The sequence below is a fragment of the Oryctolagus cuniculus genome, chromosome 14 (assembly GCF_964237555.1).
Source record: "Oryctolagus cuniculus chromosome 14, mOryCun1.1, whole genome shotgun sequence".
In the NCBI taxonomy this organism is placed as follows: Eukaryota; Metazoa; Chordata; class Mammalia; order Lagomorpha; family Leporidae; genus Oryctolagus; species Oryctolagus cuniculus.
Window position 1 is genome coordinate 58489616 of NC_091445.1, and position 144179 is coordinate 58633794.

Here is a 144179-nt window from a genome sequence, read left to right on the forward strand (position 1 = left end):
AAGACTAAAGGTATACAAGAGTATGTGACAAATCTGGAAGAAAAGCTCCATCAGTCTCCTATAGCATCCTGGCACTCTAAAAGTCTGGGAAAAGATTTTGTCTCTAGAAAGAAACTGAACCAATATGGTACTAAGTTACACAGCTTTCTGGAAAATCTGTGCTCGCACAACCAACATTTGTCAGGAATAACAAGTAGTACCAAATAAATTTGAATATGGTTTTACTGAACTGTATGTCATTTCAAAGCAAAAGTAGTTTATGATGTCAATTCTAACATATAATACATTTAAGTCATTACATGAATTTAACTTTTTATTTATGTATTTCACTGTAGTGCTGTGACAACAAAATGACATCTGTGTACCAGAGCATACATACATACATCAACAGTAAGATGTAACCTTTCATTACACCACTGCTAGAATATTTAGCTTTTTGTAGGAGACATAAGCATGTAAGATGGCCACACCAAATAATTTTCTGTTTTTTTCTTAATCTTAATTTTTTTTAGCAATAATACTTTTATCAATGTCAATGTTAATAGAACTATAAGTTATCTGGGTGATGGGGTACGTGTGTGTGGGAATCATTCAACTGCATCATGTTGTAATTGTTGCTAGAGTAATCTCACACACACCAATAGGGAACTGTCACCATAATTAAGGGCTAGCTACTGTTGTTAGTTGCACAATGATAAAGTTCTTTTGAAAATATTGGTTAGCCCACTTATATGTGAAAAATGCCCTTTCCACTTATACAGAAGAAAAAAATATTCAGAAAGTTATTTTTGGCCTTGCTATGTCAAAAAGTCAACTGTACAAAGATCTAAGTTAAACTAAAATTATAATTTTAAAAGTCTATTAAAAACAAAAATGTCATGCATTTTATTATCAATTATGCAGAGGCTTTTAAAACTGTTGCAAGACCATATAATATATATATTAGCTTTTATACTGCTAATGCACAACTAACAGCAAACTTGATTAGAATAACAGAAATCTTTCTTAATTACACCTTTATATATCACACTAGAGAGACAAATGCCACAAGATCTGCAGAAACATTCAGTTCTGAGCACTCAAATGGCAGAATAACTTTATGTGTTGTAGTCCTTCACATATAGAATAACAAAAGGAAAAAAATTCTGCAGTCTCACGTTACAAAAAAACGTACTGCTGTAAAATGTAAAGGAGGGGTAAAAGGATATCTTCTATAACACAAAATAACACACCTAGTGTCAAAAAGCAAACAAAACTTCTAAATAAAAATATCAAAATACACAGAGCAACTGAAGCACAAATCCTGCATTAAATACAGTAAAGATTGAGTAAGACAATGCACTATTTAATAAAAGACACAAAAACAGGGAGACCTAGGGCAACCAGTAAATAAAACCAAAATAATGGGAAAACGATCTGAACCACTGTTTACCCCTAGTTGGAGTACAATATTTTTTGGTGTCTTTCCATTCATATAATACCTAACACTGTACATTAAGCTTTTAATGTCACAGAAAAACTTGGTTCTTCCATGAAATTCTTAAATTCTTGATGAATTTTTCGAAGTAGACATTATTATGAATGAAAAAGAGCCAACAAATGGGCACCTGTTTTTAACACTGAAGAATTACAGAAACTTTTTAAAAGTTATCGTAATCTTTTTTATCTTTTTTCCCCTCAGCTTCAAATCCATCAACTCCATCACTATCCCTTCTTCGCTTTCTGTTGTTGTGGATGTTAAAACGCTGGCTCATTTGTGGTAATGGATCCATGCCTAACACTTTGTGTATTTGGCGGAATGCAAGGAGTCTCAAAGCAAACTGCAATAAAAAAAAGGAAACAGAATTTAGAATAAAAAAAAATTACTTATTTTAATTAAGTTTGCAGCTCTCTTCTAATATAACAATATAAAAAAGCATGTTGGGTGAGTGTTGGCACAGCAGTTAAGGCACTGTTTGTGAAATCCTCTATGGTAGTGTTTGGGCTCAGTGCCGGCTCTGCTCGATTCCAGCTTCCTGCTAATACACTCCAGGGGAAGCAGCAGATGACGACTCAAGTGGCTGGATCCCTTCCACTCGTGCGGCAGATGTGGATGGACTGAATTCTAAGCTTCTGGATTTGGCCTGACCTAGGTTCATAGCTGTTGAAAGTATTTGGTGAGTGAACCAGTAGATGGAAGATCTGTCTGCATTTCCCTTTGATACAAGTATCTTTCATACAAGTATCTTTTTATGGTTGTAACAGCAAGGGTTGGGCCTGGCTAAAACCAAGAGCTGAGAACTCAACACCAGTGTCTCAGGTGGGTGGCAGGGATCCAGCTTTTTGAACCATCATCTGCTGTCTCCCAGTGTGCACATCAGTAAGGAGCTGGAATTAGGAAATGGAGCCAGAATTCAAACCCTAGCATTACAATATGAAATATGGGTGTGCCAACTGGCAGCTTAACAGCTGTGCCAAATGCTTTTCCCTAACTCTTTATATAAAATTCTTTCAAGGGATTTACTAAAGAAGCAGAAGAATAAATACTGCACCATGATCTCATCTGAAGGACAATCATTAAAAAACAAACAACCCAAAAAACCCCTTGAGAGCAGTAACTCAACAAAGCTTTGGGACTAGAATTCTAGTACCTGTGCACTGGATGTAATGTCTTCACGCTGCTGGTCAGTCATTGTTGCCAAGGTGTCAAAGGGATCCTTTTCACAAGGATCCAGAAGTCCAGGGCTACCTACATCAATCACCAAAAGCAGACAAAAGCATTGGCATTATCTGTTTGTAAAACAGTAGTTTCTATTCAGTTATCAAACAAACTTCACTAAAAACAAAGAAAATTTACCTTTAAGAATAATCCCAGAAGAAATACACTCAAAAACTCTTCTCAGTGCATCTCCAGGGCTCTGAGGACTAGAAGCACTGCTGATTGCTTTCTCTACTAACAACTCCATAGCCTAAAAATGAAAACACATAGTTTGCTTTTTTTTGTTTCACATAGTTTTATTTTTAATAACTGCTATCTTTAGGGCAGGTATTATGGCACAATGGATTAAGCAATCACTTGGGATGTCCAGAACCCAAATCAGAGTGCTGCTTCAAGTACATGCTACTCAGCTTCCAATCAAGCTCCTGCTAATGCATACTGGGAGGCAGCAGATGATGACCCAAGTGCTTGGGCCCCTCCTATCCTTCCAGCGCTGGTTCATTCCCTGAAAGGCTGCAACAGAAGGGATAGGCCAGGTGGAAGCCAGGAGCTCAGAAGTCAATCCAGATCTTCCATTTGAGTGATAGGGACTCAAGTACAGCAGCCATCACCTGCTGCTTCCCAGGGTGTGTATCAGCAGGAAGCTGGACTTGGGAGTGGAGCTGAAATTTGAAGCTAGGCACTCCGGAGGAAGAAGGCATCTAAAATGGCATCTCCACTACTAAGCCAAATACCCACCCCACACATTTTCTGATACCTACAGACTGATGATACTAAGGAATTAGGGCAGGACAATATTCTAAGACTTTTTTCTTTATGGTTGATATTATCTAAATTTTCATTTAATGCAAAACTGAGCTTCTACTATCCCTAAGGAAAATAAAAATTATGCTTTCACTTTTGAAAAGACTAAAATCTAAAAATATACAAGAAAAAAAGTATGGATGTAGAAAGCAAATGATGTAGATCTAACCTATTTCATGTTTTGAAGGATCTTTTATTAGAAATATTTCTTACAATTTATTTAAAAAAACTGAGAAATGATTTTGGTATGATTCACCCTGTTTAATCATCTCTACTAACCAATTCCATAACATTTTCACTCCTCCCACCAAATCATTCTCATTAGCAGTCATTCCCCACCTCCACCCCACATACCCAGCAGCTACCAAACCATTCCCAGTCTCTACAGATTCGCCTGCTCTGGAGATTTCACACAGAGGGAACCACAGAAAATGTAGCTTTTTGTATCTTGTTTCTTTCAGTTAGCAAAATGTTTAACATTCATCCATAACATTGTATTTAAATTTTGAAGAAGACCACCAATAGCAATAGAAATTCAAAGAAAATAGTTTGCAACTTCAATGAAATTCTTAAGAAAAGAAAAATCAACATACTTTTGTGAGAATCTCCTTTGGGATCTATACTAAAAATGGGTTACAGACATACTCCAAGGTCATTTCTTAGACTCTCTAAGCAATACGAGACTGAATAAAATTATAAAATAATGAATGGTTGGGGCCGGCACTGTGGCATATTGTGTAAAGCCACCACCCGCAGTGCCGGCATCCCATATGGGCACTGGTTCAGGTCTTGGCTGCTCCATTTCTGATTCAGCTCTCTGCTATGGCTTGGGAGGGCAGTGGAGGATGGCCCAGGCCCTTGGGCCCCTGTGCCCATGTAGGAGACTCAGAAGAAGCTCCTGGCTCCTGGCTTCGGATTGGCACAGCTCTGGCTGTTGTGGCCAACTAGGGAGTGAACCAGTGGATGAAGACCTCTCTCTCTGCCTCTCCTTCTCTCTCTGTGTAACTCTTTTTTTTTAAATAAATTTTTTATTTATTTGAAAGTCAGAGTTACACAGAGGGAGAGGAGAGGCAGAGAGAGAGGTCTTCCATCCGCTGGTTCACTCCCCAAATGGCTGCAACGGCCGGGGCTGTGCCAATCCGAAGCCAGGAGCCAGAGGAGCTTCTTCTGAGTCTCCCACATGGGTGCAGGGGTCCAAGGACTTGGGCCATCTTCTACTGCTTCCCCAGGCCACAGCAGAGAGCTGGATCAGAAGTGGAGCTGCCGGGCCTTGAAACGGTGCCCATATGGGATGCCAGCGCTTCAGGCCAGGGCGTTAACCTGCTGTGCCACAGCCCTGGCCCCACTCTGACTTTCAAATAAATAAATCTTTAAAAAAAAAATGAATGGTCATAATAAGTAGAAGTCACAATGAAAAAGAAGCAAAGATGGTTCAGTTTAGTTTAGTTAGTTGAAGAAGGCAAGAGGATGTTTAAGACAGAATTTCTAAGGATCGTCATTTAAAGGTTTTAGTTTTTGAAGAAATAAACTATAAACGTGTATGGGCTATCACTCATTTCCAGATAACAGGTATTATTTTAAGATGTCCACACTGAGATCCTTGAAAATAAAAATCAATGTCATTAATTTTGAACTTCCTTTGTTCTGGCATAAAGTAATCAGCATATAATGAACAGTAAAATACTGATGTGTTTAACTTTATTTTATTTTATTTTCATTTATATGAAAGGCAAAGAGATAGCAAGAAGGACACAGAAAGATCTTTTGTTTACAGCCAAAACAAATTTATTCAAGGGAAAACAGGTTTGCAGAGATGGCTAACTGCTGGCATGCACACAGAGTGAGCGTATGGCAGACAGAAAGACAATCTGTCTACTGGTTCTCTTCCCAAATACCTGCAACAGACAGGGCTAGGTCATCCCACAGACAGGAGCCAGGAACTCAAGTACCTGAACTAACAATTGCTGCCTCCCAGGGCGTGTATTAGTAGAAAGGTGGAATTGGAAGCAAAGGTGGGACTCAAACCCAAACACTCTGATATGGGATGCAGGAACTTCTTCCACATTTCTCCTGTGAATGGCAGGAACCCAAACACTTGGTCCATCTTACACTGCTTTTCCCAGGCCATTGCCAGGAAGCTGGATCAAAACTGGCACCCATATGGGATGCTGGGGTTGCAGGCAGCAGCTTTTCCTGCTGTGCCAACACTGACCTCTAATTAAGTCAGAATTACAGAGAGGGAGAGAGGGAGGAAGGGAGGGAGGGAGAGGAAGAGGAAGTGGAAGTGGAAGAGGAAGAGGAAGAGATCTTCCATCAGCTGGCTCACCCCCCCAAGATGGTTGCCAACAGCCAGAACTGGGCCATGCCAAAGCCAGGAACTTCATTTGGGTCTCCCAAGTGGGTGGCAGGGTGCCAACACTTGGACAATCTCCTGCTGTTTTTCCTAGGTCATTAACAGGGAGCTGGAGCAGCTGGGACATGAATTGGCGCCTATATGGGATGTCAGGGACCCGGGCTTTGACTTCACCTGTTATGTCACAACACTGGCCCCTAAGGGGCATCTTAACTGCTGTACCAAGTGCTTGCCCCTTATGTTGTGTTTAAAATAAGTAAAAATTACAACTTTCCATAAATGCCTGATTTCCACTAAGTATTTTTTAGCAAATGTTATGGGAAAAGTAAGTATTAAAAATCAACTATAGCCGGCGCCGCGGCTCACTAGGCTAATCCTCCGCCTAGCGGCGCCGGCACACCGGGTTCTAGTCCCGGTCGGGGCGCCGGATTCTGTCCCGGTTGCCCCTCTTCCAGGCCAGCCCTCTGCTGTGGCCAGGGAGTGCAGTGGAGGATGGCCCAGGTGCTTGGGCCCTGCACCCCATGGGAGACCAGGAAAAGCACCTGGCTCCTGGCTCCTGCCATCGGATCAGCGCGGTGCGCCGGCTGCAGCGCGCCGGCCGCGGCGGCCATTGGAGGGTGAACCAACGGCAAAAGGAAGACCTTTCTCTCTGTCTCTCTCTCTCACTGTCCACTCTGCCTGTCAAAAAAAAAAAAAAAAAAAAAAAAATCAACTATAATTTAGGTGTATCAAGTAATACATGTAACACAAGTCATCTGCTTTTTGACTAATCTTAAGAAGTGGGAATTTGTGATTCAAATTGGCAGACAGGAAAAGTATTTAAAGGCACAGTGGTTAAGCAACTGCTTGGGATACCCACTTCCTCTCAGAGTATGTGAATTCAAGTCCTGGCTCTGTTCTCCAATCTAGCTTTCTGCTAATGAACACCCTGGAAGGTAGCATGTAATGGTCTAAAGAGTTGGGTCCTGGGGCCGGCGCTGTGGCGCAGTAGGTTAAACTCTGTCTGCGGTGCCAGCATCCCATATGGGTGCCAGTTCTAGTCCCAGCTGCTCCACTTCCAATCCAGCTCTCTGCTGTGGCCTGGGAAAGCAGTAAAAGATGGCCCAAGTCCTTGGGCCCCTGCACCTGCATGGGAGACCGGGAAGGAGCACCTGGCTCCTGGCTTCAGAATGATGCAGCTCCAGCCGTCGTGGCCATCTGGGGAGTGAACCAACAGAAGGAAGACCTCTCTGTCTCTCTCTCTCACTGTCTGTAACTCTACCTCTCAAATAAATAAATAAAATATTAAAAAAAAAAAAAAAAAAGGGTTGGGTCCAGACCACCCACATGAGAGACTCAGGAATGAGTTCTTGGCTCCTGACTTGGCCTGGCCCAGACCTGCAATTGAGGGCATATGAAGAGTGAACCAGTGGATGGAGGACTTCTCTTGGGTCTGCCCTAAAAATAAATAAACAAAAATAAAAACAAACATGGGAAAATAAAATCATAACCTAAAAAGCCTGAAAAAGTTGAAAAATCATAAACTTGAAAAACAGTAAGTCAATTATGGGGGGGACACAAAAAAGTCAACACACAAACACACCAATGAAACTAGTCAGGGGGCCCGTGCAGTGGCACAGCACGTTAATACCCTGGCATCCCATGTGAGCGCCGGTTCTAGTCCTGGCTGCTCCACCTCTCTGCTGTGGTCTGGGAGAGCAGTAGAAGATGGCCCAAGTCCTTGAGCCCCTGCACCCATGTGAGAGACCTGGAGGAAGCTCCTGGCTCCTGGCTTTGGATCGGCACAGTTCTGGCCATTGCGGCTATCTGGAGAGTGAACCAGTGGATGGAAGACCTCTCTCCCTCTCTCTCTGTAACTCTTTTAAATAAATAAAATAAATCTTAAAAAAAAAGAAAGAAACTAAGTCAGGGAGTACATGCGGCACAGCAGGTAAAGCTACTTTTTGGGACACCCACATCCCATATTGGAATGACTGGTTGAAGTCCCAGTTACACTGTGCTTCTGATCCAGCTTCCTGCTAATGTGTGAAAAGCGGTAAATGATAGTCCAACTGGGTTCCTGGCTCCTGGCTTTGTCTTGGCCTAGCCCTGGATATTGCAATCATTTAGGGAGTGAACTAGGGTGTGGACAATTTGTCTCTTGTGCCTGTCATTCTGCCTTTAAAATAAGTAAATCCTTTTTTTTTTTTTTTTTTTTTTTTAAGGAAACTAAGTCAAATGCTTTCTGCTATCATTTGCTGTGAGACAAGCAAATTCAAAATGCTGATTTTCTTAAAAACATGGCTGCTTTCCAAGCAGATGTCTACAGTTTGGAGGGCAAAGAAAGAAGAAAAATATACATAGTTTATAAACTCTGAAATGTGTGCATTTAAAAGTAAAAGGACAAGGGCTAATGCTGTGGCATAGCAGTTAAAACCTCCGCCTGCAGTGCTGGCATCCCATATGGGTGCTGGTTCGAGTCCCGGCTGCTCCACTTCTGATCCAGCTCTCTCTGATGGCCTGGGAAAGCAGTGGAAGATGGCCCAAGTGCTTGGGCTCCTGCACCCGCGTGGGAGACTCAGAAGCAGCTACTGGCTCCTGGCTTTGGACAGGTGCAGCTCCGGCCATTGCAGCCAATTGGGGAGTGAACCAGCAGATGGAAGACCTCTCTCTGTCTCTCCTCTCTCTGTATAATTCTGACTTTCAAATTAATCAATAGGCCGGCGCCGCAGCTCAACAGGCTAATCCTCCGCCTTGCAGCGCCGGCACCCCGGGTTCTAGTCCCGGTCGGGGTGCCGGATTCTGTCCCAGTTGCCCCTCTTCCAGGCCAGCTCTCTGCTGTGGCCAGGGAGTGCAGTGGAGGATGGCCCAAGTGCTTGGGCCCTGCACCCCATGGGAGACCAGGAGAAGCACCTGGCTCCTGCCTTCGGATCAGCGCAGTGTGCCGGCCGTGGCGGCCATTGGAGGGTGAACCAACGGCAAAAGGAAGACCTTTCTGTCTGTCTGTCTCTCTCACTGTCCACTCTGCCTGTCAAAAAAAAAAAAAAAAAAAAAAAAAAAAAAAAAAAAACCACTAAAAAAATTAATCAATAAATCTTGAAGAAAAAGAAACAAGAGTAAAAGAACAGCAAAATGAATAGAATCAGATTAGGGAATGATTGTAATGTAAGAGATACTGGGGATTAGAATTATTCTAAGAGAAAAGCTTATTAAAATCATATTCAATGCTTCAAAATCTAGGATTGCAGTGTGCTCTTAAAAAATAATCATGAGGGGCTGGCACTGTGGCATCCCATATGGGCACCAGTTTGAGTCCCAGCTGCTCCACTTCCCATCCAGCTCTCAGCTGTGGCCCGAGAAAGCAGCAGAAGATGGCCCAAGTCTTTGGACCCCTGCACCTGCGTGGGAGACTTGGAAGAAGATCCTGGCTCCTGGCTCCGGACAGGTCCAGCTCCAGCCATTGTAGCCATTTGGGGAGTGAACAAGCAGATGGAAGACCTCTCTCTCTGTCCCTTTCCCTCTCTAACTCTACCTCTCAAAGAAAAATTAAAAAAAAAAAAAAACACTATTTTCTCACCTCCCCCCTATCTAAGTTATCTTTTAAAAAACGACACACAATTTATGCTGGATCCTTGTCTGATGTCACAAAATACTTTCAGAGGCAGTCTACATGGAGCCGTTTGGGGAGTGAACCAGAGGATGGAAGTCCTCTCTGTCTCTGCTTCTGTGTAACTCTTTAAAATAAATATTTTTTTTAAAAAAAGAGCATATTAAATGTGATTATTAAAAAAAAATCATAGGCCGGCGCCGTGGCTCAATAGGCTAATCCTCCACCTTGCGGCGCCGGCACACCGGGTTCTAGTCCCGGTCGGGGCGCCGGATTCTGTCCCGGTTGCCCCTCTTCCAGGCCAGCTCTCTGCTATGGCCAGGGAGTGCAGTGGAGGATGGCCCAGGTGCTTGGGCCCTGCACCCCATGGGAGACCAGGAAAAGCACCTGGATCCTGGCTCCTGCCATCGGATCAGCGCGGTGCGCCGGCTGCAGCGGCGGCCATTGGAGGGTGAACCAACGGCAAAAGGAAGACCTTTCTCTCTCTGTCTCTCTCTCTCACTGTCCACTCTGCCTATCAAAAAAAAAAAAAAAAAAAAAAAAAAAAAAAATCTATATAAAAAAAAAAAATCATGAGGGGGCCGGCACTGTGACGTATTAGATGAAGCCACTGTCCATGATGCCAGCATTAACTAGCTTCCTTAGATGCTAGTTTTCAGTTTTCTTTCTTTCTTTCATTCATTCATTCATTCATTTATTTTTTGACAGGCAGAGTGGACAGTGAGAGAGACAGACAGACAGAAAGGTCTTCCTTTTGCCGTTGGTTCACCCACCCTCCAGTGGCCGCCGCGGCCGGGGCACCGCGCTGATCCGAAGGCAGGAGCCAGGTGCTTTTCCTGGTCTCCCATGGGGTGCAGGGCCCAAGCATCTGGACCATCCTCCACTGCACTCCCTGGCCACAGCAGAGAGCTGGCCTGGAAGAGGGGCAACCGGGACAGAATCCGGCGCCCCGACCGGGACCAGAACCCGGGGTGCCAGCGCCGCAAGGTGGAGGATTAGCCTAGTGAGCCGCAGCGCCGGCCAGTTTTCAGTTCTAATAGAGGCAAAGAGCAATGTAAAAAACAAACCTCTGATAAGACTATGGTAGCACAGGCTCTTTTCACTGTTTTGGTAAATCAGCAAACCACTTTTAGAACACAACTAGTGAGCCCTATCAAAATCTTAAAAGGCACAACCTAAACCAGCAACACCAGCATTAATGATATACAGTAGGAGAGTTATACTTCCCAAAAGCAAAATAAAAAAATTCTTTATGGCTGCTTATTTGTAACAGACAAGAAATAATCTCTAGCACTAGGAGGCCTGAATAGTAGTACCAATTACCCTCTTCAGCATTATGGCTACCACTGAGTGTTTACCCTGTTCTAAGCATTGCTCTAAGTCTTCACATACATTAGCCAATTTTAATGACAATCACCTTCTGAAGGTATAGAAGATTCTTTTGTATAGTTGGAAACTCTTATTCCTCTCTTTCAAAATAAGTAAGTTAAAGTGAACAACACATACAGTCCATCTATAACTGATAACTTACTGATTCTTCTTCAAGTTAAGAGAATGTTAGTTCTTCTCCTATCATTTAAAACTTTTTCACTGAGGAAGCAAGTGCTTAGCCTAAGGGTTGAGGTCCCTGCATCTCACATCAGAATGCTTGGGTTCAAGTCATAGCTCCCAATTCCAATTTTCTGTCAGTACAGATCTTGGGAGGCTGCAGCTAACAGTTCAAAGTGACTGGGTCCCTGTCACACACTTCAGAGACCTGGACTAAGTCCACTGCTCCTGAGTTCTACACTGGACCAATCCTGGCTGTTGCAGGATTGGTATCAGTATCTCTGATTCTCTTTCAAGTAAGTAAAAAAACTTTAAAAATTATTTATTTTTTAAAAGATTTATTTACTTTACTTGAAAGGCAGAGTTACAGAGAGACAGATCTTCCATCTTCTGGTTCACTCCCCAAACAGCTGCAATGACCAGAGCTGGGCCAATCAGAAGCCAGGATCTTCCTTTAGGTCTCCCATGTAGGTGGCAGGGGTCCATCTTCCGCTGCCTTCCCAGAAACATCAGCATGGAGCTGGGTCAGAAGTGCAGCAGCCAGGATTTGAACCAGTGTGCATATGGGATGCAGGTAAAACCACAGGCAGTGGTTTTACCAGCTAAGCCACAGGTCCCAGCTTCAGCTTGAACCAGCTCTGGCCATTGGAGTGCTCTATTGATCTTTCAAATAAACATTTACATCACACCAAATCAAAACCTCATACCCATTAAGTAACTTCTCATTCTTTGTATACTGTCTCTATGGATTTATCTATTCTCAGTACTGTGTGTTTGACTTCTTTTAGTTAGTATATTTGTGGAGGTTCATCCATACATACTGTGAAAGATCATGGATTTTGGAAAGAACAAATAATTTAAAGCTAGATTACCATTTTCAATACTCATTGCAATGGCAAAGTAATCTGAGTGGTAAATAAAAATGAAGATAGTTTACAACAATTACATATTTATGTTGTGAAAATCAAGAAGAAAATTTACTGTTCAAGGTACTAGCACAGAGCCAAATCTCAGTTCTCTAGCTCCCAAAACATGATAATGATGAAGAACTATATACACGGCCGGCGCTGTGGCTCAATAGGCTAATCCTCCGCCTTGCAGCGCCGGCACACCGGGTTCTAGTCCCGGTTGGGGTGCCGGATTCTGTCCCGGTTGCCCCTCTTCCAGGCCAGCTCTCTGCTGTGGCCAGGGAGTGCAGTGGAGGATGGCCCAAGTCCTTGGGCCCTGCACCCCATGGGAGACCAGGAGAAACACCTGGCTCCTGCCATCGGATCAGCACGGTGCGCCAGCCGCAGTGGCCATTGGAGGGTGAAGTAACGGCAAAAGGAAGACCTTTCTCTCTCTCTCTCTCTCTCTCACTGTCCACTCTGCCCGTCAAAAAAAAAAAAAAAAAAAAAAAACTATATACACAGACTACTGCCACTGAAGCAAAAATTAATGGCTTTAATGGAAAAGAGGAAGCAGTCAGAGACAGAACATTTCCAAGAAATTGAGTGTTTATTCTGCTTGGGCAACCCTAACGTAGCCCCTAAACTAGGCTCTTTGCAGAGAAGATGGGAGTAAAGTTGGCAGTTGGGGGAACAAAATCCAAAGAATAACTTTAAGTTAGTTTGGAAAAAAGTAGAATGAATCAATGAATCACACTCTAAGCAATCCCAGGAGAATTTTTCCTAAAAACAAAAAACTTCTTCAGACCACTTTCCATCTCACCAAAGGAAAGCACGATACTCTGTCATACTGACGACTCTATGAGAATCAGAAAAAAGCAGAAAGGAAAAAAATCCCAAATTACCTACATCTAACTATTACCAGCAAGCAGCAGACATTAGATTAAGATGCAGATATATAAGAAAATATGTAAGATTGTTCAAGGGAAGCCAAAGGTACCCAAACTGGCTTCATATAACCTCAACATTTTCATGTCGAGGAAATGCGATTGTTGCTAAAATGAGATGGTACCATAGGTTCAGGAAACAAATGGAGCAGATTCTCCAAGGGAAATGATTCTATGAGTCCATTCTGGGTCTGATACTTGAATGAAGGAGTACCAATATAACACACCATACAGGAAAGAGCATAGCTAATGTCTACCAACAAGGCTGCATATAATCAAATCTTACTTTCCACAGCAATTCTTTTTTATTTTATTTTTAAAGATTTATTTATTTATTTATTTGAAAGTCAGAGTTACATAGAGAGGCAGAGACAGAGACAGAGAGAGAGAAAGAGAGAGAGAAGTCATCTACTCACTAGTTCACTCCCCAATTGGCTACAACAGCCAGAGCTGTGCTGATCCAAATCTAGGAGCTAGGAGCTTCTCTGGGTCTTCCCACGCGGGGGCAGGGGCCCAAGGACTTGGGCTATCTTCCACTGCTTTCCCTGGCCACAGCAGAGAGCTGGATAGGAAGTGAGGCAGCCAGGTCTTGAACAGGCGCCCATATGGGATGCCAGCACTGCAGGCGGTAACTTAATCTGCTATGCCACAGCACTGGACACCACTAGCAATTCTTAAAAGTGTTAACTCACAGAATAGGAGGTATCAAAAGAAGGTAGAAGATCTGCATGACATCCTTGTACTTGTGTGGAATATAATGAGAGAAATCTATTTTGCATGGATTTTCGATACTAGTGCCATGTTAATGTTATGTTTATCCACTGTTATCAATGTAACCTTTGATGTCGGATGTTATTGGTGGAAGAGACTGCATGTGGAGGAAAAGGATATAAAGGAACTTCGTATTTTTCACTTAATTTCACTTAAATTTGATCTGAACCAAAAATTTCTCTAAGTCCATTAAAATTTTAAAAAATAAATCAAGGGGTAGGCATTTGGTGTAGCAGTTAAGTCATGCTTGGGATACCAGCATCTCATACTGCAGTGCCTGGGTTCACACCCTGGTTATTCCATTTCTTTTTTTTTTCTTTTTAAATATTTATTTGAAAGATAGAGGGAGCGAGCGAGCGAATGAGAGGTCTTCAATCCACTGGTTCACTCCCCAAAACAGCCTCAACAGCTGGAGCTGGGCCAATCTGAAGTCAGGAGCCAGGAGCTTCCTCTGGGTCTTCCACATGGGTGCAAGGGCCCAAGCGCTTGGACCATCTCCTACTGCTTTACCAGAAACATTAGCAGGGAGCTGGATTGGAAGTGGAGCCGCTGGGACTCAAACTGGTGCCCAAATGGGATGCTGGCACTGCAGGTGGAGGCTTTACCCACTATAGCACAGTGCCAGCCCTGATTACTCCATTTTTGATCTGGCTTCCTGGTAATGTACATCTAGAGATGTGGCAGATGATGGCTCAAGTATATGGGTTCCTCATACCCATGGAGCAGACCTGGATGGAGTTCCAGAATCTTGATTTCTGCTTGATCCAACTCTGGCTGTCGAGGGCGTTTGAGGAGTGAACCTCGGGCATCTCTCTTCTCTATCTTTCAAATAAAGTATTAAAAAAAAGTCTGAATGAATTTTAATTCTAAGAGAATTTGATGAGTAAATGAAACTAATAACATTAAGAACTCAAAGCTGAGATACCAAAGAATAAGATATAGCTGAAAACCAAACTACTGAGAAAGGGACAATACAGGGAACATAAGGGAACAAAAATGAAAACAACTACAGAAAAAATAAACAAGACAAAGTCAATCCAAGAATAGGATAACTGGCATCCCTAAACTAGAGACTCATACTAATCAGACATAACAGAAAACTGCTTTCCACTTAACTAACAAAACAAACAAACAAACAAACAAACAAACAAAAAAACCCTGAAGGACCAAAGGCCAAAAAGATTTCAAAGAAATACTAATATTAAACAGTGACCCAAAGACATAATTTGTCTTAGTTACCGAACTCCAATGATAAATTATTCTTCAAGGAGCCTCTAGAAAAAGGGCAGAAAAGACAAGGCTGGACTTATTTCAAAACCAAATGCCCAAAGACAATGGAATAATAACAGAGGAGAAAAACTGTGACCTAACAAAGTAATCATCACTGAAATAATGGCAGGTAGTAGCAATTCTGAAACATGAAACAAATTTAAGAAATATTTTAATGAAATGAAAAGGTGAAGTACTAACTTAGCCTTAGTAGATGACACTGAACCATTTAAATATAGAACTAACTTGGCAATCTGGAAGAAAACACAGCTGGATTCATCTTTGATTCATGTATGGTTTTAGGTTAATTTTTAATTATACAAGAAATGTATGTTTATTCTATCCTGGTAAAAATCAAACATTACAAATCTATCTTAATCATCCTTTCCCTCCTGCTCATCAGATATTATTATTATTATAATTTATAATACATTCTTCTAGGAGTCTTTGCTACCTATGTAGTAAACATAGCAGGGCTGGTATTGCAGTGCAGCATGTTAAGATACCACATCCCATACTGGAATGCTGATTCGAGGCCCACGGCTATGCTTCCAATCCAGCTCCCTAATATGCCTGGAAAAAAGTGGATGGTGACTCAAATATCTGGGTTCCTGCCACTAATATGTGGAAGACAAGATGGATTCCTCGCTCCTGGCTTCAGCCTGGCCCAACCCTGGCTGTTGTGGGAGTAAAATGGGGAGTAACCCAGCAGATGGAACATGTCTCAGGTGGAAGATCTCTGGCTCTTACTCTGTCACTTTGCATTTCAAATAAATAAATAAATAGAAATTTTAACAATACATACATCCATGTAACTTCAGAAAACATATATTAATGGAAAAATATTCCCAGATGAAATATGTGTGAACTAATCTGTAGACTAAACTATGAGCAGTCTTTGTAAGCAGAGCACAAAATCCAGAACACATGACTGATTCATTAGAAATGGTACAAATTTACAAAAGTGGAAAAAATTTTTCCACACAAATAAAGGACAATTTTGTTATTACAAAGTTAATATAATTCAGCCGGCGCCGTGGCTCACTTGGCTAATCCTCCGCCTGTGGCACCGGCACCCTGGGTTCTAGTCCCGGTTGCTCCTATTCCAGTCTAGCTCTCTGCTGTGGCCCGGGAGGGCAGAGGAAGATGGGCCAAGTGCTTGGGTCCCTGCACCCGCATGGGATACCAGGAGGAAGCACCCGGCTCCTGGCTTCAGATCGGCGCAGCGCGGGCCGTGGCGGCCATTAGGGGAGTGAACTAACAGAAGGAAGACCTTTCTCTCTGTCTTTTTCTCACTGTCTATAACTCTTTCTCTGTCTCTCTCTTAACTCTGCCTGTCAAAACAAAAAACAAATTAATATAATTCAGTGAACGATAGGTATTAAAGCTGCCAATTAAGATAAAAAAACTATTAATGCCAATAATAAATGCAAATAAAAATGAGATGTGATACTCTGTCTAACATTATTAACTATGAAGTGAGAATACTTTCCAGAGCAAGTGCAGATATAAAGAAGATGCTCAGTCTAACAAGAGTTGTCTGAAACTGTTAATGATAAAACTTTCTGGTTGTGATGCAGGGGGTTAAACCACTGCTTGTGATGTTCACAACCCCTATATTGAAGTGCCTGGTTTGAGGACTAGCTACTCCATGCTTCCAATTCAGCTTCCTGCAAAAGTACCTGGGAGCCAGCAGATGATACCCCAGACACTTAGGTTCCTGTCAGCCACAAGGGAGATCTGGATGGGCTTCCTGGTACTTGGCTTTAGCCTGACCCAGGCCCTGCTGTTGGTGGCATTTGAGGAGCAAACCAAAAGATGGAAGTTCTCTTTCCCCCCTCATCACTCTACCTTTCAAATAAATAAATAATTAAATCTTTAAACAGAAAACTTTCTGGAACAATTAGCACCTGTTTTATTTTTTATAAATCTGAAAGGCACAGTTACACAGAGAGAAAGGAGGAGGAGAGATAGAAAGATCTTCTATTTGTTGGTTCATTTCCCAAATGGCCACAAAAGCCAGGGCTGGGCCAAGCCAAAGCCAGGAGCCAGGAGCTTTCTTGGGGTCTGCTACGTGGGTGCCAGGACCCAAGGACTCAAGCCGTTTTCTGCTGCTTTCCCAAGTTCATTAGCAGAGAATTGGATCAGAAGTAGAGCAGCCGGACAGGAACCGGTGCCCATATGGGATGATGGTCCCACAGGCCAAGGTTTAGCCTACTAATCCACAGTACCAGCCCCCTGTTGCATTGTTTTTAACAAATTACATCTTGGGACTCTTGGAAAAGGCACAAATTTCCCTCATTCTCTGTACTCTTTGATATTTTCTATGTATGGACAATGTCAAATTTTGCTGAATTGGCGTCCATGTGATGGACATCTGGGCTGTTTATATTTAGCTATTAAATCATTATTGTTCTCTCTATATATAGTTGTCGAGCTTGAGGGTGGAAGAATTTACTGGAACCCAGATTTCACATTCAAAAAATAAGTGCTGGAGCAAATGTTGTGACCAAGCAGGTAAAGCAGCTACCTGCAATGCCAGAATCTCATATGGGTGCCAATTTGTGTTCCAGCTACTCCACTTCTGATCCAGCTCCCTGCTAATGGTTTGAGAAAACAGCAAAAGATGACCCAAATATTTGGGCCCCTGCTACCCATGTGGCAGATCTGGACGAAGCTCTTAGCTCCTGGCTTTGTCCTGGCCCAGCCCTGACTGTAGCAGCCATCTAAGGAGTGAACAAGTGGAAGATCTCTATTACTCTGCCTTTCAAATAAATACACAAACAAAAAAGAAAACATGTAGAGTATAAACAACAGTCTTCTTTATGCTTTAAAAAATTAAAACTTTATAAGATTAAATAAAATAAAAACATTATAAGAGCCCCAGGATTTCTTATTAGAAGAGAAAAATAAAACTATATTTAATAATGAAAATAAAACTGATAATCAAATGCAAGTTAAGAGGATGAAAAGCAGCTGCAGAAATATTTCCAATGTTCATTTTTTACATCATATAGTTATTACTTACCCAGCTTGGGAAATCAGACCAAGTTGGAACTCGTTGACAGAGGTCTCGGAGAATACGTATGATTATCACACAGGACTGCAGACCATTAGCTCTAGCCTTGAGAGCAACACAAAAACTAATTGAATTAATCTTAGAAATACTTAAAATATCCCTTGAAAAAAAATTAAAATACCACTGTTCAATGGAAGCTCAGATAAAACTAAAAATAATTGCACTGAGAACTGTATTCAATGAGCTGCCATTTACAGCAATATTTTAAGCCAGAGTTAGTATTTAAAAGCTGGTATTTAGGTCAAAGTAAACAGATTATACAAGAACAATATTTCTTGATCTCCTGTGAACCTTGACCTGTGTTCATTTAAAACAGGAAACTTATTAAAAAAAAAAAAACCTGCCTATTTCAGAAATAAAAGAAAAAGTAAAGAGCTAAAAAGTTGTCTAGGGACTGAAAGGTTAAGGAAATCTGTTTGGTTTCCCTTCTGTGCCTTTGCACGACTGCAAAGTCACTAAACCAAACAGCTGCTTCCTCACCTTTCACTCCCTACACCTATTAACTTAAGAGAAAGAAGGGGGAAATCTTAAAACTATACACAAAGCTTTAAACACATATTCCATTATTTAAAGCAAAGTTAATCTGCAGCCTTATGGAATATAATGTATATACACAAATGTGATATTCCTATACAAGTCAACTTTAAATATAGTCACTAAAAATAAAAAATAAAAAAACCCAGACTACCAAACACCCCCAAAACCTAAAAGTTTATTGTCAAATCAATAGTAGCTGCGATATGCAGATTGCATGTTCAAACTCAGCTTTCTATGCTAACATATTTTCAGAGATTTAATTTAAAATAGTATTGCTTGGGCAATCTTTGAAATGTTTAAGCACAGTTAAACATGTTTTACTGAACTACTCTCTCATAAGGCTACAAGAAAAAAGTAAAATGATGTTCCGAACCTGGAACCACTTAGCGTGGCGTAGAGCAGCCAGAGCGTCAAGGCATTTTTGCCTGTCCAAGACGTCCGGTGGGTCTTTCACCATACCCGAGGTTACATCTAAAATGGATTGAATTGGCAAAATGCAGTGAGGAATGGGTGTTTGACCAGGTGAGCAAGACACTTTCTTAAAGTAGCATCAGTGTCACATGAGCCATTTGAGAGTTTGTCAGCACTCTAATGTACCCACGGAGTTATTTTCAAATTTACATAAACCAATATGAAGAACAGAGGAGAATTAAATTCAACTCTCAATTGAATATAATAAGTAATTTCTGGGAGTATAAACCCTACCCACCAAAAGGAAAGATTACTGGACACAGTGCACCAGCACAAAGATGACAAGACAAGAGGGAACACAAAAATCCACCTTAATAAATGAGAATGTACAATAAACTACCGAGTTTGTTCAATATCTAAATGGTCATAGGTTATCCTGGGGCTTATATAGCAAGGGATTCATGATGAACATGCAGTGATTGATACAATCATAGAAAAAAAAAATGAAGAACCAAAAATAGGCACTTACAAGAGTTCAACTTACTTCTTTTACAAAACATTTTAGCTATTAGAGAATATGAAATGACTTTCAAATTCAAAGCTGCTATTAAATATGAGTAACTGGAGAAATAACGGATAGCAGAAAAGCAACAGAAACCAGCATGGTTAAACAGAATTAAGTACAGAAAAGATGCAACAAGGAGAATGCTCTGATGATAAAATAACATGTAGTCTCTAAGCTGGTTAAAACGTAAATGAGCTACATAAAATTGAAGTAGAAAACATGAAACTAAACTAGGACCAGAAGTTCACTTTACATTAATAAAAACCATTCAAAAAGGCAGTAAAAGGGCCAGCTTTATATTCATCTACACATCTGTAAAATGTGTACACTTGGCTAAAAAGAATCAAACTATGGAGAAACAAAGGATGTAATAATTCATTGAGTAACTCAAATGAACATCACAGACAAAAGAAAACCTGAGTATGATAAAACAGGAAAAAATTTAAAGATGACTTTTTAAGAGTGCTGGCTGCAACTCTGGGTAAGTTAATTCATCATGTATCTCACTACAAGCATTCAGAAATTTTAAAAGATAACTTGTTCTTATTTTGAGTATATGACATATACAAAACCATATTTTAAAATTGCTAAATACTATGGCTGGCATGGGATAGTGGGTAAAGCCAGCGTCTACAGTGCTGAAATCCCATATGGGCGCTGGTTTGCATCATGGTTGCTCCACTTCCAGTCCAGTTCTCTGCTATGGCTTGGGAAAGCAGCAGAAGATGGTCCAAGTCCTTGGGCCCCTGCACCCATGTGGGAGACCCAGAAGAAACTCCTGGCTCCTGGCTTCAGATCAGGGCAGCTCTGGCCATTGCAGCCACTTGGGGAGTGAACCAGAGGATGGAAGACTTCTCTCTCTGCCTCTGCCTCTCTGTAACTCTGGCTTTCAAATAAATAAATAAATCTTTAAAAAAAATTGCTAAATACCATCCTAGCTGGGTTTTCTTTTCTTAGTTCTTGCTTCTCACATGGATAAAGACTTTTCAAAAGATGTATTAGAAGGGAGTTTTTAACAGTTAAGGGAAATTATGTGGTATCCTGAGAATGAACACTGAAAGAGGAATTGTGTGCTACAAAGAATCCATCAAGGCCGGCGCTATGGCTCACTAGGCTAATCCTCCACCTGTGGCGCCAGCACCTCAGATTCTAGTCCCAGTTGGGGCGCCGGATTCTGTCCCGGTTGCTCCTCTTCCAGTCCAGCTCTCTGCTGTGGCCCGGGAAGGCAGCAGAGGATGGCCCAAGTGCTTGGGCCCTGCAACCGCGTGGGAGACCAGGAGGAAGCACCTGGCTTCTGGCTTTGGATCGGCACAGTGCGCCGGCTGTAACAGCCTTTTTGGGGGGTGAACCAACAGAAAAGGAAGCCCTTTCTCTCTGTCTCTCTTAATTCTGCCTGTCAAAACAAAAACAAAACAAAACAAAAAACACAAAAACAAAGAAATCATCAAAAAATCAGGAATAATCTCAAAACTTTCAAGTTCAAGAAACAGACTATTTTGAATAAGGAAAAGGGTCATGGGTAAGCACAGCTAACTGAGAATTTTAAAAAAGGAAAAAGAAAAAAGATAAATAGGAAAAACAAAAACACCTCTCCTCAAAGTATGCAAACTATGCTAATAGGACCTCTTTCCCTGCTCTTATTGACATTATTTGCTAAAACTAGAATGCAAATAGGTGACAATGTGCAAATCTCCAACTAACAGTTTTTAAATTTCTAATGTTAATAAAAATTTTATGATCTCCTCAAAAAATATAAGAAAAATTTTCTTTTTGCTCAGAAGCATTTACAACTTTGGAAATTTAAGTAGCTGACACAAATTCAAAGATGCCAAGACACCTATTGCAATCTAAAAACAGATTAGAATTATATTTAAGAAATCTTTGTTAAATTTTGAGTGTGGATTTTTGCACCCATTTTATATTTCAAGTGGATTAACCCCTTAGATATATTCGGCTAAAATCATATTTGTGGTCTCCAATACCCAGTTAACAGAACATAAATCAGTTAATTTATGAAAACAAAACGTAGATCCTTATCCTACATTTATTAATTGTAAGGGGTTAATCACCAATTAGAAGACATGCCGTGTCCACACTATTTTATAATTAAAAGTTAATGGGAATATATTAATTTAAATTAACATGGTAATGTAAGATATATAAACCACTCAACCATTTAAAAACTAGTGTGAACACTGCTCAAATCTAGAGACAAAGACAAAACAAACAACAACCACAACAGACAATAAATGCCAGACTCTGCATCCAAAATCCCTCCTAATCAAATGGCAGATGTGACACTGAGCCTTTGAAAACCTTGGTCAAAAATCCTTCCGATGTCTTGGCAGCAACCCCTGACAGGAATCAATCAATCCCCTCCTAGAAGGCTTTGGACCGGGCCTGATAAGCTACAGGTGGAAAAAACACACGATACTTGGCTTGCTACTGACAAGACTCGGTAGCAAGGGTTAGAACATTTTTTACATTTCAAGCTTAAAGTCAATTAAATGTTTACAAATATTTAACTGCCAAACACAATATCATAAAATAGATCTGTCATGCGTTTAACAGTTATTTGGATAATTTATTTATTAAATACTTTTTAATTAAACAGGACTATTAAGCATTAAAGAAGCTACCACATTATGTGCAAGTATTAAATCTCATAATTTGCAATTGTTCTTTCCGGCAAAGCCTTCCTTACCCTCTGTACTATCTCCCCAAAGCAAGCTATAGGCTTTAAATGATTTTAAGACACAGAGCACTGGTAGCTGCAGTAAGAGAGAATACATACCGTTATTCTGCAGCAAGAAAGAAGCAATCTTCATAACGAAGCTAAAGACATGGTTTACTGCAGTTATCTGCAGCAAGGAACACTCTATCAATGTTTCTACACTTTTGCACATTCAACTTTCAGCTCAGTGTCTTGAAGCAAAATCTTTAAATTTTGGAATGCCCATTTGTATGTCCTCACAATCATATTCATGAAATTCAGAAAAATTCTAACTGAAGTCTGGGTCAGACAAAAATATAATTTTGTTTCCTTTAAAAGGGATAGGGTGACATAATTTACTACAAATGATATTGTTAACTTCAGGCTTGATACTGTGTAAGTTTAATTAAACTGGACAAAATATACTCTGAAGTAAAGTTTAACAGTTATGAGAATAATTTCATACTAAATACAGAAATATTTATTCATAAGACTTTATTAGAAGTTTTTGTTTCTTGCTTGAAATCCTAATTAATGGGCCACATGCTGCATATGACCTGATCAGACTGGCTCAGAAATTGTTTCTCCAGCAACACTGATAACCAGACCTTGAGTGGAAACTCATATTCACATAAAAGACCCTTTACACAAAATCCATTAATTTTTAAGATACAAAGCTTAAGATATAACATGAGTCCTAATATGGTATGTGTATGTATATTTGTGCTCAAAGTATACAAGATTAAATATATAGCAAAATGTTCTTTTCCTGGGTTGTGGAAAGCCCAGTGCCTTAAACATAACTGCCCTGTGTGAGAAAATAAATTTAAAAGGACAGCAATGCAAAGTCTTTACTCTTTAACCTATATCACAAAGAAATGTTAGGGTAGAATGTAGCGCCATACTCAACAAGTTAGAAGTATAAAAACAACATGGAAGGAAACAAAGTAAATTTTATCTGACCCATAAAACAACAGAACCAACAACTGCAGACACCGATCATGCTTTTCAGCTTAAAAGCTTTTGAAGCTTTGAAAATATTACAGAATAGTCCCTAAAGCAACATTGCTGGCACCAGCAGGATTTCATGTTCTACAATGTTAAGTTTAAAAACCATTAGTTGTTATTTTAACTAGCTAGCTACATTTTTAATATTTTTTTAAATATATAATACACGATCTTAGGGTCAAATGCCCAAATCTAGGTTCATTAGGATGCTCTGCACTTAGCAAAGTGCTCCAAAGAAAAGAGCAACCTCAGAGAACTAGAAATATCTACCCCAGGACAAGTCAAATCCATGATTATGTAACAATGTCTCTTAAAATGCAAATGTTACGTATATTTAGCCAATTTTATTGGTGCAACTCTCTTGCCTTTTTTGAAAGACAAGGTAAGATCAAGAACTTAGGAAACATTTAACACATTGCCAATAAAAATAATTTTGGAGGTTTGTTTTTCCAGAAATCTGAGGTTAGCAAGAAAAGAAAAAAATCAATCATACCATTAGTGTTTTATATAAAAATACTTCACCAAAAAGAGCATATACTTTTGTGAGAAATTATCTTAAGCAAAACTGGTTGCTAAATAAGTCACATCTATCCAATTCATGTAAATGCCAGCATGTTGCCTTCTAGGGCTAAATACCATTTTAAAGAGTAGGTAAATTAAAAAAAAAAAAAGGTTAAAAAAAACCAGTAGAATGTTTAATGGCTTTCCAACCTCCTTCCCTCATGTTCTCTTCTCGAATAATTGGAGATGTCAGGGTGATAGTGACTTGCATTTTGGGTTCCACACATGAATTCAAAATTATTGCCGCTTCAGATACAGCACATTTTATATCGTACTTCTCAGGACTTATCACCTATGTAATGAAGATAACAAAAAGTTACTTGGATCTATTCCCATTAACAGACAAGAGCAGTTTCATATGCCTCTTTAACTTCCTCTTAACTATCCACAAGGACTAAATCATATACAACTTCATCTAAAAAGTCTTATCATGAATGTCAGTATCTTTCATCTCTTGTTCTTCCTTACTTTTGTGGAATTCTTTGTTGAGCCAACACTTAACCACTGCTTGTACATGTGTCTCTCTTACATGATAAATACTTGGATAAAAGAAACAGTGTCATATATATCACATAAGTTAGCAGAATTTTAAATGATTAATTATAGAGCACTTAACAAAGCACTAGGTAAATGTTAACTATTCTGATGATGAATTATTACTTCTCTTAATTATTCACTTATATAGTAAGAACTGGTGGACTTGGTAGAGTATTTTCCTTTCAGCTTAACTGTTAACTACTATTCTGTTAGGATGCTATTTCCTGCTCTGCAGTTTTACTAAGCACCAAAATAGGATCAATATTTTTTCCCACAGAATCCATGATTCTTCCAAGGTCTCCAAACCTTTTTACCCTTCAATGCCCTTGCATCCTCAATAGAGGGGTAAGAAGCACACATAACAATGACACTTTGGCAGGCTCCTAATACTTAAAAAATATTAGCCTACAGTAAGAACTTTGTGTCTGGAACAATGGAAATCTAAAACAATAATTTATGCCAGAGATAAACTTTAATACTTTGTTTCACTTTTGTTTTTCATTAACTGCTCTGCTGTGGTCTAGTACTATTCTGACTCACCACCGTAATACATACTATCAGTAAAATCTCACTTCTTGGATTCAGAGTGCCTAACTAAATCAAAGTTTTAAATTCTATACACGAATTTATCGAAGAAGTCAATACTTTAACTCCTAGTCATCCTGACAAGCTAATATATAAAATTACATTTTTGTTTGTTTAATAGAGAGGCAGAAAGAGACAGACAGACAGAAACAGAGAGCACCCATCTGCAGTTTGTTTCCCAATTGACTTTAATGGTGGGGGCTGGGTCAGACTCAAGCTGGCAGGGACTCAACATTAGCAAAAAGCTGGTTCAGAAGTGGAGTGAGGGGACTTAAACCCATGTATTCCAAATATGGGGTGTAAGCATCTTAACCGGCATATTGTCAGGTCATATGTCCATCCCATTGAAGTTTCTGAAATTCAGGCTTAAAAATTTAAGGTTCCAGGGATCCAATGCTGTAGTGCAGTAGGTTAAGCCTCTGTCTGCAGCACCAGCATCCCATATGGGCGCTGGTTCTAGTCCCGGCTGCTCCTCTTCTGATCCAGCTACCTGCTATGGCCTGGGAAAGCAGCAGAAAATGGCCCAGGTGCTTGGGCCCCTGCACCCATGTGGGAGACCTGGAAGAAGCTCCTGGCTTCAGATCAGCCCAGCTCCAGCTGTTGAGGCTATTTGGGGAGTGAACCAGCGGACGGAAGACCTTTCTCTCTGTTTCCCTCTCTCACTGTCTATAGCTCTACCTCTCAAATAAATAAATAAATAAAAAAAAAAGAATGCTCTATTAATTGCACACAGCCGTGATTTGCTGGAGACAGAGAAGTATTTTCTTACCATTATAAACATATAGAAAACAGAAAATACAGTAGCCTCTCCCTTATTTGTGACATTGCTTTCCATAGTTTCAGCTACCATAGTCAACCATGGTCCAAAAATATTAAATGGAACATTCCAGAAATATATAATAATTTGTACATGTTGAACTGTGCACCATTTTAGCGAAGTCTCCTGCCATCTCCTGCCTAGGATGTGAATCATCCCTTTGTCAGCAAATCCATGCTGTATTGCTACTCACTCAGCAGATACTTCATAGCTCTTTTGGTTGTCAGACTGACTGTCAAGTTATCACAGTGCTGATGTTCAAGTAACACAAAGCACAAAGTAGGGATGCTAGCTACTTGGATATGCCAAGAGATGACAGTGTTTAAGTGAAAAGGTGAAAGTTTTTGACTTAAACAAAAAAATTATGTATTGAGGCTGCAAAGATCCAAAGTTACTGCTGTTGCATTCTCAATGTGCCTAATTTATAAATAAACTTAAATTTAAGATTTATACATTTATAGATATCTGTAGGAAAAAACTTACTATATGAGTACAGGGTTCAGTATTATGGGCATCATGGAACACCTATGGATTAATGGGGGGAATGTTGTACTCAGGATAAAATAGAGAAATTAAAATCAAGCTCTGAGTAACTATATTTTATTAAAACTATATTCAAATAAGTAAGATATTTATAAATTTAAGAAAACCCACTTGCTATCTTCAACAAATGCCTTCCTACAATTCAAGTCTTGGAAAAATAACAGAAAAAAGAAGACATATGTTGCTATTTTACACTTTTAAATAAATTAGCAAGATGGCTTTATGCCAAATATAAGCACTATATATAAAATCCTAAAAAGACAAAGTATAAAATAGTTTTACCAGTTTGCACAATCAAGCAAAAAACTCAACATGTCAAGCCAAAATTTTGAAGACTGGCTTAGGCTTAAACTGAAGCACACTTAGTCCTGCCAAAAACTTCTGAACCAGACAACGGGTAAAAATTAACATTTCCATAATACTTACAGCAAGCTGTTTGGGGAGGTTTTCTGCAATTCGGCTTAATAATGTCTTTGAAGGTTTTTCTGAGCAAAGCAAAACAAGGTTGACATTTCTATCTCCTCGGAGAAGTAATCCTTTTGCCAATACTCCCACTCGCAAAACTCCTTTCAAAGCTCTGCGGTGAAATCAAATTATATGATGACATTTCTCAATTTCAATCAAGATATTCTCTAAACACACAATAATCAATGAAATTTTATACTATTAAAATTTTCATCAACTACAGTACAAAACATCCAGTATCTTTAGAACTATGCTTCAACTAGAGAAGCAATATGGATTTTTTTTAAAAAATCAAGACTTAAGTTCTCACAGGGACAAATGCGAACAAAGGATGTTAACATTGCTGTTACCTATTTCACAAGTTAGAATAATTAGGACCATGTTTAATGTAAAACAAAAATATTTCTAAATGGTAAAGGAAAAATGAAAAAATAACATGTAATACAAATTTGTTAATGTAAACCTTACTAAAGCTTGGGATTTTTTTTTTTTAAATGGTCAGTGCTTTAAGAGATAGTTATCAGGGCCAGTGCTGTGGCACAGCGCCTTGATACTGGCTCCCATATCAGAGTACCACTGAGTCTCAGTTATTCCACTTCCGATCCAGCTCTATGCTAATGCACCCGAGAAAGCAGCAGAAGATGGCTTGGGTCCCTGTTGCACATGTGGACCTGGATGGAGTTCCAAGCTCTTGGCTTCAGCCTGGCCCACCCCAGGCCATTGTGGCCATTTGGGGAGTGATCTAGCATACGGAAAACTTTTATTTCTGTCTCTCACTCTGTTTCTGTTGCTTTGCCTTTCAAATAAATAAATATATTTTTTTCTTTAAAGACAGTTATTAGAACTAACATTGAATATGGGACAAATGCAACAAATAAAAACAAAAATAGCAGCTGACTGCAAAATATAAAATAAATTAACATATACAAAATAAACAAATTAAATGAATAAAACTGTAAGATTAGAGATTATGTGTGTTGGTGGTAGAACCATAGATTGGTCATTTTAGAAAAAGTATCTAAAAACATTAAATATATAACCCAAGTATATTTAAGGAATGTAGACTCACATCAGAGAGCAGTCAGCCTTTTGATCTTTATTTCAAATATAAGGAATCCATGTAAGGAAAACCCAAAAACATACAAAAGTCAAATAACTTGAGGAACACACCTGTCTTTACCTCCCTCTTTCTTATCATCTCCCTCCTTGTTCTTGCTCTTTTCATGTTCAGACAAACTGTCTGAAACAAGTTTTAAAGCGCGTTCAGTGATAGAAACAATTTTTTGAACTGCCTGTAACTCTTCCTCAGTTGGATAAATGGTTGCATGCTTCGTCATCACATAACGGTCATCAGATGAGTCAGGACGACGTAAAGGCTACAGAAAAAAGTGATTTCATTTAAAAAATGAATAATACACATTTGTCATATAATATTGTTTTCAATATTATAACATTGATTTCAATAATAAGAATTTATGCAAAATGTCCATTTAAAACTACTGTCTCCTTTTTCCATTTCAGTAAAAATCAAAATACAAATTATGAAAATTTATGCCAGACTTTACATGGTTGGATATATATATGCCTTGCCTCAAAACAGGAACAATTATAACACAAATAGCCTAAAGCTATGAAAATGCTTCTTATTGAACCTTAAAAACCAGTGATTCTGAAATTTACTTTCTTTCTGTTTTGTTTTTTTGCAGGCAGAGTTAGACAGTGAGACAGAGAGACAGAGAGAAAGGTCTTCCTTCCGTTGGTTCACCCCCCAAATGGCCGCTACGGCTGGTGTGCTGCGCCAATCCAAAGCCAGGAGCCAGGCGCTTCCTCCTGGTCTCCCAGGCAGGTACAGGCACCCAAGCACTTGGGCCATCCTCCACTGCCTTCCCTGGCCACAGCAGAGAGCTGGACTGGAAGAGGAGCAACCGAGACAGAATCTGGCGCCCCAACCGGGACTAGAACCTGGGGTGCTGGCACTGCAGGCGGAAGTTTAGCCTAGTGAGCCGCGGTGCCGGCCAAAATTTACTTTCAATAATTCAGGTTTTACTGTCAAGATTCTGTGCAGGGGTTGGCGCATAGTAAGTTAGGCCTCTACCTGCAGTGTCGGCATCCCATATGGGTGCCGGTTCAAGTCCCAGCTGCTCCACTTCCAATCCAGCTCCCTGCTAATGTGCCTGAGAAAGGAGTAGAAGATAGTCCAAGTGCTTGGGCTCTGGCACCCATAAGACCTGGAAGAAGCTCCTAGCTTTGGATCAGCTCAGCTCAGCTCAGCTCAGCTCCAGCCACTGTGGCCATCTGGAGAGTGATCCAGAGGATTGAAATCCTCCCTCTCTCTGCCTCTGTGTACTCTGCCTCTCAAATAAATAAAATAAATCTTAAATAAATAAAATAAAAAAGACTGTGCAATGATAAACAAAAGTTTCTTACAACCCTTTTATTCGGCTCCCATAGCAAACACAATCTGAAGATGTAGATCTTTTCTATAATCTTCCTAACAAATCAACTCTGGTATCTATCTTGAACCAGTCGTTAGGCCCCTTTCACTTAATTTAGAAGTAGTAGGTTTTAGACAGTCAGGACATTAAGAGATAGAAAAGATTCTAAACTACTATTAATAGGAAGTAAGAATAAACACAAATGCAAAGCAGCTGCCTTCAAAATTAGTTGTAAATTCAAAGGAACAACAAAATCTCTAATAGGAAAGGAACTGGCAGAAGCTCTGCTTCCATTTAGCTTATAATAAAAATAAAAAAAGATTCCTGGAAATTCCATGAGGTCCTTATCTAAAGACATTGGACTTGAGAATCTAATAAAAGAAAGAAAAATGCTAAATCAGTTCAACAATTTATATCAAGATTATGAGATAACATTTTAAGTCTAAAATTAGCCCCTCTTAAATCAGTCTTAAACTTCCAGCCCTTTTATAAACAAAGTAGACACTCACCGCAGGCCCCTGTGGTTGAGGCGGCATGCCTGGCCGCACTCCCAGAAGGCCTAAGGGGCCTGGAGGACCATGTGGATAGCCTCCGTCAGGCATTCGGCGGCGATCATCCCAATGGTGTTGTTCTTCCTCCATTCTTCTCCAGTACATGTCCTCTTCATAACGTCTAATACATAAAGAATGAAGAGTAAGAGGGAACAGATTTGCCTCAATAGTGACACAAAACGCGATGAAAAAACCCCACCCAAACCAACACTTTTGTTCTTCCCCACAATATGTGGTTTCATTTATTTGATTTCATGAAGTAAATGGAAATGAAAGCAAAAAAAAAGAAAAAAAAAAAAAAAGCCAAACAAAATGTCAAAGCCCGAGAACAAAGCAGAAGGAAAAGGTTTAAGAAATCTCAGCGTTCCTTCCAAACCAATAAGATATATACCCAAAGTGCATATAGGACATTTAGGAATTTTCTTCATGTTCTCAAAAAACAAGTATTCCCCTCCCCCCCTTGGAATAGAGAACTTTCCTCATTTATGATAAAAAGTTATTTCTTCAAAAAAAAAAAAAAGATTATTTATTTATTTATTTGAAAGTCAGAGTTACACAGAGATCTCCCATCTGCTGGTTCACTCCCCAGAGGCTGCAATGGCCTGGCCAAAGCAGGAGCCAGGAGCTTCTTCCAGGTCTCCCAAATCCCAAGTGGATGGCAGAATGCCAGGAACCCAAGTACTTCTGTCATTAACAGGGGGGTGAATCAGAAGTCAAGCAGCCAGGACTTGAATGGGTTCATATGGCATGCTGCCATTACAGGCAGCAGGTTAACTCATTGGGCTACAACGACAGCCCAACAAAAGGTATTTTTCTGTTGTGAGGAAAACTAAAAGTACAAGTCAGTGATAAACAGCAAATTACGGCCTCACTGCTGGAGACATTTAGAAGGCGATGAGAACTATGATAGAGCAAAAAACCTTGTGTTCTGGCAAGAGGAAACAATTGTTGCCATATGGCAGGGGCGGGGAGCTACTGGTCCAGGGGACTCAAAATCATTTACTCTGGCTCAGCCAAGGAACACAGGTGAGACTTGAAACTAAATAAACTTATAAGGACCAGTGCTGTGGCATAGTGAGTAAAGACGCTGCCTTCAGTGCCAGCATTCTAGATGGACACCAATTCGAGTGCCAGCTGCTTGACTTCCGATCAGCTCTCTGCTATGGCCTAGGAAAGCAGCAGAAGATGGCCCAAGTCCTTGGGTGCTGCACATGTGTGGGAGACCCAGAAGAAGCTCCTGGCTTCAAATTGGCACAGCTCCAGCTCTTGTAGCTCTCTGGGGAGCGAACCAGCAGATAGGATTCTCTGCCTCTGCCTCTCTGTAACTCTGCCTTTCAAATAAATAAATAAATCTTTAAAAAATAATAAACATATAGCAGAATAATTTTAAGTTGGTAATTCTGTATGGTCTGCAAAGGATGTTGTAAATATCCAAATGGCTCCTGGAAAGAAAAGATTGCCCACCCCTGCCATAAGGGAATACAGGCTCAATTGCCTCCTGGTCATTGATTATTATTAAAAAAAAAAAAATACTATGTATATCAAATAAAACATTCATAGTTCAACTTACACGTGGGTAGTAAGTGTGTAGCCTCTGCTTCACTTAACAATAGTTTAAAGCTTCTGGAAAAACGCACTTAATCTAGTTCTGAATCGTTTAATACTGCTCAAGATATTTAAGTTAAATAAACACTGAGGTCTTTATTAATTCATGCTCAGTACCCAACAGTTCCTGGCACATAGTAGATGCTTAATACTTGATGTATGAGTCAAAAAGGAAGCAACTATATAATCCAGGTACATAGAATTCCCAATGCCACAGAAACTTCATGAAGAACAAGAATGGTACATAAGTACATAAAAATAAAAACAGAAGAGCAAAACTATTTAAAGGTAACATAATTACAGGTTAATAACTGTAATAACTGTGTAAAAATCAGTAACAGGTGTAAAATAAAAACCAAGCAATTTATCACAGAAAAAAATATAGGACAAGAGCTGGAGTCGTGGCACAGCAGGTTAAGCTGCTACCTGCAATGCTGGCATCCCATATGAACACCAGTTCAAGTCCTGGCCCAAGTCTTTGGGCCATTGTACCTATGTGGGAGACCCCAAGGGAGTTCCAGGCTCCTGGTTTTGGCCTGGCCCTGCCTCAGCTATTGTAGCCATCTGGGTTTTGCAGTTCATCTGGGAAGTCAACTAATGAATGGAAGATCTTTCTCTGTAACTATACCAAATAAATAAACAAATATTTTTTTAAAAAAAGAATTTATGTCTAGAATCCATTAAATCTTAATGTTCTAGGAAAGTTCTCTCTCTGAGAACCATATGCTCTATTTTCCTTGAGTTAAACTGAGAAACTTATTTATAATACTAACCTATTTCTTCATAAATTTTATGTATGTAAGATAACATGTACCACATAAATTCCTAATATCAAATGCAGGAATGGCCAATAACTTAAATCTAGATTGCTCTGAATGAGAGTCACTTACGCATAATAGCTCAGACACGCTGAACCACTTACTACTATGCTAGCACAAGAAGATACTGCACCTCATTTCCATCCTCCAGCGCTCCTCCTCTTCTCGTCTTCGCCAATACTCCTCCTTCTGCATTTGCTTTCTCATTTTCTCTTCTTGAATCTTTCTTGCTCGAATACTGGGCTTCACTTCTACTTGCAAATCTGGATTTACTTTTTTCTGTTAATATAGACAAGACACTTAATATAATAGCAGCAGCTTCTAACAATCTACATGTATTTTTAAGCAAACAGTCCATAGACTTTCCCACTATAGAGGCTCTTAGAGTAAATTTCCTATAGAGTAACAGGATATTTAAAGAAATCATAGAGATTCAAGATACACTGATAAAAATCCTTAATTACTCAAGGTCGAAATGACATCCTACTATGGATAAAATACATGACTCAGTTACTATTAAAAACTTTTGACAGGGTCCTACACTGTTGTGTAACTGGTAAAGCTGCTGCCTTCAGTGCCTGCACCCCATATGGGCGCTGGTTCGAGAACTGGCTGCTCCACTTCCGATCCAGCTTGCTGTTATGGTCTGGGAAAACAGTAGAAGATGGTCCAAGTTCTTGATCCCCTGCACCTGCCTGGAAGACCCAGAAGAAACTCCTGTCTCTTGGCTTCGGACTGGCGCAGCTCCAGTGGTTGCGGCCAGTTGGGGAGTGAACCAGCGGACGGAAGACCTCTCTTTCTCTCTCTGCCTCTCTTCTCTCTGTGTAACTTTGACTTTTAAGTAAACAAAAATTGCCAGTAACTCTCCTTGTATTTATTTTCATTTTACTTGAAAGGCAGAGAGAGAGACAAAGAAATGAAGACAGATGTTCCAACTGCTGGTTTGCTTCTGAAATGCCTACAATAACCAATGCTGAGCCAGGCTGACGCCAGGAGAAATGAAATCGATCCAGGTTTCACAAGTGGGTGGCAGGGACCCAAGTACTTAAGCCATCCTCTGCTGCCTCTCAGGCAAATAAGCAGGAAGTTGAGTTGGAAGCAGAGGTGGGAACGGATTACAGGAACTCTGACATGGGATGCAGGCCGCCCAAGCAGAGGATTAACCTGCTGCACCACAATATCAGCCCAAAAATGTTTTTGTGTGTGTGTGTGTGTGTAAAATAAATGCCCCTGAATTGACTGTTTTGTTCACAACTCCTGTATTAAAAAAAAAAAACAAAACATGAATCAAGTACGTTAGTTTAAACCAGTAAAGATTTAAATGCAGCATATTTATTTTTTAAAATTTATTCCTTTTATTTGAAAGGCAGAGAGATGAGAGACCAGTCAGATAATCAATCACCTGCTAGTTCACTCCCAAAATATCTACAACAGCCAGGACCAGGCCAGCTGAAGCCAGGAACCTGGAACTCAATTAAGGTATCCCACATGGATGCAGGGACCCAAATACGTGAGCCATCAACTAATGTCTCCCAGTGTGTTCAAGCAGAAATGCTGGTTAGTAAGAGGAGGTAGAACTTGAATCAGGTACTCTGATATGCAATGTGGGAATCCCAAGCAGTGTATTAACAACTACACCAAATGACTGCCCCTTAAGATTTATCTTAACACCCAAAGGTAGACAAATGAGAGGGTTTTTCTTCCATATGTAAATGTATCTCAAAATTTTAGTGAGTACTCTACCAAGATAAAGGAGGTAGGTGGAGACCTGGCATTTTTTTTTAAGAGGTTCTATTATTGTGTCAAGCAATTATTTTTCACATGACTGATTCAAGCAGTATTTGTTTATTTTGCCACCTAGTATAACTAAGAATATGCTTACTCAGGTATTGATTTTATATCTGAATCTCTGACATGAAATCATCATTTCAGAACAGGAATTCATGGACTCAGAAAGCTGTGTTCAAATGCTTCCTTCTGCATATAAATTGTCCCGAGGTTTTTTTTTTTTTTAAAGTAAAAAAATAAAATAGAAGATAATAGTTGACATTTTACTTACTTTATATTGAAGTCTGTGTCTTCGTCCTTTTAAATGCATCTCCTTAGCATTGGGGTCGTTAAAACTGCATTCGCATAATTTACAATGGAACCTAATTACTTTTCCTTCATCATTTCGTACCTTGGTGGAGGAAAAAAGAATCATCAGCATGAATGTTATAGTTAATTTCATTCATGAACAAACTCAGATTCTTTGATAAAATGATGAACAATTAAAATTTGAAGAAGAAAAAAAAAGATGACAATGCAAAAAAATATTTTAAAAGGATAAAAACTGGACTAAAACTTGGAATTTTTAGTTCTAGCATGCAACATGTGTTAGCATATATTTGCTTTTGACAGAGTTAGGCAGTGAGAGAGAGAGAGAGAGACAGAGAAAGGTCTTCCTTCTGTTGGTTCACTCCCCAAATGGCCGCTACGTCAGGAGCTATGCCGATCTGAAGCCAGGAGCCAGGTGCTTCCTCCTGGTCTCCTATGCATGTGCAGGGGCCCAAGCACTTGGGCCATCCTCCACTGCCTTCCCGGGCCACAGCAGAGAGCTGGACTGGAAAAGGAGCAACTGGGACTAGAACCTGGCGCCCATATGGGATGCCGGCAACACAGGCGGAGGATTAACCAAGTGAGCCATGGTGCTGGCCCCATATATTTGTTTTTGTAATTACCTTACATTTTAATGCTGCTCTAAAACATCTAAATGTAAAGTATTTATATGTACTAGATACCGTAAATTCTTTGACAATTAATTGAATACCTGGCTTTTGGCTAGGTACTCTTCCTGCAGTTGGAGATAAATATAATTAAAAGCATTATTTTGGTATATAAATTTCTCAAATCTCAAGATTTTATAAGTACAGTTTTATACAAAGTTTTTCCAACTGAATGATCAGGAGAACAAATAAACTAGTATGTTAGTATGGGGTTTATGACTAATACCAGATTCAAACTCTGCAAGTATTAAAACTGGCTATATATGCAGGGATGGTGAAAACTGAAAAAAAAAAAAACACCGTTAAATTTAGGATTATTTAACCAAAATCATCAGAAATTGGGGGGGGGGGGACTAAGTTTTTTTTTTTTAATTTTTTTAAAAAAATTTATATATTCATTTAAAAGGCAGAATGACAGAGAGGTCTTCAAATGACCACAATAGTGGAAGCTGGGCCAGGTCAAAGCCAGGAGTTTCTTCCAGTGACAGGTGCCCAAACACTTGAGCCATCTTCCTCTGCTTTCCCAAGCACGATAACAGGGAGCTGGACAGAAGTGGAGCAGCTGGGACTTAAATGTGTACCCATGTGGGATGCCAACATCAAGGGTGGCATCTTAACCCACTAAGCCACAATGCTAAACCCCTTTTGAATATCTTTTTTTTAGATGATCAATATAACTTTAAGTTAGATTTGTCTGTGAACTACTCAAATAGAAAAAGAATGAAAGATTTACCAAAAACCCTCTATTTCTGAAGTACTATGCTAGACAACTTTATTTCACCTAATCCTCACAACTCAGAAAACCTATACATGATTTACAATAAATGGTAGTGTTCTACCACTGTACAGTCTTCTGGGTAAAAGCAGTTATTTATTTAGTATTTATTCAATCCTCTCTGATACACCTTCACTCCTCTGTTTTACTGAGTTTACTTGTAAAATAGAAATAGTTTTCTATTCACTGGAGAAACCAAATAAACAGGACCTGTTAAATCAATAACCTTAATTTTGATAAGTGACTGTTCAAAAGGAGATATGTTATCCTTTTCCATCAACATTTTTGCTGCTCATAATTTTTAAGTTTTTTATTTTTTGTCATAGTTGAAGGGTATATTAAAAGCCTTGCAGTGTTAACAGGGAAAAGGAAGGTGTGTGCTATGGTGAAGCAGGTAAAGTTGCCACCTGCAGTGCTAGCATCTTAGACAGGTGCTGGTTTGAGTCCTGGCTGTCCCACTTTCAATCCAGCTCTCTGCTATGGCCTGGGAGAGAAGATGGTCCAAGTGCTTAGGCCCTTGCACCCACATGGGAGACACGGAAGAACCTCCTGGCTACTGGCTTTGGATCAGCCCAGCTTCAGCCGTTGTGGCTATCTGGGGAGTTAACCTGATGGATGACTTCTCTCTCTCCCTCCCAAATAAATAAATCTTAAAAAAACAACAGTAACAACAACAACAACAAAAACAAACAGGGAAAAGAATGCAAAAGCTAACAACTGAAAAAATGATGTCACCTAGGGCATTTTTTTTTAATAACAAGAGATTCCACTGATATTCCTTCATAACTAAATATAAAATAACTGAATGTAATTTAACATGTGAAACACGCTTGCCATCAAGTGCCCAACTTCCCTTTTTTAATTCCCCAGCAACAGCACTCTCAAATCATTACCTCCTCCACATAATCATGGCCCACTGGTTGGACGTCACTCTGTAAAGCTGCCAGAGATGCAGGTGTGACCGGCTCTGACACCGTGTCTGACTTTACTTCTGCAATTTGCACAGAAGAAGTGACAGGGGCACTTTTAACACATTCTGTTCCTTTTAAGTCTTCTGCTTTGTTTCCCGTTGACTGCAGCTTATTACCACCTAAAAAGCATCAAAGAATTAGTTACCTTATTTTTGTGTTAGTGATAAACCTGATAAAATGAAAATGTCAGATTAAGGTCTTTTCCACCAATATTTAAACTCCTGATATATAAAAGATAAGAAATGTAAAGAACTACATAAGTTACTTGACTTTTATCGTGCTAATAAAGAGTCATTTTTGAAATGTTTCTCTTCTTCATCTCCCAATACTTCTGCCCACCTTCATCCTCCTTTGTTTTCATTACATCAGGTATCTAAAAGTGAACAGCAAGTACCTGAATGGGTAAGGACTAGGCCTAACTCAGATTTGTATCCCTAGTTCCTTGCCAAACAATTAAACTTATAAATATCATGTATTCCTTTAAAAAATAGTTCTATTAGTTTTCATTGAAAATTCAGTTCAAATAAAGTTTTCCACTAAAGGAAATGGAATCCTTCAAGTTTTATTACTGTCTATATCCTTCATTGTATCATTTACCAAAATCAGACAAACTTATACCAAGAATTATTTACCAAATGTTTTTATTGTTGTTGCTCTGATCTGAAAATATGAATATCGTGGGTGCAGGGGCCCAAGGACTTGGGCCATCTTTCACTGTTTTCCCAGGCCATAACAGCGAGCTGGATCGGAAGTGGAGCAGCCAGTTCTCGAACCGGTGCCCATACAGGATGCCGGCACTACAGGCGGCAGCTTTATCTGTTATGCCACAGCTCTGGCCCCGAAACCTTACATTTTAACTAATAGATTACCACATAACTATTAATTTTTCTGCTTTATTATTTTTCTTTCAAAAAACACACTTAAGTATCTACAACATGCTGGTAATATTAAGAATAAGATTATAGTTGCCCTTAATTGCCTACAATTGTAGTCAAGATTTACAAATAATCACAACACAATGTGGTAATCACTCTGTGATAAGAATGAACTAATTATTATGGGACTGAAGAGGCAAGAAGCTGCTACCCTTTAAGCTGATCTACTTAGGAAAAGTTTCACAAGGGGTATGACATTTATACTGGGCTTTGAAAGGTAAGTAGGAGCCAGTGCTGTGGGGTAGCGGATAAAGCCTCTGCCTAGAGTGCCAGCATCCCATATGGGCGCCGGTTCTAGTCCCAGCTGTTCCACATCCAATGCAGCTCTCTGCTATGGCCTGAGGAAGCAGAAGATGGCCCAACTCTTTGGGCCCCTGCATCCACATAGGAGACCCAAAGAAACTCCCAGCTCCTGGCTTCGGATTGGCTCAACTCCAGCCATTGTGAACATTTTGGGAGTGAACCAGCGGATGGAAGAATGGAAGACCTTTCTCTCTGTCTCTCCCTCTCTCTGTAACTACTTCTCAAAAATCTTAAAAAAAAAAAAAAAAAAACCTTTTAAATTTCACATCAAACATCAGAATGATTGAGACCACCAAGTGAGATAAGAGTCAACATCAGAATCTTCAGAAGACTATAATGTAGCAAACATGCAGGCAGGAGAAAGGAGAACAAATAACAGCACATGACAAAGGGGTGGGTATACCTATAATCCAGAGAACGAAATATCTTATGTCTTAAGGTACAGCAGTCAATTGTGTTTAGCGTTAGGGGCCAACAGGATGAACCAGCCATCAGATTTAACAATTAGTTCTTTGGTGACTCCTGAAAGCAGTTTCAGAAAAGGGGGGGAGTGGAAACACTGGAACAGACTGAGGACTGGATAGGAAGTAGAGAAAGAAAAAAATCAGGCTAACAGCTTAAGAAGATTTACAGAAACAGGTCTGTGTGTATGCATTTAATGACTAGGGGAGACAGGTATATTTGAACAGCTAAAGGGAAGTAGAGGACTTTAAAACAAAAAGGAAGAAAAGAAAAGCAAGCAGATACATGAAGGAACTGGTCCCAAAGAAGGGAGGAAACAGGTTCAAGAGCATGAACAGAAGGATCATTTCAGCAACAGAGGAGAAATACAACTTTGACAGTCAGTGGGAATATGGAGAATCTTCAGTACTTGCCAACAAAGTTTATTTTGGGTGTAGATGTTTTCTTTGCAGCCATATTTGTAGGCACTGCTGATACTTTAGTGCTGGATGTGTTGTTAAGAGATGTGTTTCCTGTAGTAGTAAGACCTTTCACTGAAGAAGTTGCAATTGATGAAGTATTCACAGTACAATTGTTTGCTGCAATACTTGAAGGAGAGGCAGTCGGTTTTGAAGCAGATACAGCTGTTGAAGAAGTAGCTTGGCTAACAACGTTTGGCTCTGTTGATGGAATTGGTTTACCAAGTTTTGTATGTAATTTAACCACCTACAAAGCAAAACCACATTTGTCAGGAAACTCAAAGTATAATAAAGTTTGTTTGTTTGAATGACATTATAAAATGAAAATCTAAACTATATTTTTCTGCCATATTTTTTCTGTTTTTGGAAACCAAACTCATTACATTAAAGATAATCTCTGAGAAGCACATAAGGATACCTACCACATCTACTACTAGGTAAGGAAACAGGGAAAGAAAGTGACTTGGTCACATGCATACCAATCCATAATGAAGCAAGATAAGAGGAGGAAAATAACCAAATGCTAACTTCCAATTAATGAAGTAAGTGATTCTGTTCAATTTAAAAAAGAAAGGTCTCCAATCTTTTCCTTTTTAAGAAATGACTATTTGAGGTGACCTTATGTAAGAGGGCACTTCAAAAGGTTCACAAAAAAATGGAATTAACATTGGTGCAAAAATTTGAAATCTATGCAGTTTTTTCATAATATGCATTTCTCACAGACTTTCTGAAGACACTGTGTATGCATGAATTTCAAAAATAATTTTTCACCAAGAGTGCCTATTAATTTCATTTTCCATGAACTTTTTAAAGTATCCACTTACATAAGCATGTAATAAGGCTTATAAAGCAAAATTTGAAGCCACCTTCACATAAATCCCCATTGAAAAAATAAAAAGAAAATAAGAGTATGACATAAGGTTGTGTGGGGAAAAAAAACACCTACTTTCTGATGCTTAGCACCACGAATGTGGGCAGCATATGCATCTGCTCCTGTACAAGACACATCACAGAGCTCACAACGTAGCTGATTTTGAGTCCCACGAGTAGAGTTGTTGCTGCTGCTGGTATTTTGTGAGGCTTTCAATGCGGCTTCTTTTTTTTTATGTTTCTGTCCTTCTAAATGTTCTTTATAAGTCTGTTTCAGACGAAAAGGACAAATTTTGCTTCATTAATTTTCTAAGTTATTAAAATCATTTAATTCTCAAACCTCTAATGCTCATTTTAAAATGAGAACTAAACAAATTTTTAAAACAGCTGAATAGGAGTATGTGGAATTCCTTATATAGATGATCTATCTGTACTGCTATATACATTATTTATCAAGAAAATGCTTTGGGTTACAAAGTATTTTGATTCACAGCTATAATATCAGGCAACTGCTTTCAGTTTTAAAAGTATGTATTTTTTTTTTGTTGATGTTATTTACCTATACTGTTGAACAGATTATTAACAATGATCATTCCACAAAGAAATTATCTAACCATAGGATTAAGGGGTGAAAAGTGTACCTAACACAACTGAAACATTAGAAGAAAAAATAAAGTTAACATGACAACAATATCCTTTATGTACAGCTATGTTTGTTTATAAAACCTGCCTAACTCAGAATGCATTTTGACGCAGGATCTGTGTTAGAATTCATCAAACCCTGAAAAAAGCTTATTTAAAATGCCGAAGAGCCCAAACTGGATACATTTGCAAGGAAAACCAATGTAAGGGTAATGTTAACCAACAAAATAGCTTAATTATATATCAAACATCATCTTGCATGCAGATGATGGAGGGAGGCAGTTAATTAAAATAATAGGTGGTTAATAAAAACAGTTGGGCAGTTTTACTTTTTTGAATGGCAATAATGGTTCCTATTTCCTACCTCATTTTTCAAATGTTTTAAGAAAAAAATAATTACCAAAAAATTATATATTCATCATAGATTTCAGAGCTAGATGAGACTTCAGAGTACTCTAATTTTTAAGAGAACCCTTTCCATAAATGAAATCTTAGGCAAAAGTACAGAGAATTGTTGTTTTGGGGAAAAAATAAGAGAAACCCAAGACCTAGTCATTTGATTCTCTTATCTGCAGTGGCCTGATGTGGCTCCACAAAGCAATTTGAGTCATTTATTTGGGACAAGTTCCTGTTACTGCATGAGAAAACAAAAGCCCAAAGAAGTTAGGCATTTAACTGCCCAAGGTCACATGGTTAGTGGCCCAGACAATTACTACTTTGGTATCTGAATCTGAACTGACTTAGTTTCCCTTATGTCCATACTAAAATTCTTATATCTCAGTGACAGTTTTCTCTAAGGTTCTGTAACTCCTTGGGGGTAATGTCTCTGATGTGCAGAAAGAAGTACCCCTCATTTGTTCTTGTGTAATCACCTAGTTCCTTGTCTCCAATCAATGGTCAGCTTCATATTTACTCTTTCTATATGCCGTTATTAATCTATCATGTTCTTTTCCTTTATAGGGAACCTACACAGTCAATAAATCTCTCATATCTGCTGCCAATCACATCATCCACTCAGTCACAGTCACAGAGTAGAAATACTCCCCTCCAATACGAAAACCAACATCCTTGTTCTCTTTCATGTTTACTCTGGATCCCTGCAAACATTCTCTAACTTGTCCTTACCAACCATGTAACCACAATAAAAACATTTCTTCTTATATTACCAGGGAGAAGGAGAGTTTTATCTATTTACCCACATATATTTAAATGTTCCCTAAATTTGGTATAACTCAGAGAATGCCAGAAATTGACAACACACCTCAAATTTAACATTGAAAATAGAACTAATCCAGTAAATTACAAAGAATGGACACAGGTAGATCAGAGGTGGGAGATGGACAGAACTTGAAGAAACCACCAGAAAGTCAAAATTTGATCTTTGCTTTTTGAATAATACATCTTATCTGCCAAGCTGCTTACTAAACTTTTATATAAAGTCAGAGTAAAAACAAGTTAAGATTGAGAAGGGATTTAGACTCAGGAAACAAACCATAATAATAATAAAGATCTTATAATTCTTCATTACTTGTTATTTTTGAAAAAGACCCTGACATCTTTCTTCTTCCCAAAGTTCCCATTGTCTTCATGGATGACTACAGAAATAAGTAACATTCCATAAAGCATATACAAAAGTCAATCTCACTAAAAACAGAAACCTGAAAACGACACATTATTGGTAATCAATTAAGAATTCTGTAAAAGGCTTTACATAGTAAGTTATGGATGCTAATGGGAAAAAAATCATAAAAATTAATTTTACCCTCAAAGCCTAATTAATTCAACATAAAACTTTTAGGTTTAGAGAGTAAAGTAGCCTTCCTGAAAAAAGCTATTTGTCCATTTCTTATTTCTGTTCCTAAATATTTTTATAGTTTCACCTACCCAAATACAATCCTCATGTCTCAATAAAAACAGCTCTTAAAAAAATGACTATTTCGTGAACAAGACTTATCCACTGCTATCTGTGGAGGACTGATTACCAAAATGTGCATATGCTCTAGTCTCTTAAATAAAATGGCATAGTAACTGCAAATATCCTATCCACGTCCTCATATGCAGGTTAAATCATCTCCAGATTACTTTTAATACCCAATACAATGTAACTGCTTGCATAAATAGTTGAATGGCATTATTTAGGGAATATTGATAAGGAAAAGGTCTGTACATGTTTAGTACAGACATCTATTTTTCAAATATTTTTGATCTGCCACTGGACTGAATCTGCAGATAGGGAACCTATGGATACAAAGCTAACTGTATGTATGCATTAGCTAGAAGAAAATATAAACTTTGCAGGCACAAGAGAGAGAATTATCAACCATACTTAACTGTCAAAGATAATTGAGACTGCATTGTAAAATACGTAACAGAAGTACCTGTGGTCCAGCACAGCTGATCTTACAAACATCACAATAGTGAATCTGGGGTGGTTTCGGAGGCTGTTTTGGTTTCAGTTGTTTATTTTGGAATGGTGCTTTTTTAGTAAAGGTGGTCCCTGTCCAGGCAGCTGTTGCAGCAGCAGCAGCAGCTGCTGCCGCCGCCTGCTTCTGTTGCTGCTGCTGCTGTTGGTAGTAGGAAGATGCAGCTGAATACACTGCTGCTTCATAACCTGAATAAGATGTACCTTACAAATAAAACCAAAGATCAAGTTATATAATTATAAAAGGACAAGTGAAACTTAAGTTATTAATTTAATTCAATAAATCCTGTCTGTAAGGATAGTATCTACATATACATATTTAAAAATATATCTTACAGAACCCAGAAAATATATTCTTTCGAACTATGTTATTCACTAAGTACTGACTCAATACATGCCAAGTATGATGGAGGTATAAAGAAAGTGTAAGATTTGGTCTCTACCTTTAAGAGGCTTAAAGTTCAACTGAAAGAACATATTAAGACTGTTGGACAAATTTATGAGGTTACAAAATCTATTACTATTTCCCTAAATAAAAACCCTGCAAACATAATTTTAAGAAGTGTTGGATCTGGAGCCAGCACTGTGGCATAGCAGGTAAAGCCACTGCCTGTGATACCAGCATCTCATATGGCTGACGGTTCACAAGTCCCAGCTGCTCTACTTCCAATCCAACTATCTGCTAATGCACCTGGGAGGGCAGTGGAGGATGGCCCACGCACTTGGACTCCTATAGGAGACCCAGAGGAAGCTCTTGGCTCCAAGCTTCAGATAGGCCCAGCTCTGGCTATTGTGGCCATCTGGGGAGTGAAACAGCAGATGGAAAATCTCTGTCTCTAACTCTGCCTTTCAAGCAAATAAATCTTAAAAAAAAAAAAAAAAAAAAAAAAAGTGTTGGATTTGAGGAACAATCTTTACTAGGATACTAGACAGGAAAACAAAACAAAAATACTTGGTAAATAAGATCTCACATGATTTGTAGCTAACAGGATAAAAGGGATAAAAGAAGAAAACCTACAAAGATGACACTCAAGATTCTGAGTCCTACTGATTGAGTTCTGCAACTGGTAAAACCAAGAAACTGTTTTGGGGAGGCAAAGTAAATCAAGATTAGCAGCAGTTCATGAAATGTGCCTGGAATTCAGATGAAAATATAGCATAACAGGAGTATGGAATGAGGGACCAATCTTAAGCACCATCTTCCAGAAGATGAAAAAGCACTGTGTCTTCTGGTTAAATATATCAATTCTATCCATTTCCACTGGTCAGTGTCCACCAAATAAGCAGGTTATGCCAATTACTGACATACATACATTTATCTTCAGTGATTTAAGGGGTTTCAAAAACTGTAGAACTTATACATCTGACAAACTTCTTTTAAAAATGCTAAGCAACTTATAGCTGTTTTAAATTTGACAAAGCCCACTTGCAAAGTGGAAAACTTACCACTTTTTATCACAATCATCTCTGGAAATATGGTAGACTGTGTAGTCACTATATTCCAGTTAGACATTTTAACTCTAAATGGTAATGATAATGGAGGCATACAGTGATAAAAGGTTCAGGAAAGAGTTGTTAGTTGCCATGACACAGAATTACTTAAGGGGAACTGAACTTTTTAGTCTCCTGAATGTATACTGCATCAAAAAAAGACTTAGGATTTACTGACCAGGTAATATCTAAACACATGTAAGAAAATATGATTAGAAGGCTGAAAACCAAGATGTACAAGCAATCAGAAATCATGACATTTCTTCTTTTAATTTGGAGATTTCTTCCTTTAATTTATTTGAAAGGCAGAGTTAGAGAGAGAGATAGAGAGATTGTCCACTCGCTGGTTCATTCCCCAAATGGTCACAACATCTAGGGCTGGGCCATGCCATGCCAGAGCCTGGAACTCAATCTGGGACTCTCTGTTACCTCCCTGAGTGTACATCAGAAGAAAGCTAGATTGGAAGTGGAGAAACCAGGACTTGAATCAGATATTCTGATACAAGATGTGGTACCTCATTCTGCGGCTTGACCACTGTGCTGAACACCTGCTCTCATAATCATGGCAATCAAACTGGAAATATCTAGGAGAGAAAGAAGTCAGGCAACTTCTGAGAAAATTCTTCTTAGGCTTTAAAGTCACACTGTGATGGTATATAAATGCTTATGAAGTTTTCAGATAGAAAACATAATAGGTAATACCTGAAAAAAAGTAGGAAGAAGTAGGTAGGCTTATATCAGCAATAGGTAGACAATCAAACAAAAAATAATGAGAAAACAATTGCTATGAATGGCTGAAAATAAAAGCTGTAGGTCAATACTCTCTACAGGGCAGTCCTATCAATAGCCTGTCACTCAAGAATGTAATAAAAAGAACCTAATTAAGGGGCTGGCAGAGTGTAGTAGCCCAAGCCTCTGCCTGAGGTGCTGGCATCCCATATGGGCACCGGTTTGTGTCCCAGCTGCCCCTCTTATGATCTGGGTCTCTGCTATGGCCTGGGAAGGCAGCAGAAGATGGCCCAAGTGCTTAGGACCCTGCACGGTGTGGGAGACCCGGAAGAAACTCCTGGCTTCAGATTGGCCCAGCTCCAGCTATTGTGGTCATCTAGGGGAATGAATTAGAGGATGGAAGACCTTTCTCTTTGTGTCTCTGTCTGTAGCTCTACATCTCAATCAAGTCTTTTAAAAAAAATAGAACCTAATTAAGCTCAGAGCCAAATGCTTTTAAATTTATACACAAAAAATGTTTGTCTAAATTCCACTATAAAAAATATCTCAAGGGGCTGGCACTGTTGTGCATCATTTTAAGTCCTGTCCTGCAGTGCTGGTATCCCATATGGGTACCGGTTTGAGTCCCGGCTGCTCCACTTCCAATCCAGCTCTCTGCTAATGGCCTGGGAAAAGCAGTGGAAGATGCTCCAAGTCCTTGGAACATTGCACCCACAAGGGAGACCCGGAAGAAGCTCCTGGCTCCTGATTGGTCCAACTCTAGCCACTGCAGTCATTTGGGAGTGAACCAGCAGATGGATAATCTCTCCACCTCTCTCTCTGACTCTGCCTTTCAAAAAAAAATAAATAAAAAAAATAAAATCAAACCTTAAAAAAATTAATTAAAAATCAAAAAAAAAAGCAACAAAGCTATTTTTAGATAATTATTGATCAGGACCATAATTTTCACATAAAATTTTTAATTATAAACACATTTTCCAAATGCCTTTAACTTTTCTGCAATGAAAGTATAAAAATGCCACTTAGGGGCCAGTGCTGTGGTATAGTGGGTTAAGCCTCTATGGCCTACAATGCTAGCATCCCATATCAGTGTCAGTTCGAGTCCCGACTGCGCTGTTTCAGATCCAGCCCTGTTAGTGGCCTGGAAAGGCACTGGAGGATGGCTCAAGTGTTTGGGCGCCTACACCCATGTGGGAGACCCGGAGGAAGCACCTGGCTTTGGATCAGCTCAGCTCAGTTCCAGTCATTGTGGACATTTGGAGAGTGAACCTGTGGATGGAAGATTTCTCTCCTCTCTCTGTAACTCTGCCTCTTAAATATATATCTTTTAAATGTCACTTAATTTAACTTCATGAATTATCAAGAAAACAGAAAGTGGAATAAGAGCAGAGATCAATAGTGCTATACAACCAGATCGTCTAGTATTTAAAATTTAGGGTCTACAATATGAGAAACTGTGTGTCAGCGCAACTTAACAAGACAGCTATGAAACAGATGAGAAAACAGGCTTAGAGATTAACACTGTTAATTTTAACTATAAAAATCACGTTAACCTTAATATTTCTAAAATAATCTCCATTTACACAGTCTAAAAGCTAATAAAAGGTAAATTTAATTATAGCAAAGTTTCCTCTACTTTTTTGAATTATTAAAGGACACTTTAAATTTTCCTATGACTACTAGCAAAATGTATATTTCTTTAAACAGTACTTTGAAAAGAACAAAATGGTAAACTTTTGGAAAACATCTACCTAAAAAGTACTTTTTAATAAAACACTTATCAATGAGGTGAGTGATATGGTGTTGGTGAAGTTGCTGCCTGTGATGACCATATCCCATATGGGCACTAGTTCAAGTCTTGGCTACTCCACTTCTGATCCAGCTCCCTGCTACTGAGCCTGGGAAAGCAGCGGAAGATGTCTAAAGTACTTTGGCCCCTGCACTCACATGGGAGACTGGGAAGAAGCTCCTGGCTGTGAAGACCATTTTGGGGAGTGTACCAGTGGATGGAATACTTCTCTATCTCTCTCCTTTTATCTCTCTGTATCTCTTTCAAATAAATAAATCTTTTTAAAAAAGTTTATCAATTAGCAAGCCATATTAGAACAGCAGAAACATAATTTTAAGTGGATAATATCAGAAACAAAAAAATACCATTTCAGTAGTTAAGTCCACCATGCTATAAGTCATCACTTAGTAGGCAGTAATATTCTAGAACTCCTCATTTTAATGAGATAAGATGAACAGATGATCTAAGTTGCAGCTGCCAACAACTGAAGATATAAAACTCCAAAGTTGTAAAGATGTCTCTGGATGACAATTAAACACTATCTAACACTTATTTTTTAAAAAAGTGCATACTGCCGGCGCCGCGGCTCAACAGGCTAATCCTCTACCTAGTGGCGCCAGCACACCGGGTTCTAGTCCCGGTTGGAGCGCTGGATTCTGTCCCAGTTGCCCCTCTTCCAGGCCAACTCTCTGCTATGGCCCAGGAGTACAGTGGAGGATGGCCCAAGTGCTTGGGCCCTGCACCCCATGGGAGACCAGGAGAAGCATCCGGCTCCTGCCTTCGGATCAGCGCGGTGCGCCGGCCGCGGCGGCCATTGGAAGGTGAACCAACGGCAAAAGGAAGACCTTTCTCTCTGTCTCTCTCTCTCTCTCACTGTCCACTCTGCCTGTCAAAAAAAAAAAAAAAAAAAAAAAAAACGCATACTCTCACATCTAGAATTTTATCCTAGGGGAAAGAAGAGGACAAATGCACAAACAAAATACAGTATATCCATAAAATTCTAGACATATTTTGAAATGATCTCTAAATACCTCTGGTATTGTGAAATGGCTGATTATTTATAGCAGGGAAAACTCAAGAGTGTATCTGTAACAACCTATGATACCAGAAAGGAAAGAAGCGCTCAGAGATCAATGAAACAATATTGAAAAGACTCAGGAGGTGGTCTGAAGAGCACCCACTGGCCAAATCTGAGGCAATGAGAGCCCCAAAATGAGAACATATTACAATATACTGAATAAAAAAGAATGAAGCCATAGTAGTATCAAGAAAGAAATGGGAGGATGGGACCTTTCTTTAGAGAATGCCTAAGAACCAATGTAAAACACATTCTGAAACTATCATTGTAGAAATTGATTCAGCTAGAGATTTTCAAAGGACCTCACACTAGTGAAAGGTATGAAAGGGCAAAAGGTTCACAGATTTTTTTTTTTTTTTTAAAGATTTATATTTATTTATTTGAAAGTCAGGGTTACACAGAGATGGGAAAGGGAGAAACAGAGAGAGACAGAGGGAGACACAAAGACAGAGACAGGGGGAGAGGGAGAGAGTGGGAGAGGGGGGGAGAGAGAGGGGTCTTCCATCCAGTGGTTTACTCCCCAATTGGCCGCAACGGCCGGAGCTGTGCTGATCCGAAGTCAGGAGCCTCCTCTGGGTCTCCCAAGCAGGTGCAGGAGCCCAAGGACTTGGGCCATCCTCTACTGCTTTCCCAGGCCACAGCAGAGAGCTGGATTGGAAGTGGAGCAGCCAGGACATGAATTGGCACCCAAATGGGATGCCGGTGCTTCAGGTCAGGGCGTTAACCCGCTGCACCAAAGTGCTGGCCCCAGATTATTTGTTAATTACAAAGGGAAAGGTATCTTTACAATGGAGACATTTGGTAGACATCACTTTAATTAATGAAGGCATCATCAATAAAACTAACATTATTTTTACACACCTTGATGTGATGAAATGGAAAAGTTCACCCATGGGGTTTTCATGCCTAAAAACTTCCTAAACACGAATAAATTATCTAATCCAGAGCTTGGGATATTCTATAAGACAAATGGTTTAAACTCTTCAAAACTGTCAATGTCAAAAGATTAAAAAAAAAAAAAAAAAAACTAGGATTGCTCTAGACTGAAGGAAACTAACAAAGTCTAACAACCAAGAACTTTGGGCTCTGAATTTGGAGTGGGCATGTGGCATGGTGGGTTAAGCTATGACTTACAATTTCCATATTTGTTATCATGGTGCCAGTTTGAATATTGGATACTCTGCCTCCAATCCAGCTCCTTACTAATGTAACCGTGAAGTAGCAAGTGATGGTTCAAGTACTAGAATCTCTACTACTCAAGTGCAAGACTGTGATGGAGTTCCTGGCTCCTGACTTTAGCCTAGCCGAGCCCTGGCTGTTGTGGCCATTTTGGGAGTGAGCCAGTAGATGGAAGATCTCACTCTCCTGTCACTCTGCCTTGCAAATAACCAAATAAATAAATCTTTAAAAAGAATAAAAGAGCACAAACATCAAATATATACTGTCCAACCACAGAAGATACTTGTGAAAACTGGGGAAAATGATGTATTAGATATTATCTACATTCAATTTTATAATATTGGTAATGTGGTTCAGAATGCTCTTGTAAAAACATTCTGAAGAATTCAGAATAAGATAAAATGGTTACAACCTATGAAAAATACTGTGGTGAGCTATATGCAAATCAATTATAAAGAGGAGACAAAGCAAATGTGACAAACTATCAATTGGTTAACCTGGGTCAAGAGTATATGGATGGGCTGGCGCTGTGGCTCACTTGGCTAATCCTCTGCCTGCAGTGCCGGTACTCCAGCTTCTAGTCCCGGTTGGAGCACCGGATTCTGTCCTGGTTGCTCCTCTTCCAGTCCAGCTCTCTTTGGGGCCCGGGAAGGCAGTGGAGAATGGCCCAAGTGCTTGGGCCCTGCACCCCATGGGAGACCAAGAGGAACCACCTGGCCCCTGGCTTTGGATTGGCGCAGTGCGCTGGCCGTAGTGGCCATTTGGGGGGTGAACCAACGGAAGGAAAGGAAGACCTTTCTCTGCCTCTCTCTCTCACTGTCTAACTCTGCCTGTCTCCCCCCCCCCCAAAAAAAAAAGAGTATATGGATGGTTCCTTGTACTATTCAATTCTTTTACAGAATTTAAAATTTCCAAAACAAAAAGTTAGGTAAAAAACAATCAAAGAAATGATACAGCGCTTTATTTAGTGATACGAAAAGACACTCATATCATGAGTTTACAGAATAGCATGTATAATAATACTTCATTTTTATAAAAAAACTAAAATTTAAATATATTTCCATGAAAGAAAAGTACAGAGACATGTAGTAAAAGCATTAATGACAGGGGTGGGCATTTTCCCTAGTGGTGGAGATACCAGTGATACCATAGCAGAGTGCTTGGGTTCCATATCCACCTCCACTCCTGACTCCAGCTTCCTGCTAATACAGACTCAGGAAGGCAGCAGTGATGGCTCAAACAACTGGATTACTTCCACTCATGTAGGAGTCTTGGAATGAGTTCTCAGCTTCTCTCCTAGCTCCCAGGTTAAGCCCCTGCAGGAGGCCACGGAGGGGTATTTGGGCAATGAACCAATAGATTGTTGGAGCAAATGCTTAGTGGCTTGGCTTGTTTCCTCTTTCCTTAAACCTACAGATTTATTTTTTTTTCTTTTAAAGACATTTATTTTATTTTTAATAGAAAACTTTTATTTATTTAATAAATATAAATTTCAAAAGTACAACTTTTGGATTATAGCGGTTCTTCCTCTCATAACCACCCTCCCACATGCAAACCATCCCATCTCCTACTCCCTCTCCCATCCCACTCTTCATTAAGATTCATTTTTAATTATCTTTAGCTACAGAAGATCAACTTTATACTGAGTAAAGATTTCAACAGTTTGCACCCACACAGATACACAAAGTATAAAGAACTGTTTGAAGATTACTTTTACTGTTAATTCTCATAGTACAACACATTAAGGACACAGGTCCTACATGGGGAGCAAGTGCACAGACTCCTGTTGTTGATTTAACAATTGACACTCTTATTTATGATGTCAGTAATCACCCGATGCTCTTGTCATGAGCTGCCAAGGCTATGGGAGCCTCTTGAGTTCACAAACTCCGACCTTCATCAAAGTGGAAGTTTTCTCCTCCCTTCAGAGAAAGGTATCTCCTTCTTTGATGGCCCCTTCTTTTCACTGAGATCTCACTCACAGAGATCTTTCATTTAGGTCATTTTTTGCCATACTTCTTGGCATTCTATGCCTGAGATACTCTCATGAGCTTTTTAGCCAGATCTGAATGCCTTAATGGCTGATTTAAAGATTTATTTATTATTTGAAAGGCAGTTAGCAAGAGAGAGAGAGAGAGGGAGGGAGATCAATCTTCCATCCTCTGGTTCACTACTCAAATGGCCACAACGGTGAGGTCTCGGCCAGGCCAAAGCCAGGAGCCTGGAACTCCATCCAGGTCTCCCACATGGGTGGCAAGGGCCCAAGAACTTCAGCTATTTTCCACTGCTTTCCCAGGTGCATTAACAGGGAGCCAGACTAGAAGTAGAGCACCTGGAATTTGAACCAGTGCTCACGGGAGATGCCAGTCTCAGGAGGCAGCTTGCCAAAATGCTGGCCCAAAATCTAGTTTCTAATATAAAATAACGATATTACTCATGTAATAAGGCAATCAATAAAAAACAATTATCTTCACACTGTATATGGTTTAATCAAGCAACTAGAAGGACTGAGAGAAAAAGAAGTCAGGACATGTAAGTGAGAAACAACTAATTGTTAAAGCTAATGTAGACTTTTTTTTAAGTGTCCAAATTTCATCACAAAAATCTTGGTTACAATTATAGAGTAAAACAGGGAGGGAAAAAACATTCTGAGAAGTCCTGAACGACAGATCTGAAGATAACAAATTTAATCATTTCTTTAAATCTTAACAAGATCTATTTCCTAAGCAGGGACTATTCAGGACTGCCTTTAATCTCCCTCTTAATGTTTTATAAAATGTCTTTCTACTCTAATCCCCTCTGATCAGGCCTTCATCAATTCACCAGCTCAGCCAGAGTTCTCAGAAACAAACATCAACACCCTTTTTGAGTTCTGCATGTTCACAACAGTTAACAAATCTACTTCTACTACTTTGCTGAAGAGTTTTCCTGTGGCACCCTTTCTGCCCACCTGATAAAGACAGAAAACATAAGAGAACATACAAGGCTTTTCACTTTGACATTTCTACCTACATCTCCTGACATTTACCCATGTTATCTTATATTCCAGCCTAATAAACTCCATGCCTTCCTAGTTCATTAGCATCCTAGAATAACAGTTAAACATCTGAGAATTAAAGTATTTTTAAAATCCAGGAGCTAGGCTTCTAATATTCAAGCTACTACAAAGTATAGAGATTAAAGCCTTCTAGGAGACAAGACAATATATCAAAGAATAAAGAAAATACAAAACAGTAAAAATCATACAGCAATACAAAACTGTCTACAAAAAAGGCAATGTACCACAATACTGCAAACTATCTCAATTTGACGCTAGCAAGAGAGGTGGATGTATTAAGGTTTCTTTCAATTCAGAAATTACATGATCATTTAGTGAAAATAAAGTTCAGTCCTTCCACCATCTTACAGTTGTTTACAAAAGGCTATCCAGTATTTTCCAGATTATTTAGTCCCCAAAATAAATATGAAGAAAAGCTCTTTGACAGCCAAAATGAATGATACAAATGATTTGCATGTGGTATTCCCTAAGTCTTAACCATGAATTTTAAAATTCATTTTGAAAAATCAGAAAGGAAATAATACTGGAAAATCCCCAAAGAGCATTTGACATTCACTAACATCGTCCTTTAAACAAACAAAAAACATACAACTTATAGTATGTATGGTCTATTTGTCTTATTATGCATGAATATTCGTATTAATGCTTACCATCAATTCCTGTTATTGGGACTAAAATTATGCAACAAAAAAACAACAGAGTATTTATAGTAAATTTCTTTGTAATATGATTATTTATTTAAACACAATTTACTAGTCTTACCAGAATAAGTAACTGCTGTGGTACTGTAAGTAGCACTCTGAGTATAGGACGGCACCACAGTAGCTGCAGCTGCTACTGGCTGTACGGTGGAGGACACAGGATAAATGGAGAAAGTAGTGGTAGCTGGACTCGGTGTGGCTGGTTTTATGGCTGTCACTTGTCGAGTTTGCTGGGCTTGAGTATATTGAGTTGCACCTTGGCTATAACCTGCTTTGGGAGCTAAAATGGAAAAGAGAAGTCAGAAAAATCAAAAGGGTTGAGTCACTGTGGTTACTGCAACAATATTCTTAAAACTAGAAAAAACTGGTAGAAACACTATTAACTCTAAATATTATGCCAGCTATTTCTGCTTGAGGTAAAAACTTAGCATCGTAGCTTAAAATGATTTACTATGACTTCTCAAATGCTTTCTATATATTTCTTTTTTCTTTTTTTTGACAGGCAGAGTGGACAGTGAGAGAGAGAGACAGAGAGAAAGGTCTTCCTTTGCCGTTGGTTCACCCTCCAATGGCCGCCGCGACGCTTTCTATATATTTCTAAAATGATACTACAGTTAACTAAAACAGCAGTAAAACTTACAATGGGTAGAATTAAATTTTTTAGAAAAGAGGCACGTATGCATGTATGTATTTACATCAGTAAATCTAGGAGTGAGTATGGTTTAAAGTTAGAAATAGAGTAGACAAAGGGTCAGAGCATATATTTCAATTAACATTAGAAATCTTAATGCATAATTATATGGAACTTGTTCACATACCACTCACTGCATTCTACTGATTATCCACAGTGAACTTCAATCTCTTAATTCCAATTCACAAAATGCTACTGATGTAAATCATCAAATGTCAATAGCTTGAGTACAGCTATTCTTTTTTAAATTTATTTATTTATTTGAAAGTCAGAGTTACACAGAGAAAGAAGGAGAGTCAGAGACAGAGACAGAAGTCTTCATCTGTTGGTTCACTCCCCAACTGGCCACATCAGCTGGAGCTGTGCCAATCTGAAGCCAGGGGCCAGGAGCTTCTTCCGGGTCTCCCACGTGGGTGCAGGGGCCCAAGGACTTGGGCCGTTCTTCTACTGCTTTCCCAGGCCATAGCAGAGAGCTGGATTGGAAGTGGAGCAGCCGGTTCTCTAACTGGCACCCATATGGAATGCTGGCACCGGCTTCACCAGCTATGCCACAGCGCCAGCCTCCGTGTACAGCTATTCTTAATGGTTAAATGTATGCTGTTCTTGGCCACATTTAAAACAAATTTATACTTTGAAAAGAATCTCATGAGGGGCTGGTGCTGTGGCATAGGAGGTAAAGCTGCCACCTGCAGTGCTGGTATCCCATATAGACTCCAGTTTGAATCCCGGCTGCTTCACTTCCAATCCAGATCTCTGCTATGGCCTGGGAAAGCAGAAGATGGCCTAAGTGCTTGGGCCCCTGCACCTGCATAGGAGACCTGAAAGAAGCTCCTAGTTCCTGGCTTTTGATCGGTCCAGCTTCAGCTGTAGAGGCCATCTAAGGAGTGAAGCAGATGAAAGACTCTCTCTCTGCTTCTGACTCTCTGTATCTCTGCCTTTCAATTAAATAAATAAATCTTTTTTTAAAAGGAATCTTATGAGCCTCATTATCAATCATTTAAATTAATAATTAATCAGTCACTAATAATCATTAAAGCATACAAATAATCCTGGGAAAGGCACAAATACCAAGGGGCCAAACCCATTTTATGCTCAATTAAGTAAAAGCACCTTGTAATTTTTTTTTTATTTTTTGACAGGCAGAGTGGACAGTGAGAGAGAGAGACAGAGAGAAAGGTCTTCCTTTGCTGTTGGTTCACTCTCCAATGGTTGCCGCGGCCGGCGCACCGCGCCGATCCCATGGCAGGAGCCAGGTGCTTATCCTGGTCTTCCATGGGGTACAGGGCCCAAGCACTTGGGCCATCCTCCACTGCACTCCCGGGCCACAGCAGAGAGCTGGCCTGGAAGAGGGGCAACCAGGACAGAACCGGTGCCCCGACCGGGACTAGAACCTGGTGTGCCGGCGCCGCAAGGCGGAAGATTAGCCTAGTGAGCCGCGGTGCCGGCCGCACCTTGTAATTTTTATCTTTATCTGCTTATCAAATTTGATTCACACAGAGAGGAACTTAATATACAAGATCTAAAGGATTTCAAAAAGTTGTATGGTCAATGTCAGAATTCAAGACTAATTCAAGATATTCCGACTCAGATAACTGAGCACAAGCTAAGCTTAGTAACTAACCAGCTTCTTTTGTGTAGTTTATTTCAGCAGAAGAGAACTGTATACTTAATACAAAAAACGGAGTATATTTCCAGTAGAGAAGAGCATTATTATGAATTACTTCCATGCATGGCCTTCTATGATTCAAAGGTAATTCTAGCAGAGAAAGAGGACATGGCTAGAACCTGCCACTCAAGATGATATACTACATTGAATCTGGAAGGACTCAAATGTTTTATCTTCATTAAAAAAATACCCTGAATCATTATTTCAATAGTTTATAATAAAATCACCTGTCTGATAGTAGGTTTCAGCAACAGAAGGCTGAGGCTGGGCAGCAGCAGCTACGGCCGCGGCAGTTGCTGTTGGTTGTTGGTAGTACTGCTTACTATCGTAAGCTACAGCAGGAGCTGTGGATCTTACATAGGAGTAGGAGTCCTAAAGAAAAAGAATGAGAAAAGACTGTTATAAGTAGCAAGAAAAAAATTCTTACCATATACAGGTCTATTAAAGGAAAACAAAAAAACTAATTTGTAGTTTTATATCAAATCTAGACATAAAAGAATACATAGGATTCATTTCTAATTTCATCATAAGAACAAAAGCAATCCAAGTAGCATATTTCAGTTTTATAATTCGAACGATCACTGAAATATTTTTTAAATATTTAAATAAGTTTTATTTAAAAATTCATGGGAGTGGGTAGCTTTATGGCACAGCAAGTTAAACAGCCACCTGCAATGCTGGCATGCCATATCAGCACCTGTTCCAAGCCTTGGTTGCTCCTCTTCCAATCCAGTTTCCTCCTAACATGCCTCAGAAAGCAGCAGAGGACGGCCCAAACGCTTGGGCCCCTGCATCCCACGTGGGAGACTTGGATGGAGTTCCATGTTCCTGGCTTTGGCCTTACTATTGTGGCCACCAGGGAGTGAACCAGAGAACGGAAGATTTCTCTCTCCTGCCCTTTAACTCTGTCTTTTGAATATTTAAATTTTAAAAAAATTTATACAGCTTTGCCTTAAAGGATTCCACAGTATTAGAAAATGAAACTTGGGTTACTAAATTTTTATTGCTCTAGCTTTAATTCTTTCTTTTCTTCAAAAAATATCAAAGTAAGCTGGGTGGCTTCTAGCACTGCATAAAGTGAGGAGGGTTGGGAAGGTATACAGATGGAAAGGCTGAGAAAGCAGGCAAGACCCCAAAAATAATGGGTTTCACTGACCCTATTAAAAGCAAAACTTGGGGATGGCACTGCAGCTCAGCAGGTTAAGCCACCAGTTGAACTGTCAGCACCCCATATCAGAGTGCTAGTTCCAGTCCCAGCTGCTCAGCTTCCAAATCATCTTCCTGCTAATGTGCCTGGGAAGGCAGCAGATGATGACCCAGGTACCTGGGCCCCACCCATCATGTGAGAGACCAGAATGGAGTTCCAGGCTCATGGTTTTGGCTTGGGTCAGAACTGTCTGTTGCAGCCATTTGGGAAGTGAATTAGTAGATGGAAGACCTCTCTCTTCCGTTCAAATATGTAATTCAATCTTAAAGAATTTACTGGGGGCCAGCGCCGTAGCTCACTAGGCTAATCCTCCGCCTTGCGGTGCTGGCACACTGGGTTCTAGTCCCAGTCGGGGCGCCGGATTCTGTCCCGGTTGCCCCTCTTCCAGGCCAGCTCTCTGCTGTGGCCAGGGAGTGCAGTGGAGGATGGCCCAAGTGCTTGGGCCCTGCACCCCTTGGGAGACCAGGAAAAGCACCTAGCTCCTGCCATCGGATCAGCGCGGTGCGCCGGCCGCGGCAGCCATTGGAGGGTGAACCAACGGTAAAAGGAAGACCTTTCTCCCTGTCTCTCTCTCTCACTGTCCACTCTGCCTGTAAAAAAAAAAAAAAAAAAAAAAAAAAGAATTTATTGGGGCCAATGCTGTGGCATAGAAGGTTTGCAGCACCAGCATCCCATATGGGTACCAGTTTTGAGTCCCAGCTGTTCCACTTCTGATCCAGTTCCCTGCTAATGACCTGAGAGAGCAGTGGAAGATGGCCCAAGTCCCTGGCTCCTGGCTTAAAATCAGCCCAACATCAGCAACTGCAGCCATCTGGGGAGTAAACCAGTGATGGAAGACCACTCTGTCTCTTCCTCTATCTGTAACTCTGCCTCTCAAATAAATAAATTAAAAAAAAAAAAAAAAAAAGAATTTATTATACTCTCTCTGGGCATAATGAAATGTAAGCACACATACCAAAAGTAATTCCAAGATTAGAACTTATCAAAAATTAACAGTGTATACTAATATTATTGATTTTTGTCAACAAATTCCCATTCTTTAGAAAGAATACAAAAATGGGGAAACTCCAGAGGGAACAAAGTTTAAAAACAGATCCTAAACACAAACAATGGATTAAAGAAACCAGGACCACATTTAATTAAATAAGCAACTGTTCTAGTAATGTTCTCAACCAAAATAAAGTTAAGATGATTTAATTGTCCTATAAGACTGAAAAGAAGTGGCTGGATGAGTAAGAACATGATCACAGTTGTGATATACTAAAAAATCTTGACAGGATTCTCTCTCTTTCTGATACATATTTATTTATTTAACAGGCAGAGTTACAGACACTGAGGGAGAGACACAGAGAGGGGTCTTCCATCTGCTGGTTTACTCCCCAAATAGCAATAGCTAGAGCTGGGCCAACTGGAAGCCATGATCTTCTTCCAGATCTTCACGTGGGTGCAGGGACCCAAGCACTTGGGTTATTTTTCACTGCCTTCCCAGACCATTAGCATGGAGCTGGATCAGAAGTGGAATAGCTGGGACTGGAATTGGCACCCACAAGGGATGCCAGCACCACAGGTAGTGGCTTAACCTATTACACCACAGCACTGGCCCTAGGATTTCTACCTTTAATAGATTACAAGAAGCAAATAGGAGATATGTCTGCCTGATACAGTTTAGACCCATGATTCTTAAATATGTTTCAAATGAATAATGCCATAGTACAGGGACAGCATTATGACATAATGGGTCAAGCAGCTGCTTCTGACAATGGCATCTCATATCACGGTGCCAGTTCAAGTCCAAGCTACTCTGCTTCCAATCCAGCTCCCTGTTAATATGCCTGGGCCCCTTGCCACCCACGTGAAGACCCAGGTGGAGTTACAGGCTTTGGCTCAGCCCAGTCCCCGCCAAAGTAGCCATTTGGGGAGTGAACCATGGATGGATGGAAGATCTCTCTCGCTCTTTCCCTCTGTTGTACCGCCTTTGAAACAGAATAAACAAATCTTAATAAATAATAATGCCATAATTCAAATAAGGAACATCTTTCTTATATCTTTTTTTTCCTCAAATACCTGAGGTAAAATTAAAACAAACACGGATTCTACATAATAAGAGAGAAATGGATGGGGAAAGGAAAGGAGGATTAATACAAAATTAACAGCAAAGAAATTTAATGTTCTATGTTCCTAAACTACTTAGGAATACCCACTTTACTTTTCTCTATCTTTAGAAGAATATTTTGGAAGACTCAATTTTGAGAAGTACTGGCTTGGGTACTGTGTTATATACATTGAGCCTACTGACGCTTGTTAAGGCTATTGAGACCAGTAGTTTTCTTACCTGGTAATTTTGTGTAGTAGCTGGGGGAGGTGGTGGTGGTGCTTCTTGTTGCCTCTGGGTATAACCATAGTCAGTTGCTGTGTGTGCAGTGGGGTAGCCTCCATAGGCAGCAGCTGTTGCTGCAGCTGCAACAGCTACTGGAGCAGGCCTGGCAACTGCAACTGTGGCGGCTGCTGGTGCATAGGCAGCAGTAACTGTGTGAGCAGCTACTGGAGCCTGATGGACAGTGTAGCTAGCAACTGTAGTTGGATGAGAATAGGCTACACCCGAAGCTGGCTGTTGGCTATATTGTGAAGTAGAAGAATAAATATAACACAATTTAATTTTAAAGTCTATGAGCTAATCAACTTAATAAAAATCACACTTGAAAGTCATTTAATCAGGGCTAAAAAGGACAAGTATTTGAACTCAAACCTCCTGCTCAATACTATTGTTACTACTATTTAATTTTCATTCCTCAATCTCAGTAAGTTATATATTTACACATACTGTTTCAGATCATAGATCATGTTGCAAAGCAAGAATGACAAACTGGGATAAGAAACAATATTACCAAACTAGGAAACACCAGATCAAATTAGGAATTTCAAAAAGTATTTGTTTTACGTAATGTTCTTTACTGTATTTTATAGTTTAAAAAAGTCCACAAAAATGATAAAAAAAAATTGTATTCTAATCCCAATTACAGAAAAAATTTCAGGTAGAAAACTGTTAACCAGCAGATTTATGAAATATTTCTGTTGTTCCAGGGCAGTGGTTCACAACTAGGGAAGATTTTGCCCTCAGGGGACATTTGGCCATTTATGAGATATTTTTGATGATCAAACAGCAGAGGAGCTAGAGCTGGTATGTATTACTAGCACCTAGTTGGAAGAGTCCAGGGATGCTATTACACATCCTACAATGCACAGGACAGCCCCCTGCAACAAATAATTACTTAATGTATGTGAACGTTGTGGATGAAAAGTCAAACTCTAGGATACAAAACCTACATTGGAATCTATTATTTTAGATAAAATTTTCAGCTTTGAGGCAGCATTACATAAATTTATTTTTCTTTTAAAAAATAACAGCATGTGTTGTAAAGAAACCAAATACCTTGCAATCATAAACATCTCAACCTTAAAGAGCAAAAACATTTCCTAAAACAGGAATCAAATTAATTTCCAACTAAAATTCTAAGTTATTTTAACTTCTAAACTGAGGGCCATGTCACATAAAACCAAAGGCCTACAGATGTTAGCATATGAAATATATCTGTTTTTCAAGTTTCTTAGTCATACACTCAAAATTCCACCTGTTAAGGCTGTATTACCAAGGCAGATGAGCCTTTTTCTAAAACAAGGAAAATCTAAGTTACTTAGCTGGTGGTCTTTAGCTGACCAAAAGCTTTAATATGAACCAACAGTTAGGAATAGCTAATGAAAAATAAATTTTCAAAACTGACAAAAGCTGAAGTGGCACAACTAGAGCATCTGATTCGTGGAGTTAAAGTACAGAGTATTCTGTACTTGTGTACATGGTACCACAAAAACAGTGCAGAATTAAAATACGGGGCACCATATTTTAACATTATAGAAAACACCCATCGACTAGGATATAAACATAAAGAATCAATAAGAAGCTTATGGATATGCATTTTATTTCATATATGAAAAGTAGAGAATCTTAGGAAATCAGTCTAGAAAAGGTGAGATAGCTGCCTTCTAAAAGAAGACACTTACGCCATGCTGCTCCAGAGAACAGAACTAGAACCAATAGATGGAAGTTACAGGGTGGCAGATTTCAGTCCAATATGAAAAAGAAAACAAAAAACAAAGAACAAAAACAAAAAACTTAGAATGGAGTCCAAAGAAACTTTTATAATTTCTATTTGGATGAGGCTGCCATATTTTGATATAAAACTACCTAACATTTTCTACATGAATGCCAATTACAAGATAGGAAAAGGGAAGTTTACATTGTAATAGTGGGAAATTAATATGGGATTGACCCATTTTATAGACAATTCCACATTTTTAAGCAATAACATGTTTATACGTCTTCATCCTAAAACTGAGAAAAAGTTTTATATTTAAAATATAAATACAACAGATTAATTTGCATTTAACATTTACAAATAAGGTCGGATTTCACATATTCAGACTACACTACATGGGAGGGATTTTGGCTATAGAAAAAATTCAGACAGTCTTGAATATGCACACAATTGCCTCCTAGTATCCTGGAGAATTGGTCCCAGGAGCCCCTGGATACCAAAACCCACGGATGCTAAAGTCTCTTATATAAGTTGGTATAGTGGCAGGCATTTGACCTAGTAGTTAAGACACCTTAACTCATATATGGGGATGCCTGGGTCAACACCAGGCTCTAATTCCTCATTCCAGCTTCCTGCCAATGCAGAGCCTGGTCAGCAGTAAGTAATGGCTCAAATAGTTGGGTCCCTGCCACTCATGTGGGAAAGCTAGACTGAGTTTCCAGTTTCAGGCTTCAGCCCAAGCCCTGGCCCTTGTGGGCATTTAGGGAGTAAATCAGTGAATGGCAGTCTCTGTCTCTTGAATTGAAAACAAACAAACAAAGGACTTAAAATATACTTTAAGTGTTATATCCTATGTGAATCCTTCTGCATAGTTTAAAATCATCTCTCAATTACTTGTAATACTTAAGACAATGTAAATGTTACGTATACAGTTGCTATACTGTAGTGTTTAGGGAATGAGAAGAAAAGTCAGCAATTTTTAAAAACTTTGTATATTTATTTGAGAGGCAGAGACAGAGAGAATGCTCCTATCTGCTGGTTTACTACTCAAAATACCTTTGATGGATGAACCCAGGAGCAGGAAACCCAATTCAGGTCTCCCACATGGGTGGCAGGCGCCCAAATACTCGAGCCATAGTTACTGACTCCCATGGTCTGCAGGTAGCTGGCTGGAGTCAAGAGCTGGAGGCTGGGCCAGTTTTGTGGAGCCAGCATCCCATACTGCAGTGCCAGTTCAAGTCCCAGCTGCTCCATTTCTGATCCAGCTCTCCATAAGCAGCAGAGATGTGATGGCTCAGGCACTTCTACCCCTGTCAACCACATGACAGACCTGAATGAAGTATCTGGGTTCCTGGCTTTGGTCTGGCCCTCACTCAGGTTTGTGCCCATTTGGGGGAGTGAACCAGTGGATGAAAGATCTTTTTCTGTTTTTCTCTCTCATTCTACCTTTCAAAAAAAAAAAATTAATCTTGGCCGGCGCCGTGGCTCAATAGGCTAATCCTCCACCTTGCGGCGCCGGCACACCGGGTTCTAGTCCCGGTTGGGGCGCCGGATTCTGTCCCGGTTGCCCCTCTTCCAGGCCAGCTCTCTGCTATGGCCAGGGAGTGCAGTGGAGGATGGCCCAGGTGCTTGGGCCCTGCACCCCATGGGAGACCAGGAAAAGCACCTGGCTCCTGGCTCCTGCCATCGGATCAGCGCGGTGCGCCGGCTGCAGCGGCGGCCATTGGAGGGTGAACCAACGGCAAAGGAAGACCTTTCTCTCTGTCTCTCTCTCTCACTGTCCACTCTGCCTGTCAAAAAAAAAAAAAAAAAAAAAAATTAATCTTTAAAAAAGGGGGTGGGTGGGTGGAGGCTGGTTATTAAACCCAGATGCTTAAAAGACATGAGACAGACACAGGCATCATAATCTGCAAATTAACTGCTAGGCCAAATGCCTACCCACCAGGGGAAAAAAAAAAAAAAAGTATTTTCAATCTTCAATCCATGATTAGGCTAAATAATCCATAAACACAGAACTCAAGGATACAGAAAGCAAACTATTATTTTCATCCCATTGTTCCTTATCTAGATCTAGCAATATTTCTTGGTCCCCAAAAACTTATCCAGCAGGTAAAAACAGAGTAAGAATTTCAAGTAAACTAATTAGGTGGACAATCACACACTGCTTTTGATCCTAACCTTAAAAGTCCACGGGAATCAAGAGGAAATGACCATATGCTCTGGTTATGACTACTGTTCCAACGTAATTAATAGTATTCTCTTTGATTCTAATTATTTCAGTTTGAATAATCCTTCCCAAGAACCATATTAAAAAGATGCTAGTATATTAAATAATTACTGTATATGCATCTCTATAATTGCATCCCTACTCAGCATCTGGAATGGAACCACAAATTTCACCAAAGGCATCAGATCGAGTATTACATTTCCAATTCGTACTTAGTCAAGGGCTAGGGCAGTTATTCAGAAGAACTCTTCATGGATGGGGGAAGGTGGTGGGTGGGTGGCTGTGTGTGTGTTTGGTGTAATGGTTAAGTCACTGTTGGGAACAAGATTTCCATCCCATACTGGAATGCCTGGGTTCAAGTCCTGGGCCCAGCTTCCTAACTCACATCCTTAGCAGTCAACAGATGATGGCTTAAGTACTTGGCTGATTGCCACCTATGTGGGAAGCCCAGATGAAGTTCCAGGCTCCTGGGCATTTGGGGAATTAAACAGCAGATAGAAGACCTCTATCAGGGGGCAGCGCTATGGCCAGTGGAAAAGCCACTGCCTGCAGTGCCAGCATCTCACATGGGCGCTGGTCTGAGTCCAGGTTGCAGTAGAAGATGGCCCAAGTCCTTGGACCCCTGCACCTGTGTGGGAGACCTGGAAGAAGCTCCTAGCTCCTGGCTCTTGGCTTCAGATTGGCACAGCTTGGGTTGTTGTGGCCAACTGGGGAGTAAACCAGCATATGGAAGACCTCTTTTTCTCTCTGCCTCCCATTCTCTCTCTGTGTAACTCTGACTTTCAAATAAATAAATAAATCTTAAAAAAAAAAAAAAAAGAAAAAAAGATCTCTGTTGGGGGCTGGCACTATGGCATAGCAGATAAAGCTACCGCCAACAGTGTCAGCATCCCATGTGGGCACTGGTCCGAGTCTTTGCTGCTTCACTTCCAAAGAAGCTCCAGCCATTGTAGCCATTTGGGGAGTGAACCAGTGGATGGAAGACTTTTCTCTCTGCCTTTGCCTCTCTGTAACTCTTTCAAGCAAATAAATAAATATATTTAAAAAAATCTGTTTCTCTTTCTGCATTTCAAATAAGTAAAAAAAATAAAAATTTCTAAAACAAAAAACTTGCTTAAAAAAAATCAGTGGGCATTTAAATGGATTAGTGTAGGCCAATCTACATGATGTAAACAGTAGAGTTTTTCTAAGAATACTTGAAATGGAAATATGGGTTTCAGATAACAGACCAGAGAATTTTTTTTAACTTATTTTCACTTTATTTGAAAGACAGAGACAGAATGCAGTCTTGCATTTACTATTTCACTTCCCAAATGCCCACAACAACCAGGATTGGGCCAAGCTGAAGCAGTTTCACTCAATCCAGGTCATCAACGTGGGTGACAGGGATCCTACTGCCTCCAAGGGACTGCATTAACAGGAAGCTGGAATGGAGAATGGAACTCGGACTTGAACTTAGACACTCCAAAATGGGATATGGGCATCTCAAATGGTGGCTTAATCAGTGAGCCAAATACCTCCTCCATACATTTATTTTTTAAAAATCAGGTTGAATTAAGTTCATATTAGTATAAGTAAAATAATCTGTAAGTTGAAATTGCTAAAATTAGTGCTTTTACCTAGTTTGGAATATTAAAATAAAAAGGAGTTATTTCCCTGTACAATATGCAAATCTTAACTCTTTAAATTATTCCTTGAATAAAATAGAACAAAATAAACAAAAAGCCAAGACTTGTGCCGTAAGACTTTCATTTACCAAGCATCCCATGGAAACTTCTATTTGTAATATCCTTTGTGAATAAACAAAACTTAATTAGATACAGTTTTAAAAAATTTTTATTTTCATTTTATCTGAGAGAGAGAAAGCACACCACCAAGAAGTTCACTCACCAAATGCTCACAATAGACAAGGCTGGGCCAAGCAGAAGCCAGCAGCCCAGAATTCCCTTTACATCTTCCACATGGGTGTCAGGGACCCAAGTACTTCTGCCATCATCTGCTGCCTTCCTGCCTAGCAGGAAGTTGGTTCTGAAGTGGAATAACTGGGAATTGGACTAGGTACTCTACTATGAGATGCAGGTATTCCAAGCAGCAACTCAACTGCTGAGCTACACACCCGCCCCAGGATTCATTTTTAAATTGGTCAAACTAAATTAATAAATCAAGAAACAAACAAAAATATTTGAGGGCAAATGTCTGCCCTGGTGATTAAGATGCCTGCATTCTACACTGGAGTACTAGGGTTAGAGTCCTAATTCCACTTCCAATTCCAGTTTCCTGTTATTGTGCATCTTGGTGGGGAGGGTCAAGTGATGGCACAAGTACTTGGGTTCCTGCCACTCACATGGGATCGAGTTCCCAGTTCCTAGGGAGTGAACCAGTGAATACAAGATCTGTCAGTCTCTCTGCTTTTCAAATAAAAACAAACACAAAAAACAGTATGTGTAATAAGTGAAAAACTTTAAGAGTCAGACATAAAGCAGGGTTTCTTTGGGGGGAAGGGGAAGGTTACTTCCCTTGGGAAATAAAATCACCCTTTATGTTCTTATACTCACCCTGAAATTTAATTATCAACTTCTAACCCATTAACAGAGCTCAGGCAGCTTTACTAAGATTTTGGATCAGAAGTGGAGCAGCTAGGACTTGAACTGGCAAAACCTCCAGGTGGCTGGTGCAGTGGTAAGTTGCTGTTTGGCACACCCACATTCCATATTGGAATGCCTGAGTTTGAGTGCCAGTTCTTCTGATTCCAGCTTCCTGCTAATGAGTACTCAGAAACATAGAAGATAATGGCTCAAGTTGCTGGATCTTTGCTACCCACATGGCCCAGTCTTGGATGTTGTGGGCATTTAGGGAGTAAAACAGTGGATATAAGATCAGTTTCTGTCTCTATCTCTTTGCATTTCAAATGAAAGGAAAATAAACTTAAAAAAACCCAAAACTCTAGAGAAGGGTGTTGTGGCACAGGAGGTAAAGCCACCTGCTACAACACTGGCATCCCATTAGGGCACAGGTTCAAGTCCCAGCTACTCTACTTCTTTTTAATGGTTATTTATTTGAAAGGCAGAGTTACAGAGAGGCAGAGGCAGAGAGAGAGAGCAAGCCAGGTCTTCCACCCACTAGTTCACTCCCCAAATGGCCACAAACAGCCGGAGCTGGGCCTATCTGAAGCCAGGAGCTTCATCTGGGTCTCCCACACTGGTGCAGGGGCCCAAGCACTTGGGCCATTTTCTATTGCTTTCCCAGGCCGTATCAGAGAGCTGGACCAGAAGTGGAACTGCTGGGTCTTGAACCAGTGCCTATATGCAATGCTGACACTGCAAGCGGTGGCTTCACCAGTTAATGCCACAGCACTGGCCCCTGCTCTAGTTCTGATCCAGCTCCCTGCTAATGCGCCTGAGAAAGCAGCAGAAGATGGTGTAAGTCCTTGGGCCCCTGCCTGGCCCAGCCCTGGTCACTGCAGCCATGTAGGGAGTGAACCAGTGGATGGAAGCTCTCTCTGTTAACTTCCTTTCAAATAAATAAATAAATCTTTTTTAAAAATTAGACTTTTTATTTATAATACTATTGGCTACAAGACAATTTGATAATGTCTTCAAAATTCAAGGCAAATGGTTATTAGTGTAGAATTCTGTACCCAGCCACAATGGAAATAGAATATTTTTAGGTACCAATACTGAGTTTACTTTTTGTACACCTTTTCTTAAAGATTTTTTAAATTAATTTGAAAGGCAGAATTAGAGAGAGAGAGACAGGGAGAGAGACAGGGAGAGAGACAGGGAGAGAGAGGGAGAGGGAGAGAGGGAGAGAGAGGGAGAGAGAGGGAGAGAGAGGGAGAGAGAGGGAGAGAGAGGGAGAGAGAGGGAGAGAGGGAGAGAGGGAGAGAGGGAGAGAGAGGGAGGGAAATCCACCATCTGCTGGCTCACTTCCTAAATGGTCACAACAGCCAGAGTTGGGCCAGGCCAAAGCCAGGAGCTTCTTTTGGGTCTCTCATATTGGTGGCAGTGGCCTGAGCACCTGGACCATTTTTGCAGCTATTCTCAGGCCATTAACAGGGGCTGGATTGGAAGTGGAGTAGCCAGGACTTGAACTGGTGCCCATATGGTATACCAGTGCTGTAGGAGGTGGTTTAACCTGCTTCACCACAGCACCCCTGTACACCTTTTCTTAAAAAGCAACATGAAGATATACTCCAACCAAATAAAACAAAACCAAGAAAACACAGGGATTCTGTAAACAGGGAAAGATGACGCGCAGGGTCAACAGCTGTGTAACAGGCCTTGAGCACAATGGACTTGGACTGGAAATCAGAGGACAGAAACCTCTGAGAGAAGGATGTCCAGGTAAATAGGATTAGACACAACCTGACACATGGAGCCCAGAGTGTTGACAGGATATATGTATTTTTAAAAGGTAACGATAAACTTCAGAAAATATGAAATTGCTCAAGAAAAGCATGATCTTGGTTAAAAGACTTCATAGTTAGGTATATGGTATTAAAAACTCATTTGAACTTGAACCCTGGAATATTTCTATTAAGCAGTACAGACTGTGAAATGGAACACACTGGGAATTATAACACTTCTTGTTTTTACAGTAAATACTACTTAGAGTTATAATGATGAAGCAGTTTTTGCTATAAAATTTTAGAATCAATCTAAATTACAGAAGATAAACTGATTACAGAACATAATGTCAATGATATCACTAGTAAAACTACAAGGTGTAGAAAGGTGTAGAAAGAGAAGTAATGCACATAAGTTTCAAGATTCTTTTCTTCAAAAAAATGTTTATTTTCATTTTTCATCTACTTGAGAAGACACGGCAAGAGCAAAAGTGAGCTCTTCTATCCACTGGCTCACTCCCCAAATGCCCACAACAGCCAAGGCTGGGCTAGCGCCAAAGCCAGGACATGGAGCTCCACCAGCTCTCTCAACAAACCAAGAATTAAAAGAAATAACCTAAGGATAATAAAAGCCATTTATGAAAAGCCCAGCAAAAATCACATTCAACAGTGAAATACTGAAATCTTTTCCTCTAAGATTAAGACTTCTATTCTTTTTATTATTATTATTATTGTTATTATTTTTAACAGGCAGAGTGGACAGTGAGAGAGAGAGACAGGGAGAAAGGTCTTCCTTTCACCGTTGGTTCACCCTCCAATGGCCGCTGCGGCTGGCGCGCTGCTGCCGGTGCACCGTGCTGATCCGAAGCCAGGAGCCAGGTGCCTCTCCTGGTCTCCCATGCGGGTGCAGGGCCCAAGCACTTGGGCCATCCTCCACTGCACTCCCAGGCCACAGCAGAGAGCTGGACTGGAAGAGGGGCAACCGGGACACAATCCGGTGCCCCAACAGGGACTAGAACCTGGGGTGCCGGCACCGCAGGTGGAGGATTAGCCTATTGAGCTGCGGTGCCGGCCAAAACTTCTATTCAACATAGTACTGATGTCCCAGCCAGAGTAGTTAGGAAGGGAAAAGAAATGAAATGCATGATTCCACACACAAAATAAATGTTAGCGCTAATAAAAGTCAGAGCATACAAAATTCAACACACAAACACAACAGTGCACTTTGGTTTAATAAAAAAATAAATAAATTTGAGCCTCATGTACTGATTCATTCCCCAAATGCCTGCAACAGCCAGAATAGGGTGAGGTCAAAGCCAAGAGCCAGGAATTTAATCTTGGTGTCACCTGACTGGCAGGGACCCAACTATTTTAGCCATTCCTACCGCCTCCAAGGGTCCACAATGCTAGGAAGTTGGACTGGGAGTTGAAGCAGGAAATTTAACTCAGGTATTTCAATATGAGATACAGCCATCTTAACCACTAGGCCAAATGTCTGCCCTCTTTGGTACATTTCTATACATTACCAAAGAAAAATCCAAAAAGAAAATTGAGAATAATTCCACTGATAATAGCATTCAAAAGAACAAAATATTTAGTAATTAAACTTAACAAGGAGATTCTCAAAACTACAAAACATTGCTGAAAGATTTAAAGACACAAATAGGGGCTGACACTGTGGTGCAGATGGTAAAGCCGCCACCTGCAGTGCCAGCATCTCATATGGGTGCTGGTTCCAGTCTGGGCTGCTCTACTTCTAATCCAGCTCTTTGCTATGGCTTGGGAAAGCAGTAGAAAATGGTCCAAGTCTTTGGACCCCTGCATCCACGTGGGAGACCCAGAAGAAGCTCCTGGTTCCTGGCTTCAGACCGGCATGTCTCCTGATGTTATGGCCATCTGGGAAGCAAACCAGTGGATGGAAGACCTCTCTCTCTCTCTCTGTCTCTCTGTAACTCTTTCAAATAAATAAATACATTTTAAAAAAGAAAAAAAAAAGACAAATAGACATCTGATATTCATGAGTTGGAAGATTTACTATTAAGATGTCAAGGTGATTTACGAATTCAATGTAATTACTATCAAAATACCAACTTTTTTTGTGTGTGCAGAAATAGGAAAATCTGGGGCCAACGTTGTAGCACAGTGGGTCAAGCTGCTGCCTGCAGTACAGGCATCCTAAACAGGCACTGGTTGGAGTCCTGGCTACCCCACTTCCAATCTAGCTCCCTTCTAATGCATCTGGAAAAGCAGTGGAAGATGACTTGGGCCCCTGCACCCATGCAGGGGACCTCAATGAAGCTCCTCGATATTGGGTTCAGCATGGCCCAGCGCAGGCCATTGCAGCTACTCGAGAGTGAACCAGCAGATAGAAGACCCCACTCTCTGGCTCTTCGCCCCCTGCTCCGTAACTCTGTCAAATAAATAAACCTTAAACAGACAAACAAAAACAAACAAACAAACAAAAAAAAAAAAAAAAAGAAAGAAAGAAATAGAAAAATCTCCCCTAAATTTCCTATGGAATATTAAGAGATCCACATAACCAAAGCCACCTTAAAAAATTAACAGAGCTGGAGGCATCAGACTTCCCAATTTCTAATTGGGGGGCCGGCACTGTGGCACAGCGGGTTAACGCACTGGCCCGAAGCGCCGGCATCCCATGTGGGCGCTGGTTCGAGACCTGGCTGCTCTGCTTCCGATCCAGCTCTCTGCTGTGACCTGGGAAAGCACTGGAAGATGGCCCAAGTCCTTGGGCCCCTGCACCTGCGTGGGAGACCCGGAGGAAGCGCCTCACTTTGGATCCGCGCAGCTTCAGCCACTGCGGCCAATTGGGGAGTGAACCATCGGATGGAAGACCTTTCTCTCTCTCTCCACCTTCCTCTCTGTAACTCTGACTTTCAAAACAAAACAAAACAAAACAAAACACAGTGTGGTGGGCCAGTGCCACAGCTCATTAGGCTAATCCTCCACTTGTGGCACCGGCACCCCGAGTTATAGTCCCGGTTGCTCCTCTTCCAGTCCAGCTCTCTGCTGTGGCCCTGGAGCGCAGTGGAGGATGGCCCAGGTCCTTGGACCCTGCACCCACATGGAAGACCAGGAGGAAGCACCTGGCTCCTGGCTTCAGATTGGCACAGCGCACCAGCTGCAACGCACCGGCCGTAGCAGCCACTTGGGGGGGGGGGGTGAATCAACAGAAAAAGGAAGACCCTTCTCTGTCTCCCTAACTCTACCTGTGAAACAAACAAACAAACAAACAGTGTGGTGCTAGCATAGACAGTCATATAAACCAACAGACTATAACAGAGAAGACAGAAATAAGCCCTTATATGTATAATCAGGTGATTTTTTTTTCTTTCTTTTTTTTTTTTAATAATTATTTATTTATTTGAAAGTCAGAGTTACACAGAGGAGAGGCAGAGAGAGTGGTCTTCCATCCAATGGTTCACTCCCCAGTTGGCTGCGCCAATCCAAAGCCAGGAGCCAGGAGCTTCTTCCAGGTCCTCCCACGCAGGTGCAGGGGCCCAAGGTCTTGGCCCATCTTCTATAGCTTTCCCATGCCATAGCAGAGAGCTGGACTGGAAGTGGAGCGGCTGGGTCTCAAACTGGTGCCCATATGTATGCCAGCGCTTCAGGTCAGGGCTTTAACCCACTGAGCCACAGCACTGGCCCCATCAGGTCATTTTTCAAAAGGGTGCTGCTATGATGATGCTTCAAGAACAGTTTTCTCAACAAATGGTGCTGGGAAAACTGGATATCCACAGAATGAGTAGCACACTTACCAACACCACACAGAAAAATTAACTTAAAAATGGATCATAGATCTAATCAGGGCATAATCTCATCATAAAAATCATGAGAAAATGGCCGGCGCCGCGGCTCACTAGGCTAATCCTCCGCCTAGCGGCGCCGGCACACCAGGTTCTAGTCCCGGTTGGGGCACCGGATTGTGTCCCGGTTGCCCCTCTTCCAGGCCAGCTCTCTGCTGTGGCCAGGGAGTGCAGTGGAGGATGGCCCAGGTGCTTGGGCCCTGCACCCCATGGGAGACCAGGAAAAGCACCTGGCTCCTGGCTCCTGCCATCGGATCAGCGCGGTGCGCCGGCCGCAGCGCGCTGGCCGCGGCGGCCATTGGAGGGTGAACCAACGGCAAAGGAAGACCTTTCTCTCTGTCTCTCTCTCTCACTGTCCACTCTGCCTGTCAAAAAAAAAAAAAAAAAAATCATGAGAAAATATCTGCAAATCATATAAGGGATTTATATCCACAATGTACAAAGAATTCCTACAACTCATAAACAACCCGATTAAAAACTGGACAAAAGGGGCCAGTGTTGTGGTTTAGTGGGTAATACCACCTCCTGCAAAGCCAGCATCCCTCCCATATGGGTGCTGGTTCCTGTCCAGGCTGTGCCACTTCCAATCTTTCTTACTGGGATTTTGTTTTGTTTTGTTTTTACAGATTTATTTATTTGAAAGGCAGAGTTATAGAGAGGCAGATGAAAGAGAGAAAGAGAGAAAGAAAGAAAGAGAGAGAGAGAGAGAGAGAGAGAGAGAGAGAGAAAGAGGGCGAGTGCATGAGTGAGCCTTCTATCTACTGTTTCACTCCCCAAATGGGCCTATCCAAAGCCAGGAGCCAGCAACTTCTAGGTCTCCCATGCGGGTGCAGGGGCCCAAAAACTTAGGCCATCTTCTACTGCTTTCGCAGGCCATAGCAAGAGAGCTGGATGGGAAGTGGAGCAGCCGGGACTTGAACCAACACCCATATGGGATACCAGTGCTGCAGGTGGCAGCTTTACCAGCTACCCCACAGTGCTGGCCCCCTAACTTACTGTTAATGCCCTGCTACCCATGTAGGAGGCCTGGATGAAGCTCCTGGCTTTATCTGTTACTCTTTCAAAATAAATAAATAAAATAAATCTTTAAAAAAAAAATTGGACAAGACTTGAATGGGTATTTCTCCAAATTTGATACACAAACGCCCAAAGAGATGGATGCATATAAAAAAATGCTTAACATCATTAATCAGAGAAACAAAAATCAAAACTACAATGAGGGGACAGCTTTGTGACATGGCAGGTTAAGTAACTGATTATAACACTGGGATCCCATATGGGTGCTGGTTCAAGTCCTGGCTGCTCCATTTCTGACCCAGCTCCCTGATAATGTGCCTGAGAAAGCAGTGGAGGATGGCCCAAGTATTTGGGGACCCCTGCCACTCACATGGGAGACCCGGGTAAAGCTCCTGGCTTTGACTTGTGGCCATTTGGAGAGTGAATCAGCAGATGAAGATCTCTTTCCCTCTGCCTCTCTCTGTTAATTCTGTCTTTCAAATAAATAAATAAATAACTTTTTTTTTTTTTGACAGGCAGAGTGGACAGTGAGAGAGAGAGAGACAGAGAGAAAGGTCTTCCTTTTGCCGTTGGTTCACCCTCCAATGGCCGCCGCGGCTGGCGCACCGCGCTGATCGGATGGCAGGAGCCAGGTGCTTCTCCTAGTCTCCCATGGAATGCAGGGCCCAAGCACTTGGGCCATCCTTCACTGCCTTCCCTGGCCACAGCAGAGAGCTGGACTGGAAGGGGAGCAACCGGGACAGAATCCGGCAGCCCCAACCGGGACTAGAACCCGGTGTGCCGGCGCCGCAAGGCGGAGGATTAGCTTAGTGAGCCGCGGTGCCGGCCAATAAATAAATAACTCTTTACAAAAAAAAAAAAAAAAAAAAAAAAAAAAAACAAAACTACAATGAGATGTCACCTCACATCCACCAGAATAGCTACTGTATTAACAAAATAAATGAGATGTCTAAGAGAAATTGGAACATTTGTGTACTGTTCATAGAATTTTAAGTGGTGCAATTTTAAGTGGTGCAATTGCTTTGGAAAATAGTATAGAGGTTCCTGAAAAAGTTAAAAGTACAACTATTCTATGATCCAGCAATCCCAATTCTAGGCATAAATCCTGGAGATATTTGCACATCCAGCAGTATTCACGAGAGCCAAGAAGCAGAAACAACCCAATGGTCTATAAAGAGGAACTAAATAAACAAGATGTGGCGTATTCAAAACAACGGTACACATTTCAGCCTCAAATGAGGCTGAAGGAGATCTTGTCATATAACATAAACCTTTAAGGACACTATATTTAGTGAAACAGGCAGGGGCCAGAGTGGTGCTGTAGCAGGTAAAGCCGCTGCCTGCAGTGCCATCATTCCATATTGGTGCCGCTTTGAGTCCCAGCTGCTCTATTTCCAATCCAGCTTTCCGCTATGGCCTGGAACAGCAGAAGATGCCCAAAGTCCTTGCGCCCCTGCACCTGTGTGGGAGACCTGGAGGAAGCTCCTGGCTCTTGGCTTCAGATCAGCGCAGCTCCAACCACTGCATACATTTGGGGAGTGAATCAACGGATGGAAGATCAATCTCCTCTCTCTCTCTCTCTGCCTCTCTGTAACTCTGCCTTTCAAATAAAGAAATAAATCTTACAAAAATAAATGAGGGGCCAGCACTGTGGCGCATGTTAATGCTCCTCCTGCAGCACCAACATCCCTTATGGGTGCTGGTTCTAGTCCCGGCTGCCCCTCTTCCAATCCAGTTCTCTGCTATGGCCTGGAAAGCAGTAGAAAATGGCCCAAGTGCTTGGGCCCCTGCACCCGCATGGGAGACCTAGAAGAGGCACCTGGCTTCTGGTTTCGGACTGGTGCAGCTCCGGCCGTTGCGGCCATCTGGGGAGTGAACCAATGGAAGGAAGACCTTTCTGTCTCTCCCTCTCACTGTCTGTAACTCTACCTGTCAAATAAATAAATAAAATCTTAAAAAAAAGTAAGTGAAAGAAAAACAAGCCAATCATAACAAATATATATATATATATATTTGATATATATATATATAGTCAGAATGGTAGAGAGTGACAAACAGGCAGATCTCACACCCACTGATTCACTCTGATTCATTCCCTAAATGCCTGCAACTGCTGAGGCTGGGCCAGGCCAAATCAAGGAGCTAGGAATTCAATCCAGGTCTTCCATTTGGGACTGAGCCATCATCTGCTGCCTCCCAGAGTATGCATTAGTTGGAAGCTGGAGGCAGAGCCAGGATTTGAATCCAGGTACTCAGATATAGGATGTGGACCTTCCAAGGGCATCTAAAGCTACTGTACTAAATGCCTGCCCCTCCCTTGACAATTTTTGGTTCTGTCATTCATTCAAAACATGCTTACCAAATGCTTGACCTATGTCAAGCACTGCACTTTTTGGTTTCATCAGTATCCACAGATTCATTAGCCATCATATGGAATATATACAGATTGACATGATTAACCTTAATCCCTTTTCTGAATTCTATTTCCAAATACCTACTGAATAACTGCTAATATCAATGGGGACACAATATATGCCAATTACTGTCCCAAGCACTTTACACATAATACTGAAGAAGGTGGGCAGTGAGTATTGGTTCAAGTTCCTCCTACTCCATTTCCAATCCAGCTTCATACTACTGCACCTTGAGAGGCATTAAATTGTGGTTCAATTATTTGGTCCCCTGCTGCATAAGTGGGAGATAGAGATGGAGTTCCAGGCTCCTAGCTTTGGCCTAGCCCAGACCTGGCTGTTGCAGACATCTGAGGGATGAATCAACGGATAAAAGATATCTCTCTCAGGTAAATAAAAATAAACACTGGAAAAAAAAAAAGAGCAAATATTGAGTCCTCAAAATATTACACTGAAGAATGTCAAGGCCTCCTGGGATGCTGACAAATATTTTTTAAAAATTTGAGTGCAAGTAATGCAGACATGCTCAGTTTATGACATTCCATCAAGTTACCCTCTTATAACATGGCTTTCTTTTTATGCATATTACAGTTCAATAAAAATGCTTATAATCAATCTATGAAAAGATAACATCACAAATTTATAGGTGAGGAAATGAGAAAGTACTAAGAGTTTTTGCCTAAAGTCACACAAGTAGTAGACAGAATCAAGATTCAGCTCAGGAGGCTGATTTTAGAGCCCATCCAGTCTCAAACATTATCATAAAACCCACATTCCTGTCTTGGCTTAACACATTTCTCCTTTGTCTAAAATGACTTCTTAAAACTTTTTAAAAATTTATTTATTTTCACATTATTTGAAAGGCAGACACAGAGATCTTTCATCTATTGGTTCACTCCTCAAACGCCCACAACCACCTGTGGTGGGAAAGGCCAAAGCCAAGACCCTGGAATTCAATACATGTGGCAGGGACCCATTATCTCATGCTTGCCAGAGTGCACATTAGGGAGAAGCTGGTTCATAAGAGGAGGAGCAAGGACACAACAAGTGTTATCATATGGAATGAAAACATCCCAAAGCACCTTATCCACTGCACCAAACACCTGGTCCATAAAATGACCTCTTCTTAACTCCAGATAAGAATCCTCCAATTTTCTCCATTTTAGTATTTCATTAAGACTCAGTTATGATATGGCTATAATCATGGCATAGTTACCTGGAGGTATGCTGGCCCTATCTTCATGCTCTAAAAGTGTAAACTTCTTGAGAAGAGGGACTACGCATATTGTAGAAACTCATTAAATATCAAATAAGTGCATTAGGAGTTGGTGCAGTGGCAGTGAGTTAAGCTACTGCCTACAACACTGGCATCCCCTGTCCAGAGTCCTAATTTAAGTCCCAGCTGCTCTGCTTTATTAAAAAAATTTTTATTATTATTTTTTTGCTCCATTTCTGATCCAGGTCTCTGCTAATGTGCCTGGAAAGGCAGCAAAGGATGGCCTAAGTGCTTGGTGCCCTGCCAGCCATGTGGGAGACCTGGATGGAGTCCCAGGTTCCTGGCCTGGCCTGGCCTGACCCAGTCCTGGCCTTTGCAGCCATTTGGAGCATGGACCAGTGAATGGAAGATCTCTTTCTCTTGGTCTCCCCTTTCTGTCACTCTGCCATTTAAATACATCTTTTTCAAAAAAGTGCATTACTGCCTACAAATTATTTTAATAGACAAGAGTACACGAGAAAACCAATATTAAAACAAGAAGCCCAATGTTTACTTCATTCACCTGATCTTTATGTGAATTAATAGCTGTACTGAACATGGCTTTTATGAAACACTAAGAAATGTCACACTCGGGACCAGTGCTGTGGCTTAGTGGGTCAGGCTGACTGTGACACCAGAATCCCATACAGGTGATGGAGTCCTGGCTACTCTGCTTCTGACCCAGCTCCCTGCTAACGTGCCTGGGAAATCAATACAACAATGGCCCAGTCCTTGAGCTCCTGCCACCAACATGGGACACCTGGAAAAAGCTCCTGGCTCCTGGCTCTGGCCTAGCCCAGCTCTAGCCATTGTGGCCATCGGAGGAGTGAACCAGCAAATGGAAGATCTCTCTCTAGTTCTTTCAAAAAAAAAAGTCATACCCAGGAGCAATGAACAGTGATCCTAATCTTGTATCCTGATAAAGTGGTGTCAAAGACAATTTACAGACAAACATAGTAGCTTTACACTTCATTTCTTTTTTTAAGATTTATTTATTTGAAAGGCAGAGTTACAGAAAGAGGGGGAGACAGAGAGAGAGAGAGAGAGGGAGGGAGGGAGGGAGGGAGGGAGGGAAAGGTCTTTCATCCACTGGTTCACTCCCCAAATGGCTGCAACAGCTGGAGCTGGGCCAAGCCAAAACCAGCTTAACCCACTATGCCACAACAGTGTCCCCTGTACTCCTCAGTTTCAATCAGCAGATTAAAGATAAACCTAAATAATTCTTACATAGTTTGCCAATTACTACATTAAAAGCCCAAGGGCTGTCTTCTGATCAATATAACATCATGTCTCTTGAGTAATAATGTTGATTGGCTTTTAAAATAATAACAAAACAACACAAATACCTCTACTTAAACAGTTATTCAAATATTCTTATATAACTTTCCAGTATCAAGTTTAGGTTTATCTGTGGGATCTCTATTTTAATCCAATGATCTGTTTATCACTATTCCAATATCATGTTTTCTATTAATGAAGTTTTGGTACCTGATATTCCTCTAACAACACTGTCATACTTTTGGATGAATAGTCTTTATTATAAACATTAAAATACCTTTATTGGGGCCAGTGCTGTGGCACAGCAGGTAAAGCCACTGTCTGCAGTGCCAGCACCCCATGCGGGCCTTGGTTCGAGTCCCAGCTGCTTTACTTCCAATCCAGCTCTCTACTATGGCCTGGGAGAACAATAGAGGATGGCCCAAACCCTTGGGCCCCTGCACCAGTGTGGGAGATTCCAAGGGGGGCTCCTGGCTCCTGGCTTCGGATTGGCGCACCTCTGGCCATTGCAGCCAACTGGGGAGTGAACCAGTGGATGGAAGGACGCCCCCCACCCCCCGCGTCTCCTTCTCTGTGTAACTCTTTCAAATAAATAAATAAATCTTAAAACAACAACAACAACAACCTTTATCAGCTTACCCAAAAATTCTGTTGAGATTTTAATTGGAATTACATTAAACATGAGGATTCTTAGGATGTAACTGATAACTTGCTGGCATTTTTTTTTTCACTCCATAAACAATTCATTATTATTTGTCTTCTGTAAGTTTATATATTATTGAATTTTCTCAAAATTGTTGTACACATTTCCTTATTTTTATTCCTACTTAACAGATTTATATGTAATAGCTATATATAAACAGGACTTATTTGAGACTTTATAATCTAATTCAATATTGCTGAAACAGGACTGCTACTGATTTTGTCTGATCTTAGAGCACTTGCTGGACTCATATTCTCATAATTTTATCTGACAATTTTAATAATCATGTTGCCTGCAACCAAGAAAAATTTTTTCTTGATCCCTTATTAAATTAAAAATGAGACCTATCAAATGACATTCAAACACCTACTTTTAAAACATTTTACTCTGAGCTTACAAAGTTCTACATACTAATTATTTAAGGGAGATCAATCAAGGAGTTCTTTAAAACTCCTTGTAGTTTTATTATTGAACTCTTTAAAGGAAAAGGCATTGGTAGAGATACCTACTGAAAAACAGACTGTAGGCTAGACAGCTGTGTATCTAATCTTCACATCAAGGTAAGTTAGTAAGGAAATCAGGTCTCAGGAGGTGAAGTGACTTGGCCAACTGACTGAAGGGATGGAGCTGGAATTCAAATCCCAAGTCAAAGCAACTCCAAATTCATGTCCTTTCCATTACAGTATACTATAAGGCAGTTTACAAAAGCATATGGAAACACCTTAAACATTCCATGCAGGAATAGTTCACTAATATTTAATTAATATTTGATTTTATCTTAAAGGTAGAAAACAAGAGCAAAAAATTTCCTCCAATGGTTTACTCTACAAATACCCACAATGGCCCAGGCTGGGTCAGGCTGAGCCGGCAACCCAATCTGGGGTCTCTCATGTGGGTGGGCAGAGACCCAAGTACTTGCGAGATCACCTGCTGCATCTCAGGGTGTGCATGAGCAGAAGTCATAATTAAGAACCCTGTAGATCCCATGTGCAACTTGACCTGTAGGCCAAATGCCTGCCCCCATCCTACTCTTAAAGCTAATAATAACATACACAGGGGCTGGCACTGTGTAGGTTAATCCTCCGCCTGCAGAGCCAGCATCCCATATGGGCACCAGTTCTACTCCCAGCTGCTCCTCTTCTAATCCAGCTCTCTGCTGTAGCCTGGGAAAGCAGTAGAAGACGGTTCAGTGCTTGGGCCCCTGCACCCACGTGGGAGACCTTGAAGAAGCTCCTGGCTCCCGGCTCTGGATCAGCCCAGCTCTAGCCATTGTGGCCAGTTGAGGAGTGAACCAGCAGATGGAAGACCCTTCTCTCTGTCTCTCCCTCTGTAACTCTACCTCTCAAATAAATAAAATCTTTATTTTTTATTTATTTATTTATTTATTTTGACAGGCAGAGTGGACAGTGAGAGAGAGAGACAGAGAGAAAGGTCTTCCTTTTGCCGTTGGTTCACCCTCCAATGGCCGCCGCGGCCAGCGTGCTGCGGCCGGCACACTGTGCTGATCTGAAGGCAGGAGCCAGGTACTTATCCTGGTCTCCCATGGGATGCAGGGCCCAAGCACTTGGGCCATCCTCCACTGCACTCCCTGGCCACAGCAGAGAGCTGGCCTGGAAGAGGGGCAACCGGGACAGAATCCGGCGCCCCAAGCGGGACTAGAACCCGGTGTGCCGGCGCCGCAAGGCAGAGGATTAGCCTAGTGAGCCGCAGCGCCGGCCAAAATCTTTATTTTTTGACAGGCAGAGTTAATGAGAGAGAGTGAGAGTGAAAGAGACAGAGATAAAGGTCTTCCTTTTTCTGTTGGTTCACCCCTCAAATGGCTGCCACGGCCGGCGTGCTACACGGATGTAAAGCCAGGAGCCAGGTGCTTCCTCCTGGTCTCCCTTGCAGGTGCAGGGCCCAAAGTCTTGGGCCATCCTCCACTGCCTTCCCAGGCCACAACAGAAAGCTGGACTGGAAGAGGAGCACCTAGGACAGAATCCATCGCCCCAACCGGGACTAAAGCCCAGGGTGCCGGCACCACAGGCAGAGGATTAGCCTAGTGAGCCACGGCACTGGCCAATAAAATCTTTAAAAATAACATACACAGGCGACATAATCAAAGAAACAGCAACAACCATTTTGGAAAGAACATTTTCACAATTTTAAACTCATTTATGCAAAATGCATCCTTGGGTCTAATTCAACAATGAAAGACCTGACACAATTAGCAGCTGGAATAAGGAAAAGGCAGAACCAGTACATTTCCATCACTAGGATTGATTTCAAAAACCTGTTCACCTGGTTTTTTCACCTTCTCAGAGATTAATCCTTTTCTGCCTTACTAATGTTACCAATGTTAATAAAAATTCTTTTCCTTCAAGACACAATATTCTTAAGAGTACATTAAAATAAAAAGTTAAAAAGAAAGCAAAACTCATTAGCCTATCAGCCTAAGCAAGCTAACTGCTAGCAGATCCAACTTATCTTAGTAATGAGGTGCTTACTCTCTAGGAAAACAAAAATTATTTTGATATGCCTTCTTCTGACTAGATGATTAATTTAAATGTCCAGCAAAGAATCTGCTTAAACATGTATCACTTAACATTTGCTAGGCCGGCGCCGCGGCTCAATAGGCTAATCCTCCGCCTTGCGGCGCCGGTACACCGGGTTCTAGTCCCAGTTGCCCCTCTTCCAGGCCAGCTCTCTGCTGTGGCCAGGGAGGGAGTGCAGTGGAGGATGGCCCAAGTGCTTGGGCCCTGCACCCCATGGGAGACCAGGATAAGTACCTGGCTCCTGCCATCGGATCAGCACGGTGCGCCGGCCGCAGGAAGACCTTTCTCTCTGTCTCTCTCTCTCTCTCACTGTCCACTCTGCTTGTCAAAAAATAAAAAAATAAAAAAATTTTGCTAAGGCATTAAGAATATGGCAGTAAAATTATTTTTGCACTTAAGCTTTAAAGTCTGAATTCAGAAATAAACTATATATATAAAACCAGACATATACTAGATATAAAAAGGGTAAAAAAAAAAAGTTGCCATATGATTACACAGCCAACTTTACTGAAGGTAGAGTAGCATTTCAGACATAAATGACATACCAGGAGTTAAATTCAGACATAGGAAACTGGTTTAAACACAAGCTAAAGACAAGTACTTTGACTAAATAGGAAGAAAACAACTGGTAAGTCCAAGGTTCTAAAAATAAGGGGAAACTGGCTATTTCAATGTCTCATAGAAATGTTTATGTTGTATTAACTGTGCCATCAGTTTATGGTTTTTTTTTTTTTATCATATATAGTTATATATGCCACAAATCCCCTTTAAAAGTTGAAGGGCTGGAGCAGATGTTGTGGCCTAGCAGGTAAAGTCACTGCCTGTGACGTGGGCATCCCAGATGCTCCACTTCCCAGCTGCTCCACTTCTGATCCAGCTCCCTGCTAATGTGCCTGGGAAAGCAAATGCAAAGATGGCCCAAGTGCCTGGGCCTGCTGCACCTACATGGGAGATCAAGCAGCTCCTGACTCCTGGCTTTAGCCTGGCCCTGTCCCAGCTGTTGTGGCCTTTTGGGGAGTGAGCCAATGGATGGAAGATCTCTCTATTTAACTTTCAAATAAATCTTAAAAAAAAAAAAAAAAAAAAAAAAAAAAACCCTGAAGGACTCCTATGAGAAATTTCTATCCCTGTCAAAGTGGGAAAAAAGACTTTTGAGAATTACCTTACTGAAGGCTCTGTTAAAATATTTCTTTTTCCCAAGATTTATTATAAAATGCAATTAGAGGGCCGGCGCCGCGGCTCACTAGGCTAATCCTCCGCCTAGCGGCGCCGGCACACCAGGTTCTAGTCCCAGTTGGGGCGCTGGATTCTGTCCCGGTTGCCCCTCTTCCAGGCCCTCTCTGCTGTGGCCAGGGAGTGCAGTGGAGGATGGCCCAGGTGCTTGGGCCCTGCACCCCATGGGAGACCAGGAAAAGCACCTGGCTCCTGGCTCCTGCCATCGGATCAGCGCGGTGCGCCGGCCGCAGCGCGCTGGCTGCGGCGGCCATTGGAGGGTGAACCAACGGCAAAGGAAGACCTTTCTCTCTGTCTCTCTCTCTCACTGTCCACTCTGCCTGTCAAAAAAAAAAAATGCAATTAGATTTGTCTAAAAATGTATTTTCTCAAACAAAAAGGAGTTCCAAGGCAGGTGTTCTGGTACAGCAATTAAGGCATCACTCGGGACACCTGCATCCCATATTTGAGTGCCAATTTGAGTCCCAGCAGTTGGTTTCAAATCTAACTTCCTGCTAATGTGCCCAGAAAGGCAGCAGAGGAGAATGATCCACGCGCTTGGGCCCAACCATGCAAGTGGGAGACCCGGATAGAGTTCCTGGCTCCTGGCTTCTGTCTGGCCCAGACCTGGCTGTTGCGGGCATCTGAGAAGTGAACCAGCAGATGGAAGATCCCTATCTCCCTCTCTGTCAGTCTGCCTTTCAAATAAAATTAATCTTTTCAAAAAAAAGATAATTAAAAAAACAACTAGGGGCTGGCGCTGTAGCGTAGTGGGTAAAGCCGCCGCCTGCAATGCCAGCATCCCATAAGAACACAGGTTTGAGTCCTGACTGCTCCACTTCCGATACAGCTTTTCGCAATGGCCTGGGAAAGCAGCAAGAGATGGCCCAAGTCCTTGGGCCCCAACTCGCATGGGAGACCTGGAATAAGCTCCTGGCTTTGGATCAGGACAGCTCTGGCTGTTGCAGCCAATTGGGGAGTGAACCAGCAGATGGATGACCTCTTTCTCACTGCCTCTCCTCTCTCTGTGTAACTCTGATTTTCAAGTAAATAAATAAATCTTTAAAAAAAACACACTGCCAGCGCCATGGCTCACTAGGCTAATCCTCCGCCTTGCGGGGCTGGTACACCGGGTTCTAGTCCCGGTCAGGGCGCCGGATTCTGTCCCGGTTGCCGCTCTTCCAGGCCAGCTCTCTGCTATGGCCGGGGAGTGCAGTAGAGGATGGCCCAAGTGCTTGGGCCCTGCACCCCATGGGAGACCAGGATAAGTACCTGGCTCCTGCCTTCGGATTAGCGCGGTGTGCCGGCCACGGCGGCCACTGGAGGGTGAACCAATGGCAAAAGGAAGACCTTTCTCTCTGTCTCTCTCTCTCACTGTCCACTCTGCCTGTCAAAAAAAAAAAAAACAAAAAACAAACAAACAAAAAAAAAACAAAAAAAACCCCAAAAAACCTAAATGTGTACCACAAAAATGTTTACTATGAAATATCAAACCTTAATCTTAAAAACTAACAGACCTTCATAGGTCCACTTTATGAGATTTTTATAGTATCTTAAAGAATTTGATATTTACTTCAGTTTCAAGATCACAAATCTCAAAATTCAAACGCTAAAAAGAAGTCTATATCTAATAAACTCAAATCAAATGACTTACATAGTTTTAACCAAGAAAACTAAGACCCAGAATTAAATTTAAATGTAGGATGTTTACTTTCAGTGTTCAACAACAGGTCAAACAACTCATTCATAGTTATCTACATGCAACTACGTAAGACTGCCCTGACTTTGAGATCTTTCAAAATCAGCAATGTAAACTTCAGTTTTCCACTTCTAAAACTTCAGGTTTTTAAAAAAGATTTATTTTATTTATTTGAAAGATTTACAGAGAGGTAGAGACAGAGAGAGAGGTCTTCCACCCACTGGTTTACTCCCCAGATGGCCACAACGGCCAAAGCTGCAACGATCCAAAGCCAGGAGCCAGGAGCTTCTTCCGGGTCTCCCACGTGGGTGCAGAGGCCCAAGGACTTAGGCCATCTTCCACTGCTTTTCCAGGCCACAGCAAAGAGCTGGATCAGAAGAGGAGCAGCCGGGACTAGAACTGGCGCCCATATGGGATGCCGGCGCTTCAGGCCAGGGAATTAACACTCTGCGCCACAGCGCCGGCCCCTAAAACTTCAGTTATAACTATTTCCAGCCAGAAAGAAAAATTAGCATTATTATTGTACTTTCTGCATACACTTTTGTTACTTATTTTATCCATGTTCCTTAAACAAAAATATTAATACTGAGACTACCTTTTTGCCATCAATTACAATTTTCATGTACTATGTTTAAACACACACACAGAGTGCCTTAGTAATTAGTTTTGGTGGTACATCCATAAATAAGCAATGTCAAAAGACTAGTCTTGGGGCCAGTGTTGTGGCACAGCCGGTTAAGCTACGGCCTGAGACTCCAGCATCCAATACTGGAGGGCAGTTCAAGTATTTTTGGGGATCACTTCCCACCCAGCTCCCCGCTAATGTGTCTGGGAAGGCAACAGAGAACAGATGAAGTGCTTGGGCCTCTGCTACCCATATGGGAAGCCAGGATGGAGTTCCTGGCTCCTGGCTTCAACCTGGCCCAGACATGGCTGTTGTAGTTATTTGGGGGAGTGACCCAGTGGATGGAAGATATCTCTATCCACCCCTCCCCACAACTCTGATACTCTTTCAAGTAAGTAAATAGATCTTTAAAAAGCCTAGTCTTGGGGCCGGCGCTGTGGCACAGCAGGTTAACACCCTGGCCTGAAGCACCGGCATCCCATATGGGCACCGGTTCGAGACCCGGCTGCTCCTCTTCCGATCCAGCTCTCTGCTGTGGCCTAGGAAAGCAGTGGAAGATGGCCCAAGTCCTTGGGCCCCTGCACCCACGTGGGAGACTGGGAAGAAGCTCCTGGCTCCTGGCTTCGGATCGGAGCAGCTCCAGCCATTGTGGCCATCTGGGGAGTGAACCAGCAGATGGAAGACCTTTCTCTCTGTCTCTACCTCTCTCTGTAACTCTGTCTTTCAAATAAAAAAATCTTAAAAAAAAAAAAAAAGCCTAGTCTTTTCCTATGAAACATACACATTAACAACCTAGTAATTTGAACTGTTACAACTTACTGAAACAGATTCAAGGTCCAACAAATATTTACAACATACAGAAATTCTGTAGGTTTTGCCACAGGAAAAATGCATGCAAACATTTTATCAAATAATTAAAGCATCTTTAAATAGGCACCTCATATTTCTCTCTGTAAATCTGCATTTAGAAAAACATTTTAGAACTGCCACAAAGAACCCACTTTTCAGTAAACAGCTAATACCAAATATCTATGATTTAACCCATAATAACAAAATAGATACAGTATTAAAACAAGCAAGAAATGTAATGGTTCAATTTGCCTTTGATAGAACACACAGTACTTGTTAGCACAGATGCTGATTAGCTACCTTGTTTCCCAGAAAAACATTTCTCTCTTCACAAAAATTACTAGCACTAAAAGGTTAGCTAATTTGTTAACATTTGTAAAGCTCTAAGATTCTGCTGTAACAATTTATCATCTCAGTCCTTTTAAAGTGACATAGGCCTTAATATCAGAGTTGTAAAATGCCACACAGAATTTCTGCATCTGACAATTAGTAACATACTGATTTCATTAACATAATGCACACTTACACATTTTACCACCTCTCAAAAAATTATTGAGGGCTTAAGCAGTGTGTCTTATTTTAATTCACAGTGCTCCATAAAATAATAGTACCTCTTACAATAAACGGCATCTTAAGGTCCCCTGAAAATGGACAACTTGTTTCTCAGAATTACAAGTTCTGGCCCCAAAAGACAGCTAGTCCAGTAGCTAGTCCAGCACCTCATTTTGCAGTTGAGGAACATGAAACCCGAATAAGCGGTGTCTCCGTCAGAAAATTAAGAACAAGAGCCTGAACTCAGGGCTTGCGACGCCCCGTAATGCCTTTTCCATTACACAACCTGCCTCCAGAGGAGATTAAAACAAAAAACTACCTGAGTTCAATACAACAGCTCATGCTGGTGACAAATCCAGGCGGTTAATATATACGTAAAAAGCTTATTACTCAGGAGCCTTGTGTGCGTCCTCAATCAAGAGGCTGTCTCAAAATCAGCAACTCTGTATTTCGTGTTTGGTAAGCCGCGCAATGAATTACCGACACTTCAAAAACGAGAGCTTCCCCGTAAGACCGGAATCTCATCGGAGGCATTACAATGACTCAGGATAATCTCACTAGCATCTTCTTTTCTCTGGAGGGGACAGTTCCCCAGGAGAGTTAGCTTTAGCCCACCTGGAACCTACACACTCATTTCTCAGCCCCAGAAACTTCGCACATCTTTGGCAGTCCGACAACTGCACGATTCACAGGTGGTTGGTACGTTCACATCTCTCCTTGCAGGGAAAACGACAAGGACCGAGGAAGCCGCTGACACCCGCGGTCGACGTGCAGGGCCGGCGGTGCACCGCGCAGCCGGGATCACGACACGCTCTCCGGGCGCCCAGGGCCGAAGCACCCGGGCGAGGGCCAGGGAGCTGTCGCGGAGGCCGGTGGCGCTCCTCGGGGTCCCTCCACTCGCCCTCTCCATCCCCCGAGCCGGAGGAAGGCAGAGGTGGGGGCTGGACGGCCGGAGGCGGGGACTGGGGGCCTGCCGGGCGGCGGGGGCGGCTCGGCTCCGCTCCGAGGCCGCGGGAGGCCATTTTAGCTCCAGGGCCGCCCAAGGCCCCGGCGGCCCTCCGCTTTCCCAAATCGCGGCCGGGTCTCCCTCCCCGCCCCCGCGGGGGGCCGCTCCCCGCCGCGGGCTCCGCGGAGCCGAGCCGGGCGGGGCGGGGCGGAGCGGGAGCGGCCGCGGAGCCGGGCCCGCCGCGGGCTAGGGCTCGGGTCCGCCGGGTGGGGGCTGGCGCGGGGGCGGCCGCGGGGGCGTCGCGTCGGCGGGATCCCGGCCGCGGGGCGGTCAGGGGCAAAGAAGGGAGAGAGCGGGGAGCCGTTACCTATACTGCGCCGCAGCCGCCGCCGCCGCCGCCCCGCTGTGGGTGAATCCAAAGTAGTTGCCGGTCGCCATTTTGGCATCTTCCCCCAGCCGGCTGGGCACTGCGGCGGGCACGGAGAGTCGGGTCCCATGGCGGGAGGAGAGGCGCGGAGGGGCCGAGACGCCAAGGGAGGGAGGGGAGAGAGAGAGAGGCGCCGTGAGAAGCTGCCCCGGCCGGCCCGGGCCGCGGCCGCGCCGCCTCCCCCTCCCGCCTCGCACTCCTCACTCACACGCACGCCCCGGTGGCGGCCGCCGCCTCCTCTCCGGAGCCAGCCCCAACCCCCGCACCTCCCCGCCGCCCCGGGCCAGGGAAAGGGCAAGGCTGAGGCCTCGCGGGCCACATTAGACTCACCATAGGTGAAAGAAACTACAGGGCATATGGGAATCATGGGCTCGGGCTGCTGCTGCTGAACTCTGAACTCTCACCCGCTGCCTCCCTCCTCTGCCCCGCTCCTCCTCAGCGGAGAACAGACCGCCGCCTCCGGCAACAGTGCGCAGGCGCGCCCGCGCTGGGCATCCTGGGAGCTGTAGTCCCGGCAGCCCTCACGGTCCCTCGCGGGTGCGTGGGGGGCCTCGGCGGGGCGAGCGCGGAGACGCTAACTAGGGGCGAAAGGCAGGCCAGGAGGGCCTGACCTTGTCGGGCGCCGTAGTGACGCTAGGCGGGGTGGGGAAGGCGGTGGTGCCCGAGGGCTGGCGGGGCTCGGCGCGGGGGCGTCGGGGAGTGTGACCCAAGAGCGTGACGTCCATCGGCCTTTTCCCCTTCTTACTTTTCATTCCTTTTTTTTCACTTTTGCGCGTGCATTAGTTCACCTTCCCGTTCGCCTCGCTTTTCAACAGATAATTAGGATTCTGTCTGCCTTATTTTCCACATTCTTGCTGCTTGTCACCAACCTCTGAAGGAGGGAGCGAGAGTGGAAAGTGCATCCGTGTGTGGAACTGAAAGCTCGCGCACACCTCGCACACCCCCTGCGCCCAGACCCCCGCGTTACTTGGCCCGGGTGACCAGCGCCAGGTGTCAGGCGCCGTGGTGTATCTGGAGGTACAGCAGTGACCCAAGCTAAGTCCCGGTTCACGTGGAATCTACCTTCCAAGAGGGCTGTGTGTCTGACAACAGCCGAAATCTGGAAAAGGCTGTGGGACGGTGATTGGAGCTTTGAGGGCAAAGCAGGGCAATGAGGGGTACGGAAGGTGCTGTTATATGTGGAGTGAGGTTAGGGCCAGTTGAGAGGAGCCCGGGAGATACCCATACCGGGGATGGTTTTGTATTTGTATGACCGACAGATTGTCCGTCTGCGGGTTCGCTCCTCAAATACTGGCAACAGCCTGAACGGGGTCAGGCCAAAGCCGGGAACTGAGAACTCAATCTAGGCTCCCACATAGAAGGTGGCCCAGGAATTTGGTGGAGTCTCCCCAGCCCGGTTCAGAGGCGCCTACCTGGGAAAACCTCTTGGACCAGAGAAAATCCACCCTAATGGAGGAAATACTACAGTTATAGATGTGCTGCTTAGATGGTAGTGCATATTGTAATGGCCAGCCTCTGGCTGTCCTACCTGCTGCTCCCTTGCGACCTATGGTAACAGTCACCCTGTTATAGGGACTGCCACCAGAGTATAACCCTCAGACTACACTGTGTTCTAGTTCTGCTCTCTCTCTGCACTGGTGAATTCTCTTCCTCTAGGGTCCCAAGTACTTGAACCATCATCTGCTGCCTCCTGGAGTGCACTTAAACAGGGTGACTGGAATGAGGAGTGGAGGGTGGGGTGATGCGAGTGTTTTAACCTGGAAGAGTGTTAAGGGCTAGAATGTTCAGCAGCAACCAGAAGGTCAGTATGACTGGAGCAGAGTGAGACAGCAGCCACATCAGAAATCTGCTTGGTGCGGGTAGTGGGTCTTTCTTAGTAAAGGCAGAACAAGACTCTTCCCCCATTCAATTCTTCCTTCCCTCTGCTTCCTCAGTTTCCCTTTACTTCCCCAATTCATTTTCAACCATTTTCTTCCTTCTAGTAGTCTGTCTTCTGATGGGCTGTTTTCTTCTGCCTTCCCTGCTGACAGCCATCAATGCATAAATGTTCCATTTCACCTTTTCCTCACCTTCTCCATGCCCGTCTGCCAGACACCCTGCTACTCATCCTGCCTCAATGTTGGACTGGAACAGTCAAAAGAAATGCAAAGGGTGATTCGGAACTCACCCGTGAAGTTCAAGGCTTTACCCCACCTTTTTATGCAGAGCAGAAACAATGCCTCAACACTTATTTGTGCCAACCCTGCTCCCCCACACCTCCTACGAAGATACAGCTTCTGAAGATCTGTCTGATTTATCCTCTTACTCATTTCAGAAAAGAGAAAATGTGGAACTCTGGAGAAAAATCATTGTCATTGTTTTTTTTTTTTCTTTTTCTTTTTTTATTTTTTGACAGGCAGAGTGGACAGTGAGAGAGAGAGACAGAGAGAAAGGTCTTCCTTTGCCTTTGGTTCACCCTCCAATGGCCACTGCGGCCAGCGCGCTACAGCCTGCGCACCGTGCTGATCCGATGGCAGGAGCCAGGTACTTATCCTGGTCTCCCATGGGGTGCAGGGCCCAAGCACTTGGGCCATCCTCCACTGCACTCCCTGGCCACAGCAGAGAGCTGGCCTGGAAGAGGGACAACCGGGACAGAATCCGGCGCCCCGACCGGGACTAGAACCCAGTGTGCCGGCGCCGCAAGGCGGAGGATTAGCCTAGTGAGCCGTGGCGCCGGCCTGACTCTTTTTTTTAAAAGTTATTTATTTGTTTATTTATTTGAAAGGCAGAATTATACAGAGAGAGAAGGAGAGGCAGAGAGAGGTCTTCCACCTGCTGGGTCACTCCCCAGTTGGCCGCTACTGTCAGAGCTGTGCTGACCTGAAGCCAGGAGCTTCTTCTGGGTTTCCCATGTGGGTGCAAGTTCCAAGGACTTGGGCCATCTTCTACTGCTTTCCCAGGCCATAGCAGGTAGCTGGGTTGGAAGTGGAGCAGCTGGGACTTAAAAAGGCACTCAAGTGGGATGCTGGCACTGCAGGTGGCAGCTTTACCTGCTATACCACAGCACCGGCCCCTGTGACTTTTTAAAAACCTATCTCCTAGTGGCCCAAGTCCTTGGGCCCTGCACCTCATGGGAGACCAGGAGAAGCACCTGGCTCCTGCCTTCAGATCAGTGCAGTGCGCCGGCCGCAGCACGCCAGCCACAGCAGCCTTTTGGGGGTGAACCAATGGAAAAGGAAGACCTTTCTCTCTCTCTCTCTCACTGTCCACTCTGCCTGTCAAACACACACACACACACACACAAAACTATCTCCTAGTAAGTGAATGTACTTTGCTTGCTCACCAATGGTCAAAAAGTGAGTGATTCAGCTCTAGAAGAGGTAGATCCCAGAGTATCCAGTCTAGGCAACATGACAGTTTACAGTCCTCCTGGCCAACCGTGGGAGGCAAGAGATGTGACTGGACGCAGCCAGTTGTAGCATCTGTCATCCTTCAGGTCCTGAAATGTTTCAAAATGCAAATCTGATCAAAAGCAAAATTCTTCCACATGGCTTCTAGGACTGCAAGGTTTGGCCTACCTGCCTATTCAGCATCTTCTTCCTTAGTCTTATTGTAGCTACTTTGGCCTCCCATCCCTTGCTCCTTTGCATGGCCTCTCTGACTAGGATACTCTTCCTTCGTCTCTTTCACTGGTTAGCCCTCATGCTTAGAGATCTTAACTCAGTGAACCCCTCTTCAGCCTTCCCCAACTGTGCTGTCAGAGCACCAGGCATCTCTCCATAGTTGCCCTCATCACGGTTGCAATCTTAAACTTCTTGTGTGATGAATTAATATATTTCTCCCATCCAGCTATAAGTTCCATTATGGCAAGGAGCCAAAATTGGATGCCTACTGGTAGGCACCCAATTAGTACTTATGGAATGAATGAACCAGGCTGTGCACAGTTCAATCTTTCATGATTCAGAAGGCAGTTTAAGAATCTGTAGTGCCTCAGGGTCATAATTAGGAACCTCAATTAGCATCTGAAAGCAAATAAGGAAATGCTAATTGGCAGTTCTGTAAGCCACAAGGTGGAACTAGGCTGAGAAAGACAGGCCCTAGATTCACCAAAAATGTTGTCACCTTCAGTGGTAACTTTGAGTCAAAGCTCGCATGAGAAAGACCTTGTTAGCATGCAGGTATGCTAACTGCTAAGAGGAGTATAGTGAGGTACAGAAGGCACAGACTCTGAAGCTGGATCTATTCGGCTTCAAATCTCAGCTCTGTCACTCATCGCTGTGTGTCCTCAGCCACAACCTCTCTATGCCTCCTTTGTGAAAAGAAATGTGAAGGTAGAAACTACAACAGGGAGTTGCTGGTGAGTTCAATATCTGGCTCATTGCAAGTCCAGAGCATGGGCTATTTTCCCACAACTCATTTTTAATCGTAATCCAAAAATGACCCAAAGGGTGCGAAGAGGAAGATGGAGCTCCCCAGGGCATCCAATGGGAGGTCCTTGTATAGGTGTTGGCGGCATGGAGGCTCATAGGAAGAGCAGGGACAAAATGCTCTTGTCTTCTTGTTCCTGGGAACCCATGGAGTGAGCAAGGAAGCCTAGAAGCTTATGTGGAACCTGTGATCCTCTCCTAGGGCAGATAATTAGTCATTGCATTTGGACTAATAAATAGAAGGGAAATGAGACTTCAGCTCCGGCTATGACTCAGTCAGGGGCAGACTCCAGGCATTCAGCAGCAGAAGCAAGTGGCAGTGGGAGGTAACAGCATGTGGTTGACAGAAGGACTGGGCATGGGAACTGATCTAGCTGCCAGACTGGCTCTCCAGGGCCCAGTTAGGTGGGACAGTGCTCATGGGTCAAGGAGAAGGCTCTGAGTTTGTTCAGGATTCCAGCTGCTGGAGTTTAGCAATGAAAGTCCAGGAAGTGGGCCCATTTGAAGTCTCCCCTTTCCCTCTTTGAGCAGTCCAAGTAGACCAAACTAGTAGGATGGGTCCGATAGTTAAGACTTGTAGCTCACGGGGCCGGCGCCGTGGCTCACTTGGTTAATCCTCTACCTGCGGCGCCGGCATCCCATATAGGCTCCAGGTTCTAGTCCTGGTTGCTCCTCTTCCAGGCCAGCTCTCTGCTATGGCCCAGGAAGGCAGTGGAGGATGGCCCAGGTGCTTGGGCCCTGCACCCGCATGGGAGACCAGGAAGAAGCACCTGGCTCCTGGCTTCGGATAGCTGCCATTTGGGGAGTGAACCAATGGAAGGAAGACCTCTCTCTCTCTCTCTCTCTCATTGTGTGTAACTCTACCTGTCAAATAAATAAATAAAATCTTAAAAAAAAAAAAAAAAGACTTGTAGCTCCAGTTCTGCTGGCAGGAGCAAGAGCACCAGTGAAAAGTGGTTGCAGGGGCCAGCTTAGTGGTAAAGCCACTGCCTGCAGTGCCGGCGGCACCCATCCCATATGGGTGCTGGTTCAAGTCCCGGCTGCTCCACTTCCAATCTAGCTCTCTGCTGTGGCCTGGGAAAGTAGTAAAAAATGGCCCAAGTCCTTGGGCCCCTGCACCCATATGGAGACCCGGAAGAAGCTCCTGGCTCCTGGCTTTGGATTGACACAGCTCTGGCTGTTGCAGCCAACTGGGTAGTGAACCAGCGGATGGAAGACCTCTCTCTGTCCGTCTCTACCTCTCTCTTTCTGTCTTTCAAATAAATAAAATAAATCTTAAAAATAAAAGATTAAAAAAAAAAAGAGGCAAACAATAGGAACAAATAGGAGGATTTAGAATGGGATCAGGATGGAGCAAGGCGGAGGAGGCTGGGACAATGAAGAGCCTCAGGGCATCTGCCATGACTTCACATCTGGACCACTGGATCAATGGTTTGAGGGTATTGTACTCTGTTCCCCACCTCAACAAACACTCTCCAAGGGGTTGTCGGAGGAAGGTCCTAGAGCTTTCTGGAAGATTCTAAGCTGGTTCCCAAGCCCTGTCTAGGCCAACCCTTGGCACTGCTCCAGGGAGGCCAGCAGGCTGCAATGCTAGCAGCAATCTCAAACTCCTTCTGCCTTGTACTCCAGTCCCACATCTCAAGTGGCAAAACTTGTCAAGGATGAAGGACAAGGGCAGAATCCAGGCTGAGAAGCAGGGAGTTAGGGACTAATTGGCACAAACGGAATAATTGGAGAGAAACTGCTTAATAATCTCTGTAACGTTGAACAGACTTAAGGAGCAGTTTTCAAATTTTCAGCAAGGATGTGGGATGAGATTGTGTCGAGGGAAAAGCCTCACGGTCTTTAATGGGTACGTGATTCCTCAGGAGACATTCCATGCTGCCCTTGGAGTATTAGTGGATACAATGTGTGAACTTTCCCAGCTCTTACAATTACTACTCTACAATGAGGACTGTGGAATTGTTCTGTCAGCAGGATAGAAAAATGAGGGTTTGACCCATAAGTCTTCCTGGTCGGGCTGCAAGGCCTGCAAGAGCATCTCAGGCATGGAAAGACAAGACTCTGCAGAAACAAAACAAAGCAAAACACAACGAAACCCTACACGGAGGATCTCTGTGAGACCTCAGAGGAAAGGAAGGGTCATCAAAGAAGGAGACACTCTTCTCTGAAGGGAGAGGAGAACATCCTCTTTGTTTATGGCCGTGTTCAAATAATGATGGAGGCCGGCGCCGCGGCTCACTAGGCTAATCCTCCGCCTGCGGTGCCGGCACCCTGGGTTCTAAGTCCCGGTCGGGGTGCCAGATTCTGTCCCAGTCGCTCCTCTTCCAGTCCAGCTCTCTGCTGTGGCCAGGGAGTGCAGTGGAGGATGGCCCAAGTGCTTGGGCCCTGCACCCCATGGGAGACCAGGAGAAGCACCTGGCTCCTGGCTTCAGATCAGCGCGGTGTGCTGGCCGCAGCAGCCATTGTGGGGTGAACCAACGGCAAAAGGAAGACCTTTCTCTCTGTCTCTCTCTCTCACTGTCCACTCTGTCTGTCAAAAACAAAACAAAACAAAACAAAACAAAACAAAAAAACGATGGAGTCTATGGTCACAAAAGGCTTCCATAGCCCTGGCAGCTCACGATAAGAACCTCGGATGAGCACTGATGTCATAAAAAAGGGTGTTAATTGTTAAAGGAACAATAGTAGTCACTGTGCACTTGCTCCCCAAATAGGACTTCTGTTCCTATTGAATTGCAATATGAAATCGACTGCAAATTCTCTCCCCAAACTGTACTCTATATGTTGTGTGTGAGCGTGGGGGCAAATTGTTGAAATCTATGATTAGCAGCCAGCGCTGCGGCTCAACAGGCTAATCCTCTGCCTTGAGGCGTAGGCACAACGGGTTCTAGTCCCGGTCAGGGCGCCGGATTCTGTCCTGGTTGCCCCTCTTCCAGGCCAGCTCTCTGCTGTGGCCGGGGAGTGCAGTGGAGGATGGCCCAAGTACTTGGGCCCTGCACCCCATGGGAGACCAGGAAAAGCACCTGGATCCTGGCTCCTGCCATCGGATCAGCGCGGTTCACCGGCCGCAGCGTGCTGGCTGCGGCGGCCATTGGAGGGTGAACCAATGGCAAAAAGGAAGACCTTTCTCTCTGTCTCTCTCTCACTGTCCACTCTGCCTGTCTAAAAAATAACAAATAAATAGATAAAAGAAATCTATGATTAGCATAGAGATGGTCCTCTCTATATAAAATCATACTAAAAATGATCCATAATGAAGAAGGAGATGGGAGAGGAATGGGAGGTGGGAAGGGAGCAGGGTGGATGGCATGAGGGAAAGAACCACTGTATTCCTAAAGTTGTATCTGTGTAAAAATGCATTCATTAGATAAAAAAAATTATGACTTACAATGGAGTAACAAAACAAAAAAGAAAAATGAGTTTTTGGGTGGCTGTTTGGTGCAGCAGTTAGGATGCCACTTGGGACACCTGCGTGCTATATTGGGAGTGCCTGGGTGCACATCTTGACTCCATTCCCAATTCCCGTTTCCTGCTAATGAGCACCCTGGGAGGCAGTAAATGATGGCTCAAGTGGTTGGAGATTAAAGACCTATTTTTAATTTATTTGAATGGCAGAATGACAGAGAGGGAGAGTTGGAGAAAAGGGACATCTTCTATCTGCTGGTTCATTCCTCCAAATGGCTGTAACACCCGAGGATGGTCCAGGCCAAAGTCAGGAGCTTAGAACTTCCACCCAGGTCTGCCACATGGGTGGCAGAGGCCCAGGTCTTTGGACCATCCTCTGTGGCTTTCCCAGGTGCATTAGTGGTTGGCTGAATGGGAACCAGAGCAGCCAGGACTAGAATCACCACTCAGGGGATGTCAGAGTTGCAAGTGGCAGCTTAACTCACTGCATCAGAATGCTGCCCCCCCTTTATATTTATTTATTTATTTATTTGAGATCCAGAGAGAAAGAGAGATAGGCATACAGCTCTCTTCTTCTGGCTCTCTCCCCAAATACTTGCACAGACTGGGTGGGCCAGGCTGAAGGCAGGAGCTGAGAACTCAGTCCAGGTTTCCCATATGAGTAGCAGGGCTCTAACTACTAGAGCTATCACCACTGCCTCCCAGGGTCTTCACTGACAGGAAGCTAGAGCAGGGAGCAGAGTTGGGTATCCAACCCAGGTAATCCAATATGGGATTTGGGTGTATTAACAGGTAGGTCAAACACCTACCCCCGAATTCTTTTAGGGTGAGGTTTTGTTGGTTCCAATCTTACCTGTACCACAGTGTGGCCTAAGGCAAGTTAAATAACCACTCTGAGCTGTAGGCAATAAATGAATTAATATAGGTCAAGTTCTTGGAACATTGCCTGGTTATATATCAAGTGCTCAATAAATGTCCCTTGTTGTTGTTATTGTTGCCACATTGTTAGTTGTTGTTAAACCACCCTCAAGATCATAGCTGGGTGTTGGTAAATCCTGGATGACAGCTTCCTAGACATTCTAGGGTGGTACTGGGCAAGAGAGCCTTTTTTTTTTTTTAATAGATATATTTATTTCTTGAAAGGTGAGAGAGAGAGAGAGAGAGAGAGAGAATCTTCCAGCTGCTGGTTCACTCCCCAGATGGCTGCATTGGCCAGGGCTGGGCCAAGCAAAAGTTGAGAACAAGGAGGTTCTTCTGGGTTTCCCAGGTGGTTGTAAGGGCTTAAGTACTTGAGCCATCTTCCACTGTTGTCCCAGGTGCCTAAGCAGGGAGCTAGATTGGAAATGGAGTAGCTGGGACACGTGTGGGGCCAGCGATGTGGTGTAGTGCGTAAAGCCGCTGGCTGCAGGACTGGCATCGCATGTGGGCATTGGTTTAAGTCCCAGCTGCTCCACTAACAATCCAGCTCCTGGCTCTTGGCTTTGGGTTGGCACAGCTCCAGCTGTTGTGGCCATCTGGGGAGTAAACCAACAAATGGAAGGTCACTCTCTGTCTCTGTCTCTCTATAACTCTGCCTTTCAAATAAATAAATAAATCTTAAAAAACAAAAACAAAACAAAAAAACAGCACCCATTTGGGATGCCAGCATTGCAGGTGCTGCCTTTACCCACTACACTATAATGCCAGCCCCAGCCGTTTGGTTCTTCCTAGGGTTGTCCTGACATATATCTTGGATGATTGTGTATGCAGAATCCCTGAGAAATCTGGAGGCCTTGTGTAATCCTCTGGACCTGGGGACCTGGTGGAGCACCCTTATAATAGAAATACAGATTTTTTTTTTTAAGATTTATTTTATTTATTTGAAATGCAGAGTTACAGAGAGAAGGGGAAACAGAGAGTGAGATCTTCCATCTGCTTATTCATTTCTTAAAAGGCCATGATGTCCAGGACTGGGCCAGGCTGAAGCCAGGAGCCAGGAGCTTCATCCAGGTCTTCCACATGGGTGCAGGGGCCCGAGACTTGGGCCATCTTCTGCTGCTTTCCCAGGTGAATTAGCAGAGAACTGGATTGGAAGTGGAGCAGCTGGGACTTGAACAGACACCCATGTGGGATGTTGGCATTGCAGGAGGTGGCTTAACCTGCTGCACCACAATGCTGGCTCCAGAGGCACAGACCTTTTGTGGACCTTTCCTAACAAGCAAAAGCTGATTGTTTTCAGCAAGCTTCCTTTCCCCCTACTACGTGTGTTTGTGAGCAACTGCTGGAACCGTTACTGTTAGGTGCAAATTTCTGTTTATTGTTTACTTGCCATGCTTTTAGTTTCTGTCAAGAGAGAATAGATATTCACAGTGTCTTTGGGAGTAAAGGATCTCTGCATAGTGTTGATCTCTGTCACTCTGTTATGCCTTTTTCCATTATTATTATTATTATTTTTTGACAGGCAGAGTGGATAGCGAGAGAGACAGAGAGAAAGGTCTTCCTTTTTTGCCGTTGGTTCACTCTCCAATGGCCGCCACAGCTGGTGCGCTGCGGCCAGCGCACTGCACTGATCTGAAGGCAGGAGCCAGGTGCTTCTCCTGGTCTCCCATGGGGTGCAGGGCCCAAGGACTTGGGCCATCCTCCACTGCACTCCCCGGCCACAGCAGAGAGCTGGCCTGGAAGAGGGGCAACCGGGACAGAATCCGGCGCCCCGACCGGGACTAGAACCCGGTGTTCCGGCGCCGCAAGGTGGAGGATTAGCCTAGTGATCCGCGGCACCGGACTCCATTAATTTTTCGTTGAAATATATTTGTGTACCATAAGATTTGTTCTATTAAAGTGATCACTTCAGTGGTTTTCAATATATTTCCAAAGCTGTGCAACTATCACCACTATCTAATTAGATGACTTTTTTTTTTTTTTTTTTTTTTTTGACAGGCAGAGTGGACAGTGAGAGAGAGAGAGACAGAGAGAAAGGTCTTCCTTTTGCCGTTGGTTCACCCTCCAATGGCCACCGCGGCCGGCGTGCTGCGGCTGGTGAACCGCGCTGATCCAATGGTAGGAGCCAGGTACTTCTCCTGGTCTCCCATGGGGTGCAGGGCCCAAGCACTTGGGCCATCCTCCACTGCACTCCCTGGCCACAGCAGAGAGCTGTCCTGGAAGGGGAGCAACCGGGACAGAATCCGGTGCCCCGACTAGGACTAGAACCCGGTGTGCCGGCGCCGCAATGTGGAGGATTAGCCTAGTGAGCCGCGGCGCTGGCCAAGATGACATTTTAATCACTTCTCTAACAAATCCTGTACCCAATGGCAGTCACTTCCTATTTCCACTCTCTCAACCCCCAGCAACCACAAAACTACTTTTTACCTCTCTGGATTTGTCTTTTCCGGACACATAAATGGAATCATACAATGTGTGGCTCTTTGTGTCTGGCTTCTTTCAATGCATAATGTTTTCCAGGTTCAGTGCCTGTTGTTTGGATATACCATATTGTATTTATATTCATTCATGAGTTAATAGACATTTGGGTTGTTTACATTACTTGGATTTTATGAATAATGCTTCTGTGAACCTTGGTATACAAATTTTTGTGGGGATGTATGTTTTCAGTTCTCCTAAGTAAATTGATGGTATACCATTTTTCCTAAAATTTCTAACTATGTAAAATTCTGTTCTTTTTGTAAGCTACTGCTCTAGTTCATCTCTTGCCCAAGGCTAATCCAATGTCCTATTAATTGTTCTCTGTTCCTAAGGATCTAATCCTCTTCAACCCATTCTCCACAGAATTGTCAGTGTCTAAGATTTTTAAATAGAGCAGTAATAATAATAATTTGCAATACACTGAATAACCTCATTCTTTTTCTCACAAATTATTTTTATTTATTTCAAACGCAGAGAGATAGTAACAGAGAGTAAGACATTGAGACAGACAGAGAGGGAACTTCCATCTACTGGTTCACTCCCCAAATGCCTACAACAGTTTGAACTGGGTCAGGTTGAAGACAGGAGCTAGGAACTCAATCTTGGTCTCCCACATAGGTGGCAGGGATCCAAATACTTGAGCCATTACTTGCTGCTTCCCAGAGCATGCATTAGTCAGAAGCTGGAATTGGAATTGGAATCAGGCTTTGATTCCAGACGTTCTGACATGGGATGCAGGTGTCCCAAGTAGCATCTTAACTGCGGCAACAAACACCCACTCCTTGTTTATTATTTTGAAAAAAAAAAAAAAAAAGTAGATACAATCATGAGCATCCCATTTAGAGGTGATAAAAGTGAGAAAACACAGTTCACAAAACTAATCTGTGGCACAGGCAAGATTTAAACCAGGCCTGCCTGACTCCAGAATGCCTGACCTCTATGACATCCTCCTCCCCAAAGCACATCTGACCAGCGCATCACTGCTGTGCTGAAAACTTCACAAAGACCCCCACTTCCTAAAGTCAGAACGTGTCCTGTTACCGGTGGGGCACCGCGGTCCCCTTTGTGTTTCCAGTTTTAGTGCACGAGGCTATTTCTCATGTATAAACTCCCAGAGCACCTACATGATTGACTGTCTTGTTATTTCTTCCTGGGACATCCTATACATCACTTTTCCCAACACTTATCAGATTTATTATTTCTTGTTCAATCTCTCTCTTTCCTGAAGCAAAAAAACAGAAGCTCCAGAGGTTCAGTAACCAACTATATCTCATCTGCCAAAGAATTCCCAATGCCTTAGGACCATACCTAGAAGATACTAGATACTTAATAAATATTTGTAGTAGGAATGAAATTAGTCTTCAGTCTATTTCTTGAGGGCAGTGGTTTTATGAGATGTGTCTGATACCTTCCTTTCCCTACCCACCCACTATCACCTGACATAGTACTAGGCAAATAAGCAAATACCAACCTATTTTAGTCCTCTTAGCTTCCCTGATATTCTAGCACATGATGTTTGCTGCCAAGGCTCAGCACTCAACATCAGTGTTATAAAGGGTTTCTTTGTGTCAGTAACACATCCTTAGTAATCTGAAGAACATGCAGGACTGAAGGCAGCCACAAGGAGTAACTATTTAGAAGCCACACTGTGACCTGACTTAGAACTTGATATGATCATCAGTGAGATACTGAAAGGCATATTATTTAGATAATAGAATTTTCTACTGGGTCAGATGTTTGACACAGCAGTTTTTTTAAAAAAGATTTATTCATTTATTTGAAAGGCAGAGTTAGAGAGGCAGAGGCAGAGACAGAGAGAGAGAGAGAAAGAGAGAAAGGTCTTCCACCTGCTTGTTTACTCCCCAAATGGCTGCAATGGCAGGAGCTGGGCCCATCCAAAGCCAGGAGCCAGGGGCTTTTTCTGGGTCTCCCAGGTGGGTGCAGGGACCCAAGATCTTGAGCCATATTCTACTGCTTTCTCAGGCCATCGCAGAGAACTGGATCAGAAGTGGAGCAGCCAGATCTCAAACAGACGCCCAATGGGATTCTGGCACTGCAGGCGGTGGCTTTACCTGCTATGCCACAGCGCTGGCCTGACACAGCAATTAAGACAGTATTTGGGACACCTGCATCTCACATAGAAACACCTGGGTTCAAGTCCTGGCTCAGCTTCCTGCTAATGTGTTCTCTGGGAGGCAGCAGCTGATGACTCAATAATTAGGTCCCCATATCCACATGGGATACCAGATTGACTTCTCGGCTCCTGGCTTGGGCTTGGCCCAGTATCAACTGTTGTGGGCATCTAGGGAGTGAATAAGTTGATGGAAGGTTCCCTCTTTGTCTCTATCTATATCTCTACCTTTCAAATAAAATCAAAACCGATAAATAAAGGTTTAAGAAAAAAAGAACTTTCCTCAAAGATGGAAATATTGGGGGTGGGTGTTTTGGTGCAGTGAGTTAAGTCACCTCTTAGGATACCTGCATCCCATATTGGAATGCCTACTCTGAGTCCCAGTTGTTCTGCTTCTGATCCCGCTCCTTGCTAATGTACCTGGGAAGCACCCGATGATGGCTCAAGTACTTGATTGGGAGAGAGACCCAGAAGGAGCTCCTGGCTCCTGGTTTGGGACTGGCTCAGCCCCAGATGTTGCAGTCATTTGGGGAATGAATCAGTATATGGAAGATTTCTCTCTCTCTCTCTCTCTATCCCTCTTTCTCTGCTTTTCAAATAAATAAATCATTAAAATACAAAAGTTTGGGAATGTTATGGTAACCACTAGCCACAAAGGGCTATTCAGCATTTGAAATGTGGCTAGTGTGACAGAAATTAAATTTTATTTATTTTAAATTTAAATACATTCATCTGGCTAGAGGCTACCATATTGGGCAGTACAATACTAGAGTCAGATGACCTAGGTTTAAATCCTGGCTCTGCTACTTACTGTCAGCAGCATACCTGTGGCCAGTTTACTTAACCCACTTGTGCCCTAGTCTCCCCATTTATAAAATCGGAAAAATAATAATAATAGTACTGGTCTCAAAATTTCGATGTGAAGGGGTCAACACTGTGGCACAGCGGGTTAAAGCCTTGGCCTGCCATGCCAGCATCCCATATGGATGCTGGTTCGAGTCCTAGCTGCTCCACTTCTGATCCAGCTCTCTGCTATGGCCTGGAAAAGCAGTGGAAGATTGCCCAAGTCCTTGTGCCCCTGTACCCATGTGGGAGACCCGGAAGAAACTCCTGGCTCCTGGCTTTGGATCGGCTCAGCTCTGGCTGTTGCAGCCATTTGGAGAGTGAACCAGTGGATGGATGACCACTCTCTCTGTGTCTCTACTTCTCTCTGTAACTTTTTCAAATAAATAAAATATATCTTTTAAAAAAATTCGATGTAAGGATTGAACATCTTGTGCATGGATCCATCAAGCTAGCACTATGGTTGCCGGGAGAGGCTGACTGACATCCTTAAAATAGGCCATCTTGTCCACCTAATTGATGGAGTGCATCCTCCAATGGGAATGCTCTGTGATGGGTATTGACATGGTGTTTGAGGGGACTCCAAGAAGCCCAGGAAAATGGAATTTAAAATTATGCTTATTTTGGTGAAAAAAAATTGAAATCCACACAAAGGTTTTTCATAATACTCATTTCCCATGATTTTCTCATACACCTGGGTCTTATCATTTGCATAGATCTCAGCATTTCCTTGCACCAAAATAAACATCTTTTTAAAAAAATGTTTATTTTATTTATTTGAAAGACAGTTACAGAGAGAAGTAGAGGCAGAGAGAGAGAGGTCTTCCATTTGCTAGTTCACTCCCCAGATGGCTGCAATGGCCCGAGCTGGGATGATCCAAAGCCAGGAGCCAGGAGCTTCTTCCGGGTCTCCCACGTGGGTGCAGGGGCCCAAGGACTTGGGCGACCTTCTACTGCTACCCCAGGCCATAGCAGAGAGCTGGATAGTAAGAGGAGCAGCCAGGGCTAGAACTGGCGCCCATATGGGGAGCCGGCACTTCAGGCCAGGGCTTTATTTATTTATTTATTTTGACAGGCAGAGTGGACAGTGAGAGAGAGAGACAGAGAGGAAGGTCTTCCTTTTGCAGTTGGTTCACCCTCCAATGGCTGCCATGGCCGGCGCGCTGCGGCCGGCGCACCATGCTGATCCGAAGCCAGGAGCCAGGTGCTTCTCCTGGTCTCCCATGGGGTGCAGGGCCCAAGCACTTGGGCCATCCTCCATTGCACTCCCAAGCCATAGCAGAGGGCTGGCCTGGAAGAGGGGCAACCGAGATAGAATCTGGCCCCCTCAGGCCAGGGCTTTAACCCACTGCGCCATAGTGCCAGCCCCCCCAAAAAACATTTTAACTTTTTGAAGTGCCCTTGTATTTGTTTCCTATTGTTCCTGTAACAAGTCACCACACAATTCCTGATTTAGGACAATGCACATTTACTGTATACTTCCTTAGAAGCCTCACTGGGCTGAAATGAAATGTCAACAAGGTTATGTTCCCTTTAGAGGCTCTAGAGGAGAACCTATTTCCTTGCCTTTACCAGCTTCTGGAGTTTGCCTACAATCCTTGGCTTTTGCCCGCTTTCTGTGTCTTCAAAGCTAGTAGCATGTGATGGTACCTTCAGATCTCTCTCGGACCCTCGCATACCTGTCTTCCTGTTTTTTTTTTTTTTTTTTTTTAATACTTATTTATTTATTTATTTGAAAGGCAGAGTTACAGAGGCAGAGAGAGAGAGGCCTTAGCAGCCAGAGTTGGGCTGATCCAAAGCCAGGAGCCAGGAGCCAGCAGCTTCTTCTGGGTCTCCCCTGCTGGTGCAGGGGCCCAAGGAGTTGGGCCATCTTCTACTGCTATCCCAGGCCATAGCAGAGAGCTGGATCGGAAGTGGAGCAGCCAGGACTCGAACTGGCGCCCACATGGGATGTCAGCACTGCAGTCGGAGGCATTACCTGCTACGCCACAGCGCTGGCCCCCTGTCTTCCTAGGCTACTCCTCCTATCTTAAGATCCTTAACATAAACACACCTGCAAAGTTTCTTTTGCCATGTAAGATGGCATCTTCTTAGCTTTGGGAGCCTAAAATATAATATATTGGGGTCAGTGTTGTGGCATAGTGGGTTAAACTACTGCCTGCAACACTAACATCCCCTATGGGCACCGGTTTGAGTCTCAGCTGCTCCACTTCTGATCCAGCTCCCTGCTAATGTGCCTGGAAAAGCAGTGGAAGATGTCCCAAGTGCTTGTGCCCCTGTACCCACTTGGGAGACAAAGATGAAGCTCCTGACTGCTGGCTTTGGCCTGGCCCAGCCCTGAATATTGAGGACGTTTAGGGAGTAAACCAGGATCTCTCTCTCTCTCTCTCTCTCTCTCTCTCTCTCTCTAACTATGCCTTTCAAATAAATAAATAAAAATTTAAAATAAAATAAAATGGAATATCTTCCTGTGCTGTGACCATTCTGAAATGTCCATCCCTGTGCCTCTCCCCCAGACCTTCCCGTCACAATTGTTGTTTGTCTATCTCCAATCATCTGGCCAACCCACCAGCCTGTGCCCATTTATGGATAGAGCTATGCTTAGTCTATCTTTATTGATACATGCAGTAGATACCAACATGCACCCCTCCAACCTGCTCTGTATGCCTGTGTTTAAGCCCCCACCCCTACCCCCGAGTGAGGCAGCAATTCTAGCTTGAGCCAGCATGCCACACAGTTGACCAACGATTCAGGCCCCTGATGCTTCCTTGTCTGCCTCTTTCATGATCAGGTCACAGGGAATTCCCCTTGAGGTTTAATGATGGCTGGAGGAAGGGCTTGCGAGGAAACAGGAAAATGCATCATGAGATTTCGGGTCACCAGTTTGTGAGTTTATTGATACCTCTGGAGTGCCCCAGCCAAATCTCTCATTTAGCAGCACTTCTATTTTGGACTGCTGTGGCATTGTGGTACACCGGGCTAAGCTGTTGCTTGGGGTACCTGCACCCCACATCAGAATGCCTGAGTTCGAATTGTGCCTCTGCTTCTGATCCAGCTTCCTAATGATGTGTAGTTTTATGGTTTGGTGGATCAGAGAAGACCCACTTCTTGATGGGGAGTTCTCATAGCACTTGGGGTCTCATGCTCAGGTGCTCAGTCTCCATAAGGGCCAGAAGCCCCTCAGGAGCTGCTTTCTGAGTGGGACAATAGTTGTTGGTGAAGACAAAATGATCCAACGTGGAAACCTCAGGGATTTGTGCTGGGTTTTCTTGTTGGGGCTTGCCAGAAGCTGTGTACAGCATTCTTCTCTGTCCTGGAAATTTCCAGGAATACCATGTCCTTGGGTCACAGGGTAAGGAGGTAGGACAGCTGGGATCACAACCTGACCTGCGTCAGTCTTTTCTTGATCTGATTCACACCCAGATAGGTAGCCTTATGGGTTGTCTGTAAGTGAGTTGGAACAGCATGTCCTACTGGGGTCCATGTAGTCCAGAAGCCCAACAATGGCCACCAAGTACTGTGCCTCAAGGCAATAATGGTTGTGGATGTGTGTCCTCAGAAGAGGCAAGAGGGGCCGGCGCTGTGGCATAGTAGGTTGAGCCTCTGCCTGCAACACTGGCATCCCATGTGGATGCCAGTTTGAGTTCCAGATGCTCTACTTCCAATCTAGCTCCCCGCTAATGGCCTGGGAAAGTAGTGGAAGATGGCCCAATTGCTTGGGCCCCTTTATCGACATGGGAAACCCAGAAGAAGCACCTGGCTCCTGCTTTCTGATCAGCCCAGCTCTGGCTGTTGCAGCCATCTGGGGAGTGAACCAGTGCATGGAAGACCTCTCCCACTGCATCTCCCTCTCTCTCTCTGTAACTCTGCCTCTCAAATAAATAAATCTTTAAAAGAATGAAAGAGAGAAAGAAAGGAAGGAAGAAAGGAAGAGAGAGAAGCATCAGCCCATAGGACACTTGTCCCAAGTGCAGCATGGATTTTTAGGCAGTGGAGGCTGGCTCCATCAGACTCATGGAGGCCCTGAGTTAGGTGCTTGGCCATTCCTTTCCTGGGACTCACAGCAGATGAGAGATGTCATCCAAACAGCCAGTGAGGCTTTCTGAATGCGACTTCTTTTCATAGTTGGATAGTCATGTGATTTTCCAGTGCTTTGCCCTGCCCCTTCACCTCATACAAGAAACTGCGATGCCACTGCGTGCCAGGGGGTTTGTGTCCCTGCCCCCTTGGGCAGAGGGAAGCTCCATGTGCTCCTCAAATAGATGAGCAGTCCGATTCTGTTCTTCCATTTCTGCTTCCTCTACTCCTTCTAGTACATTATATGAGTATGGTACCAGTTAGGATGCTGGAAGAAGGCAGAGAACACCCTCTTACTGGGTAACCTGGCCTAAAGGAATAAGGGAGGGATTAAGTTCAGGAACCCTGAGAGAGAGAGCAGTGTGGAGAAGGCCACTAGACAGGAGCTCTTGGCCTGGAAGAAAGGAATACGGGGAGGATAAATACCCCAGCTCACCTTTCCCTCTGTCTCACCTGTCAGGGCTCCAAACCAGCCAACCTGAACAAGAAACCTCTGTGATCTGCACAGCTCAGCCTTCCAGAACACCAAGCAGGAGATAGTGGAGAGTGGACATGCAGGAGAAAACAAAGGTATTATAAGAATCAAAATTGCTTGATATCTAGATCTACTTATTAACTTCTTTTGTGAACTTCTCCCAGTGATATCACCTCAAAATCAACATGAGTAAAACAATTCTTTTTATTTATTTATTATTTATTAAGTTTATTTACTCGTTTTTTGCCAGGTCCCAAAACAGAATTCATCGTGTCTTCCAAACATGCTTCTCTTCTTCTGCACTCTACCTTTAGTTACAGTACTATGCATTCAGCAGGCATTCAGCAGAAACCTGGGGTTGTCCTTGATCTCTTCTCCCTTTCAGGAGAAAGTACATTTATTCCCCCTCCCCCAAAATTCATGAATAATTTTTCATCCTATGCATTTTCTATGAACTTTCTACACACTTCTTGTATATATGGATTTCAGAATTTTTGCACCAAAATAAACTACTTATATTCTTTTTGTAATTTGCTATTTTCTTTTTAGCTTTTTAAAAAGTTTATTTTTATCTATTTGAAAGTAGCATGGCAGATTTATATATATAATATATATTCCATATATATATATATATATATATATTCCAACCCATGGTTCACTCCCCAAATTCCTGGAACAGCTAGGTCCGAGAAAGGCTGGAGCTAGGAGCTGGGAATTCCATCTGAGTTTCCCATGTGTGCGGCAGGACCCCAAGTACTTGAGCCATCATCTGTTGCCTCCCAGGCTGTGTATCATCAGGCAGCTGGATCAGAAGCAGAGGCAGGACTCAAACTTAGGCACTCTGATGTGGGATGCAGGCACCCCTAGCAGCAGCTTAAACCCAAGATACAGCAATCCAACTCTAAACTACTTATTTTCTAATTCCATTTTTCCATAAACTTTTTGAAGTACTCTTGTATATCTTGTACCTCTTGGTCAACATTGCATAAATAGCTCTCAACTTCTTTTCTTCTCCACCCCCCTACCAGGTTAGCAGTTCAAACCCCCATCATTTCTCAACAGTCAACATCTCTTCATTCATCTTCCTCCCCTCACCCTTTTTTTTTTTTTGACAGGCAGAGTGGACAGTGAGAGAGAGAGAGACAGAGAGAAAGGTCTTCCTTTTTGCCGTTGGTTCACCCTCCAATGGCCGCCTCAGCTGGCACACTGCGGCCAGCGCATCGCGTTGACCCATAAGCCAGGAGCCAGGTGCTTCTCCTGGTCTCCCATGGGGTGCAGGGCCCAAGCACTTGGGCCATCCTCCACTGCCTTCCTGGGCCACAGCAGAGAGCTGGCCTGGAAGAGGGGCAACCAGGACAGAATCTGGCACCCTGACCGGGACTAGCCTCGCTCACCTTTTTAAACCACAATCTTCCATGCCACCAGAGTGACTTTCCTGATCTTCAAATGTGAATGCAGTTCTGTTACCCTGTTGGTGATAAACCCTCAGCACCTTAGTCCTGAGGATGAAATCCAACCTTCTTGGATGGTCCTCAATGCTCTTGGCAACCTGGTGCATGGGTCCTTCAGCCCTTTCTGCCACCCAGTGATGTGCTCTCTGTCCTTCAGCCATCAAAATACTGGGCATTTTTCTGAATGTGTCACATAACACAACAGCTTTGTGCCTTCCCCTATCTTGGCCAACAAGGCATTCTCTTCTGTTTGCCAGCTGAGTATACTTCAATAAGAGACAAGTGAAGTGACCCTTCGCTGGGAAGCCAGAGTTGAAGACCACCAAGCTAGGGTCAACTAGAAATGAAGGAATGAGTATTTACAGAGTAATTAAAAGGGTACACAATAGGGGCCAGCTTTGTGGTGCAGCACATTGGGCTGCTACCTGCAACACCAGCATCCCATATGGGTGCCAGTTTGAGCCTCAGATATTCCACTTCTGATCCAGCTCTCTGCTAATGTACCTGGAAAAGCAGCAGAAGATATCCTAACTACTTGGGCTCCTGCATCCATGTGGGAGACCTGGAGTTCCTGGTTCCTGGCTTGGGCCTGGCCCAACCCAGGCTGTTGTGGCTGTTTGGGGAATGAATCAGCAGATGGAAGATATCTCTGTCTCTCTGTAAGTCTGCCTTCCAAATAAATAAATAAAATCTTTTTTAAAAAAGATTACAGAATAGTATATTAATATATAAATATAATGCATTACTATATAGCTATTCATAGAGCTAAGCATGATGTTTTATTTAATCTAATTATTATGCTATAGGTTATAAAATCAGCCAAGAAGCAAGGTCTGCCAGTAATAATTATGTCATTGATTATAAGGTACATCCCAATTGTAGAAACATTTAAATATGAACAAAGTACACCTTAGAATCATTTAAATAGGCATCACTGAATCTACTTCCATCGTATACATAAGGAAAGAGGTGTAGAGATTTGACTTCTTGAGATCAAACAGCTCCTTAGTGGTGGTGTCAGATTCAGATGAATCTCTTGACTTCCAGTCCAAGCCAGTTTCATGTCATCGTATATACTTATCACCAGCGATTACTGTGATAATACCAGTCCTCCAACTTTGCCAAATGAACTTGCATCAAGTGTTCTTATTTTCCTGTCAGAAATGCCAGGAAAATTAGAGGCTGGTTTTTCAGGCTTTTCTCCCCTCTCCCAATTCCCCCAAAATCAAGTAAAATAGAAGCATCTTTTACAGGTTGATAGTAAAAGTTTGGGAAACATTTTGCCCGGCGGCATCATTCTAAGCATCTGAAGCCCACTGCTTTGATTTGAATGTCCTTGTCACTTCCAAAACTCATGTACTGGCAACTTAATCCCTGATGCAGTAGTGTTACAAGGTGGGTTCTGATGTTTAGATCAGGTCGGGGAAGCCTTCAGGAAAGTGTTCAAGCCATGAAAAAAGAGTTGGCTGAAGTGGGTTCTCTCTGTCACCCTTGTGACATGTGAGGACTTCCTGTTTGCCTTCTCCTGCCTACCATCCAATGGCAACACAAGAAGGCCGTCCCCAGATGCCAGCACCTTCACCTGATACTGCCCAGCCTCCAGAGCCACCAGCCAGTACCTGTCTGCAATAGCAGCACAAAACAGAAGACTCCCAGAGAAGTCACATAACTTACTGGAGATACCCATGTCTCTGCTTCCAAATGGCCTGTGACGCTAACAGGCAAATGTCTTTATTTTTTGCTTTATATTCCCTTTTGTGGTGGTGGGTTGAAACATTTTTCCCATATAATGAATTAATTTTTCAATTAAAAATCCAGTTCTGATCCATCTGATTTGTGTACTTCTTGGAAACACAGTCATTTGTACCCTGGCTTTCCTCACCCACCTACCTTGAATCTGTTTTCTTGCCTTTTTTTTTTTTTTTTTTTTTTTTTTGACAGGCAGAGTGGACAGTGAGAGAGAGACAGAGAGAAAGGTCTTCCTTTTTTGCCGTTGGTTCACCCTCCAATGGCCGCCACGGCTGGCGCGCTGCAGCCGGCGCACCGCGCTGATCCGAAGGCAGGAGCCAGGTGCTTCTCCTGGTCTCCCATGAGGTGCAGGGCCCAAGGACTTGGGCCATCCTCCACTGCACTCCTAGGCCACAGCAGAGAGCTGGCCTGGAAGAGGGGCGAACGGGACAGAATCCGGCGCCCCGACCGGGACTAGAACCTGGTGTGCCGGCGCCGCAAGGTGGAGGATTAGCCTAGTGAGCCGCAGCGCCAGCTCAATGAATCTGTTTTCTAGCTGTCAGGTAGCCGCCTCATTTCCGCTTCCTTTGCCTAATCTAGACTCCTCCACCAGTGCTCATTCAGCCCCACCTTACTCCAGCAGCCCTGGTTTGGCTGGAGGCCAGGGGTCCTTGAACAACACTTTCTCTCTGCTTGGAGGGGCGTGGAGTGAGTCAGAGAGGGGGCCCCAGAGCCAACTGCTGGACTTGGCTCTGACTCAGCCATGGCTTTTCTTGTAATGTGTGGCAACAGTGCCCCTCAGCAGTGCTAACCCTGAGTTCATTCAGAGATGTCATGGGCCAGGGCTCTATGCTGGGGTGGCCACACTCCCACCTTTCTTACTGCATGGAGCAACGTCTCAAAGCTGTGTTGGCAAGGGTCTGTGTGGTGTGGGATTAGAAGAAAACTTGCAAATGTTTGGACACAAGAGTGTGGAGCAAGTGGAACTGTCCTAACTGCGGTGGGAGTGCCAATGTTTCAACCACTCTGGAAAACTGGCGGAATCTATTAGAGTTCAACAATGCTTACTTATGATCCAGCAATTCTACTTCCCGGTGGAACTCAGAAATGTGTATACGTGTTTATCAAAGGATATGTACAAGAATAGTCATAAAAACACCATTCATAGCAGTCCATAATTAGAAACTACCCACATTTTCATCAATAATCAAATGGATTAGTAAATTCTATTTTTTAAAAAATATATTTGAAAGGCATAAAGATTGAGAGACACACAGACAAAGGGAGATATGCCTGCGATAGTTGGTACTGGGCTACACTGAAGCCAGGAGCCTGGAGTTCTGGGTTTCCTACATGGCTGGCAGGGACCCAACCATCAGAGCCATCACCTGCTGTGCCCTAGGGCGCACATTAGCAGGAAGCTAGAATCAGGAGTGGAGCTGATGAATAAACCCAGGCAGTTCAACAGGGGGTGTGGGTGCCCAAGAGGACTTAACTGTTGTGCCAAACACCCTCTCTGATAAATTCTTTTTTTTTTTATTTTTTGACAGGCAGAGTGGATAGTGAGAGAGAGAGACAGAGAGAAAGGTCTTCCTTTTGCCGTTGGTTCACCCTCCAATGGCGCACTGCGGCCAGTGCACCGCGCTGATCCGAAGGCAGGAGCCAGGTGCTTCTCCTGGTCTCCCATGGGGTGCAGGGCCCAAGCACTTGGGCCATCCTCCACTGCACTCCCTGGCCACAGCAGAGAGCTGGCCTGGAAGAGGGGCAACCGGGACAGAATCTGGCGCCCTGACTGGGACTAGAACCCGGTGTGCCGGCGCCGCTAGGTGGAGGATTAGCCTATAGAGCCGCGGCGCCGGCCCCGATAAATTCTTTCTACTTACACAACATCATCAGCACTGAGAATGAATGAACTACTGAATGAAATAACATGGATGATTCTTGCAGATATAACATCGAATAACAACAGCAAAACCCAGGGGTAAGTAGAGATTATATAGTCATTTGCATGAATTATTTATTTGAGAGAGAGTTAAAGACAGTGAGAGGGAGAGACAGAGAGAAGGGTCTTCCATCTGCTGGTTCACTCCCCAAGTGGCTGCAACAGCCGGAGCTGAGCCGATCCGAAGTCAGGAGCCAGGAGCTTCTTCCATGTCTCCCAGGAGGGTGCAGGGGCCCAAGTGCTTGGGCCATCCTCTACTGCTTTTCCAGGCCATAATTGAGAGCTGGATTGGAAGAGGAGCAACTGGGACTAGAACTGGTGCCCATGTGGGATGCCTGCACCACAGGCAGAGGATTATCCTACGGCGCCACAGCACCAGCCTACTGCATGAAGTTTTATTTATTTATTTATTTTTATTTTTTAAAAAGATTTATTTATTTATTTGAAAGGCAGAGTCACACAGAGAGAGAAGGAAAGGCAGAGAGAGAGAGAGAGAGAGAGAGAGAGAGAGAGAGAGGTCTTCCATCCACTGGTTCACTCCCCAATTGGCCACAATGGCTGGAGCTGTGCTGATCTGAAGCTAGGAGGCAGGAGCTTTTTCTGGGTCTCCCACGTGGGTGCAGGGGCCCAAGAACTTGGGCCATCTTCTACTGCTTTCCCAGGCCATAGCAGAGGGCTGGATCGAAGTGTAGTAGCCAGGTCTCAAACTGGTGCCCATATGGAATGCCAGCATTGCAGGCAGCAGCTTAACCCACTATGCCACAGCATTGGCCCCTAAATAAAGAATTATTAAAAAATTCCAGGTGCAATGGATTAAGCCGCCACCTGTGATGTCAGTATCCCATATGAATGTCAGTTCAAGTCCTGGCTGTTCCACTTCTGATCCAGCTCCTTGCTAATGCACTTGGGAAATCTCTGGAAGATAACCCAAGTGCTTGGGCCTCTGCCATCCACATGGGAGACCCAGATGGAGTTCTAGGCTCCTGGCTTCAGCCTGGATCATTCCCAGCCATTGCAGCCATTTGGGGAGTGCACCAGTGGATGAAAGATCTCTCTCTCTCTCTCTCTCTGTCTCTCCCTTTCTCTTTGTAACCCTGCCTTCCAAATAAAAAAAATTAAATCTTTAAAAAAATTCCAAAAAATAGTGTTTTTCCACTTTATCAAACCCATATGGCTCCTTTTTATAAGTGTTTTGAAACATCCTCTGTACTTCCCTGAAATGAAAATTGTAGATAATTATATATACTATGTTCTAAATTTAAATTTATAATTAAAAAAATCAATATAGCATCTTAGTTGAAGCATAAAGAAAAAATCAGAGGGAAAAATATGCATAGTAACAGGATGTGCATTGCAGGATATTCATATTTGGTGACGACTGTTCTGGAAGACATTGAGGACCTGAAGTGCCTACACTTTGTGAAAAGATCTTCAAGATGCCACAGCTGCAAGTGCAGACCAACACAGATCATGTATTAGCTAATCAAGAAGGCATCGGGATGTGATTTTTATGGAAAAAGGGGGGTCTATGCAAAAGTGCTAAGTAGAACACAGTACAACCATCTTTTCTTTACACAGTAGTGACATTCTTTTAAAAGCCAGAGCATGGGGGCCACTGCTGTGGTGCAGAGGGTAAAGCCGCCACCTGCAGTGCCAGCATCCCATATGGGTGCTGGTTCGAGTCCCGGCTGCTCCACTTCTGATCCAGCTCTCTCCTATGGCCTGGGAAAGCAGTAGAGGATGGCTCAAGTCCCTTGGCCCTTGCACCCACGTGGGAGACCCAGAAGATGCTCCTGGCTCCTGGCTTCAGATTGGCGCAGCTCCAGCCATTGCAGCCAATTGAGCAGAGAACCAGAGGATAGAAGACCTCTCTCTCTGCCTCTGCCTCTCTGTAACTCTGCCTTTCAAATAAATAAATCAATCTTTAAAAAAAGATTTATTTGAAAGGCAGAGTTACACAGAGAGAGAGGAAAGGCAGAGAGAGAGAGAGAGAGAGAGAGAGAGAGAAGTCTTCCATCTGATGGTTCACTCCCCAATTAGCCGCACGGCTGGAATTGCACTGATCTGAAGCCAGGAGCCAGAAGCCTCTTCTGGGTCTTCCACATGGGTGCAGGGGCTCAAGGACTTGGGCCATCTTCTACTGCTTTCCCAGGCCATAGCAGAGAGCTGGATTGGAAGAGGAGCAGCCGAATCTTGAACCGGCACCCATATGGGATGCTGGCACTTCAGGCCAGGGCATTAACCCGCTGCGCCACAGCGCCAGTCCCTAAATAAATAAATAAATCTTTTTTTAAAAAATCCAGAGTATGTTAAACTGTGAAAAATACTTGGTGTTAAATGTTAAAACTCACCTACATCCTAGACTCAGTTGGTGATTATAATGTGAATGTCCATACAGAATGTGGGGCAATTCATTGTCATGCAGGACTGTCCTGTGCATTGTGGGACGTCCAACATCCCTGGGCCCTGACTATCGAATGCCAGTGGTATCATTGCAACAGCCAAAATGGCACCATAGATGGCCAACATTCTTCTAGGAGACAGTGTTACTTTGGTTCAGAACCATCAATGTAAAGGATGACTCCAGGCAATAAGTCATTCACGTCATCATTCATGAAGTCCTGGATGATCCATAGACATTAAAGGAATTTGATGGGCTGGCAATTTGAGCCAACTCTCTCAGCTCTTCAAGTCTCCACTTGCTGTATTACAGAGCTGTCCTAAACTAGGATCCCTGGAGCGCCAGCTTAGTGATGATCTGGGTGTTCTGAAGCTAGTGCCTGATGTGAAGGGCTCATCAGAGAGGATGAATAATGTTTCTGGGTGAACAGGTAGAAATTAGGCCTGTAAATTTCAAGCTATATACTCACCTCTGCCTTGAAATCCTTTTGCCTTCATTAATAAGCCTCCTCAGATGTTTCAGAGACGAGAGCTGTATCTCATTTTCTGTCATGGACCACAGAAGTGATAATCGCAGAGTGATTATTGTAAGCCAGGCTATGTATCATACCCGATGTCATGAGTTACCTCATTTACCTCTCACCATCACCCTAGGGTGTAGATACCATTGTTATTCCTGGGTTTTGTTGTGGAAAATTGAAGCAGAGAGGCTAAGTAACATTTCCATGGTCACAAGTTAATAAGTTGAACAGCTGGGATTTGAATACAGGCCTCTGATTCCAAAGCTGGAGGTGGTGTTTTTTTTTGTTTGTTTGTTTGTTTTTTTTACAGGCAGAGTGGACAGTGAGAGAGAGAGAGACAGAGAGAAGGTCTTCCTTTTGCCATTGGATCACCCTCCAATGGCCGCCTCGGCTTGCGCTGATCCGAAGGCAGGAGCCAGGTGCTTCTCCTGGTCTCCCATGGGGTGCAGGGCCCAAGCACTTGGGCCATCCTCCACTGCACTCCCTGGCCACAGCAGAGAGCTGGCCTGGAAGAGGGGCAACCGGGACAGAATCCGGCGCCCCAACCAGGACTAGAACCCAGTGTGCTGGCGCCTCAAGGTGGAGGATTAGCCTAGTGAGCTGTGGTGCTGGCCCCAAAGCTGGAGGTTTTAACTATTCTGGTGTTCTCCCTAGCTGTGTCCTGGGCGTAGAGAAATGGTTCTGCTTTCCAGTGGCTAATACCTTTTGGCATTCAGCCTGCTTGGGGAAGAGTCCAGTGGTTTCCTGTACTGGTAATGTTGCCTTAAGCTTCAAATAGCAGAAAGCTGACTAGTAAGCCTGACTGATAAGAATGTTTATTGTTTTTGCAACATCACATCCCAAGGTTGGTAAAATGGCTCACAAATTTGTTAAGCACCCTCAGCCAGGCCGTGATCAGGGTAGTAGCTTTTCTCTCTCACACCTGCTATCAGCCACAGACTGACTGCTACAGCTCCAATTACATAAAACAAAGGAAGGAACAGAGGGAAAAGATTCTTTTAAAAATTATTTATTCAAAAGGCGGAGTTACAGAGAGACAGAGAGAGAGAGAGAGAGAGAGAGAGAAAGAGGTCTTCCATCTGCTGTTTCACTCCCCAGATGGCTGCAACAGCTGGAGCTGTGCTGATCCAAAGCCAGGAGCCAGGAGCTTTTTCTGGGTCACCCATCTGAGTGCAGGGGCCCAAGCACTTGGACTATCTTCCACCGCTTTCCCAGGCCATAGGAGAGAGCTGGCTCAGAAGTGGAGCATTAGGTGTTGAACTGGTGCCCGTATAGGATGCTGGCACTGCAGGTGGCAGCTTTACTTGCTACACCACAGTGATGGCTCCAGGGAAAAGATTCTTTAAATGGAGGGGCCAGTGTTATGGTACTGCAGGTTGAGTCGCTGTTTACAACACTGGCATCCCATATCTGAGTGCCGGTTTGAGTCCTGGCTGATCTAGCATCCTGCTAACATACCTGGGAAGACATGGAAGAAGGCCCAAGTACTTGGATCCCTGCCATCCACGTGAAAGACCCAGATGGAGTTCCTGGCTCCTGGCTACAGTCTGTCCCAGATCTGGCTCTTGGTAGCCATTTGGGGCATGAATAAGAATGAAAATCTCTCTCCTTCTGTCTCTCCCTTTTTTGTGTCACTCTGCTTTTCACACAAATAAACCTCTCAAAAATTCTTTAAATGGCTAAATGCCAAGCCAACTTCCTACTGAATCTCATTGGCTATAACTGACTGACATGCCCACCCTGAACCCATTACTGGGAAAGAAGTTGTATTACCGTGAATGCCTATCATTATCCCTTGGGGTTCTGTTGCCAGGAGTTTCCAACCATTACAAAGCGAGGGTACTCTTAGGCAGGAAAGGGATGACTACCACGTTAGGTCACTAAGGTTGATATAACAGAATGCCGTGGGCTGGGTGACTTAAACAGAAATGTATTTTCTCATAATCCTGGGGGCTAGAAAGCTCAAGATCAAGGTCTGAGAGAGTTTGCCTCCTGTTAGGGCTCTCTTCCTGGCTAGTAGAAAGCAGCCATCCTGCCTTGCAAGGCATCCTGCCTTGGTGTGAGAGAGGGGAGGGAAAGAGGGAGAGAGAGAGAGAGAAGGAATAGAGCTAGAATGCTCTCAGGGATCTCTTCTTGTTAGGGTAGTGATCTCATTATGAGGGTCCCGTCCTCAGGGTCTCATCTAGCTCTGATTATATTATAAAAGGCCAGATCTGCAAACCCCATCACTTTTGGGTTAGGGTTCCAACATCTACATTTTAGGGGACACAAATACTCAGTCCTTGATAGCTGCCAAGCAGGCACTATACAGTATCTGCCAACCCTTCTCTGTGGAATGGCGCTGTGGTCCCAGATTGGGTAGCAATGTGGGGATTATGTTGGCTGCAGGGAACACTAAAAGATGTGATTACAGTTCTCTTAGTTGTAATGAAATCCTGTGTCTCTATGCAAACCTGAGGACTAAAGGTTTTCTCACAAACTCTCCCTCACAGTCCTCCCAAGCTGGAGACTCCTGTTGTGAACTCTGTCCACATGGGGTATCCTCGATCACCTCAAGCATTGTGGGGTGGGCTGAGTGTGGGTGGAGCATCTCTTCTGTCGTAACATGACTTGGTTAATTCCAAACCATCTAGAATCTGTGAAGATGTACAGTAGTCCCTTGGCAATTTCTTGAATGCCTCATGCATGCAAGCTTTGTCTGCCTGTCCCCAGTGTACACGCTGTGGCCCCAATTTCTGTGCAAGACTTGGAGTTGGGCCTTGCTGGATGCTTTCCTAAGAGAAATAAAGATAACAGGTTAAGTTTCACCATTAGTAATCTACGTACTTCCTTTTTTGTGATCCCAGTGGGTCTTTGTATTAGTCCATTTTCCAGTGCTACAACAAATTCCTTAGGCTGGGTAATGTATCAAGAAAAGAAGCTTATTAAGCTCACAGCTTTGGAGGCCGAAAATCCAAACAGTATGGCGCTGGCTCTGGCGAGGGTCTCACAACAGATGGCATCTTAATGGCAGAGCATGTGTGAGAGGGAGAGATTAGATGGTGAAACAGGAAGCCAGAGAGAGAGGAGGGGCCAAACTTCCTGCTTTATATAACTACCCACTCTCACTGAATCTAACAGAGTTACCAAGAGAACTGTGTTAATCCCTTCCAAGGTCAGCACATCCAGTGACCTTCTACCATGTCCTTCCTCTTAAAGGTTCCACACCTCCCAACACAACCACACCAAAGACCAAGCTTCCAGTCCATGAACCCTCGGGGCGGAAAACCACATCCGAATCACATCAGTCTGCCTTTTCACCACTTTCCCCCAGAAGGTTAGGTCCGAGCTATCCACTTGTCCAGGGGTGTAAAATTAGAGATCAGCAATGGCAAGGAAGAGAGACCTACTCTGGCTGATGTGACTACTAGGCCATGGAGAGCTCACACATTCACTGGAAGCTGGAAAATCAGGCTTGGAGATGGGCAGGAACAGGCAGCTCTGGAGAGAGGAGAGGAAGGAAGCAGGAACCGCAGAACCGTCCAGACACCACTGCCTGATGAATGCACGGCACCCATTTTCAGTTCAGTTCTCTGGAGAACATTCGACTGGAGATGGGATCAAGTTCAGATGGATCACAGATTTAAGTGTGAAGGCAAACTCAATAAAGCATTTAGAGGAAAACAGAGAGCCCCTTTGGACCAGAGAGGGCAGGGTAGGGTATCAAACTCAAGTAGGACTTGTGGAGAGGAGGATGCCAGGCCCACACCAGGAACAGGAACCAGAGGCACAGCCTGCACAGAGAGCAGTGCACGCCTGTGGCTTAGCGATTTGAGAATCTCAAGGAGAGTAGACACCAGGCCCATGGCAGTGTGAGTGACTCCAGGTCTCTTCAAGTGTCACCACACACCTTCAGTCTTGGTCAGGATCAGCTCAGGCTGCTCGAAAAGGACTTCAGGGCTCAGAGCTGGGCAGGAAACAGGCAAGGCTCATGTGTCTCTCCTTCCCGTAAAGGTGCCCAACTAGCTGGGACAGTGGAGAAGCAAGCAACCCGGGGACCGAGCAGTGGGAGACCCAGGGCTCTCAGGGCAGCTCTCTGAGTCTGCGAAGCGTACAGCCCCGAGATGCAGAATCTGAAAAGCAGGGCCTCATGTGTGATCTCAACTGATCCCAAGGTAATGAGCACTGGAAGCAGGGACCTCACACTTGGCAAATATTTTAATAAAAAACAACTAATCCTATCGTACCAGGCCTTTACATACACCATCTTATTTAACCTTCCTAATAACTCTATTTTGTAAGTTACTGTCCCCTTTTCCCATATGAGGAAACTGAGGTCCAGCAAGTTTAAAAAACTTGTCCCAGGCCACAGAGCTATTTAAAGAGGCAGAGCTGGTATTTAAATGTTGACATCACTCCAGAAATACTTCAACACGGCCTTCAACATCGCCTCTCAAGTAAGCCAGGCAGGAAAATGCAGACGCCTAAGCAGACCCACTGAGCAAGGACTGGCAGCAAGAAATGCACGCAGAGTCAAGGAGACACATACTGGCACATTCCAACTCTGTGGTGCCAGAGAGCCAGGAGGGGTGGAAAGTGGGAGGCTGCGTAAGCATGTGGCCATGTGAAGTCAAGATTTTATTCAGCCTCCGTGAATCTCCCTTCTGGAGGGCCCCTAAATGTGGTTCCAGCTGTCACATGGGACTTCTGATACCATGCAGATAATGAGAATCGTGGGCTACTTTTAGAATTGCCATCGGATCAGCGCGGTGCGCCGGCCGCAGCGCGCCGGCCGCGGCGGCCATTGGAGGGTGAACCAACGGCAAAGGAAGACCTTTCTCTCTGTCTCTCTCTCTCACTGTCCACTCTGCCTGTCAAAAAAAAAAAAAAAAAAAAAAAAAAAAAAAAAAAAAGAATTGCACTGTGGAACTTGCCCAGTAAATCCTGCTGGTTTTATTTTATTTCTTTGTGGTAAGAAGATTTAGCAGGGCATTTGCTCTCCTTGTGAATTTTCAAGTGCACCATTGCAGGGACAATGTTGTCCTGCAGAGCTCTAGAATGTACTCATCCTGCTTAACTGAAGCTTTATGCCTGGAGATCAGCAACTCATTTCTTTGTTCCCTAAGCTCCGGGCAGGCACCATTCCACCCGCTGACTCCATGAATTAAAAGTAGAATCAGAAAAATCGTGCTGTATTTGTCCTTTTGTGGTTGGCTTATTTCACTTAGTGTCATGTCTTCAAGTTTCATCCATGTTGTCACATATTGCAGGAGTCCCTTCTTTTTTTCAGCGGAACAGTAGTCCATTGTGTGAATATACTACATTTTCTTTATCCTGTCGTCTGCTGATGGACCCTCAGGTTGCTTCTGTTTCTTGGCTATCAGCAATAGTGCTGCAGTGACAACCTCTGCTGCTTACACATCAAACCTCCACACTGGAGCCCACGTTGTGTGTCCCAGTGGGTTAGGCCACTGCCCGTGACACCAGTAGCCCACGTAAGTGCTGGTCCAAATGTTGGCTGCTCTGCTGCTGATCCAGAACCCTTCTCATGCCCCTGGGAAAGCAGTGGCGAACGGCCAAGTCTTCAGACCCCTGCACCTATGTGGGAGACCCGACTGGAGTTCCAGACTTCTGGCTTCAGCCGCAGCCCCTGCCATTGTGGCCATTTGAGGAATGAACCAGCAGATGGAAGATCTCTCTCCTTCTGTCTCTCCCTCTCTCTAACTCTGCCTTTCAAATACATAAATAAATCTTTAAAAAACCGAAACTTCTTCAACACTATACCTTGTGGTCCTGTACATAATTCTTGCCATGACTTCCAAAACCTTTCATGATTCAATAACCTTGAATCTCAGCTACAGTCTGCCCCATATAGCGGATCCATCCCAGAATCTTCTTCCTTTATTTCCTGGCATACTTTTGCCTCTTGTCTCTAGCAATTTAAAAGAATACCTATGCTTCAAGGCTTAGCTCAAGCCCCCTCTCCTCCATTTTGGGTTCTCCAAGGAGATAGAATCAATAGGAAATATAAATATACATTTGTAAGAAGGAATTAGCTTACGTGATTATTCAGGCTTGAGGAGTCCCAACATCTGCAGTTGGCAAACTGGAGACCCAGGAGAGCAGATGTGTGGTTCGAGCTCAAGCCTGAAGGACTGAGAACCAGGAAAGAAAGCAGGTGGTGCAAGTTCTAGTCCAAAAGCTGGGAGGCTCAAGACCTGTGAGGAGCCACTGCTCCTGCTGGGGTTCAAAGACTGGCAAGGAGCGACACAGCAGCACCAGCAGTCAGGTGGGAGGGGTGCCTCTCTAGCAGGAGGGTCAGCATTTTTATGCTGCTCAGGTATTCAAATGTTTGCATGAGGCCTGCCTACACGAGGGACTGCCACCTGCCTGATGAACTCCATCAATTCAAGTATTAATCTCATCCAAAAACACTCTCAGACACCCAGCAACACGTTTGACCAAATGTCTGGAAGCCCATGTTCCAACCAAGTTGACACACAAACTAACCATCACACCTTGTTTCATTTTCAAAAATTTGAATTATGTCCTCCAAGACTCAGACAGCTCCAGCTGTTAACTGTGATTACTCCCGAGGAGTGGAATTCTAGGAAGGCAAGGGAGTACTTCCTTTTTCACTCTTAACTGTTTAAAAAGAGGGTTAAATGCAGTAGAGCTTCGTGTAAATGGTGCTTTCTTTTTCTTTCAATGTTTATTTATTTTCATCTTACTGAATGGCAGAGGGGAAAGAGAGAGAGAAAGAGAGAGAGAGAGAGAGAGAACTGTACTTCTATTCACTGGCTCACTCCCCAAATGCCTGCTAGATCCAGGGCTGGGCCTGGCCAAAGCCAAGAGCCCAGAACTCCATTCGGGTCTCCCGTGTACAGGGCAGGTACCCAAGCACCTGAACCATCATCTGCTGCCTCTTGGGATGCACTATCAGGAAACTAGATCAGAAGCAAAGCTGCCGGGATTCACACCAGGCTCTCCATCATGGGATGCAAGAAATTCCAAGCAGTGACTTAGCCCTCAGAGCCGTGAAGCCTGCCCCATGCTTTCTTTTTTTTGTGTGTGCTTGTCTATTTTCCAAATTTTTATATGATAAAAAAGTGACCTAATTCCAACTACCAGTTTATAGAAAATACAAAGGACAGCAGAAAATATTCATAAACTGCACAATCCATGACTGTTAGGAAGTATACAGGATAAGTAATCTAGTTTCCTCAATAGATAAATTCCAAGTGTTATAAAAGGAAGCAGAAGGAGGACTTAATGATTAAAAGGGACTTGAATGACATAGTAACTATTTGCAACATGTATATGTTATTTGGATATCCTTAAAAAGAAAACTCCAGGGGCTGGTGCTGTGGTGTAGTGGGTAAAGCTGCCACCTGCAGCACCAGCATCCATATTGGCAACAGCTGGAGTTCCCCACTGCTCTACTTCTGATTCAGCTCCCTGCTAATGCCCTGGGAAAGCAGCAGGTTCTAGTCCTGGCTGCTCTTCTTCCAATCCAGCTCTCTGCTGTGGCCTGGGAAAGCAGTAAAAGATGGCCTGAGTCCTTGCACCCGCATGGGAGACCCGGAAGAAGCATCTGGCTCCTGGCTTTGGATCGGCAAAAGCTCCATCCGTTGCGGTCAATTGGGCAGTGAACCAGTGGAAGGAAGACCTTCCTCTCTGTCTCTGCCTCTCACTGTCTGTAACTCTACCTCTCAAATAAATAAATAAAATCTTAAAAAAAAGAATCCCTCATCTTCCAACCATTTATCCTGCTTTCAAAACTAGCACTAACCACTATTTATCTCTCTCTCTCTCTCTCTCTTTTAATATTTATTTTTATTTATTTGAAAGACAGTTACAGAGAGAGGTAGAGCTGAGCTAATCTGAAGCCAGGAGACAGGAGCTTCTTCCAGGTCTCCCACAAGGGTGCAGGGGCCCAAGGACTTGGGTCATCCTATGCTGCTTTCCCAGGTGCATTAGCAAGGAGCTAGATTGGAAACGGAGCATCCAGGCCTTAAACTGGTGTCGACATAGGATGCTGGCACTGCAGGCCACAGCTTTAACCTGCTGCACCACAGCACTGGTCCCAGCTGAATTGATTTTTTTAATTTTAATATAGGACCCCTTTCCCCACGAACCTGATACAAGACAGTTGGTCCTAAAGATAATTTGAGACTCTCCACAGAGCTGCATTCAAATTTTGTCTTCCCCGCAAACCAAAGTGTGCTCATAGGCCAAGCATGACCGCCCTTGCTAGGGTGAGCAGCTTTCCTTCTAGAATATCACTAGGAAGGTTAATGTGAAGTCCTTATTCTCTAGTTCATTGCAAATTGCATCCAGGGGCCAGCTGACAATCTCACTGCAGCAAATGTCAGGCTCTTTGGAAATACGCATGCCTGGAGGCCCAAGTGGAGATTCACAGGAGCTCCACAGCTTCAGCCCACACTTCTGGGACTCTACAAAGTGACTAGCAGACCACATTTTCACTTTTCCACTCTCTAGAGAAGACAGATTTGTGTCAGCCTACTGCTGGAAAATTCATTCCTCCTGGGAGGAGGACAGGGAGGAAACAGACAATAAAAAGATAAGTAGGGGCGGGCGCTGTAGTGCAGCAGGTTAAAGCCCCAGCCTGAAGCACCGGCATCCCATATGGATGCCAGTTCTAGTCCCGGCTGCTCCTTTTGCAATCCAGCTCTCTTCTATGGCCTGGGAAAGCAGTAAAAGATGGCCAAAGTCCATGGGCCCATGCAGAAGCAGAGGAGCTGGGACTGGAACCAGACACCCCAATATGGGATGTAGGCATTTCTTTTTTTTCCTTTTTTGACAGGCAGAGTTAGACAGAGAGAGAGACAGAGAGAAAGGTCTTCTTTCTGTTGGTTCACCCCCTAAATGGCCGCCACGGCCGGCACGCTGTGCCAATCGAAGCCAGGAGCCAGGTGCTTCCTCCATGGTCTCCCATGCGGGTGCAGGGCCCAAGTACTTGGGCCATCCTCCACTGCCTTCCCAGGCCACAGCAGAGAGCTGGACTGGAAGAGGAGCAACCGGGACAGAATCCAACGCCCTAACCGGGACTAGAATCTGGTGTGCCGGCGCCACAGGCGGAGCATTAGCCTAGTGAGCCGCGGCGCCGGCTGGGATGTAGGCATTTCAAGCATTCTTTTTAAGGATTTATTTATTTATTTATTTGAAAGTAAGAGTTACACAGAGAGAGAAGGAGAGGCAGAGAGAGGGAGAGGGAGAGAGAGAGGTCTTCCATCTACTGGTTCACTCCCCAATTGGTGGCAATGGTCAATTTGAAGCCAGGACCAGGAGCTTCTTCTGGGTCTCCCATGTGGGTGCAGGGGCCCAAAGACCTGAGCCATCTTCCACTGCTTTCCTAGGCTATAGCAGAGAGCTGGATCAGAAGTGGAGCAGCCAGGATTCGAACCTGCACCCATATGGGATGCTGGCGCTTCAGGCCAGGGCATTAACCCACTGTGCCACAGAGCTGGCCCCAAGCTTCTGAGTCCAGTTACCTGCTAATTCACACCTGGAGACATAGCAGATGATGGCTCAAGTATTTGTATCCCTGCCATATGGGAGACCCAGGTGGAGTTCCAGACTCTTGACTTTGGCCTGGCCCAGCCCTGGATATTGCAGGCATTTAGAATGTGAACAGTGGTTGGAAGATTCTCCCCATCTCTGCCTCCCTCCCTCTCTCCCTCCCTCCCTTTTTCCCTCCCTCTCTCTCTCTCTCTCCTTCCCCCCCCACCTCCCTCCCTCCCTTGCCCTGCTGCCTTCAGCCACAAGATGATAAGAAAAGGCCCTTGATATATGGTAGCCCCTTGACCTTGGGTTTCACACTTCCCAGGCTTCAGAACCTTGAAACAATACATTTGTGCTCATTATTACTCAGTCTGTGGTATTCTGTTACAGCAGCATAAAGTGGACTAAATCAGGCTCCAAAGTCTACAGCAGTTCAGGCATGCTCCCTTGGGATCAGACAGCACCCATTCCCACCTGCAGCCAACACATTCCCCCAGTAATGTTCTGGTTGTATGAAGACGTATTCTCCTGGCTTTTGTGTTGTGGTAAAATAGAGGTAACATAGCATTTACAACTTTAACCGCTTCTCAGTGTAGAGTTTGGTGGCATTCAGTGTATTCTTGTCTCTGTGTGGCCATTGTGCCAGCCATCCCCAGAACTTTTTCCCAAACTGTAGTTCTGCACTCATTAAACAGTTACTGTCTGTCTCTCCTCTCCTCCCCCAGCCTCTGTCAAACACCATGTCCCTTTTGTCTCTGTGGGGTCGACTACTCTACATACCTCAGGTAAGTGGAATCATACAGGACTTGTCCTTGTGCCGGGCTTCATTCAGTGTCGCTCCCCCTCTTCGCGGAGGAACGACACAGGACCCTGCGCTGTTCTTTCGTCTGCTCGGCCCTCCCCGGGTTTGCTGCTGGTTCTTCCAGGGTGGGCTACCGACCCTTCCACCTCTGTGGAAGGGCGGTTCCCCCTGCCACATTCCCCACTTCCGCGGGGGAGCGGCACACTGCCGGCCGGCTCTCTCGGGGGCTGCACAGGTGTTCCTTCAGATAGATGTTCCCCTTAGATGTTCCTGGTGCATGTTGTCTCTCTCCTCCTTTATAGTCCTCTTCCACCAATCCCAACTCTGCTACCCACACGCCGAGTACGCTGCTCTCCTCCAATCAGGAGTAAGTCCCACAGTTTATTGGTTGAACTGGAGGCAGCTGTGTAGAAGCTGTTTCTCCCTTCTCAGCGTCATATTGTGGGAGAGCAGATGCATAGAATAAGTCTTAATTCCAGTAACTTAGTCTAGTCCGAGTTGCTCCCCACAATTCAGGTAGAGTGACATCTTCAAAGTCATCCCTGTTGGGACTGATATTGTGGTGTAGCAGATTAAGCCATTGCCTGCAGGGCCAGCGTTCCATATGGATGCCAGTTCAATTCCCAGCTGCTGCACTTCCAATTCAGCTCCCTGCTCATGTGCCTGAGAAAGCAGCAGAGGATGGCCCAAGTGCTCGGGCCCCTGCCACCCACATAGGAGACCCAGAAGAAGCTCCTGGCTCCTGGCTTCAACCTGGCCCAACCCTGGCTTTTGCAACCATTTGGGAAGTGAACCAGCAGATTGAAGACCTCTTTTTCTCTCTCTCTCTCTGCCTCTGCCTCTCTGTAACTCTGCCTTTCAGATAAATAAATAAATCTTCAAATATGTATAAATATTTTATTTTCATCATCTACTTGAAAGTCAGAGGGAAAGAGAGATGTATCTTCCTTCTGCTGATTTACTTCCCAAATGCCTGCAACAGCCATGGCTGGGGCTGTTTAAAGCCAGGGGCCCAGAACTGAACCAGGTCTCCCACTTAAGTGACAGGGGCACAGTTATTTGAGCCACCATCTGCTGCCTCTCAGGATCACCAGCAGGAAGCTGGACTGGAAACAGAGCATCTGGGACTTGAACCAGGACTCTAACATGGAATATGGGAATCCTAAGCAGCGGGTTAACCCACTGCACCACGAAACCTGTCCTAGATACAGGCGTCTTAACCAGTGTCTCAACTACTAGGCTAAATATCTACCCATGAACTTCATTTTTTTAGTAAGTAGAAAGAGTACATTCTTAAGAAGAAAAATTATGGTATAGTAAATACATAAATCAGTAGCATAGCTATTTATTATTAATTGTGTGCTATACTTTGATACAACCGGTGGTATAATAGGTCTACAGCAGCATCACTACGTATGTGAGGAAAGTGCTGCACTGAAACATCAGCACAGCTACAACAGCACCAGGTCATAAGGATTTTCAACTCCACCACTGCATATGCAGCATTGAATGAAACATTATTTATTAGGCAGTGCATAACTGTATTTTACAATTCTGTTTTTTTTTTTTTTTTTTCAAAAAGTGATTAAAATAATCCTTTGGCAACAAAAGGGGCAAGTTTCCATTACATGGAAATATCAATTGTGTGAAACATTCTCCTCTAATATTGGATGAATGAAATGTTGCTATGATTCTTAGCCATAGGAAGAAGTCACTATAGAACCAAGCTCATATGCAGATCAAGGAAGAGCTAGCAATCTCTGCCATTCTAAACAAAAGCGAGAAGACAGGTGTTCTCCTTTCTCACCCAGGCCTGGCTACAACTCCCCGCACCAGGGTGGGAACCTTCAGGTTACAAGTTACAGGCTCTGTGTGCTCAAGTTCTCAGCTTGGTGCCTCCTGCCAGAGAAGGATGCTCTAGCCCTGTAATTGGAGCTTTCGTAGGCTCAAATTTAACCTGAAGGTAAAAATCAAGGAGGCATACATTTTAGCCTGAAGGCTGAAAATCAAGGAGGGTGTATCAAAGGAACAATCTCCAGCTTGGTGCCCTTACCATTGAGTTTCTCTCTTCTCATTCAAGATGTCTCCATGGTAACTCCCTTGTACCTCCAAACAGCCTTGATAGGCCCTGTGGGGGATTAGATTACTGCTATCAATTCTTCCTTCCCTCCCTGCCACAGAATGAAACATCCACAGTCCTCATCACATGACTTGGCAGGCAGAAAACATTTTCATGACCCATTGATGTTGACCTTGATTATGTCGTTTGTTTGTTTGTCAATGGAATGTTCAGATGTTGTGGATGTCACCAGAAAAGAGATTAAGTTTTTTTCCTAAAGATATATTTATTTTATTTGAAAGTCTGAGTTAAAGAGAAGAAGAGACAAAGAAATCTTTCATCTGCTGGTTCACTCCCCAAACGGCTGCAATGTCCAGGATTGGGCCAAGTCAAAACCAGGAGCCTGGAACTCCATCTTGGTCTCCCATGTATGTAGCAGGGTCCCAAGCACTTGGCCATCTTCCACAGCTGTACTAGGTGCATTAGCAGGAAGCTGGATCAGAAGTGGAGCAGCTGGGACTCGAACCAGAGCTCTCTCATATGGGATGCTGGTGTAGCAGATGGCAGCCTAACCCACTGTGCCACAGTGCTGGCCCCAGAAAAGAGGTTCTATGTGTTTGCATGATTGGGCTTGGCTTCTTGAACCTCCTCCAAATTGCCATGAGAAGCTGCTTGTCCCAGATGAGACATATGGGGCCAGGAATACGCATATTCCAAGTTATTTCCCTTGTGTGAGATAAGCATTCAATACAGAGAAATAAATAACATGCAAAACCAAAAGTGGGATTTATTTAAAGAGAGAGAAAATATACATTCATATGTAAATGTGGGCAACCCAGTGAGGAGACACCTGCCGCGAAAGGGTCAGAGAGCTTGCCTACGAGGAGAGAGCTCATAGGACAAGGGAGCCAAATGGGCAAAAATAAAAAAGATAAAATAAAAGGGCTGGCTGGCGCCGCAGCTCACTAGGATAATCCTCTACCTTTGGTGCCGGCACACTGGTTCTAGTCCTGGTCGGGGCGCTGGATTCTGTCCTGGTCGCTCCTCTTCCAATCCAGCTCTCTGCTGTGGCCCAGAAGGGCAGTGGAGGATGGCCCAAGTGCTTGGGCCCTGCACCCCATGGGAGACCAGAAACACCTGGCTCCTGGCTTTGGATTGGTGCAGCGCACCGGCCGTGGTGGCCATTTAGGGGGTGAACCAACGGCAAAAGGAAGACCTTTCTCTCTGTCCCTCTCTCTCACTAACTCTGCCTGCCAAAAAATAAATAAATAAAAGGGCCACTCCCACGTGCAACAGTCCCTTTTATGGGGTAGATGGTGGTCCCCTAATTGAGCATGCCAATGAGATGGAGTTTGGGCAGAGTTTAGTGTGAGTGAGCTTCTCTGGGAGTTTTATGGTGCCACCATGTGGAGTTTAACTTCCCCATTTCATCATGGTGTCTCCTCCTTCCCAGCCCCAGATGAGGTGCAGGTGCATCATGGGAAAGTGAGTGAACTACATTGACATAAAAAGGGGTGGAGTTAAAGTGCAGGGCTGCAGAGACAGAAATTGTGGGAAAATCTCCCATCTCGTCTACTTCCATCCAACTTCCTGCTTAGTTGTCCCCATATCAAATCCGCAGCCTAAAGCAGAACTACTGCAGCTGGCCTGAACAACTCTAGATGAAAAATACGAATGTGGTGGTGACGTTGGAAGCCACTGAATTTGGGATTTTTTTTTTTAAATTTGTTTGCACAGAATCATTGCAACAAAAGCTGACAGATGCAGCCCCCTTCTATAACACAGCCTCAGGGTTCACCAGGCAGCTCCAGTGTCACTCTGATATCCTATAGCTAGGCAGTTACTTTAGTCTAGGTGAGCTGGAATTCTTGCAATCTTGCAAGGTGGTGTTATCTCTGTCAGCTGGACATGCCCAAATTCCCAGGATGTACCTGAGTCTTATCTGGGACCATGAAAGGGGGAACACCAGGCTAACCACATGGAATTTCAATTCCACATGAAGTTTTCCTGAGAGACTTTGCACCTGCTAAGACCTCACCAATCTGTTTATTCAATTAAGATACCATCCCCTACCTCATAGAGGCTGAGACAGGGGTGCCGTCTCTTCCACCATGGACCACACTTGGCGGTACCACTCTCTTTTTCTCTCCTCCTTAGGCAGCCCTCTCACTCACTCCTAATAGGCATTTCTCCGTGTGGGATGGTCCACCCTTATGCATGAATGAGTTTAATCTCTCACTGTTAAAAAAAAAAAAAACTGTTCTCACTTATATGCACATAAACACACACACATATACACACATATATACTTATATATCCCTCCATTTAGAATTCTTATCACAGTGGAGAGCAAGGACCTGGAATAAATATATATATAGGTCCCTATCAATTTCAATACTCCTCACCACATGCACACCATGATTCTGGCCTCACAGGTGCCCACCCTGCCCCAGTGACCAGTCCCTCCTCTGTCATCCCTGTAGCAGCTCTATCTCTGGAGTCAGAGGTAAGGTACAGGTCCCTGGGTTGCTGCTGAAGTGAAATATCTTCCAACTATGAGGCTAGAAAACGGAGCCGCTTTGTGCTGTTATCTAGAGCTCATAAGCTGGACTTTTTGTTGTTGTTGTTCTATTCATTTGAAGACAGAGAGAGAAGTAGAGACAGAGAGAGAGGTCTTGCATCTGCTGTTTCACTCCCCAAATGACCACAACCGCCAGAACTGAGCCAATCCGAAGTCGGGAGCTGCACTGCAGGTGGTGGCTTTATCTGTAGGCCACAGCGCCAGGCCTCTTCAAGCATCTTCTTAACTGCTGAGCCAAATGCCTATCCCTACCTTTTTAAAATAAGGGTAAAGTATAAAAAAAGTAGCATTTTAGGTGTACAGTTTAGTAGTATTAAGTACATACACATTACTGTGTGTGGAAGGGTTCTCCAAAGAAATAGAACCAATAGCATGGATCTATAGCTGTAGAGACAGAGATACCTAGGAAGGGATTTATTACAGCAATTGACTCACATGGTTGTGGAGGCCAGGAGTCCCACCTGGTGTCTGCAACACGGAGAACCAGTAAAGCTGGTGTTGTAACTCAGCCCCAGTCCAAAAGCCTGAAAGTGGGGGTGAGGGCGGGTGATGGTTTAAGTATTGCAGTTCAAAAGCCTGAGAACCAAGACACTGCCCAAGGGCAGAAGATGGATGTCCCAACTCAAACAGAGAGGGAATTCACCTTCCCCAGAGTGTGGGCTCTCTTCACGCCCTCGGTGGAGTGGGTGATGCCCACAGGCACGGGGAGGGCCATTTGCTTTGCTCAGTTTATTAATTCAAATGCTGATCTCCTGCAGAAGCGCTTTTCCATTTGACAGCTCTCTGGGCATCCCTCCGACCAGTAGAGTTAACATTTTTGTTAACATCATCAGTCTACCTCAGAACTTTTCTCATCTTTCCAAACTGAAACTTCGTAATCGTGAAATAATCCCTCCCCTTTCCCTCGAGTTCCTGGCAGTCATCACTCTACTTTCCATCCCTATGAATCTAATTACCCTAGGCTCCTCATATAAGTGGAAGCATATAGTACTTGTCTTTTTGTAACTGACTTTCTTCTCTTAGGCTAAGTGAAAGGCTATGCCATGTTGTTGGAATTCTCTTTCTCTCCAAGGCTCAGTAACATTGCATTGCATGTATAAACCTCATTTTACGTACCTATTCATCTATTGGTGAATATTAGGTTGTAAAAAAAGCTGCTAGGAACAGGAGCATGCAAACATCTGTTCAAGTCCTTGCTTTCTTTTTTTAAAAAAATATTTATTTATTTATTTGAAAGGAAGAGTTACAGAAAGGCAGAGGCAGAGAGAAAGAGAAAGTTCTTCCATCCACTAGTTCACTCCCCAAATGGCTGCAACGGCTGGAACTGTGCTGATCCTAAGCCAGGTGCTGGGAGCCTAGACCTTCCTCCGGTTCTCCCAAGCAGGTGCAGGAGCCCAAGAACTTAGGCCATCTTCCACTGCTTTCCCAGCCCATAACAGAGAGCTGGATGGGAAGTGAAGCAGAGGTCTTGAACTGGTGCCCATATGGAATGCCTGCACTGCAGGTGGTGGCTTTACCTACTATACCATGGTGCCAGTCCTGCTTTCAATTCTTTTGGGTATATACCCAGAAGTGAAATTGCTGGATCATATGGTAACTCAATTTTAATTTTTTGAGAAACCCTATACTGTTTGCCATAGAGGTTGTACTATTTTACACTCTTACCAGCAATGCACAAGGGTTCTAATTTCTCCACATCCTCATCAACATTTATTTTCTGTTCCTTGTTTGTTTTTAGTAGTTAGTTTATAGTTTTATAGTGTGAGGTGGTATCTCATTGTAGCTTTCATTAATGATTAGAGAATTTTAATTAATGATTAAAGCATCTTTTAATGTGTTTATTAGTATTTGTGTATCTTCTTTGGGAAAATCTCTGTTTAAGTCCTTTCCCCATTTTGAATCGGATTTGTTTGTTGTTCAATTGTGAATTCTCTATATATTCTGGGTAGCAATCCCTTATTAGACGAATAGTTTGCAATATTTTCTCCCATTCTATGGGTTGCCTTTTCGTTCCATTGATTGTCTTGTTTAATGCAAGGTTTTTAGTTTGACAAAGTCCCATCTGTTTGTTTTGCTTGTGTTGCTTGTGCTTTTGGTGTCATAAATAAGAAATCACTGCCAAATTCAACATTATGAAGGTTTTCCTTTGTGTTTTCCACTAAGAGTTTTATAGTGTTAGCCCTTCTATTTAGATTTTTGATGCATTTTGAATTAATTTTTTTACACAGTGTTAGGTAGGCATCCAATTCTGTTTCTTTGCACTTGGATAACCAGTTCTCTCAGCATCAATTTTTAGGACTTTTCTTCTCTCATTGAGTGGTCTCGGCACCCTCGTTGGAAATAATTTACTCAAAAATGCCAGGATTTATGTTTTATTTTCTGGGCTCTCTATTCAATCCGACTTGTCTATATTTCTGCCTTTTTTTTTTTTTAAAGATTTATTTATTTATTTGAAAGTCAGAGTTACACAGAAAGAGGAGAGGCAGAGAGAGAGGTTTTCCATCCACTGGTTCAATCCCCAATTGGCTGCAACGACTGGAGCTGCGCATATCTGAAGTCAGGAGCCAGGAGCTTCTTCCTGGTCTCCCACATAGGTGCAGGGGCCCAAGGGCTTGGGCCATCTTCATGGCTTTCCCAGGCCATAGCAGAGAGCTGGATTGGAAGTGGAGCAGCTGGGACTCAAACTGACACCCATATGGGATACCGGCACTGCCATTGGCAGCTTTACCCGCTATGCCACAGCATTGGCCCTATATTTCTGCTTTTATACCAGGATCACAGTTTTGATGAATGTAGCTCCGTTCTAAAGTTCTGAAATTAGGAAGCATGAGACTGCTAATTATGTTCTTTTAAAAAAAGATTTCCTTGACTACTTTGGGTCCCATGAGATTCCATATGAATTTTAGGATGGAATATTTTTCTAATCTTGCAAAAAGAATCACTGGGATTTTGATAGGGATTGCATTGAGTCTATAGATAGATTCTTTGGGTAGTATTGATATATTTCTTTTAACTACTAACCATAATACCAACAAGTAAAAAGTAGGAAGACCACAGTTCTACAGGGATATAACAAGGGCTAAAAACAACAATCATACACAAGATGTCCATTCCTATACATTTCTTGGTATTCTATATTAACTGCCACATATCAGAGAAAACATATGATATTTGTCTTTTTGAGAGTGGTTTATTTCACTAAGCATAATGGTTCCCAGTTGCAACCATTTTGTTGCAAAAGAGAGGACGTTATTCTTTTTTAGGCTGTGTAGTATTCCATAGTGAGTAAATACTACACTTTCTTTATCTAGTCCTCAGCTGATGGACATCTGTGTTGATTTCATATCTTAGCTATTATGAATTGGACTGCAATGAACATTGGAGTACAGATAACTCTTTCGTGTGCTGATTTCATTTTGTTTGGGCAAATCCCAGAGGTGGGATGGGCTGGGTCATACAGTAGATCTATTTTCAGATTTCTGAGAAATCTCCATACTGTCTTCCATAATGGTTGTGCTAAGGTACCTTAGTATACTGTTGGTGGAAATGCAAACTAGAATTGTTACCTTAATACTAAAATTTCTAATCTATGAATGTGGGTATCTTTCTATTTATTTCTGTTTTTAAATTTTTCAGCAAAATCTTATAATTAATGATACACAAGTCTTTCACTTCCTCAGTTAAGTTTATTCTAAATATTTTATTCTTTTTGATAATATTATAAATGGAATTGTTTTCTTAATTTCCTTTTTAGATTGTTTATTTTATTTTATTTTGACAGGCAGAGTGGACAGTGAGAGAGAGAGACAGAAAGAAAGGTCTTCCTTTTGCTGTTGGTTCACCCTCCAATGGCCGCTGCGCATCGCGCTGATCCGAAGGCAGGAGCCAGGTGCTTCTCCTGGTCTCCCATGCGGGTGCAGGGCCCAAGCACTTGGGCCATCCTCCGCTGCACTCCCGGGCCACAGCAGAGAGCTGGCCTGGAAGAGGGGCAACTGGGACAGAATCCAGCACCCCAACCGGGACTAGAACCCAGTGTGCCGGCCCTGTAAGGCGGAGGATTAGCCTGCTGAGCCACGGCGCCAGCCCTAGATTGTTTATTTCTAATATATAAAAATGCAACTGATGTTTATGTATTTTGTGTTCTGCAACTTTGTTACTTTAATTTCTTAGTTATAGGGGCTGGCACTGTGGTTAATTCTCCGCTGGCAGCATTGGCATCCCATATGGACACAGGTTCTAGTCCCAGCTGCTCCTGGTCCTATCCAGTTCTCTGCTATGGCCTGGGAAGTCACTGGAAGATGGCTCAAGTGCTTAGGCCCTTGTACTAGTATGGGAGACCCAGAGGAGGCTCCTGGCTCCTGGCTTTGTATCGGTGCAGCTCCAGTTGTTGCAGCCATTTGGGGAGTGAACCAACGAATGGAAGACCTTTCTCTCTGTCTCTCTCTCTCACTGTTTATAACTCTACATATCAAATAAATAAATAAATAAATCTTTTAAAATGTATTAGTTATAGCAGTTTTTGTATATGTATGGAATCTTTAAGGATTTTTTTTTTTTACCTATAAGATCATGTCATCTATGAACATATGCTCTGATCTTTTCCACTTTGGATGCCTTTCATTTCTTTTTCTTGCATAATCACTCTGGCTAGGACTTCTACAGCTGTATTTCATGGAAATAGCAAAAGCAAACATCCTCAATTTTATTTTAGAGAATAATATTCTGAATTTTAGAGAAAAATTTTCAGTTTTTTCCTATTAAGTATGCTGGTTTTTTTTTTTTTTTTCAGACAGAGTGGACAGTGAGAGAGAGAGACAGAAAGAAAGGTCTTCCCTTACCATTGGTCCACCCTCCAATGGCCAGCGCAGCCAGCGCACCACGCTGATCCAAAGCCAGGAGCCAGGTGCTTCTCCTGGTCTCCCAAAAGGGTGCAGGGCCCAAGGACTTGAGCCATCCTCCACTGCACTCCCGGGCCACAGCAGAGAGCTGGCCTGGAAGAGGGGCAACCAGGACAGAATCCGGTGCCCCGACTGGGACTAGAACCTGGGGTGCTGGCGCCGCAGGTGGAGGATTAGCCTATTGAGCCACGGCACCAGCCTAAGTATGCTGTTGACTGTGAAGTTTTCATTCTTGGATTTATTAAGTTAGATTTTACAGTTTTTAAAAAAGATTTATTGGGGTCAGTGTTGTGGTACAGCAGGTAAAGCTGCTGTCTGCAATGCCAGCGTCCTACATAGGCTTCAGTTCGAGTCCCAGCCACTCCACTTCTGATCCAGTTCCACGCTAACGTGCTGAGAAAACAGCAGAAGATGAACAAATCTTTGGGCTCCTGCACCCATATGGGAAACCAGGGTGGAGTTCCCGCCTCCTGTCTTCAGACTGGCCTAGTCCTGGCTGTTGTGGCCCTGTGGGGAGTAAACCAGCAGATTGAAGATTCTCTCTCTCATTCTCTCTCCCTCCCTACCTCCCCCTCTTTCTATAACTCTGCATTTCAGATAAATAAATAAATCTTAAAAAAGCAATGTAGGGCCGGTGCCACGGCTCACTAGGCTAATCCTCCACCTTGCGGCGCCGGCACACAGGGTTCTAGTCCCAGTCGGGGCACCGGTTCTGTCTCGGTTGCCCCTCTTCCAGGCCAGCTCTCTGCTGTGGCCCAGGAGGGCAGTGGAGGATGGCCCAAGTGCTTGGGCCCTGCACCCCATGGGAGACCAGGAGAAGCACCTGGCTTCTGCCTTTGGATCAGCGCAGTGCGCCGGCTGTGGCAGCCATTGGAGGGTGAACCAACGGCAAAGGAAGACCTTTCTGTCTCTCTCTCTCACTGTCCACTCTGCCTGTCAAAAAAAAAAAAAAAAAACAACAACAACAAAAACAAAAAAACAAAAACAAAAACAAAAACCAATGTAAAGGATAGGATTTTTTTTAAAACTTCTCAGTACTTACAGTAATTAAATTATTCAACAAATGTGCTTTTGAATGTTTTTATAAGTTTATTTATTTTTGTGTACTTGAAAGGAATTCCAGTGTTGCAGGCAGCAACTTAACCCACTGTATCACAACGCTGGCCCCTGTATCTTGCCATTTTGAAAGAAGTATGCTTCTTGCTGTCATTTAATTTATCTGCATAACTTAGATACATTGGACAATGTGATTGGGCATATTTTTAATGGGAACAGGATATTGAGAACATTTTTTGACCTAGGCAACATCATGGTTTGGAAGTTAATGGACTTCTCTAACCTATGTTAGAGTTTCTGAGGCCAAAACATAAACCATCCACGAGACAGATCTGTAAGAGCCATGGTTGGTACTGAGGAAGGGATTCATGAAGGTAGAAGCCAGAAGTGTTCTGATAAATGCCCATTGTGTCCCTGCAGATCTGGTTCTAAATGTTACTAGAGCAGAATTTTGGTAAGTGTTTAGGGGAAGTCTCCACTTTCCTGGCCTTAATCAGATGCTAAAGAAATATTCCTGGGGGCTGGTGCTGTGGCACAGTGTAAAGCCCTGGCCTGCAGGGCTGGCATCTCATATGGACACTGGATCGAGTCCCAGATGCTCCGCTTCTGATCCAGCTCTCTGCTAATGTGCCTGTTCCTGGGAAAGTAGTAGAAGGTGGCCCAAGTCCTTGCACCCCTGCAACCACATGGGAGACCTGGAAGAAGCTCCTGGCTCCTGGCTTGGGATCGGCACAGCTTCAGCCATTGTGGCCATCTGGGGGAGTGAACCAGCAGATGGAAGACCTCTCTCTCTGTCTCTACCTCTCTCTGTATCATTCTTTCAAATAAATAAAATAAACCTTAAAATAAAAGAAATGAAAAGAAATACTTCTGGCCTCTTTCCCTCTCTCATCCACTCCCTCATCCCTAGGAGGAGAGAACTGCCTCACTGTGTTTCTGGAACTAAAACACCTGAGCAGAGCTTGTCTGGGAAAGAAAAGGTTTTTTTCAACTTGCTATTGAGTTACAGAGTGGGCGGCCCCGTCGTTCAGTGCTGGAAGGAGGCGGGTTCTGGCGGGTGAGGAGGCACATTCCCACTGGGAACCAGGAAGGAGAGAGAATACCGAGGCCAAACTTGAATTGAAACCATCAAACCTCTCAGGAGGACCACCCTCTGGGGGCACCCAAAGGCCTCCCATGGGTCCCTCTTACCAGAGGCCATAATGACATCAAGTCTCCACCCTTAGTCAATCCACCATGAACCTTAGGACACGAGAGTTTGACCAGCTGCCTGAGTTTTGGAGAGGCAGATCCTGCTGCACCTGTAACAGCCTGAGGAGTGAGTCAGGGACAAGGGACTGTGCAACTTAGCTAAGCCGGTCTGCTGCGGGCATCCCAGGGGCCTGCCTGGAGCACATTCTGGCTCTGCAGAAGCTCTGAGGTCTGCTCCCCACACACCACGGGTGCCCAGGGAGGCCTGTGGCCCAGCAGGTGGGTCTGTATTCATGCAGGGCTCAAGCATCAGCAAGCCCTCTTATCTGTAGTCTTGAACCATGTCTTCTACTTAGCTCCTTGACAACACTGACATTTTGACTTCTGTGAGCTTTTGCCATTGTCTTATTTCTCTACTTATTCCAGACTTAGGAAAAAAAGATTCCCTGGGATGAACGACAACAGACAGATTGCAGATAGGAGAAAACTCATACACACGTATTAATGTGGGAAAGGGGGAAAATTTCACAGGAGGGAGATTCACCTGCTGCGTGTGATTCGGAAACACAGACTGCTTTTTCTGTAGGGGAGGGTGGGGAAGGGAGATATCTGGGAGCTGTAAATGACTTTTAGGGAAACTCAGTGGGCTTGGAGAGAGGACAAGTCTGTTTGGCCAGCAGATCAGACCCTGGGTTGTAAATGATTCTCTGTAGGACTGAAATCGAGGACAAGGGTGTGCGGCAATAGGTTGTCCAGGTGTGTGGACAGACTTTGGTCTGCCTTCCTACCACAGGAGCTTAGTTAATGAAAGCTCAGGCAAGGGATCTGAAGTAGTTGTTTCTTCTTTGCTGGGTCCAAACTTCAGGCAAATGAGGGACCTCTGCAGAAAACCATTCCCTGCACGTGGGGAGGGAGACGCAAGACAAGGCCAAAGAGACCTCGGTTCTGTGGCTTCTTCTTTGCTTGTTTAAATTTTTATTTCTCTGAAGGCAGAGAGAGAGAGAGAGTGACAGAGACTCTCCCACTTGCTGGTTCTCTTCCTAAATGTCCACAGTGGCCAGGGCTGGGCGCTCTCTCCCTATCCCTTCCGTTCTGACGGACGCCCTGTCCCCAATAAAGCCTTGTCACTCTACTCTCTGTCTCATGCCTGAATTCTTTCTTGCGTGAAGACAAGAACCCCTCGGCTTCCATGGCCTTCCCTCCGGTGACAGAAGGACATGTAGCAAATGAATAACCATGATTTCTCTGTGTTACGTTTCAATGGGAAAAAAAAAATAATTTGAAAGAGAGTGAGAGCTTCCAACTGCTGATTCTCTTGGCTGGATCAACTCAAAACCAGGAGCTCCATCCTGCTATCTCACACTCATGACAGGAGCCAGGTACATAGACCATCATCTGACGCCTTCCCAGGCTTGTTAGCAGGAAGTTGAATCAGAAGTGGAGCAGCCAGGACTTGAACCAGCACTCTGATATGGGAGGCCCAGTGTCATAAGTGGTGGCTTATGTCTGAATTTTTAAAAACAGAATGTATCCGTATAAAAGGTATACTTAGAAATTTTTTTTTTTTTAATTTTTTGATAGGCAGAGTGGACAGTGAGAGAGAGAGAGACAGAGAGAAAGGTCTTCCTTTGCCGTTGGTTCACCCTCCAATGGCCGCCGCGGCCGGCGCGCTGCGGCTGGCGCACTGCGCTGATCCGATGGCAGGAGCCAGGAGCCAGGTGCTTTTCCTGGTCTCCCATGGGGTGCAGGGCCCAAGCACCTGGGCCATCCTCCACTGCACTCCCTGGCCACAGCAGAGGGCTGGCCTGGAAGAGGGACAACCGGGACAGAATCCGGCGCCCCGACCGGGACTAGAACCCGGTGTGCCGGCGCCGCTAGGCGGAGGATTAGCCTATTGAGCCGCGGCGCCGGCCTACTTAGAAATTTTTAAATGTGCATGATTTGAGTGTCAATGTCTTTTGAAGAATCTTTTTTTTAAATTGCTTTTGGGTTAGCAGTTGTTAAGATTTTCCCCCACTGGGGTGGTGAGGTGGGAGTGAATGTGCTGGCCCTGATGGTGGACATGAACGCTGCCCCTGAGAGCAAATTCTGGGGTCCAAAGCAAGGTGAGTGTTGTGTTAGAAGAGTAGACACCCCAAAGGAAGTGAGTAGCGGGGCGGGCAGGACTGGACCTCAGGGTGGTGTTGGCGCTCAGGCTGAATGTGGGGCTGAATATGGTGCTGGAGGCCATCCTCCACTGCACTCCCGGGCCACAGCAGAGAGCTGGACTGGAAGAGGGGCAACCGGGACAGAATCCGGTGCCCCAACAGGGACTAAAACCCGGGGTGCCGGCGCCGCAAGGCGGAGGATTAACAGCTATGACTTTCTGATCTGCCAGACAGCCCTGGTGCGGCTGGAGGATGACTCTGGACTGACAGACCTGTCCCTGAGAAGTCTCTATGGTTGTTGAGTGGAAAAGTGGTGAAACACAAAATATCCTGATCCCCGCCCCCCCACCGCCGTGGGAAATTGTAATTTACCTCCCAACCACCAGGGGGGGGCATGGATTTTGGTCAGAGGCCAGGTTTGGGCTGAGCTCTAGCGGCCTGATGAGGACTTCCAGGCTCCGGGGAGCCTATAAAAATTAACCCTTTATTGGCCAAGTGGATGTGACTTTTGACTCTGCCCATGGCTTTTGATTCTAAGCCAGGTTTGTAAAGACACTGCAGTAGCAAAGTGCACGTTTGAGAACTCTTTGAGTTGCTTTCTTCTTCCTTCCACGTTCACTTTTTAAAAGGCCAAGTTCTGGGTCCTCAGCAAAGAGGAAACTGCCATTCCTCCTCAGTGTTGTCATCAAAGTCTCATCAAAGAAAGCCCATCCCTTTGTAAACAGAAAGAAAAGAGGAAGATGGCCCAGAAATGCCTAGAAGCATCATTCCATCTTTTGTTTGTGGATTTTATTTGTTTTGCTTTAAGGTTGTGAACCGAGGGCTCATTCCAACTTGGGAAGTCAGAGCAGACTAGTGAGAGTCAGCCGGAGATCCTGAGCGAGTGGGCTGTGCTAGTCAAACCCACCCCATCTCCCTGGAGGCCTGCTTCTCCACTCATCTCTGCCCCTCACCTGTGTAGATCTGTCTCTCAGATCCACCTGTGGGAGGCAGGCTCACTAAAGTGCAGCTTTGTGGGCAGCATCCCAGAATCTGGGAATCAGAATCTGGGTATCTCAGTCGGCATTTTTAATGAATTCCCTAGTTGAATTCCTAAGGATAGATGATGCCTTTGAGATTAGAGGTGGGCCTCCTGGGGCAAGGGAAAAGGGGAGATGTGATCCCCAGGGATAGTATCTTCAAGTCAGGCTTCAAGGACCTTACCCTGAGACAAAGGTCATGTGTTCCAGAGAAGCTGCCCTGTAGAGAACCCAGGGGCCAGGGGCTGGGCCTGAGGATGGGCAGCACAAGCTGCGTGGCCATGGGAGCTGGACGTAGGCACCATCAGGGACTCTGGAAAGGACCCCAGGATTCCCTGCTCTGTGCCACTCAGAAGCACCCACGGAGCCGGTGCTGTGGCTTCCACCTGCCATGCTGGCATCTCATATGAGCACCGGTTTGGAAAATCTTTTTTTTTTTTTTTTTAAGATTTATTTATACATTTGAAAGAATTACAGAGAGGCAGAGGCAGAGAAAGAAAGAAATCTTCCATCCACTGGTGCACTCCCCAAATGGCTGCAACAGCTGGAGCTGGGCTGATCTGAAGCCAGAAGCCAGGAACTTCTTCCTAGTCTCCCACACAGGTGCAGGGGTCCAAGCGCTTGGGCCATCTTCTACTGCTTTCTCAGGCCATAGCAGAGAGCTGGGTCAGAATTGGAGCAGCTAGGACTCGAACCGGTACCCATATGGGAGGCCGGCACTGCAGGCCATGGCTTTAACCGCTACGCCATAGCGCCAGCCCTGGAAGATCTTTTTTTCTCTTTCTTTCCCTCTCTCCTAATCTCTCTGGGGAAAAAAAAGGCACCACAAGCCCAGCAAAATATGCAAGGATCTTGGTTCTGTTAGGCAGATAATTAGGCCTGGGTGACCGAGGAGGGGCCGTAGACGATGCAGGGGAGGGATCAGCGACCAGGCTGTCTACCAGGACTCACCCAGCACTGCCCACTTGGCAGTTTAACTTGTGGTTTAAGCATTGGCTAAACCAGGAGCTCAGCCCGACTAGAAAAGTCTGGTTTGTTGCCACATGCACCGACAGCCCACAGGTAGGCAATTCCCAGCTGTCACACAAATGTCAATCATGCGCATCACAGCCAATCACTAGTCAACACGCTCATCCTCATATCTTAGGGATAAAAGGCCCAAACCAGGAAGAAGGCTTGCCGTGTGCTCCCTCCAGGGCCTGTTTCTCCCTTGGAACATACCGTACTTTAGTAAACTTTGCTTTCCTATCCCTACAGGCGCCCACGTGCTCCCTACAGGTCTGTTCTTTCCTTGGAATGTATTTCAGTAAACTTTGCCTTCCTATCCTCACCTTCATCTCTCTGCAGGGCGAGCTGGCCTGCACTGGTGACAATTCCATCTGCAGAGCACTTGGGAAAAATCCCTCTTGACCCGAACATAGAATATCTCACGCAGCTCCTCACTTAATCACGCTTGCTGGAGTTTCACCCAGTGTAGCTCCCTTCCTGTGGGATTTCTGGCTCGTTCTTCAATCTTTTCAAATGCAAATCCTCTTAAGAAGATAAATTTCTGATCCCAGGTGGGAGGGGATTTGCTTATCTTCTCTCCTGACACAGTTGCTGTCTCTCAGAAGAGGAAAATAAACTTTTTTTTTTTTTTTTTTTTTTTACTGACTTGAGAGGGAGGGAGAGTTTTAGAGCTCACGGGGTTTGAGGAGCAAAAGGGAATAGAAGGTGGATGCTAGGACATCCTAAGCAAGGCGCACTGTAAGAGCCACTTCTGGCTCTCGAGCCCTGGCATAACCCTGGCCTGAGAAAGCAAGCACTAGCAAGTACCCAGAATGGAAGGCATGGAACTTCCTGTCTGTTTCTAAGTCACCATAGCTTCTGTTTCCTACCTCCGTATAACAGGTAGCTCCTAAACTACACGGCTTATCAAGACAAGCTTATCACTTGCCTAGGCTGCCTGTGCACTGCGGGTTGGCAGAGGGACTGCACTGGCTATTGACACTCAAGGATCCAGGCCAGAGGCTGCATCTCTACTTTTTTTTTTTTTTAAGATTTATTTTATTTATTTGAAAGAGTTACAGAGAGAGGTAGAGCCAGAGAGAGAGGTCTTCCATCTGACCCAAATGACCACAAACAGCCATCACTGAACCGATCCAGAGCCAGGAGCTTCCTCCAGGCCTCCCATGTGGGTGCAGGGGCCCAAGGACCTGGGCCATCTTCTACTGCTTTCCCAGGTCATGGCAGAGAGCTGGATTGGAAGTGGAGTAACAGACTTGATCCGGTGCCCATATGGGATGCTGGTGCTGCAGGCCAGGGCTTTAACCTGCTGTGCCACAACTCCGGCCCCTCTACTTTTATTTCTAATGTTACTGTGACGGGGAAAAAGGAAATGTGACACATTGCTTGTATGTTCTGTGGTGGTCAGGGTTCTCCAGAGAAGCTCGCTCGCTCTCTCTCTCTCTCTCTCTCTCTCTCTCTGTATATAGAGATATAAACAGAGGGAGCTCCAGAGCAAGACAGAGAGATTTTTTAAAAAATTATTATTTATTTATTTGAAAGGCAGAGTTACACAGAGAGTCTTCCATCTGCTGGTTCACTCCCCAATTGGCTACAACAGCTGGAGCTGTGCCGATCCGAAGCCAGTGAAGAGTTAAAATTGTATATGTACAGGTGTCAAAAGTTAAGCTTAAGCTTACAGGTTTAAACCTTCCTAGTGCAGCTGTAAAAATAAAACAGTGAAGTAGCACCTTGACAGTAGGGACTCCATTTTGGAGCACTTGAGACTGCATTCTGGGAAAGCAACCCCCCCACCGTGAGACTCTGGTCTGAAACTATGATCTCAAATAGTCGGACAATAGCAGTGCACTACATCACCCTTGGCAACACACAAAAACCCCCTAGCATGATTGCTCAAGCTTAAAAGTAGAAAGGTTGCACCTGGGTTACCTGGGCTAATAATGAAGATGTGATTTGTCTATGTCTTAAGATCATAATTGCGGATTGTAAGACTTTAGCAACCCCTTAACAACCGTGTATTCTCTTCCCCTTCCCGGTTTTGCGGTTTTTGCCTTTATAAACCCTAACCTTTGGTTATTCGGGGCTGCTCTGTTCATGTATGATCAGACAGCCCCAGCATGCTGGATAATCAATAAAGCTTCCCCTTGCTGTTTGCATAAGAGATGTCTCTTGGTGACGTTTTTCGGGCAGTCGACTCTAACACCAGGAGCCAGGAGCTTCTTCCAGGTCTCCCACACAGGTGCAGGGACCCAAGGACTTGGGCCATCTTCTGCTGCTTTCCCAGGCCATAGCAGAGAGCTGGATCAGAAGTGGAGCTGCTGGGTCTCGAATTGTTACCAGGGTTCTTGTCTTCGCGCAAGAAAAAATTCAGGCGTGAGACAGAGAGTAGTGGGAAGTAAAATAGCAAGGTTTATTAGGGCAGGGACATCCATAAGAACGGATGGGCACCTCTCTAGACAGAACCAGAGAGAGAGTGTGCAGTGGCTCAGACTGGGGGAGAGCGGGGTTACACGGTTGAGTGGAGTACACCTGGGCAGGCCAGGCAGGCAGCTCAGCATAGAGGCAGAGGACTGAGCTCATTGTCTGGTTGAGGCCAGGGGTTTTTAAGGGGATGGGTCTTGCCTCCCCACCTCTGCTCCTCTTGGAACAAAGGACTTCTTGGATGTAAATAGAAAAATTCCTATCTGAGTTTTCCCCCTGAAGTTATCAGACAGGAGTTAAGCCTGGCTGGCGTCCCTGGGTTAGAGGAAGGATGGGCAGGACCCCCTGGAGGATCAGGATCTAGAGCAGGATATTTGAAATGCAGATACCAGGCAGAAGGGGTGGGGAGCCCCACCTGGCAGGTTATCAGGTAGAAGGGGCAGGGCAGGATGCAGGTACTGAGCTGCCCCTGAAATGTTATCGGGATGACTTTGAGATGCATATGCTGGACCTATATGTCTCCTTAGGCCTTTGTCACACACACATAAGCTCATATCTGACTTCCTACCTAACAGAACCAGCGCCTATATGAGATGCTGTCGCTTTAGGCCAGGACATTAACCTGTTGTGCCACAGCACTGGCCCCAAGCCAGAGAGATTTGATTGGCTCACATCACCATGGGAACTAGGAAGTCCAAAGTCTGCAGAACCAGCCAGCAGCCCGGCGGAGATGGGAGAAGGACTGATATTGCAGCTCAAGTCCGAAGGCCATTTAAAGGCAGAATGTTTTCCCTTGGGGGAACTCAGTCTTTCCTCTTGGATTGGGTGAGGTCCACTCACATCATGGAGGGCCACCTGGTTTACTCAGTCTGCTGATTTAAACACTATTCACATCTAAAGTACTTCCACACCTCATCTAGACTTGTGTTTGACCAAAAACTGCTGTCATGGCTCAACCAAGTTCAAAGTAACCATTACTGGCTATTATTTTTTTAAGATAAGTGTATTTATTTGAAAGTCAGAGTTACACAGAGGAGGAGAGGCAGAGAGAGGTCTTCCATCTGCTGGTTCACTCCCCAGATGGCAGCAACGGCTGGAGATATGCCAATCTGAAGCCAGGAGCCAGGAGCTTCCTCCAGGTTTCCCACCCGGGTGCAAGGGCCCAAGGACTTGGGCCATCTTCTACTGCTTTCCCAGGCCACAGCAGAGAGCTGGATCAGAAGTGGAGCAGCCGGGGCTTGAAGAGGCGCACATATGGGATGCTGGCACTGCAGGCGGCAGCTTCACCCACTACGCCACAGTGCCGGCCCCCATTACTGGTTCTTTATCCCGGCCCTGGACAAGACGTACCTCAATTCTGGTCTCATGTCCTTAGCCAGAGTATATTATGTGTCCATCCTAACTTCTAGGGAGCAGGGAAAAACAAATCCTACCATGTTCCCAGGAGGAGAAGGGCACAATTTTTGTGAACAGTCCTAGTTGCTGCTGTAATTCTGGCTTCAATAAAGGAGTAGACATGTGTTTTAGGTCAATTCGAGGTCCCTCTCTTTCCAGAGTTCCATCTTTGGAGGTGGTGGGGCCTTCCACACCGTGACAGGAGGGGCATCTGGACTTCATTCATAGCTGTTCAGGATGTCCTCTGCTGAGACCCGATCTACATCTGATCTGCAGTTATCTCCTGAGTTTGCAGGGCTCCGTCCGTGCCTTGCTGGGGCAAATGGCAATTACTCTGCTCTTTCTAAGCCATATTAGGGCACAAAAACCTCTCAGAAGCTGGGGTCATGGGGACTGCTATCCGCCCAAATCTATTCTCTTCCAGGGAAATAGAACACCCAGTTTGTAGCTGAGTACCTGTTGTCCAGAGTCATGGCTGGACTAGGATTCCCTGCAGTGTGGAGGGATATCAGACAGGAGGCTGGCAGTTGGCATGGAGACAGAAGAGAATATGTACAACCTCTGTCAAAGGGCCTCGAAAGGAAAGGGCTTGCTCTTCTTCCTTGTTTCCCCCTTCCAGCTGTCTAAGATGTGGAAGGGGTGACTGGGCCACGAGCAACCACTGGAGAACGAAGAGGTCTTGGCCGTGGCAGTCGTGCAATCCTCCATCACCAGTTTGCTGTGTGAAAGGCAAATTGGCTTCCTGCTTGTTCCAGCCATGTTCCTGGTTTTCTGTCACTTGTGAAACAAGAAGTAATAATAGCATAGCAAGAATTTCCTTAGGTGGCAGGAGATCGATGTAAGGCCACCACAGAATGCACCAAGCACTGGAGTAAGGGAGAGGGTTTATGGATGGGGAAATGCGACAGGGCGGAGGGAAGGGGCAAAGAAGAAAAAAGAGGGCACGCGCCTGGGAACAGGTCCTATTATACCTTTGCAGGGGTGGACAGGGAAGTAGGATTAGCAAATCCCATTAGGGTGGGGGTGGAGCTGGTGGTTGG

General features: G+C 43.7%; 1 protein-coding gene across 4 annotated transcripts; it reads right to left on the reverse strand.

Moving 5' to 3' along the window:
• Positions 1 to 204: 204 nt before the first annotated feature.
• Positions 205 to 86886, reverse strand: ZFR (zinc finger RNA binding protein). Of its 4 annotated transcripts, XM_008262097.4 has the most exons (21): positions 86611 to 86886; positions 86221 to 86320; positions 60342 to 60365; positions 58618 to 58900; positions 55306 to 55450; positions 52783 to 53001; positions 42653 to 42900; positions 39709 to 39900; positions 38718 to 39009; positions 36527 to 36723; positions 34153 to 34272; positions 32227 to 32372; positions 29629 to 29791; positions 27855 to 28060; positions 26646 to 26796; positions 23888 to 24029; positions 18853 to 18950; positions 17892 to 17987; positions 2837 to 2948; positions 2631 to 2728; positions 205 to 1820 (listed from the first exon to the last, which is right to left on the reverse strand). In XM_008262097.4, exons 1-21 carry the CDS (start codon positions 86645 to 86647, stop codon positions 1641 to 1643), a joined length of 3249 nt encoding a protein of 1082 aa, XP_008260319.1. In that variant the 5' UTR covers positions 86648 to 86886; the 3' UTR covers positions 205 to 1640. The 4 variants fall into 4 exon arrangements, 2 of the variants coding, with proteins under 2 accessions (XP_008260319.1, XP_002714153.1); XR_011381988.1 differs by lacking the exon at positions 18853 to 18950; XM_002714107.5 differs by lacking the exon at positions 60342 to 60365 and having other exon boundaries at positions 86611 to 86768.
• Positions 86887 to 144179: the final 57293 nt, after the last annotated feature.

Bases quoted from the DNA above. Each gene is read 5' to 3' on its own strand.
- ZFR (XM_008262097.4), bottom strand. From the start codon at position 86,647: ATGATTCCCATATGCCCTGTAGTTTCTTTCACCTATG. The intron at 60,366-86,220 runs GTAACGGCTCCC...TATTGGTTCTAG, and splicing joins GCGGCTGCGGCGCAGTATAG to TTCTGTTCTCTGGAGCAGCA. The intron at 29,792-32,226 runs GTGCAGTATCTT...TTTATGTATTAG, and splicing joins CGCTGGAGGATGGAAATGAG to ACGTTATGAAGAGGACATGT.